Genomic DNA, 144,179 nt, shown 5'->3' on the forward strand with positions numbered 1-144,179 from the left:
TGAGTGTACCTTTGTAAATATTACACATGGTTTAAAAGCAAGCGTGTTTAATGATTAATGATTAATTTGCCCTGGCAATCGCGGCCAGTACAGCTACTGGAAGAGTTTGTTAACGTGTATGGGGATGGAGCGGAAATCCTCCAGGGACATCTCCAGAAAACTCTCCTGGATGTACTCCCAAAGCCTTTGCAAAAGGTTTCTGGGGAGGGCTGCCTTATCCCGTCCGCCATGGTAGGACACTTTACCACGCCAGGCCAGTAGCACGTAGTCTGGAATCATTGCATAACAAAGCATGGCAGCGTATGGTCCCGGTGTTTGCTGGCATGCAGACAACATCCATTCCTTATCGCTCTTTGTTATCCTCAGGAGAGTGATATCATTCACGGTCACCTGGTTGAAATGGGGCGATTTTATTAAGGGGATATTCAGAGGTGCCCGTTCCTGCTCTGCTGAACAGAAATATTCCCCGCTGTTAGCCACGCGGTGGGGGGGGGAGGGGTGAAGTGATCATCCCAGAGAATTGGGTGTGGGGGGGAGGGGAGTTAGTTGGGTTTGTGCTGCATGTTAACCCTGAAACCGCAGCCCCTCCTTTTACATTGCAAACCCATTTTAAATGGCCAACCTAACGGGTGCTTGGTATGGGAAATGAGAGCGCTACTGTTTGAAACCATTCCCACATGTTAAGAAGGTTAAAAAAGCCAAAAGACTGTGTCTTACCATGGCTGCCTGCAAGCCGAAATCTGTGGCCTGGCACTGCGTGAGTGATCTCTCACACCAAACCGGCAGGCCCTCAATATAAGAGGAAAAATGCGACCTTGTAACGAAAGCACATGTGCTATGTAATGTGAACAGCAAAATTTAACGTGAAAGAGTGTACCCATTGTTCTCTAAAATGTGTCTTTTTTAACCACCTCTCCCTTCTCCTCCACCAGCTGCAAATGTTTCTCCTTCACAGAGGCTAGTGAAGATTAGAAAGAGAAAACGGAGGACGCGGGACATGTTCACAGAGCTCCAGATGTCCTCCCACGCTGACAGAGCACAGCAGAATGCGTGGAGGCAGTCAATGACTGATTACAGAAAAGCACAATATGAACGAGAGGAGAGGTGGCGTGCTGAATCGCGGGATGAACAGAGCAAGTTGCGGGCTGAAGATGATAGGTGGCGTCAGCTTGCAGACAGAAGGCAAGAGTCGATGCTCCGGCTGCTGGAGCATCAAACTGATATGCTCTAGCGTATGGTTGAGCTGCAGGAAAGGCAGCAGGAGCAGAGACCGCCGCTACAGCCCCTGTGTAACCAACAGCCCTCCTCCCCAAGTTCCATAGCCTTCTCACCCAGACGCCCAAGAACACGGTGGGGGGGCCTCCGGCCACCCAGTCACTCCACCCCAGATGATTGCCCTAGCATCAGAAGGCTGGCCTTCAATAAGAGTTAAAGTTTTAAACTGCAGTGTGTCCTTTTCCTTCCCTCCTCCCCCACCCATCCCGGGCTACCTTTGCAATTATCCCCCTAGTTGTGTGATGAATTAATAAAGAATGCATGAATGTGAAGTAACAATGACTTTATTGCCTCTGCAAGCGGTGCTCGAAGGGGGGAGGGGAGGGTGGGGTGGTTGGCTTACAGGGAAGTAGAGTGAACCGGGTGGGGGGGGGGCGGAGGGTTCATCAAGGAGAAACAAACAGAAGTTTCACACCGTAGCCTGGCCAGTCACAAAACTCATTTTCAAAGCTTCTCTGATGCGCACCGCGCCCTGCTGTGCTCCTCTAACCGCCCTGGTGTCTGGCTGCGCGTAATCAGCGGCCAGGCGATTTGCTGTCACACAGAATGGCCCCCCCCCAAAGATTGAACTCAAAACCCTGGGTTTAGCTGGCCGTTAATTTCACGGAGGGAGGGGGAAGCTAATGAATACAGAACAAATCTATTTTTTACATCTTAAGCTGGCAGCCGACGGTGCAGCATGACTGATAGCCACTGCAGTACGATGACGACGGATACCAGTCGTAATATACCATCTTCTACCAAAAGGCAAGGGGCTGGTGCAATGCAGCCCTACAGCTGCCAGCCCCACGGCTACCAGTCATGCTGCACCGTCTACCGCCAAAAGGCAGTTAGCTGCTGCTGCTGTGTAGCAATGCAGTCCCACGTCTGCCGGCACCCAGATGACATATGGTCACGGTGAGCTGAGCTGAGCGGGCTCCATGCTTGCCGTGGTATGTTGTCTGCACAGGTAATCCAGGTAAAAAGGCGCGACTCTATTGTCTGCCGTTGCTCTGACAGAGGGGGAGGGGCCTGACGACATGTACCGAGAACCCCCCGCGACACTGTTTTGCATCATTCGGGCATTGGGATCTCAACCCAGAATTCCAATGGGCGGCGGAGACTGCGGGAACTGTGGGATAGCTACCCATAGTGCAATGCTCCGGAAGTCGACGCTAGCCTCGGTACTGTGGACGCGGTCCGCTGACTAGAGCACTTAGAGCATTTTATGTGGGGACACACACAATCGGCTGTATACAACCGATTTCTATAAAACCGGCTTCTATAAATTCGACCTAATTTCGTAGTGTAGACATACCCATAGATACTGAAATACTTTATGCTGGAACAGGTACTGCAACATGTCTATAGGTTTTATATCTTGCTTGAATAATTTATATTTAGTTTTATTTACATGTAATACAGTTTGAGAGATGACTGTGTAATAATGGCGAACATGAAAATAATTGGATTTTGATACCAAACACAACTTTCAAAAACATTTATTACTTGGAGATTCTTGTTATGATTGATGGCTGGATGCAATTTTACCTCACTTTTCTGAGAAACTGCTTTCCCCATTTTTTCTTTTTTTTAAAAAAATTCACAATTGTTTCAACATATTCTATTCAAGCTTTTTCAGTTCAGCATACATCTTTAGTGGAAAACTGGCAGACAACTGAGGAGTGTTAAAGTATCACTTTGCAACTTTGTGTATAAGACTTCATTTTGCTACCATGACTGAGTTTACTCCTCGGGGAATTCTGCACCACTGAGCACGTGCAGAATTCATGTCTGGTGCAGAATTTTTTTTCCCCCTGCAGAAAATACATTCCGCCCAAGAAGTGCTGCAGTTCTGCCTTTCGCCCACCCAAAGTTGCTGTGGTTCCAGAACAGCTGGCTGACTAGCAGTAACTGTGGCCTGCCCGTGGAGCCAGGTTAGGAGGCAGAGTGGGGCTCATGGGGCTGCTGGGGTTCAGAAGGGCTAATGAGGGGGACAGACTGGGGCACAGGCTCAGGAGCTAGTGAGGTGACAGCATTGAGCCAGGGGCTGAATGGGAGGGGGCTCCAGAGCCATACAGGGATGGGGGGCAGTGTATGGATGTAATTTCCATTTCAGTATTAGGCCACCTTTCTTCTTTCTGGCCTGATGTAAAAAATATGCAAAACTTGGACCTGGTTGGGGGTGAGGGAGGGAGAAATGTTGTTTTAAAATATATGGAGATGTTGTAGAGCACCTTTCTAGTAAATGGTCTGCCTGGAACACCAATACACTACACTATATACCACCCTCCAGTGCTTTCTGGAGTTTCCATAAATTTTACTTAGACAAAGGTTATAAAAGTAACCAAATCCTGGGTCACTTACTCCCACTGAGCAGGAATTTGTAAGAACTGAGTAACAGTCGAGTAAGGGCCTTTGAATTTGGCCAAGAGTGTATATAAAAATGGCAGTGTGAAAGCACAGTTCAGTATCTGATGGGGTGGAAAAATCAAGGCTTAAGTGCAGAATTGGATTGATCAAAAACTTAATGCTTGTGCCAGAGGTGAAAGAGAAGCTTTGTATTTCTTAACCCCTCTGAAACAATTGCATCAAGATCGAATTGGTTGAGTGAAAGTTACTTCACACATATGGTGAAAGAAAATAATGCCTATGACTCTTCAGATGCATAGAATAGGAGCTCTCTACTTCTGTTGTTTTACACATTTATAGCTAATGCAGAGACCTAAATGTGAAATCAGGGGGACAATGTGAATTTGTGACTCTCCCTGTGGGACCTAGAGTTCATAAACTAATAAAGAGATTACACTCCTTCAGAATATGTATCTTTTCCAACTTTGATAATTATGTGGATAATCTTTCATGTAAGTAATCCAAGTATAAACAAAGCTGGTTGTTAGAAATAAAAATGTTAGTATAAAAATTAAATAAAAATATTTTATGTAAAACACCATGCATGCGAGAACACAACAGCAATGGAAATTGCTGATCTGAAATGTGAAAGAAAGTTGTAGTGTTGATTGCTACATGGCATGTAGCATGAATATCAGTGAAGGGAAAGGCAAATGAGATGTCTTTGTCCGTGGCATGTCATAGCTGATCATCTCTAGGGTTTCTCAGATATGTTCAGTACATACCACATGATGCTGCTTTTTTGAGGTGAACGAAGAGTTATCCAACCTCCCTGTGACAGTAAACAGCGATTCACTCAGGATGGTCGGACAGACAGGGTCAAATTAGGGATTTTATGATTTTTTTTGACCTTATTTTGATGCAGCATTTGATAAATCTGAGGACATCTAATCATGGAGTAATATATAAGATTATCCACTGGGACCTCTGTTTGTCAGCCTTTGTTTATGCTTTGGATAATACAGTATTCACATTTGTTGAGAAGGACAGCACTGGTGGAAGGAATAATGAGAAAACAATTTGGGGTAGCTATAAAAAGGGGAAAAACAAGGTATATTGTACATGGGAGAACGTATGGAAGAAACGCTATATAAGGGCAAAACTGGGTGAGGATACTAGAGCTGGGAGGCAAATGACTTTTCCTTTCCATAAGAATGAGATTTTTTTTGAAAATTTTTCCCATCCTCAATTGGGAGGAAGTCAAAATCTCAAATTTTGTGAACTGGAAATCTGAAAAATAAATTTCTGATTGTGCCAAATGAAACATTTCATTTTGATGTCAACCTTCTACATTTTATTTTACTATAAAATTAGCTTAAAACTCTAAACAGATTGTTTTGACCTAAATAAATGGAACTTTTTAGTTTAGAAAATGTCAAAAGGGACATCTTGACAATTTCAAAACTTAAAAAAAGACTCAAAATGGGAAATGTGTTGAAACAGTCTCTTTCCTACAAAGAGTTTCAGTTTTAATAGGCATTTTCTGACACAGATTTTATCCAAATGTGACCATGCTCTTCAGGGTCCAAGACAAACATCAGGGCAGATTTGAGTAGGGTGCAAAGTCCACTGCATTTATTGAGGCAGTTTCCCACACCCCACCTTTGGGAAAGGGTTCTATACAACAGTCTTGTTAGGCCTCTCAGGCCTGTCCCAGACAGCACAGACACACCAATAGTCCTTGGGCACCAGAGGCTGTCCTAGACAGCCCCAAAAGCTGTTTTTGGGACTACTTCTTTGCTTTACTCAAAAAACAAAACAAAAAACCCACTCAATAGTCCTGGTGCAGGCCTACCTTCTTCCAGAGGGCTCTAGCAGTCATCAGTCTCTGAATGGGCTGGTCCAGTTCTGGGCTGGTCTTTTCTTAAAGGAGAGAAGGTCTGTTCTCCTCCCTAGTCAGCCAGCTATTGAGCTGCCATCCTCCCCTTTTAACTGACCCTTCATTACCTGACAGTGAGTGCAGGTGTAGCGGGACAGGGTTGAGTGGGCCCACAGCACCTCATTAACTGTTGCTGGTTCAGAGTAGGGTTGGTATACTCCATCACACTGAAAAAATCTTGACAAGTTCTAGAAAATACCGACCATGCTGGCCTCTGCCAAGGTGAGTTTAAAGATAAGAAGCTAGTGCTCTAATACAGCCACATCTGTAGCAACTGAGTAAACAAACAAAAGTGCATAGAACATGAATATAAACCCTTGTCTTAATAATTTACAGAGACACTCTGAAACCTTTTATTTTGCACTGTTTTTTGGTATAATAGCTCCAAATTGGATACTTCTGTTGTTGTGTATACTTTGTCCTGTTTTTCCTCCCAACTGTGAAGAAATCATTGTAAACCTTTAAAATAATAGCAGATGAATAAATGCTGAGTTACAATGGAATTATATGTTCGTAGGGGAGAAGGGGAAGTGGAGACAACATCAAAAAGAGTTGCAAAGTGTTCTGAGTTCATCATTTCACATAAAATATAAATCTTTTTGGTTATGTCTTAAAAACAAGTTGTAGTACTGCATCTTGTCAGCAGTACTAGAGTTAAGTGCCTGTCAGGGCTTTCCGTTTAATATCATTGGATCACATTTTCAGTATAATACCTCAGCTGTTTCAAATTGTGTTGGCCTAAATCTTAGCATACAAGTTTATGAGCCTGGATGCAGTTTTCTGTTTAAAAAATTGATTTGTCCTATTCACTGACTTGCTGAATGGCCAAAAAATGTGAAACTTTCAATATTTCAGTGACTGTTTCCAAACTGTAGATCAATAATGTCCTAGTTTAAATATATAATAAAAAATTTGGCCAGAAACTACTCAATACAGTAGAATCTCAGAGTTATGAACACCCAAGTTACAAATTGACTGGTCAACCATATACCTTATTTGGAACCGCAAGTACGCAATGAGGCAGCAGCAAAGACAAAAAAATAAAAAAGGCAAATACAGTACTGTGTTAAACGTAAACTACTAAAAAAATAAAGGAAAAGTGTAAAAAAAAAAGTGACAAGATAAGGAAACGTTCTATGCTTGTTTCATTTAAATTAAGACCGTTAAAAGCAGCATTTTTCTTCTGCATAGTAAAGTTTCAAAGCTGTATAAAATCAATGTTCATTTGTAAACTTTTGAAAGAATAACCATAACATTTTGTTCAGAGTTACCAGAGTTATGAACAACTTCCATGCCTGAGGTGTTTGGAAATCTGAGGGTCTGCTGTAGTTTGAACTATGCACCTTCTGCAAAAATATTTTAAGGCAACCAAAGATATTATTTTTTAACATGCCTGATTAAGGAACTGTGTACACATTGTTGGAAAGTTCATTATCCTTCAGCAATATTGATAACTAAATAAACAAAAAGCAGGGCTGTTTGAAAGGTCCATATAAGCCAACATAGGTTTCAGAAAGGTTCCTGAATCTGGGTCGGTGGGATTTGCACAGCCCTGCATTTCACACTCAGCTCACTTTCAGTGACTCCCCAGGACTTACCCCCTCATTGTGCTGTGGCCCACTAACTTCTTTCACCATTCTACCAGCATGGTCTTCGGGATCAGTCCTCAATTCCTACAGGAACTTTGGGGAATAGGGTGCATCTGTCTATCCTCTCACTGAAATAAAGCAGCAGGATTGGGGGAAACACTTCCGAGCATAGGCGCCAACTCCATAGGTGATCTGGGGCTGGAGTACCCATGGAAAAAAAATAGTGGGTGCTTTGCACCCACCAGCAAAAGTTGTTTGGTGGCTGGGGGAGGTGCTTTGGGGAGGGCGGAGAGCAGCGAGCAGCAGGTGGGCGGTGCCTTGGGGGAGGGGTTGGAGTGGGGCAGGAAGAGACAGAGCAAGGGCAGGGCCTTGGCGGAGGGGGAAGAGCGAGGGCGGGGCCTTAGCAGAAGGAGTGGAGTGGGAGCAAAGTCTTGGGGTGGACCATCCCCGGGAAAAAAGAAAACTCAGTGCCTATGCTTCAGAGTGTTCCTTAGCTAGTGTATGCTATATCTGAAGCCAGCTCAGTAGAGCTGGTGGCTGCAGCGGAAGAGAGAAATGCTTCCTTTTTCCCACCGACCTAATGGTGGAAGGGCCAAGAGAGGGCAAAAGGGAGCCACTTCAGCCCCAGGAGAAGTCCAATGGAAGAGGGATCCCCTGAGCAAATATAAGAGGAGGGTATCTCAGGGAAAGGAACAAATAGTGTCTGAGGCTGCCAGGCAAACGTGCTTAACATTTCTGGTGTACGCTTCTGAGAAGGGACTGTGTAGATGCCAACTCCTGGGACCAAGCGCCATTTGACAGAGTGTACTAGTCATCCAACCGCTCCACAAACTGGTATCCTTTGGCCTGCTAAACCCAGGGTTGTGAGTTCAATTCTTGAGGGGGCCATTTAGGGATCTGGGGCAAAAATCTGTCTGGAGATTGGTCCTGCTTTGAGCAGGGGGTTGGACTAGATGACCTCCCGAGGTCCCTTCCAACCCTATGATTCTAACTTGCTTCTTTTTGCTTTATGCTTCTCCATAGTGTGTGTTAGGGGTCTCACAACAGTAAATGAAAAGGCAATCTTAAATACCATATGTGGCATTACTGAGACACAGCAAAAACTAGTTCAGGATAGCCCTGCACAGGGGAAAGGGTGGAGGCACAAGAAGCTTCCCACTTTTCTGCCACATGTATAGGGGCTGGTTACTATTGGAGTTCTTGTATTTTCCTAAGTACAGAACCGTTCTTTCTTAGTGCCCTCTGGGACATTAATCACCCTAAAATGGTTAGGGAGGAAGTAGGATGATAGCCCCGTTTCCCCTTCATTATCTGGTCATGCATGGGGGGACATGCCTCACTCCCCAAAGCAGAGTAGCAGTGGATGTCTGCCCTATGTGCATCAGGGAGATCTGGGCATCCTGTCTTCCATTCCTCTCCCAACACAAAGCTGTGGCTTAGAAGTCACAACAAAGCTTTTAATATTGTTATTTTAATACAGTTTATTCAGTTTTTGGTGCAAATTGTTATAGTATAATTCCATATTGCTTCCACTAAAATACTGAACTAATTCAGTATGATGATAGTTATTACTATTAATACCAACCTAGTTTATAGCAATTACTTTGCTTAGTTTAGGGCTTGTCTGCATGGCATCGCAAAGTGTGCTAGAGAGATGTGATTGGTAAAGAGCACTAACATGCTGTGCTCTAATTTCACTGTATAGGCCCTGTTGGTGTGCTCTAAAAGGTACCCAGTTCACATTAACATAGTCCTGACTACGTTAATGTGAAGTAGGTACTTTTTTAGACTGCACCATTAGGTCCACATCAAGCGTTAAGAGTGCAACTTTACAAATCATACCCCCTCTAGTGCGCTTTGCTGGCACCATGTAGACAAGCCCTCAGTGGTGTTAAACCCCAGGGTAACACCTTTATAAGTACTTTTCATTGACATTAGTGGCTCACTGAGATGCACAGCATACAGTAGGAAAGTAGGGGAAAATTTAGCCCTGGCCTAAGTGAGTGTGTTTAGACCATACAATATACATGCCTTTTTGTAGGACTTCACTATTTTTAAGACAGATGATGAGTTAATTGTGTTATAACCATTTCTAATGGAACTGCCATAGCTATAAGAATAATTTAGAATTATATGTGGCCAAGATTTTCAAAGATGAATGCCTAAATTTAGGATCCTAGGGGAAGAATTTCAAAGGCACAAATAGCAGTTAGGCACTTGACTCCCATTGAGTTTGAATGGAAGTTAGCCACCCAGTTGCCACGCGTACCTTTGAAATTCTCCCCCGGAAGTCCCTCTTTAGGTACCTGAACAAGTGTCCTGATTATCAAAAGTATTGCACACCCAACAGCTCTGACTGACTTCAGTTGGGAGCTGCATAACGATCAGCAGCACCTATGAAAATCAGGTCATTTATTTAGATGCCTAAATGGGGACCTAACTTCAAGCACATATCTTCCCAAATCTTGGCTTAAATTTCTAAGGCACTAAACCCCATAGTATATAAGCGCCAGAGACATGTTCATGTTCATATTCAGGCAAGATACTTCCATAGATAAACCTCACCTTTTTTGTAGGCACATGACTTACAATTCAGCATTTTTAGTTCATTTGTAACACTGTACTTAGTCATAGCAACTGTTGTAATTAACAATAGCTTATCATATTGCTTATTTTGATGACAGGAGGTTAACTATCCAATAGACATATTCCATTCTTGTAAGGCATTTTTAAAAAAAAATTCAAGACCCCCGTGAAACTGCTGAAAACTATGTAGATGGAAAATGGCACCAAAAATCACTGCCAGGTGTATCTGAGTGTAGCTACTTTTTCTAGTCCAATTTTTGTATGCAAGGTCATCCTTCTGGTGCTACCTTAGAAACTGGCCTTATCCTATAGAGGACATTGAATGATAACACTGCAAGTCAGCTGACTGCTGTGTCACAGAGCTGCTGCTTTCTACATTATCGCAACTGCCAGAGCTCTTAGTGCTGCAGTTTTCTAGTCGCAGTGCGGCAAAGCAGACGCATAGAACTGGGCACAAAGCAACACAGGTTTTTTATTCTTCGATCTTTTTTTTATATGAGGGAAATTTACTTTTGTTAGCATAAGAGCAGACATACAGCCTGGATGTGCACATTGGCTTCTAACTTGGCAGCGTTTTCAGCTGAGCAGCTACTGCTCGGAGCCTGATACCCAAATTGCCTCTGATGAAGAACAACTGGTTTCCCACCTTGTTTACTAATAGTTTTTTATACCACGGTGATATACCTGCAAGAATAGGACAAAGGAGGCGGCACTTCTCACTGTCTGATTGGGGCCTTTGCAGCCACTTCACTGCTGAAGCTGTCTAAACGAGCAAGGGTCACATATAATATTGGCATTATAGATCGATTGTAAGAAACTGCAGCAGTTAGAGCAAAGCTCAAACAAGAAACCAGACTCGCTGACCTAAATCAATCCCAGTCCTTCTGGATACAGGGCAGCAGTCGACTAGCAATGACACAACCAGCCATCAAGTGGAGAGTCTCTGGGATTGCAATCTGTGTCAGTTGGAGCCTGTGAGAATGAAACACTCCACTTTCGGTTATCCAATTGCTTCTTTTTTCCCCCCTTCTTTCCCTGTAAGCAGCTATTAATTGTGCTTGGTTTCTAAGTGTATATTTGTGTGGATTAGTCTGTCTGTAATGCAGTCCTTATCTGCTCTAGCTGGAAATCAGGGCACTAAGTCAGCCTGCTTTAACAGTTGTTTCTTTCTGCGTGATGCTATGCAGCTAGAATGGGTTACACTGACAACAAAGGAGGAAGCACAAAGCATCACTTTATCTTCTGGGCTGTTACAGGAACATAACTCTTTTTTTCGATATGATGCCGCCCTCTTTTTCTTTTCTGTTTTTTTTTTAAATTCGTCTAATCGAAGAGCCTAACAGACAATCTCATGGATGTGGTTTTTAATGATTTGGAAAAGACAGCCTGTGGAGACTGTGATTTGAGACAGCAACACATTTAGGTTATTGCCAATTTGAAATACTTGGTTTGTGAAGCAGAGCCCTAAGGGACAAGCTCAGTAACTGAGAGAAAGATCGTAGATAAAGAAATAAAAATGACAAGCGTAATGGAGGTTCTGCAAAAGAGACTGTCAGAGAATCAGTTCATGGATGGCAATTTCACCAGTCTGAAACTGAATAATTCATAGAATGAAATTACCCTGCTTTCACCTTTCCATTTAAACCGGCATGATCTGAATCTCTAATAAATTTTCAAGATAAAGTAAAACGCCAATTTGAATCTGAAGAGCTTTTAAAACCAGATGCTACATTCTGAATCTTTCGATACCTTTCACAATTTTCCTGTGAGAACCGCACTTCATCACGAAGCACCATTACCAGTGAAAATTACTGTGATTACAATAGCAACAATAGAATATCATCAAATGATACCTAATTTTCCTAATTTACTAAGGCTGACAGTGTGGTTTTAATGCCCATCGTGTGTCATCATGTCTGGTATTGGATCAGTATCACACTGGAACAAAAATGTCTTAGTATATGCCTCAATCTTTGGTACTTTTAACTTTGAAAACACAGGAAAATCTATATACAGTGTTAAAAATTTGCATTGTAAGTGTGTTTTAAGGTATGAGTGATTCTCCATGATTTTGTTTAGCTCCTGAGTACTGGTTGGCATTATGTTACTAATTTGTTTATACCGTATACTTTTGCACAAAGACTGCAGCAAATGATTAACAGTGTGGAGAATCCGCACTATGAAAGCAGTAGCAGTGCTTTCATAAATTAAGCCAATATGGGTTTTGTGCCTTATTTGAATAGTTACCTGTTTTCAGGTTAAAAATCCTTTTCTGGAATTGCTGGTCATGGTTGCGTTACTTAAATATTTGATTTTTAAAATGCCAACCATTGCCAGTAAAAACAACTGTATGTAGCACTAACAGGATTTTTTCCCCTCTTCAGCAATTAAACCATGATATGTGTATGCTCTGAAAAATATGTGCTGATCATTGGAAATCTCTTACTGAAAATAACTTCTTTTAACAAGCTGGGAAACACAGTGCTTCTGAATCTGCTCTCATTACGCCTTGAGAAGCTGTTCTGGTAACAAATCTTCACTTGGGAACTGGCCATAATTTCGTACAGCGGGATGCATGACTTCTGAAACAATAGGTAGCATTTATACAGTAGGTCGGTTCTGACAGTTAGGATACAGGAGAGTATTTTAACATGTATTTTGAGATAGAGTCCTTATCATTTAATAGGAGGAGTGGGAGAGAGGCACAGAAGTTTACAAATATGCATTCTTTATGGAGGCAGTTGTGGGTTTTTTTGGTATGTGTTTGAGTTATATACCTCAGTTTTGTTTTCATTCCACCATCAGGTCTATTTTATCTTCAAAAGATATTTTCGAATGGAAAGAAGGTAAGTATTTCTACTTATTTCCATGATTGTGTAATATTTTCTATCTAATTTCATTTGGGGAAAAATGCACTTTTCTATTGTAGGTTTATATAGACAATTAGTATCTCATGGCATACTGTACAAAATATCCTCAGTATCTGTTTTTAATAAAACTAAATAAAGTAGATTTTAAAATAAAAATTGGTGTTCTTTAGTCAAAGTACATTTTTTTAAAATTGCTACACAAAAGACTTCTTTTTTTTACATTGAATGTTTGCTCTTAAACATTATTTAATAATGATCTACTAGATTTCATTATGAGTGTTCTTAAAACTTTGCATGGTACCATTTTGGATTTTAAGATACTGCGTTGTCCTACACTGTGTTATATCTCTGAATTTTCAGTATAGGAGTCCAGTCTGTGTTCATACTATGTGTAGAAGTGGCAGAAGGTTTTGCAGTTTGTGCTGTGGTAACAAAGGGCTTCGAAAAGGCTCTAAATATGCTTATGCAAAAGGTTTAGGTTTTTTAATATTCAGTAACTGTGATTTAGCAAACAGTTTTTCCTAGGCAGCAGATTCTTTAGCTGCTAAACTATCAGGAATTAATTAGTGTAATCAGTGATGTGAAAATCTATTTTGTGTTCTTCACTTTTAAAGTGGTATTCAGAAATTAACCAAGAAAGGTCTTTGTACAGTGCAAAGACTGCTAATCTTTCGGTGAAAGTGTGAAAACTATGCTATGCTACCTTGGTAATAAAAGGCACAATATTCAAACCAAACTTTTCATGAGAGAATTAAAATAAGTATATTTTAGACTTTAGCTGCTTTATAACATATTTTACATTTGTATGCATCTTAAAGATATAATAGATAATGTAATAACTAGTGTAGAATATGAATTTTGCATACTGGAACATGAATAATTTTTGAAAAATTCCATACAAATATGGGTTACCACTGATATTAGTATTACAGTTGACTACTGGTAGTCCATTGAGCCCTTCTGTTCAGATCCTTATACCATGTTCATCACAGTGGTGATGGTCTGTATAGAGTTGGTTGGTCACATGGTGCTAGCTGTCCTCATTTCCAGCTACAAAACAGTATTAAAAGATAAAAAAATGTATTTTTAGCAATGTCTTGATTTGTTCCCCTAAATTTGTATGGTCTGATCCAAAGCCTATGGAAGTCAGCTAGAAGAATCCCATTGAATTCCATGGGCTTTGGATCAGGCCCCTATTAACAATAAACATGACTCAGATCCTCTTTGAATTGTCCCACCTTTAATCTGCCAATTGATTCCTTCTGTAGCTCCAAATCTACCTCATGCTTCAAAATAAGCGGTGCCGGTACCTGGTCCAGTCTAATATTACTTTTTTTATGTAAGCATCCGCCAGAAGGTTGCTATGAGATGGCCAGTAGGAGGGAAGGTGGTCTATGAGACACTCTGCTATAAGCACCTTATGAAAATGTTTGAGAACACTGCAAGTAAGCTATACATTTAGGTCTGCTGTATATTTAAAAATAAGCAGCCTCTAAATGTCATGTGCCTCTAAATATACTGCTGACTGTAAATGGGGGTGAGGGAGAGATACAAAACATTTTCAAAAATTAGATAAATGTTGGCATTGTTACATTATTAAAAATTGTTAAAAATATAACTATATATTCATATAGCAATTGCAACTATAGCAATAATATTTGTATGGTTGTATAAGCAATTAATAAAATGCAGCCAAAACTGAAGTATGCTGACATTGAGTAATATAATGACTGGAAGGTAGCTAATGTAACGCCAGTATTTAAAAAGGGCTCTAGAGGTGATCCCGGCAATTACAGACCGGTAAGTCTAACGTCAGTACCGGGCAAATTAGTTGAAACAATAGTAAAGAATAAAATTGTCAGACACATAGAAGAATACAACTTTTGGGCAAAAGTCAACATGGTTTCTGTAAAGGGAAATCATGTCTTACTAATCTATTAGAGTTCTTTGAAGGGGTCAACAAACATGTGGACAAGGGGGATCCAGTGGACTTAGATTTCCAGAAAGCCTTTGACAAGGTCCCTCACCAAAGGCTCTTACGTAAATCAAGTTGTCATGGGATAAGAGGGAAGATCGTTTCATGGATTGAGAACTGGTTAAAAGACAGGGAACAAAGGGTAGGAATAAATGGTAAATTTTCAGAATGGAGATGGGTAACTAGTGGTGTTCCCCAAGGGTCAGTCTTAAGATCAGTCCTATTCAACTTATTCATAAAGGATCTGGAGAAAGGGGTAAACAGTGAAGTGACAAAGTTTGCAGATGATACTAAACTGCTCAAGATAGTTAAGACCAAAACAGACTGTGAAGAACTTCAAAAAGATCTCACAAAATTAAGTGATTGGACAACCAAATGGCAAATGAAATTTAATGTGGATAAATGTAAAGTAATCCACATTGGAAAAAATAACCCCAACTATACATACAATATGATGGGAGCTAATTTAGCTACAACTAATCAGGAAAGAGATCTTGGAGTCATCATGGATAGTTCTCTGAAGACGTCCACACAGTGTGCAGCGGCAGTCAAAAAAGCAAACAGGATGTTAGGAATCATTCAAAAAGGGATAGAGAATAAGACGGAGAATAGCTTATTGCCCTTATATAAATCCATGGTACGCCCACATCTTGAATACTGCGTACAGATGTGGTCTCCTTATCTCAAAAAAGATATACTAGCATTAGAAAAAGTTCATAAAAGGGCAACTAAAATGATTAGGGGTTTGGAATGGGTCCCATATGAGGAGAGATTAAAGAGGCTAGGACTTTTCAGCTTGGAAAAGAGGAGACTAAGGGGGGATATGATAGAGGTATATAAAATCATGAGTGATGTGGAGAGAGTGAATAAGGAAAAGTTATTTACTTGTTCCCATAATATAAGAACTAGGGGCCACCAAATGAAATTAATGGACAGCAGTTTTAAAACAAATAAAAGGAAGTTCTTCTTCACACAGCACACAGTCAACTTGTGGAACTCCTTGCCTGAGGAGGTTGTGAAGGGTTTAAAAGAGAAGTAGATAAATTCATGGAAGTTAAGTCCATTAATGGCTATTAGCCAGGATGGGTAAGGAATGGTGTCCCTAGCCTCTGTTTGTCAGAGGGTGGAGATGGATGGCAGGAGAGAGATCACTTGATCATTCATTACCTGTTAGGTTCACTCCCTCTGGGGCACCTGGCATTGGCCACTGTCGGTAGACAGGATACTGGGCTGGATGGACCTTTGGTTTGTATGGCTGTTTTTATGTTCTTATAATTACACATAATAAAATAAATGGTACAATCTACAAAGTTCAACTTTTTAACTAAAATCCTATATTATATTGTAAGGTGGATTGGCTCTGGCTTTGTACTTATTATTCCTTTGCAATGATGTACTATTACATACAATTATATACAATTTAATCTTCAATACGGGCAAAATACGGTCCCAGTCACTTTTGCACATGAGTAACTTAAATGGAGCTACTCACCTTAATAAAATTACTTGTGTGTAAATGTTTGTGGGATCAGGCCCTAAAGCTATACTTGGTAGTGATCCTAATTCTATAGCACATATAACAAAATATTGGGACCAATTCTTCTAACATTGAAGTCAACGGCAGCATGATTGGTCCCGTTTGCTTTATGTTTATGGCCTTTTTGCTTTTTGTGAAAGTTGCTTTTGTTTCTTTCCTATAAGTGACAGTATATTTGATGAAATGATAAATGGAAATTGCTTCCTGTATTCAAAGTATTCAAACACTCATATCCTGGAGTAAACAAACTCTAAGAATGAACATCCAGAATATGTTGGCTAATCATTTAGCAGGGAACAGCAAGATATTGTATTTCTGTTATTATAATGCAATGTACCATCCGGGCTGTCAATCTTGCATTCTTATTGGTATTATAAAACATGATGGTTCTGGGTGGCCACTGCCTCTCTGAACTCCCTGATCTAAAGCCCATTAAAGTCAGTGGAGTACTCGAATATAGTAACTCAAGCTAACTGTTGCAGTGAAGACAAGCCCCATCTCTCCCCCTCCTCTCTCTCCACACACAGAGGCCCCAATGCAGGAAAACATCCCTAGTCAGAAAAGTCCTATGGGATTTAAGCATGTACTTAATCTACTGAATAGATTTAAGTGCATGCTCAAGTTCCTTTCTGAATTGGAGCCATTTTGCAAATTAAGTGGGGTACTGAGTAACATAGTAGAGAGGGAAGTCAGAAGTTGAGGCTTCCATGTTTTCTGTGGGTTAATGGACGGGGAATACCGAGGACAAAGCTGAGGGATTGTCATAATTACTGTACATTCCTCTATTCCATTTGGCTAATGTCCTTCAGAGCACAGGCATTTTTTTACTGTATAGTTACTAAGAAATAACTGTACACTCTGATGGAAATCTGAGCCTCTCAGAATGCAGAGAAATGAATAACTGATGAGTGTACAGTTATGCATTGTAACTCTAGAGTCCTCTGTACTCTGGCTGATATAATATATAAAAACAATATATTCTTATTTCCAGACAGAAAACTATGGTACATGCTGTTAACCTTAACTCCATCTTACAGTAAATTAAGGTTAAAAACAAATTACAGGGATGTTGTAGGCATCCCAAAACCAAGCATTAGAAATCCAGACATTTCAGTTACTGAAAAGAAATCCAAGCATTTTAAGATAAGAAATACCTAATTAAAGTACCCAAACAACTTTACTTTGCCCTGCAGTAACTCCAGAGGATGACCATATGATACACTAAGTTGCCTAAATCAGAATCTATGGTTCTAAATTAAATTAAATTGATTTTGAAAGGATTAGATTTTTAAAATATTTATTTTCGTAACAATTAGATACAATGATCATTAATAACTTATCTTAATTATAAATTAATTTTTTCAAATGTAGCCTATGCACAAGATTTCCGTTAACTCTATGGAAAATTGAAGAGTCTACTTTATTCCAGTGTTAAGATAATTCAGGACAAAGAAAAGACTGACAAAATGCTAAGTTCTTAATGGACCCAAATTTTAATTTATTTTAAACCATAAACAAATTAACAGATTTATTTGTAAATTCATCTTGTACTCAAGAATAAGTGCTGCAAATTTGGGAGGCTAGGTTGTATTTTTCATACACAACAAAGAGATTGAATAGGCTTTATGGCCAAATGTAACTAGGCTTTACTATGGAGTCACTGTCAGCATCTCCATAGTATTTTTACATACTAGTAATATATACAATAAAAATCTTCTCGCTTTGTCCATAAAAATATCACTGTTGTTCTGGACAAAATTTATTGTCATGTACATTTTAGTTTAGGTATACCTATTTTTAGGTGCAGTTAATAAAGCAAATTTTGAGATCATGATGGCTATTTGATGCATAAAGCTTCACAAAAAGATCCCCTCAACCTCAAGATCACATACTTATATATGTGCATCTATGACCAGATTATCCATCTTGGGCCAAATTCTGTTGTCAGTCATATCAACTGCAGACCTGCTTGGTCCATAGTGTTCTTTCGGTAGATGTTTTGTATTGTGCACATTATTGATCGGTTTTACTGAACTTTCAAAGGAAAATTTCATTAGGGGTCTGATCCAATGCCCCTGGGAGTCAATGGGAGTCTTTCCATTGACCTCAGTGAAGACTGAATCGGGCCAGAGGTCCATTTTTTTTTCTGAGACACTTTTATAAAGTGTTTATACCGCCATAGTTTATGTTATAAGCATTCTTATACACATGTAAGCTGCGTCTATACTAGGGGCTGGTCTACACTGGGGGGGGGGGGGAATCGATCCAAGATACGCAACTTCAGCTACGCGAATAGCATAGCTGAAGTCGAAGTATCTTGGATCGAATTACCTGGGGTCCACACGGCGCGGGATCGACGAGACGCGATATATCAATCCCGGATAAATCGATTGCTACCTGCCAATACGGCGGGTAGTGAAGACGTACCCTAGGGCTTTAACAATATAGACCAGGCCTAACTGTAGAAGTTATAATTATATACTAAGTCAGTTAGCAAGAAATAAACAGGATAAAAACCCAAACCCACCAAGAATTTGTAATAGATAACTTTATTATTCTGTTTGATTCCTTTTTCTGTGGACTGAATAAGAAAGTCTGTCTATCAAAAGCTTGCTGATTTCATAATTTAGTCCAAATAAAAGGATCAACATGCCAATTTAAGTTTTTTTTTTTTATTGTTTCATGTAGAGTAAATCAAAATTATTTAGGAAATCTGATAACATCACTGTATGAATACCAGAGCTTGTAAAGTTCTGTATCTGAGTAGATCTTTTTATGGGTCAAGTTCTGGCTGGCCCTTCATGTAATTTGGGAATAGAAGCAATCAGAAAGGAAAGCCAGGACATAGTTAATATGTCCCCATGAGCTGGAGCTGTTTCGCACTGGTTTGCAAGAACCGGTTGCTAAAATCAGACGCCGGTGGAGAACCGGCTGTTAAAGGGCTGGGCGGGTGGGCAAACAACTCCAATCCACGGGCCACATCCGGCCTGCGGGACCAACCTGTCCCCCACCTGAGCTCCCAGGAGTCCCAGCTTCCCCCAGCCCCTCCCTCGCTTTCCCTGCTCCCCCAGAGCCGCAGTTTGCCGAGCCGCCAGCAGCTCAGCTCCCCAGACCTGCTGCTTTGAGCAGCCGCCGGCATGGTAAGGGGGGGAGAGGGGCTGCGAGCTCCAGGGCCACCCGGGTGGGGCAAGTGGGGCAATTTGCTCGGGGCCCAGGGGCCCCCACGAGAATCTGAGGCTCCCCTCCGGCCCCACCTCTGCCTTCCCCCCTACCCAACCCCCCCCGTTCCCCTGACCACCCCCCAGAACCTCTGCCCCAGCCAACCCCCCCCCGGCCTCTTACCATGCTGCTTACCCCGCTCAGAGCCATGTGGTAAGGCCAGGGCAGGGCTGCGAGCTCCGGGCCGAGTGGCGGGAGCTCAGGCCCTGGTGGAGCCACCACGCCGCTGCAGCGCTGTCCAGGGCCGCTCCTGGACGCCGCATGCTGAGGCTCCGGGAGAGGGGGGTGGCGGGGGTAAGCGGCATGGTAAGGGGTCAGGGCGTTGGATAAGGGGCAGGGAGTCCCGGGCATGGGGTGGGGGGGTTGGATGGGGCAGAGGTACGGGGGTGGTGGTCAGGGGATGGGGGGGTTTGGGTAGGCGTGGGAGTTCGGGGGTCTGTCGGGGTGGTGGTGGATGGGGTCGAGGCAGTCAGGGGACAGGGAGCAGGGCGAATTGGGTAGGGGGTGGGGTCCTGGGGGGCAGTTAGGGTGGGGGGTCTTGGGAAGGAGTGGTCAGGGGACAAAGAGCGGTGGGGGGGGGTTGATAGGTTGCGCGTTCTGAGGGGGGCAGTCGGGGGCAGGACATGGGTGGGGGTCGGATGGGGGGGATAGGCTGTTTTGGGAGACGGGTGGGGCTTGTACTCACCGGGCTGTTCCCTACCGGGTCTTCAGCGGCACTTCGGCGGCGGGTCCTTCACTCGCTCCGGCACTGAAGGACCCGCTGCCGCCGAAGACCCGGTAGGGAACCGGTTCCTAAGATTTTGGCAGCTCATCACTCTGAAAGGAAAGCCAGGACATAGTTAATATGTCCCAATCCCTGAAAATCTGTGGAATTGATACTCATAGTCCACCATAGAGAGCTGTTTCCAAGTGGTACTTGGAGATCGGGGCCACATGTTTTAGTGCTGATCCATGAATCACTGTGGCCACTTTACATCCTTACCTGTCCAGAATACTCTTGTTTTTTCCAGGAATAATTTGTGTGGACAGCTGGTTGGGGATCCTGAGCTGACGAGAATGTGGGTGCAAAATAAAACTTATCTGTATTGTGGTAGTACCAGGGAACCACACTCAGGGATTAGGACGTGATTGTGCTAGGTACTATATAAACACAATAAAAAGATACTGCCCAAAATTGCTTATTTTCTATAATACCAGCATTAATTTGTATCCATTTGTGTGGGAGGGAAGGGGAACCAAATAGAGTCAGAATGTTGCCTTGTGTGGTTTTAGCATGCAATTGCTTAAGAGTGAAAGAGGAGAGACCAAAATTCACATTAATAGTTAAAGAAGAATAAATGTCTTCATATGCTAAAGTCTGTAGGTGCCTGGTTATTTACTTAGCTGTGTGTAGCTGCTGAGCTGCCATTATTATCTAAGCACTAGTCATGGTCATGAATATTTGGTTGCTTACAGCAGCATTTATATTTCCATGGTCCCTAAAATGGAAACCAGACAGACCTTTACTTTACATATCTTGTATTTATATGCACACATTAAAAAAGGGTATCTGTCCATATGCTCTACGCCCCCCTGATATAATTTGAAAGTACACAAAACCTCAAAAGAACACTCCAACTTAGCTAACATGAATCAATGACATTCAGTATGACCCACAGCCAGAAACCAAAGCAAATCAAAAGCTGAAACCACCCTTCTTCTCCAGCAGCTCACCACCCTCGCAATTCTCTGTCATGTTCAAAAGCCTGTAAAAAAAGCTAAGATTTGCACTGTACCCTGATGGTCCTTAAATTCAGGCTATTTCTGACCATCAGGTGAATTCCAGAGTGGCAGAGCCCCCAAAGAGAGTGCCTTGTCAGCAGTCCACCCTTTTTATTTGTACCACCTGGGCTTCAGCTTGAAATGCTTCTGATGATCCGAACCAGGGGAGAGAGGCTGTATTGTAATGTCTTCAGCTTGCATGACAGAAATAAAGCATCTCCACCTAGATTTCTCCTCCTGTTGTTGGCTTTATTGCTGCGAAGGGCTGGGTGCTTCCTGCAAGGTGCTGAGTACCGTCAGCTCCCAATGAAGTTAGTAGGAGCAGAACTGCTCAGTTCCCGTTGAGATCAAGCCCTTTGGTGCTAGATTTCTGTGTAGACAAATGGCAGAGAGAAAGTTTAAACTCCATATAATGTAACAGTATGACAACAGCAGCACAACGTGGTTGTCAAGACATTATCAAAAAAGCTTCAGACAGACAAGGCGCTGTAGTAATCTGTAGAAAGACTCAGACTCATGTTAGTGAGGCCTCAAAGCCGTTGGCCTAAAATAGAAAATGCCATACAGACCTCATAACTTAAACCTCCATATTCATTACAAAATGTGGCCCATATCTCTGCTTGCGTTACTCATACAAATAACCCTTATAACTCAGCAGCTCTACTCACATAAGATGAGAAGGATTTGACCCAAAAATTCCTGAGAAGTCTGCAATATCAATTTATATTTTAGACCTCAAATCACTGAATCAAACGAGTCCTACAGTGTCAGTATGTTCCTGTTTCACTAAAACAATTGCTAAATTATTTGCCATCAGTCTTCGTGTTGAATCACTGCATAAGGTAAAAATTCCATGTACACGTTACACATATTGGATAACTGGCCCTTCAGACAATAATCAAGTTTTATTTTTGCTATAATAAATATATAAATATAATAATAAATATTAAGGATTTGTCACTTACTTCACATGAATTTCAGTTATAGTCAAACAATAGAGGTGCCTTGCATGATGTTTCTGTTTTAATGAGTCCAAATCATCATTCTGCTACCATCTCAAATCTCCTATATGTTTCAGCAATGAACAGAGTTAGAATAATCTAAATGTAGTAGTATTGTGCAAGAAGCAAGTTAATCAACTTCTTCTTTCATGAGGCAAAAAATAATAAAAAATGGGTATAAATAACTTAGCTGTTTCCTGGATGACCTTAGCTTATTCAGGAACTCCTGGCCCCAACATATACCAACTATTTCATGTAAATATAACCCAGTAGAAAAGGTCTATTAAAATGATTAAGGATTCATTTTATGCATTATCCCACAATTTTTGAAACATAGGAAAATCCCACTGGCTTTCACAGTTGCTGTGCAAGTATAAAAGACAACCTTCAACCCTTAACTGACAGGAATTTAAATATATTAATTTATATTTTATTACATATCTAATACTGTAAATAAGTAACATAGGATAGTTAATATCAAGGCATTAAATTAAAATGTAATGCAATGATACTAATAAAAGTTTGTACTCTGAACAGTGTTTTAATTTGACATGTCATTTTCAGTATGAGTAAGGTGCATAAATCAGGTTTATTGTTCTCAGCATGTGATACAAATTTTAGGGTCTGTATTTTAACGTTTTGACTCCATCTACTTACTCAAGTCAAACGTCTATTGAAGTTAGAGTTTTCTTGAATAAGAACTACATTAAACCCAAGTAAATGCTCCAATCACTGAGCTATGGGATATTCTGATGTGGTTCTCCCTCAGTCTCTCCTATTGAGGTGTTCCACTTAAATTTAAATTCAGTGAAATAATGGAATAATGAAATATTAATTGGGCTCATAGGCGCCGATTTCCCCGCTTTCCCCTGGGTGCTTGACCCACCCTCTGCCCCCAGCCCCGCCCCATTCCACCCCTTCCATGTGGCCCCGCCCATGCCCCACCTCTGCCCCGCCCCCATTCCAACCCCTTCCCCAAAGTCCCTGCCCCAACTCCGCCCCCTCCCTGCCCCTATTCCAATCCCTTCCCTAAATCCCCGCCCCAGCCCCGCTTCTTCCCTGCCTCCTCCCCTGAGCGTGCCGCGTTCTCGCTCCTCCCCCTCCCTCCTGGAGCTTGCTCACGCCACCAAACAGCTGTTTAGCGGCGTCCGGGCAGAGGAGTGGGGACGCGGCGCGCTTGGGGGGGAAGAGGAGGCGGCGGAGGAGGGGTGGGAGGGGAGCTTGGCTGCCGGTGGGTGCAGACCACCCACTAATTTTTCCCCGTGGGTGCTCCAGGGCTGGAGCACCCATGGAGTCGGCACCTATGATTGGGCTAGAGAGATTGAGAATCACCCAGTGGTTAGAACACTCACCTGAAAGGTGGCAGATCCCTGTTCAAATCCCATCTCATCAGGCAGAGGGAAAACTTGAACCTCCTGCATTATAAGTACTCCAACCAATGGGCTAAAGGTTATAAGTAGGTTTGATATCCCCCCCCCAATAATTTCAATGGATAATACTGATGTTTATTTTTAAGCATTTTTTAAAAAATGTTTAATCTATTTAAATTTTCACAGTTGCAGGAAATTATGGGGGGGATCAGAAACTTATTTAATGACAGTAGACATTGAGATTCAGAACGTTAAAAGTTTATAACCATTTAAAACACAAATTCTCAACCTCACATGCCAAAATATACAAAGCAGATAGCCTTCAATCAAACTCTAAGTTCTCAAGCAGCCTTTTTCTTCGCTTATTGTAAATTTCAATTATCATCAATGGAAATATTTTTTCATCAGTTTGTGTGTGTACTGTGAAATTGACTTTACTGAGATTTGCCAATTTAAAAATCTAATTTTTCCAAGCCTAGTTTGAAGGGAGGTCCCCCCTGGCTGTTTTGTGTGGCATTAAGGAGACTCTGAGCACACCTACCAGACTGGGCTCTGCACACGAGTTAGGCAGAGGAGCCCCTATCTTCCCCGCTCGTGGATCATTCTGGGGCATAGACAGGAGCTATGAACCCGGACACCTAAAGGGAGGCAGAAGCGTGCATGCCCAGAGGCAGGAACATAGGTGCTTAGGGAACTTCTATTGCAAAAACTTAGGAGCCGAGTGACTTTAGGCACCTACAGGGTTGTGTGGTAGCTGAGCAGGAGTTTTGTGGATCGCAATGGCACCTAAAACAGGACTTAGGCTCCTAACTCACAGATTTAGGCACCTATGTCCCTTTTTGGATCCAGGCCTGAAGTCATTTTTCATGCTATTAGGCCCACTGATGTCAGTGGGACTGCTCAAATGACTAAGGGCTCCTCACATAGAGGTTTCTCTGACTGAGCCCCAGTAGTGTAAACAATGAACTGAGTTTTGCACAGCTCTAATTTAAATACACTTTTCACAGCATTATGAACAAACAGGAGGCATGTGTCAATAACTTGTACTGCTATTTCTTTGGCTCATCATCTTCACAATCCTTAACAATTTTTATTTACAGTATTTTAATAAAGGATTTAAGGGCCTGATTCAAATTCCATTGAAGTCAACGTAAAGACTTCCATTGATTTCAGTGGGATTTGAATCAGGTCCTTAAGCACCCTTTAAAGTGTATTTTAGTGGTTCAGTAATATATTCCATTCTGGAATGACTTGATGTATTTCCAGTCTTGTGCTACCCGTCCTCTCTTCACAGCTCATGTTTCCCTCCCTGGGCTCCTCATCCAATCTGAGTGTCTGCCCCCCACTCCTCACCAGTCTCTTTGCCCAGCCAGTGCCAGTTCTCCCCTTGTTCCCTGGCTCATCGTCTGATCTATTCCGCTTCCTCCACCCCACTGGTTCTCAGTCCCAGTCTCTCTCTTGGTTCCTCATCCAATTTCAGTCTCCCCATGACCTATCACCTCCCCAAACCATTTTCTTCCCAGACTCCTAGTCTCCTGGATGACCCAGTCCCAGTCACCCACCACCCCCGGCTTCCAGTCTCCTTGTCCAGCCAGCCCTAATCTCCCTCCACCCTAATTCCCAGTTTCCATCCCCACCTCTGCCAGCCTCTCCCTTCTCAGGCTCCTTGTCCCAATCTATATCCCCCACAGGTCCAATTCTTGTCCCCTCTTCATTCAGATCAGGCAGGTTTCTTATCACTGCTGTTTGGCCCAGTAGTGGGGTTATTGAGAGCACAAGAAGGACAGTCTCCCTGCTCACGGTTAAGGTGCGCAGATCTAGCATGATCTGCAGTGTCCCAAGGCTGAAATTTCATGGAAAGTCCTAATCAGCCCCATGCTGGAGCATGCCCAGGGTGGATGGACTCTTCAGGGAATTTAGCTGCTCCAATCTAAGAAATCTTTACTGAACATGTGCCAACTAAGGTTGCCAGGCGTCCGGTTTCCAGCTGACCAGGCTGCTAAAAGTCCAGTTGGCCGCAGTGGCTGGCTCCATGCAGCTCCCGGAAGCTGCCAGCATGTCCCTCCGGCTCCTAGGTGCAGATGTGGCCAGGGGGGCTCTGTGCACTGCCTCTGCCTGTGGCGCAGACACCGCCCTAAGCACCAGCTCCGCAGCACCCATTGGCCGGGAACCCCCACAGATTCCCCACAGGGAACCCCCCTGCCCCAGCCCTGAGCTCCCTCCTGCACCCAAACTCCCTCCCAGAGCCCACATTCCCTCGTACACTCCCTCCCACAGCTGGACCCCTCAGCCCCAGCGCAGAGCCCCCACCTGCACCCCAAACTCCTCAGCCCCAGCCTGGAGCCCTCACCTCCTCCCACTCCTGCCCCAGCCCAGTGAAAATGGAGTGAGTGAGGGCAGGGGAGAGTGAGCGACAGAGGGAGGGGGGATGGAGTGAGCAGGGGTAGGGCCGTGGAGCAGGGGCGGGGCCTCGTGGTGGGGCAGGGGACGGGGCAAGGGTGTTTGGCTTTTTGCAATCAGAAAGTTGGCAACCATAGTGCCAACTTGATTTTTCAGAGGCTTGTAACTTGATCAAATTTGGGCAGCTTTTCATGGGATGGCAAAAGGTACATCTCTGGCACAAAGACCACCCCCTGCCAAATTTCAAGACCCTGCTGCAAAGCATGGGGACAGCTGAGCTTTTCAAATAAAAAGTCTCAAGAATTTTTAAACATGGGCAAAATAACATAGAATCATAAAAATGTAGGGCTGGAAGCGAGGTCATCTAGTCCAGTCCCCTGCACAGAGGCAGGACTAAGTATTATTTACACCATCCTTGACAGGTGTTTGTCTAACCTGTTCTTAAAAATCTCCAATGACAGAGATTCCACAACATTCCTGGATAATTTGTTCCAGTGCTTTACTACCCTTATAGTAAGGCATTTTTTTCTAATGTCTAATCTAAATCTCGCTTGCTGCAATTTAAGCCCAATACTACTTGTCCTGTCCTCAGTGATTAAGGAGAACAGTTTATCACCCTCCTCTTTATAAACTTTTATGTACTTCAGGACTGTTATTATGTCCCCTCTCAGTTATCTCCAGACTAAACAAACCCAGTTTTTTCGATCTTTCCTTCTAGGTCGTGTTTTCTAGACCTTTAATCGTTTTTGTTGCTCTCCTTTGGATTTTTCTCCAATTTGTCCATATCTTTCCTCGAGTTCCTCCCAGAACTGGACACTACTCCAGTACATATTTTCCCGTAACTTTGTTCTCAGAAACAGCTGAGTTGTTCTCGTTGAAATTTTCCAGAAATGATAAGCATGAGGCACACACCAAGCACGGAAAATTTCAGCTCAAAAGTTTGGTAAAGTTATAAGTAACTGATAGGGTCTTATAATGGGAAATACTGAGCAACTTTAATGATTGGCAGTGCTACCTGCCCTGTGTATAGTAAGTATGATAAATACAAATGAAGTCATCATTTAAACTTCTCTTAAAGGATAGCATGAGCACACAATTTCTAGCAATATTTAATTAAGACACAATTCTCCATCCTTAAAGGCATTTCTTGGATTCAAGAAAAAAAATTATACTGATTTGGATATCAGTGGTTTCTTAATATATGAATGAGATTCGCTGTTTAACTACAATACTTCTTGCTCATTTATACAGGATTAAAATTTTTGCCAAATTTGGGACCAGGAAGAAATTTCCACCGCATCCCCATGGCTTGGATTGTGGTGGGTCCTTTCACTTCCTCTGGATCAACAAAGACGGGATCATCAGGTAGGCATACCTCACTCAGAAGTTTTCTTTCATTTGCTAGTGCTGTACTAAAAGCAAATTGAAAATTTGTATTTTTGACCTAGTTTTCATCCTGCTCTAGAATATGTATTCAGTACTTCAGAGAACAGCATACCATTTCTAAATATCATCATTCCAGCCTCAGTTAAAAAATTACTAATAATGTTATTAACTATAGAGGAAAAAAATCTGCATTGTATCTTCAGGTCAGTTTCCTAAAAGCCTGATGTAATTCTATTATCTATTTTCAACTACAGTAACTCCTCGCTTAACGTTGTAGTTATGTTCCTGAAAAATGCTACTTTAAGTGAAACGATGTTAAGCGAATCCAATTTCCCCATAAGAATTAATGTAAATTGTGGGGGTTAGGTTCCAGGGAATTTTTTTTCGCCAGACAAAAGACTATTTGTGTGTGTGTGTGTGTGTGTGTATACACAATATATGTTTTAAACAATTTAATACTGTACACAGCAATGATGATTGTGTAGAATGGTTGAGGTGGTGGAGTCAGAGGATGGGATATTTCCCAGGGAATGCCTTACTGCTAAATGATGAATTAGCACTTGGCTGAGCCCTCAAGGGTTAACACATTGTTGTTAATGTAGCCTCACACTCTACAAGGCAGCACGAATGAAGGGGGGCGGGGGGAAGACCGCATGGCAGAGAGAGAGAGACTGTGTGTGTGTGTGTGTGTGTGTGAGAGAGAGAGAGAGAGAGAGAGACTGCACTGCCCCTTTAAGTACGCTGACCCCACTCTAAGTACACTACCTTTTTAAGCTGATCAGCAAGTTGAGACAGCAGCTGCCGCCAGCAAGCTCCCTCTGTCCTGAGCCCTGTCGTGTCCCCCGCTGCTCTGTGGAGATGGCCAGATGGGGTAAAGGAGCAGGGAGCAGGAGCGGGACACCCTGACATTATCACCCCTCTTTCCCGCCCCTCGCCCCCGCACAGCAAGCAGGAGGCCCCCGGGAGTAGCTCCAAGGCAGAGGGCAGGAGCAGGCAGTGGGGGAGGGACAGATGAACTGCCTGGCAATTGATAGCCTGCTGGGCGGCTGCTGCACAGGGAACTTAGGGGAGGGGGGAGTTGATAGGGGGGCTGCCGGTCCACCCTGGTTCCAAGCCCCCACCAGCTAGCTCCAACGGGCTGCTCTTTCTGCAAGCAGTGAACAAAGCAGGTGGCTGCCAAACAAAGTTGTAAGGGAGCATTGCGCAACTTTAAACGAGCATGTTCCCTAATTGATCAGCAATGTAACAATGAAACAATGTTAACCGGGACGACTTTCTAAGTGAGGAGTGATGAACTGGTGATTGCAATTTTAAAGACAAAACTAATGAAGTGTGTCCAGTTTTTGCTTTAAGAATTGTGACTTCCCAGCCAAGACTCTTGTTTATGAGCTCCGAGTGTCACAATCTATCAAAAACTTAAACTTAAAAACCCACATAACTCCACACCCTTCCAAAAAGAAAAGTTCAACTTAAATGCAAATAATAAAAGAAAACCGAAACGACTCCCATCTACTGCAGTTAATTTTAAGAGGCTCTGTTCATGCTTTATATTAATCTAAGAGCTAATTAGGGTATGTCTACACTACCCGCCGGCTCGGCGGACAGTGATCAATCCAGCGGGGATCGATTTATCGCGTCTAGCCTAGACGCGATAAATCGACCCCCGAGTGCTTTCCCGTCGACTCCTGTACTCCAGCTCGGCGAGAGGCGCAGGCAGAGTTGATGGGGGAGCGGCAGAAGGAGGATCCGGGGAACAACAGGCCAGTCAGCCTCACCTCAGTCCCTGGAAAAATCATGGAGCAGGTCCTCAAGGAATCAATTCTGAAGCACTTAGAGGAGAGGAAAGTGATCAGGAACAGTCAGCATGGATTCACCAAGGGCAAGTCATGCCTGACTAACCTAATTGCCTTCTATGAGGAGATAACTGGCTCTGTGGATGAGGGGAAAGCAGTGGATGTGTTATTCCTTCACTTTAGGAAAGCTTTTGATATGGTCTCCCACAGTATTCTTGCCAGCAAATTAAAGAAGTATGGGCTGGATGAATGGACTATAAGATGGATAGAAAGCTGGCTAGATCGTCGGGCTCAACAGGGTAGTAATCAATGGTTCTATGTCTAGTTGGCAGCTGGTTTCAAGCGGAATGTGCCAAGGGTCGGTCCTGGGGCCAGTTTTGTTCAATATCTTCATTAATGATCTGGAGGATGGCGTGGACTGCACTCTCAGCAAGTTTGCAGATGACACTAAACTGGGAGGAGTGGTAGATACGCTGAAGGATAGGGATAGGATACAGAGGGACCTAGACAAATTAGAGGATTGGGCCAAAAGAAACCTGATGAGGTTCAACCAGGACATGTGCAGAGTCCTACACTTAGGACAGAAGAATCCCATTCGCTGTTACAGACTAGGGACCGAATGGCTAGGAAGCAGTTCTGCAGAAAAGGACCTGGGGTTACAGTGGACGAGAAGCTGGATATGAGTCAACAGTGTGCCCTTGTTGCCAAGAAGGCTAATGGCATTTTGGACTGTATAAGTAGGGGCATTGCCAGCAGATCAAGGGACGTGATCATTCCCCTCTATTCGACATTGGTGAGGCCTCATCTGGAGTACTGTGTCCAGTTTTGGGCCCCACACTACAAGAAGGATGTGGAAAAATTGGAAAGAGTCCAGCGGAGGGCAACAAAAATGATTAGGTGGCTGGAGCACATGACTTATGAGGAGAGGCTGAGGGAACTGGGATTGTTTAGTCTGCAGAAAAGAAGAATGAGGGGGGATTTGATAGCTGCTTTCAACTACCTGAAAAAGGGGGTTCCAAAGAGGATGGATCTAGACTGTTCTCAGTGGTACCAGATGACAGAATAAGGAGTAATGGTCTCAAGTTGCAGTGGGGTGGTTTAGGTTGGATATTAGGAAAAACTTTTTCACTAGGAGGGTGGTGAAGCACTGGAATGGGTTACCTAGGGAGGTGGTGGAATCTCCTTCCTTAGAGATTTTTAAGATCAGGCTTGACAAAGCCCTGGCTGGGATGGTTTAGTTGGGAATTGGTCCTGCTTTGAGCAGGGGGTTGGACTAGATGACCTCCTGAGGTCCCTTCCAACCCTGATATTCTATGATTCTATGACTCACCATGGTGAAGACACCACGGTAAGTCGATCTAAGTACGTCGACTTCAGTTACGTTATTCACCCCCCCCCCAGTGTAGACCAGGGCTAAGAGGCTTAAAACAGAACGCATCCTACAAATGAGATATTCAAAAATATACTCTCCTCATTTAACAGCATAGTAACCTGTCATCAAGTCAGACATGGGTCTAGATTTTCATTTAAAGAATTTACAGTTTACATACATTTTGAAAATGTTCATTGCATTTTCTGGAGAAAATACAATAAAAGATACAACAAAGAAACATAAGGTTGATTTTTTTTTAAGTTAATAGATTTTAGGAAATGTCCCCAATATATATCTCTACCATGTCAGTTGTTTAAAAAAAAAAATCAGTATAGAAGGACATACAACTTATGCCATCAGAATCTGTCGGTTATTATTTTTATGCTGATAAGAAAAAAGAAAAGTTATAAGTATAGACAGTCAGGGCCATATTTTTAAAGATGTGCCTGATTTGTGCGCCCAATCAGGAGCAGAAGTGCACTTAAATTCTTGAACACTTTCAACAGGTATCAGTCCAGAGTTCAAACACTATTTCTTGCTTGAACTAAAAAGCAAAATACATGGGTAAACTGTGTACTAGGAGTTAGGAAAAGCAGCATGGTATTTTTTAGAATAATTAGGGATGCAGTTTTCATTGATGACAAGCATCTGACTGTCTGTGTTGGTATTTCAAAGGTGCCTGTCGCTGTGGTATCTAGGTACTATAGTAGATTCATCATTTCCACATTTAAGGACCAGACATCAATCCAGGTTCTCCCCATCTTTCTAAACAAGTCTCTCTTATTTCAAACTTGTAAGTAAAAAGCCAGGCAAGGCGTCTTAGTTTTACTTTGTTTTCTCAACTCGTAAATGTACCTTTTACTAGAGTGTTTATCTTTGTTTGCTGTACTTTGAACCTAAGACAGAGGGGGGTCCTCTGAGCTCTTTAAGTTTGATTACCCTGTAAAGTTATTTTCCATACTGATTTTACAGAGATGATTTTTACCTTTTTCTTTAATTAAAAGCCTTCTTTTTAAGAACCTGATTGATTTCTCCTTGTTTTAAGATCCAAGGGGGTTTGGATCTGTATTCACCAGGAGTTGGTGAAAGGAAGGAGGGGGGAAGGGTCAATTTCTCCTTGTTTTAAGATCCAAGGGGGTTTGGATCTGTATTCACCAGGAGTTGGTGAAAGGAAGGAGGGGGGAAGGGTCAATTTCTCCTTGTTTTAAGATCCAAAGAGTTTGGATCTGTATTCACCAGGGAATTGGTGAGAGGTTTCTAAAAGCTTCCCAGGGTAGGGAATGGTGGCAGCGGACCAGAACTAAGCTGGTAGTTAAGCTTAGAAGTCCTCATGCAGGCCCCCACACTTGTACCCTAAAGTTCAAAGTGGGGATACAGCCTTCACAGCCCCTATTCAAGATTACAGTGCTTTGAGGCATCTACTAGTTTTTATTGTTCTTTTCCTCCCCAAAATAGTGTGGTTATTGGGTTGGGTTGGGAAATTGAGATAATCTTCTTAGCAAAATCCAGAGCATGCCCATGACACATTAATACCCAAATGCACAAATTAAAAATAAAAGGATATAAGCATAACTTCTAAAAATTACTAGGGAACAAAACCTCAAGCGAGCCTTAACCTGTTTACTAACTGTGCACTCAATGCATTTAGTTCACAAATGTGCTCACTGCAATTGAATGTGGTGGGTCTTTGTCCGGCTTCCTGAAAGAAAAAGGGTCATTGCTCTGTAAGGGGCCTCTCTGCAATTAGGTTACAGTGGGCGTAGGGTAGGAGAACTTACCTGAACGGATCAAGGGAGGAACAGGAAGTGGCCAGGCAGGGTGGGGGACACTACCCCTTCAGATGCCCATGGAAGGAAGGTATTTATACCTCTAGCAGTTCTGGAGAAGCCCTGTGTCTCAGCAACCATGGGGTAGCAACGTGCACTCTCCGACCTGGGATCAGAGGAGGATTTTGTTTTCCCAGTGATCTGCTATCCGCACTGTGCTAGTTGCCTTTTTCTTTAGGGGTTGGGAAGGAATTTTTCCCTTCCCCTCAGATTGGCAAAAGTGGGGGTGGGTTTTTTTCCCCTTCTTCACAGCAAGTCAGGGACCCAGTGGGGTAGGGAAGGAAATTAGGTCAAGTGGTTGCACCTTAGTAGTTAGCAGGTGTCCAGTGCCATACTCATTCCAGAGAGGATATATGGTTCTCTGATAAACAGGATTTGAAGGGGATTTAGGGCATCCCCTAAGGAATCGGAGGAAGAGGTTTGGGTCTCCTAACCCTTGGTACAGTGGAACTTACCTTTTTTTTCAGCTCTCTTAACCCTCATCTAAGGGGAGGGTGGCAGGGCCCCAGCCTGTTTCCCAGGTTGGGAAAGGCTGACACCAGTCTAAATAGCTGAAAAAAAAAGATGACCTGCACTGTTGAATTTATTATGGGGTATTCCCCGATATAGTAAGTGAATAATGTTGTGGCCTAATTATACCATCCGTGCTTCTTGTCTTTTTTATGGTGTGGCCAGGACAAGGTGCACACAAATGGGATGTTTATGTGCCTAATCACGATATTTCTATTCTCTTGCAGTAGTATGGAGGCATGATAGCCACTACGTAATTAAGGCTGAAAAAGCCATTCTGTTCTAAAACTTGGTTTAAGCTTGTTGTCACTTTCACAAATATTCCTTGTGGGCTGAAATTTCTTATGCTTAGTCTTATCCCAGTGATTCATTTTTTGGTAAAATTAAAAAGCCACTCCAGCACTTTCCAAATTATAAAATGGTGAGGAAAAAACTACATTTTCCTGCTTTTTGCTTCAGTTTGCAACCTTTTCTTGTGTTGCATAGCCCCAAAACTATTTGGTTTCCAGATATACCATATGCTTGTTCCTCAATGAGGACAAGTACTTTTGACATGTTTGAAGAAATTTGGTTCATAAGTTTTTCACATGGAGATGGGACAGAACTAAATTTGAAGGTAGACTAGTCTTGACAAAATGTACCTCTTTCTGGGTACATATTCCCTGTCTCTGGTTACAAACAAAACAAGGCCCAATGTTTGCAGAAGTAGCTAATTAGGTCTTTGGAACAAGACGCACTTAAAATCCCAGGTGCCACTCATACACCAGTGAAGGCAGTGCACACTGAAGAAGTGGAAAAAGACTAGATACCCAAACCATCACGTCAGCAGTAGGAAAGTAACCTGCACTTCCTAGCTAATATCATGCACATGATAGAAGCAGTTACAGATCTGATTGGAAGGAAGGTGCTAAAGGGGAAAGGAAGAAAAACAAACCGAAAATATACTTTTCTGCTTTTTCAGTTGCTAGGGCAGGTTCTTTGAGATGTTTGAAACACCAATGTGTCAAAGCGCTTTACGATAGCCTAAATCTTTTAGGAAGTGACTAATGCTTAAGTTTTTCTATACTGTTGCTAGATGCGCAGTGATGTATAAAATCAGACTGCTGTATATGTATAATAGCAGAGAACAGAGAGCTATTCTGTTGGTAAACACTTTAGCAAGAACTTCATGTTTGTGCTAAGGAGGAAGGTAAGAGGCACACAGTTCCTGTTTTTACTTTCTGGGCGAAATAAATTATTGTAGCCTTGTTAAAAATAAGTGGTAGAGCTAGAGTTTGTTTGTAGTTATGTATTTTCTGTAAACAGAACAATGGGATTAGAAAATTTCTTACAGAAATTGATGGAGTAGCCATTAGAACCTGCAACTTTACCAGATTGGTGCTATTTAATAGCTTCTTGGATTTCATTCAAAATTATGGCATTCTGAAAAGTGTATGGTATATTTTCTGTTAATGCAGGGAATTTTAACTCCTGTAAGAACCCCTTGGTGTCAGTAGGACACTGCTTCTCTTCAGGAATATTCAGCTGCTTATAAAAACAACAAGGAGTCTGGTGGCACCTTAAAGACTAACAGATGTATTTGGGCATAAGCTTTCGTGGGTAAAAACCTCACTTCTTCAGATGCATAGAGTGAAAGTTACAGATGCAGGCATTATATACTGACACATGGAGAGCAGGGAGTTACTTCGCAAGTGGAGAACCAGTGTTGACAGGGCCAATTCAATCAGGGTGGATGTAGTCCACTCCCAATAATAGATGAGGAGGTGTCAATTCCAGGAGAGGAAAAGCTGCTTCTGTAATGAGCCAGCCACTCCCAGTCCCTATTCAAGCCCAGATTAATGGTGTTAAATTTGCAAATGAATTTTATTTCTGCTGTTTCTCTTTGAAGTCTGTTTCTGAAGTTTTTTTGTTCAATGATAGTGACTTTTAACTCTGTAATAGAATGACCAGGGAGATTGAAGTGTTCACTTACTGGCTTATGTATGTTACCATTCCTGATGTCCGATTTGTGTCCATTTATTCTTTTGCGGAGGGACTGTCCGGTTTGGCCAATGTACATGGCAGAGGGGCATTGCTGGCACATGATGGCATATATAACATTAGTGGATGTGCAGGTGAATGAGCCCTTGATGGTGTGGCTGATGTGGTTGGGTCCTCTGATGGTGTTGCCAGAGTAGATATGGGGACAGAGTAGGCAACGAGGTTTGCTACAGGGATTGGTTCCTGGGTTGGTGTTTCTGTGGTGTGGTGTGTAGTTGCTGGTGAGTATTTGCTTCAGGTTGGGGGGTTGTCTGTAAGCGAGGACTGGCCTGCCTCCCAAGGTATTTTCAACGCACCACTGAACAGTGCACTGACCCACAGGAACCCTCCTACCAACACTACAAGAAGAAGAACTCTGCGTGGACTCCTCCTGACGGTCGAAATGACAGACTGGACCTCTACATACAGTGCTTCTGCAGACGTGCACAGGCTGAAATCGTGGACAAACAACATCACTTGTCCCATAACCTCAGCCGTACAGAAGGCAATGCCATCCACAGCCTCAGAAACAACTCTGACATTATCATCAAAGGGGCTGACAAAGGAGGTGCTGTAGTCATAATGAACAGGTCGGATTATGAACAGGAGGCTGCCAGGCAACTCTCCAAGACCACATTCTACAGGCCACTATTCTCTGATTTTGTAGATACAGACTAACATGGCTACCCCCGATACTTGACAGCTGCTTATAGAAATTCAGGCTAATTTTATTAGTAAATTGGTAACTAGTTTTACCTAATATCCTACCTTGACTGTTGCTATAATACTTTTGATGTTGAGCTGTATATGAATTGCTAGCTAATTTGCCAAATTTGCTGGTAAGCTTGAAGGACGGCTGTTTCTTATGTTATAAGGTATCTTTTTGCTTTTTAAGATAAAAGAAGGGCCAGTTCATTTTTCAATATGGGTTACCCGTTCAAGAGTTTAAGGTGAGAGTATGTTGATTTCCTACAGCTCTTTTAATGGTTTTTCTACTTTGGGAATATGTCTTGATTTGAGAGGCATGGGCTATTATAATACTAAGCAGGTAAGTGTCATATAGTGACTTTAGGGATGTGGGGAAGCCTCGTTAATTTAAAATACAAAGCTCAGTTTGAAAGGCCTTGTTTTTAAAATTAGCCCTAAAGTCTCTGATTTAAATAAACCAGGCATATGCAAATAGTATAAATTAGTTGGTACTCATGTCAGAAGATATTATTTACCTTGATCTTTGTTCATTAGCTGTTGAGAGATATTTGGGACAAGTATAAACAAATAGCTCTCACAGACCTTCATTTTACCAGAGGAGTAAACAGTCCCAAGCTAAAACTGAATGACTTTCTTGAGTTATCAATTTGACAAGAGTTGCCCTAAGGCGACAACTTTTCCTACCTCCCACCCCTTCTGCTTTGCTAATTAAGTCAGTAACTGTGTATTTGTCAAGCTGAAGCTCTCACTGAAGCTGTCTCATTAATCTCTTTTCTTTAGGACATGTTAGATTTATTCTGCAGTGCTAAAACAGAGGTCTTTGCAAAATACCTACACAAAGTTACTTGTCATGTAGCAATTGAAAGGTGCGACGGGAAGAGTATATTGTATTACTACTTTTAATCAGATAAAGGTGTAATAATGATTGACAGAATACACTACAGAGGTCAGTCACATTGCTTAATGCACTACTGGCATGTACTAATGAAACTATTGGAGTAAGGGCATTACAAGTATCTATACCAGGAGTCGGCAACCTTTCATTTATTCACTCTAATTTAAGGTTTCGCGTGCCAGTAATACATTTTAACATTTTTAGAAGGTCTCTTTCTATAAGTCTATAATATATAACTAAACTATTGTTGTATGTAAAATAAACAAGGTTTTTAAAATGTTTAAGAAGCTTCATTTAAAATTAAAATGCAGAGCTCCCCAGACCGGTGGCCAGGACCCAGGCAGTGTGAGTGCCGCTGAAAATCAGCTTGCGTGCCGCCTTTGGCACGCGTGCCATAGGTTGCCTACCCCATATCTATACAAAACAGAAGGAGAACAGAATCACTGTAGAGGCAAGAATGATGATTTTCACAACTAAATTGTAAGCAAGATGGTCACTTATATATAATTAGCATGATCTTTGCTAATAAGGCTAATGTATAAAAACATTGATATACTACTGTAAATCACTGGTTTTCCAAAGCAGAATAATGAATTTTCAATGCAAAGTAGTGAACCACCTTACAACAATTATGAAGAAGGAAATTAAAGGAGAATTCTTCTATTAAATAATTCTTTTCCCCTCCTGCAGCTTTCACTGACCAGCAATCTGTGAATGAATTTTTTAAATGCAGCACTAGAGAGACTTTTCAGGATAAGAAAGCTTTATTACCTACGGAAATGGGAAGTATTGATTGGCTAATGAGTTTATAGTATAAACATTAAGGCTTTTTGTCTGGCATCTATATATGCTAAAACATACAGAGGGTATTTTCTGGTAAGTAACCCGGAAAGAGATTTTTCTAGTCATTTTGCTCTCAGTTCACAATTTTGTGTCTCTTTTGAATATACCCAGGGTGGCTCTGCTGTGGGAAATTTACAAAAGATAGCACAAAGCTGATGATGCAGAGATGAGAAGTTTTTGGTATGGAAATATAGAGAGTAAAGCCAAAAACTTGAGTGCCTAAAAAATTACACATAAATCTATATTTGAGCACCCGAGTAAATGTCCCAATTCTCAGGGGTGCTGAACACCCATAGCTTCCACAAAAATCAGTGAGGGCTGTAGTTACTCAGCACAACTGAAAATTAAAACACTTATTTAGGTGCCTGTGGGCCTAATCTTGTTTACACTTACACCTTTGAGGATCTTTGTGCTTTAAAGGAGTCCCATTGAAATTAGGGGACTTGTCACATGAATAATTGCTCATGGGCAGAAGTGTTTGCAGGATCAGGGACTAAACAGAAATTTAGGTGCCTAACCTTAGGCAGCCTGCTTGACAATTTTGGCATTTTTTTGCATTAGACTGTGAACATTCTAGGTGAGATATTTAGGTAGTGATGAGGTGTGAAAACCATTTTTGTTACTACTATATGTAATAAAATATAAGAGGGTTTTTTTTTATTTGGTCAATAATAAAAATAAAACCTGGAATTTTATTTTGCAATCTTTTTATAATGAAAAAGTCATAAACCAGCACAGAACAGGTTAATCAATTATAAGGACAGGAGAGTTTTGGGCACCAATATATATTTTTACAAGATAGGGGGGTGGTGGGAGAGGGATAGCTCAGTGGCTTGAGCATTGGCCTGCTAAACCCAGGGTTGTGAGTTCAATCCTTGAGGGGGCCATTTTAGGGAACTGGGGTAAAAATCTGTCTGGGGATTGGTCCTGCTTTGAGCAGGGGGTTGTACTAGATGATCTCCTGAGGTCCCATCCAACCCTGATATTCTATGGAAAAAAAAAAACATAGACAAATAAAGAATACTGAAAAAGAATAGACTGTACTACACTGAGGGATATTTGATTTACAGTTTCAAATTTGCAGTATGAGGAGCTTTAAGTGGAAAAGCCACTGGTCAGGGCTGGTGGAGGAAGTAGGCTAGTGCATGGAGATTGGTGTAGCCTATCAGGGCCCCTAATATCAGAATTTGCTATAATAATAGTAAAGTAAATAATAAATAAGCAAGTTCCACTATATAAACACCTTCCATATAGTCTCAAAATGGCTGACTTGCAGGGGCGATATACTTGCAGGGGAGATATAGTTGTTGTCAAATGAATATATTTGATGATACAGGTATAAGTTGGTTACTCTCTTTTAGGTGTGTGGTCCACCTGGTGGTGGGAGTCAAAGCTCTCTCTTCTTCCCCCCGCCAACTTCCTTCTGGCATGTTGCCCTGTTTTCTTATGAATGATCTCATTACAAGAGAAATAACCAGATGTCTCAGCAGGATTGTTTTCATAATGCTACCACAGTCTATGCTTACCCAGGGTCATCATGCTTTCCTTTACATTATAGTATTTGTTTTTCCTTCTTTTGGACTTTAACTGAACGTGCTATCCTTCTGTATTAGATTTTTATTTAAAAAACAAAGGCTATTGCAAATCATTGAGTGGTACTCCTCCAATTTTCTGAGCCCTGCTATGAGTCCACTTACCTTAACCTCTAGCTTTTTCAACAGCTCTCAGAAATGTTGTTTACAACACCATTAAGGGCTCCCAGGATTGGAACTAGAATTTTGAAGGTACCGGTAGGTATTTGTTGGCAGCCTAGCAAAACAGGGTTTGTCCACCTTATCCTCACACCTTGCTGGAGCCCATCTCTACAGAAGCTCAGCCCCCTCCCTTCAAGAGACTGATATCTAACTCCTTCTTGATCTGTGCCTCTACTGCTTCAGACCCAAATTCAGTAAAGCACTGAAGCATGTGCTTAACTCCCATTGAAATCAATAGGATTTCAACATGTGGTTAAGTGTTGTGCAGAATTGGTGCATCAGAGCTGTCTGTCTATTCCTACTATGCAACTCTCATCTCTCTCTTATGTTAGCTCCCAGAAGAGATTTTGACCCTAATCTGATGGTGCTATGGCTGAACTACTCTGCCCAGGCTAGTCACCAAACATTTCACTTTTAGAACTCAGGCATCGTCCCTGTGAACAAGTGAACACCATTAAAGGTATTTTGGGGGCCTTTACTGCTAGCATGATATGCAAACCCACCCAAGTTAGGTGCAGCTAGAAAACCATAGCAAAGTTTGATAGTGCAGCACAGTCTGTGAGAGTAATTAGCTAATACCTCATAGTCAGCATGCAATAGCTGTGCCCCTTAGCCTAATGGATGTACCTGATCATGAAAGTGAAGTAAGAGCACCAGTGACCACTGAGACCTCTCAAAGTCTCAGTAATCATTCTCAGCTTTTTATTGGAAGGGGGCTTGTAGAAGGGATGTGACCTCCTGATTTTTCCTGGATTGGCTTACCTCATCTTATTACAATACTATGAAAATTAAATTAAAAAAATCTCACATATACAGTCAAATCCCTTTGCTGTTGAAATTTGAAATCAATGATTCCCTAACCAGGTGTTTAAAAACAATTAGATCCATGCAGTGTTTAAAAGATATTACTCTTGGGGGAATTCTGCACCATTGAGCACGGGCAGAATTCATGCCCCTGCAGATTTTCCCCCCCTGCAGAATAATACATTCTTCTGGGGAGGCACTGCAATTACACCTTTCATCCAACAGGGGCTACTGTGGCAACAGAAGAGAGGGCAGCCGGCTCAGGGCTGCTGCAGCTGTGGAGAGGGAGGAGAGGCTGCTTTCCTCACAGCGCCCTGTCTGCAGGGCCAGGTGAGGAGGCACAGGATATGATGGGGACGGATTGCGTGGGGCACATGGGGCTGCTGGAAGGGTCACAGACTGGGGTACAGAAAATAAGAACATAAGAACGGCCGTACTGTGTCAGACCAAAGTTCCATCCAGCCCAGTATCCTGTCTACCGACAGTGGCCAATGCCAGGTTCCCCAGAGGGAGTGAACCTAACAGGTAATGATCAAGTGATCTCTCTCCTGCCGTCCATCACCACCCTCTGACAGACAGAGGCTAGGGACACCATTCCTTACCCATCCTGGCTAACAGCCATTAATGGACTTAACCTCCATGAATGTATCTACTTCTCTTTTAAACCCTGTTATAGTCCTAGCCTTCACAACCTCCTCAGGCAAGGAGTTCCACAAGTTGACTGTGCGCTGTGTGAAGAAGAACTTCCTTTTATTTGTTTTAAACCTGCTGCCCATTAATTTCATTTGGTGGCCCCTAGTTCTTATATTATGGGAACAAGTAAATAACTTTTCCTTATTCACTTTCTCCACATCACTCATGATTTTATATACCTCTATCATATCCCCCCTTAGTCTCCTCTTTTCCAAGCTGAAAAGTCCTAGCCTCTTTAATCTCTTCTCATATTGGACCCGTTCCAAACCCCTAATCATTTTAGTTGCCCTTCTCTGAACCTTTTCTAATGCCAGTATATCTTTTTTTGAGATGAGGAGACCACATCTGTACGCAGTATTCAAGATGTGGGTGTACCATGGATTTATATAAGGGGACTAAGGTATTCTCCATCTAATTCTCTATCCCCTTTTTAATGATTCCTAACATCCTGTTTGCTTTTTTGACTGCTTTAGTTGTAGCTAAATTAGCCCCCATCATATTGTATGTATAGTTGGGGTTATTTTTTCCAGTGTGCATTATTTTACATTTACCCACGTTAAATTTCATTTGCCATTTGGTTGCCCAATCACTTAGTTTTGTGAGATCTTTTTGAAGTTCTTCACAGTCTGCTTTGGTCTTAACTATCTTGAGCAGTTTATCATCTGCAAACTTTGCCACTTCACTGTTTACCCCTTTCTCCAGATCCTTTATGAATAAGTTGAATAGGATTGATCCTAAGACTGACCCTTGGGGAACACCACTAGTTACCCCTCTCCATTCTGAAAATTTACTGTTTATTCCTACCCTTTGTTCCCTGTCTTTTAACCAGTTCTCAATGCATGAAATGATCTTCCCTCTTATCCCATGACAACTTAATTTACGTAAGAGCCTTTGGTGAGGGACCTTGTCAAAGGCTTTCTGGAAATCTAAGTACACTATGTCCACTGGATCCCCCTTGTCCACATGTTTGTTGAACCCTTCCCAAACTCCCTAACAATCCCACCCCAAAACCTGTTCCATATTTCGGCCACTCACACCAACCACCCTCCAGGTTCACTCGCAGGTTTCTGCCCAGCAATTACTTCCCTCTCCTTCAGCTCCTCCATTAGCCCAGATTCCCCCAAGCCTTTGCACTGCTTCTCAGGGGTGCGGGAAATACGTTTCTCTACTGTAGTTTAAATGAATTATTACTCCAAGTTCTGTATTAATATGCCTAGTAAGGAATCTATATGTCAAAAAACATTTCCTGAATCTTTTTTGGTGTCAGTATTGTTACAGACATACTGTTGATAGGTATTTTGAAATAAAACAATTGAAACTGGCATAATTATATAGTGTTATTTTGACAAATAATATTTGCAGAATTTTAAAATATTGTACACCGAATTTAAGTTTTTGGCGCAGAATATTTAGGCACAGAATTCCCTTAGCCACACATCTTACTCCTAAGTACCTCATCTTGCAGCCTAAAATATCTGAGGAACTATATATTTGTCACTTGAGAAAAGACTTCAACTCTGCATTTTCTTCTCTCCATGTCTCCTCTTCCTCCACCCCAGTTGTAATGTTTGGACCTTCAGCCAAGTTCCCAAAGTTGCCTGAACTTTTGGCCTGACACTCAAACAGTGCATATGTTTCACCTCTCAGAGCTCTGAGGTGGCAGACATACTGAAGATAAATCACCATTTTTAAAAACCCCAAGTTGTAGCTCTTGAGAGAAGTAGGAGCCTATGTTTAAAACACTGAATGCGGTATCAATGCTATGAAAGGGCATGGCTAAGTGATACTAGGAGTGAAGATCCTTTGCAGGGTACTCTCAAACCAGAAAACAGTTCAGACTTTAAGAATGGAATTAATTGTCCACAAAAGGGGCATAATGGGCTTGACAGAAGACTGGGATGGGTACATGAAGATATAAGAAAAAGATTAAAAAGGCTGGAGGGATGAACACCGCACTGGGAGTCAGGAAGTCCTAAATTCTAATTCCAGCCTTGCTACTAACTAAATTGTTAAGCCTTTGGGCAATTTTTTCCACTTCTCTCGGTTAGGTTTCTCATCTATTTTTTGTAAAATGTGGGTGAGGCAATAATATTACTAATTTACCTATCTCACAGGAATGTTGTAAGGATTAATTAGCTAATTTGTGTATAGGGCTTTCAACATGTAAGACACTAAGTGCCTCATTCTCCGACTGATTTATACCGTCTTGGTAGTGCTAAGGGCCCTTTAGCACTGCCAGAGGAGTGTAAAGTGGCATTAGTGTAAATACGAATCTGGCCCTAAATATGCTAGGTATTATTATCTGAGATGAAATGAGCAAAACCACTCCTCTTGTTGGTATCAGCACAGCAGCTCAAGTACCAGAAACACAGATCCCAAACTTTAACAGTTATTTTAAATTACATATTGCTAATAGAAAATGTATTCTTTAATAAGAATATGGGGTCATGAGACAAAATATGCATATTCCGTGTTGAGCCATTCTGCTATGCTTCAGCACCTCCAAGGTGTACATATATTGGCTGTTTAATATACACCCTGTGGTGTGTTATTGCTTACCTAAGGCCTAATACTGCATGGCCTAGTTGTTTCTGTTAATTATGTTTTCTCTTCTAGGAAAGTAAGTTTGCTCATTCTGTATTGTGCCAAACCACATAATCCGAAAAGGACTATTGTGGCTCCAGTTGGAAAGACCTCACTTGGCTTCAGCCATCACTGGGAAAGCGCTATAGTCTTTTATTATTTTAACTGGCCAAATGCCCTTTTTCCCCACATTAGCAGCCTCCCTATGGTGCTTGTAACCTTGATATTATTTTCACTTTTATGCTAAATTTCACCAGATGAAAGACATAAACCCTCAAATTTCAAAAGAAAAAAATAGCATGTTTTGTTAACTCCATATTTCAGAAACAAAGCCTGTGAAAATTATAACCTATGTCTGCTGGCTGCAGTTGTGTTCAGTAAAGCCATCTTGCCAGCTGTTCTCATTGGCAAAAGGAAACATAATATTTTGGTATCTTTAATTTGTCCATTCCAGAGGAGAGTTTTGCTTGTGTCATCATTTAAACCATACATGCTAACGTCAGTCTGGCAAACATAGCACTTTATACAGACTCAGTTTTGGACAGTAGCACTATGATGTTGCAATAAAGCAGTTTTAGAATATTAAATCTAATTTAAATTGTTTTCCTGAGTGTGGATTACTGCAGGTGTTCTGCATGGCTCTGCTGAAAAAGTGTTTTGTATTTGTTCTAATTAAAATCCTAACGTAGATGTGAAAACAAACATGCATGTCTTAGGGCCTGATCCTGTCTTCGTTGGGAGTTGAGGGTGCTCATCATCTGTAAGGACTGAGCCTTTAGTGACATGCCTTTTATTGTGATCTCGAATGACATTCAGTGCCCATAGCTCCGTCTGAGGTGACCAGCAAACAGCAACTCTTATTATCAGGCCTTAGAGAGAAACAAGTATGGTGTTGTGGCTTGTGCATAGAACTCAGGGGCAGGAAACCTGGAGTTCCAGGAGCTGTCAAGCCATTATTTAACAAAATCACACAGCAAATAAGAAAAGAACCATTTAAGTGTATTTATTCTTAAGGCAAGACGACAGGATTTACAATATGCATATACCCCTCTGTTGCCTGATTGGTTGAGCTGTTATTGATTATTCTGACTGTGTTGATTATTTTAAAGAATCCTTATTGAGGTTGCAGGAATAAACCATCCCGATGTGTAGAAAGAATAGTAAATATGGCAGGTGACCAGCTTGGCTTAACAGTGAAATCCTTGCTTATCTTAAACACAAAAAAGAAGCTTACAAGAAGTGGAAGATTGGACAAATGACCAGGGAGGAGTATAAAAATATTGCTTAGGCATGCAGGAGTGAAATCAGGAAGGCCAAATAACACTTGGAGTTGCAGCTAGCAAGGGATGTTAAGAGTAACAAGAAGGGTTTCTTCAGGTATGTTAGCAACAAGAAGAAAGTCAAGGAAAGTGTGGGCCCCTTACTGAATGGGGGAGGCAACCTAGTGACAGAGGATGTGGAAAAAGCTAATGTACTGATTGCTTTTTTTGCCTCTGTCTTCACGAACAAGGTCAGCTCCCAGACTACTGCACTGGGCAGCACAGCATGGGGAGGAGGTGACCAGCCCTCTGTGGAGAAAGAAGTGGTTCAGGACTATTTAGAAAATCTGGACGAGCACAAGTCCATGGGGTCGGATGCGTTGCATCCGAGGGTGCTAAAGGAGTTGGCGGATGTGATTGCAGAGCCATTGGCCATTATCTTTGAAAACTCATGGCGATCCGGGGAGGTCCTGGATGACTGGAAAAAGGCTAATGTAGTGCCCATCTTTAAAAAAGGGAAGGAGGAGGATCCGGGGAACTACAGGCCAGTCAGCCTCATCTCAGTCCCTGGAAAAAGCATGGAGCAGGTCCTCAAGGAATCAATTCTGAAGCACTTAGAGGAGAGGAAAGTGATCAGGAACAGTCCGCATGTATTCATCAAGGGCAAGTCATGCCTGACTAACCTAATTGCCTTCTATGATGAGATAATTGGCTCTGTGGATGAGGGGAAAGCAGTGGATGTGTTATTCCTTCACTTTAGGAAAGCTTTTGATATGGTCTCCCACAGTATTCTTGCCAGCAAATTAAAGAAGTATGGGCTGGATGAATGGACTATAAGGTGGATAGAAAGCTGGCTAGATTGTCGGACTCAATGGGTAGTGATCAATGGCTCCATGTCTAGTTGGCAGCCGGTATCAAGCGGAGTGGCCCAAGAGTCGGTCCTGGGGCCGATTTTGTTCAATATCTTCATTAATGATCTGGAGGATGGCGTGGACTGCACTCTCAGCAAGTTTGCAGATGACACTAAACTGGGAGGAGTGGTAGATATGCTGGAGGGTAGGGATAGATTACAGAGGGACCCAGACAAATTAGAGGATTGGGCCAAAAGAAATCTGATGAGGTTCAACAAGGACAAGTGCAGAGTCCTGCACTTAGGACGGAAGAATCCCATGCACTGCTATAGAGTAGGGACCGAATGGCTAGGCAGCAGTTCTACAGAAAAGGACCTACGGGTTACAGTGGACAAGAAGCTGGATATGAGTCGACAGTGTGCCCTTGTTGCCAAGAAAGCTAATGGCATTTTGGGCTGTATAAGTAGGGGCATTGCCAGCAGATCGAGGGACGTGATAATTCCTCTCTATTTGACATTGGTGAGGCCTCATCTGGAGTACTGTGTCCAGTTTTGGGCCCCACACTACAAGAAGGATGTGGAAAAATTGGAAAGAGTCCAGCGGAGGGCAACACAAATGATTAGGGGGCTGAAGCACATGACTTATGAGGAGAGGCTGAGGGAACTGGGATTGTTTAGTCTGCAGAAGAGAAGAATGAGGGGGGATTTGATAGCTGCTTTCAACTACCTGAAAGGGGGTTCCAAAGAGGATGGATCTAGACTGTTCTCAGTGGTACCAGATGACAGAACAAGGAGTAATGGTCTCCAGTTGCAGTGGGGGAGGTTTCAGTTAGATATCAGGAAAAACTTTTTCACTAGGAGGGTGGTGAAGCACTGGAATGGGTTACCTAGGGAGGTGGTGGAATCTTAGAGGTTTTTAAGGTCAGGCTTGACAAGCCCTGGCTGGGATGATTTAGTTGGGGATTGGTCCTGCTTTGAGCAGGGGGTTGAACTAGATGACCTACTGAGGTCCCTTCCAACCCTGATATTCTATGATTCTCTGATTTAGAATCCCCAATTGATAAAAGTAATTAGACCCTTGAGCTTCGACAGGTTCCAACCCCAGAATCAAGCACAACAGAATTAAGATTGCTGTCTGTTTGGGAACCCCCATGTGCACAGCGGTGACTCTCACACTGAGGGCAAAGCAGAGTTCTTAATAATTGTATTAACACTGTTAGTAAAAGCACAAATCTGCCAATTCAAAAGAGAATGTAGCTCCAGTGTAATATTAGTTTGACACCCCATGTCATCCCATGCACATACTCACACAATTCTTGTGGAGACCTAGAGGTGGGAAGACAGGTAGTAGTCCATGTGGGTCCTAGCCTGTGTCTAGCATGCCAAGAAAGTCCAATAAGCAAGGTCTACCACTCACATGGTGGTTGGGCCTGATGGCTCTCATGAATATTCACAGCCAAGCTTCCCTGACAGGGCTAGCTCAAGAGGTCTGCTCCCTTTTCCAGTCAGCCATCACTGAGCTGGGCTCTTCCTCTTATTTCCCCTTTCCAGGCTCTCGCAGAGACAGTGGGGTAAGGCTGATTGCAGCGACAGACTCACGTTAACCCCTTCAGACCCAGTGTGGTTGGTACACCCCACCACACTTTTCAGGTGGGCTCTGCACTAAAGTCTTAAGAAAAAGATTGAGTCTGCAGGTTTTTTTAGTTCTTTGCAGCTTTTAAGGATTGTGCCTTATCCTTTAAAAAATAAAATAGGAAGTTTGACTGAAATAATGTTTTATTCCAAGCTTCTGCTTGCCCTTAGGTACTGTATGGACTCCATCAAGACGAGAACTGGAGAAGAGGAAATTAGCCTTATTAAATATATGTAGTTTTTGCATCCTCTTCATTGTTTCACCACCGTGTTTGCGGGAAACTTAGGCTTGGGTGTTGGCGACCGTTTTGAGATGATCAATTAGTGGTTGTTACTATTTGTATATGTTTCAGTATGCTTTTATACCATGACCACAATATCCTCTGCAGTGCTGATGTAGAGTCAGATCTTACAGTCCATTAAAGCAGCGCCGAGTAGCACAGAACCACTGTAGTTGCTCCTGTGTCACCCCTCACAGCCCCAGGATTGGCAGGATGCAAATCCACTTTTCCATACATCTGTTGTGAGCTGTGCCAAGTTTTTGAATTTAGCAAATTGTTTTTCACTGCAGAGTTTTTTAACCCTCTAAATCATATGAAAACATTTTCTCCTTCTTCAGGCTCTGAGTCCTCCCTGTGATGATCCCTTAGCTGAAATTAGCTTCTTTGATGAAGTGCTGGAGTCCTGTGGGGCTCAGCTGAATATTTCAGTTCTGGGAATGTAGGTAAGTCCATAGAATAAAGCTTCAGAAAACTAGAAACCCACTTTCAAAAGTGGCAAATACATTTTGGCAGTTTTGATACAGGTCAGTATCCTGAGTTCGCTCTGCATCATCTGACAGCCCCCCCAGCCGCCTTGTGTGTCTATTACAATGGCACCCTGCAGCTCCATCCAGGAGTGAGGGCCTCAGTGTAGTAGGCCCTGTAAGAGAGAGTCCTTGCCCCCAAAGAGCTTGGTGGGTAGTAAGCTATGTAAATTCCACCCAACCATGTGCTGTGTTTGAAGGAAAGAGTGTATTTACCCCACTTAAGTTAATCAGATGTAATGTGCTTTTGTTGCTTTAAAGGAGCAATGAACCTTATTATTTCTGAGCTGTCCAGGAGAGCTGCTGGGGTAAGAGCTGCTGAAGCACACAGGGAGTGACTTCCATGCTTGTAAGCTGGTTCTGAGTGTCTCAGGCTGGGAGCTACAGCAGCAAAGCATTGTAAGGCACCCCGGGTTACAGGGAAGGTGGTGGCAACCCCTCACTGGTCTGGATTGCACCGCATATCCCATGATAGACCCAGCCTCTACCCAGCTATGACTATCCAGGAGACATATAGTACCCAGTGCCTGGGGATCCCTATGCTAGGCACTCCGGATCCATACATGAATCCCAACCAGCCCTCTCTCCTCCTAGCTGACACTAGCTGGCTCCATTAGAGCACACAGAGGAAGAAATCGAACTGGATCTGCCAGTGCCGACAGTTCCGATAGGCGTGTCATCCTCCTCACCCAATGAGGCAATCGCCCCATCCTGTCTGATGACCACAGGCAATACCAAGAGCTCTTGCAGAGGGCATTGACTGAACTCTAGATCCCACTCAAGGAGGTCCATGATACGCAGCAGAGGCTCCTGGACATCTTGCAGCCTTCTGGTGCTAGCCAGGTGGCCCTCCCAGTAAATAAGGTCATCGTTGCACCAGCCAGGACAGCCACAGACACTTGCTAACTGTGACCCCCGTTTTCAAAGAGGGCTGAGAGGTGATGATACTTTGTACCAGATAAAAAGTCAGAGTCTGTTTACTCACGCTGCACCCAACTCCCTAGTATGGCAAGCAGCCACAGAGAGATCCAGGCTACAGCACCCCCAAGGAAACCTCTGCGGACAAAGGCACTAAATGCCTAGACTTTCTAGGGAGGAAGGTATTTTCATCCACCGGCCTTCAGTTTAGTATTGCTATCTAACAGACCTGTTAGCAAAATATGATTTTACAAACGATTCCAAATTCCTAGAGTTCAAAGACAAACTCCCTTAGGAGGAAAGGTCCCAATGGCAAACTGGTAGCCATGACCTCTCTTCAAGCTGCAATGGATGTGGCTGATAACATGTCTAGAGCTATATAGCTAAGGCCAGTAGCAGATTAGCCATGGGGGGGTGAGTGGGGCAAGCCTGCACGCCCCAACCCATTTCCCCAACAGGAATGCCAGGGGAAAGGGGGGGACTGGTGGCAGAAGGGCTCCCACTTGCTCTGGCCCAGAGGCCCCACAAAACCCTAATCCGCCCCTGGCTATGGCAATAGTTATGAGGTGTGAATCTTGGCTTCACTCACTGTGTTTCCCAGGGAGGTCTAGAGTACCATAGAGGCCTTGCCCTTTGACAAGTCTAATCGCTTCAGTGAGAAGACTGATGAGTAGATACACGTGCTAAAAGACTCCAGGATAATTCTCTGCTCTCTGGGCATTCATACCCCAGTTCCAAAGAGAACACATCACAAACAGGTGTATAAATCAAGACCTCTTCCTCAGCCATTCTACCACCAGGGCTCTTCTGAACCACTGCCCAAATGCCACAGGGTACAAAGACCTAGGTTTGCAGCTCTCTCAGCTGCAGCTGCTCAACCCCACTCACCAACCAGCTTTTGCCAGGATGCCTGAGAACCCTCATGCATGGCATCTCGTATGGTCTCCCAAACCTTTTGTGGCCACTTCGCCTTTTTCACCCACAACTAGAGGACAACAACAACAGACAGGTGAATATCAGATATAGTAACCAGAATAGACATCAAGTGCCTCTCACAGCCCCTCTTCAAAGACCACTCTCATGAAGAAATCTTCCCTCCGGAGGTGGACTCTATCCTTTGGCAAGGGGCTATAGAGAAAGTGCCACCCCAACTTCAAGAAAAAGGGGTTTGTTCCTCCTATTTCATAGTTCCTAGGAAAAAGAGGATGGAGACCCATTCTTGACTTTTGTCAGCTAAATATCTTTATGCACAAATCAAAATTCCACACGGTTACTGTCGCATTCCAGGTGCGATCCAATCCAGTGAGGCATTGTGTTACCACCTGCCCTGCAACCTTGGGTGCCTCATACTGCTTTGTAGTTGTAGCCCCCAAGCTGGACTGCTTGCAAACAGCATGCAGGTCATACCCTGAGTGTCTGTGTATAGCTACAGAGCTGGTCCAGCAGCCTGCCTGCACCACACCAGCCACACTATGGCTTCCACCAGCCTTGGTTACTACCTTCAGGGTAGGGTGACCAGATAGCAAATGTGAAAAATCAGGACAGGGGGTGGGGGTAATAGGAGCCTATATAGGAAAAAGACCCTAAAATCGGGACATTTGGTCACCCTACTTCAGGGTAACCCCAGTACACTCCCAAATTTCCCCCAAATGTGTGTTCTACACTGTCCAGCCTTCTCCTGGGCAGTTCAGATATTATAGGTCCATTCCACATTTAAGGGGTCAATATGCAACACTTTAAACTGGACTTACCCCCAACAGTTCAGTTTAAACACAACAATGGATTAGTTTTGATTAAAAAAATAAAACAAGTTTATTTAACTACAGAGGGATAGATTATAAGTAACTACAAGTACAAGGTATTAAAGTCAGAAATGGTTACAAGAGAAAAAGATAAAATACGTTCTAGTTACTGAAGCGTAAACTAAACTTGTTTCAAAGTAAAATCCTTACATTTTGGTTAGCAATGTTGCTAACCAAATTTACATGTTAGGATCCCTTCCAAAGTCAAAAGGCTGGTTCGTTCCTTTGTTGTCTTAGGTGAAAGAGAGAGAAAGGCAAAACAGCCCAGGTTATATTTCTCTCACTTTTATAGTCCAGTCATCCTTTGAAATGCATCTTCCTGAAGGTTAGCCCTAGATAAAATTCCTTCCAGCTGCAAGGATGGACTCAAAGTCTCATGGTGAAAGAGGTTCCTTGGTGTTTGCTTGCTAAAATGCAGTTTGATCTGTTCCTGCCCTACTTCATTGTCAAAGAAAGGCCACTTGACTGGTGAGTGCCAGTCAACTGATGACACCTGGCTAGAGGCATCAGTTTGTCCTTTATCTTTGAGAAACTGCTTTACCCCCTCTTGCTGTCCCAAGGGCCCTGTTTACTACTTATATGTAAGTTGAGGTGTAAACACATTTCTTTGTTTAGGATAGACCTGTTTAACAACTTATGCCTAGTCAAGGCTATGTGGGTTTCAACATGTGCTATCATCATCATACATGGGAAATTCATAACTTTATATATAATGATGCTACATACATGTCACCATGATGTTATTAACCAGTGAGTTATTAGTTTTCATATGATACCTTACAAGGCATATTTTGTACAAAGATTACTACAATAGTGTCTAGGGTGTATATACAGGAGTGCATTTGGTTACAGTTGTATTGGCTTCAGTTATTCTACTCCCTGGAAAGGTGCATATGATTTGTGGTTCTTGACTTGAAAGATGCTTACTTTCATGTTGACATTAACCCATCCTACAGAAGGTTCTTCAAATTTCTGTTAGGACAAGACCACCAGTTCAGAGTACTTCCATTCGGCCTGGTAACAGCACCCAGGGTCTTCATAAAGATTAGGTCGTGTGGGTGACCTTCTCCTGGCATCCTTGGGAATCTGTATAAACAGAGAAAAGTCTCCTCTGACTCCCATAAAAAACAGATTTCATAGGAGCAACTCTAGACTCAGCCTCTGCAAAGGCCTACCTCCCTATGGAGGGATTCCAGGCTTCGAACAGCCTGATTGAACAAATCATCCTCAGACCTTGAACCACAGACAAGGTCTGTCTTTCCCTACTAGGCCATATGGCCTCATCTACCTATATAATACCATTTGCCAGATTTCACCTCCATTATGTACAGGGCTGGCTCTGATCTGTTTACTTACTAGACAAAGACAGTATCAAGGTAACAATCCCCACCAAGATCATGGTTTCTCTTGTTCACTGGATGTACCTGGAACACACCTTTTCCTTTCAGCCACACATGATGCGACCATAATCATGGATGCATCCCTCACAGGATGGGGAGCACACAAGAGCACACAAGGGCTATGCAAGGCACATGGAGGCCAGGATGCCTATTGCTCTCCTAGAACTAAGGCAGTCTGTAGTGCAATCCTCCCAGTTACACGGATCTGTCATAGTCACTCAGTGGCTGAAAACATGACGATTGTCTTCTATGTAAAAAACAAGGCAGAGCACAATCTCTTCTTCTCTGAATAGAGGCATGTGACGGGGTGGACTAGGCCCTGAGGCCCCCTGTTGGAAGCCTTGCAGCCCTGCTGCACCCTGCCCCAGAAAAGGGAAGTGGAGAGGTCCTCCAAGCTGCATAGAGCAGTTGTGTGGGACACAACCAATCAAGGCCCAGCAGGTTCATATAAAAGGAGCTGCAGGGCCAGAGTGAGTTCAGTCTGCTGGCAGGGATTGAGGCAGCAAAAGGTGCTCCTGGCTGGCTGCAGTAGCTGAACTGAGATTGACCTAACTGGAGAGCTGGGGTCAGAATACTAAAGGATGGGTAAAGAGCTTCCAAGGAGGAAGGCCTGGGGGTGCTGCTCCACCCCAGAGCAAGAACCTTCACCCGTAAGCTGGCCAACAAGTGTACTGAGATAGGCCCTGTTGGTCAGACTGAGGATTGAGCCCGGGGAGGGCTACAGAAACATTGCCAACGGAGGGGTACCATAATGGGCTGGGTTGGACTGTTAAAGGACTGAGCCTAGGGAGAGCTGCAGGACATTTTGGACTTATACCCGGGAAGGGGTTTATTTGTTTTGCACATGGACTGTGTGTGACTTGGCCGGAGAGCTGAGTCACCGAAGATCTGCCTAAGTACAGTGGCTGACGGGGGCACAGTGAGTGGAGAAATGGAGAAAACTGCAGGCACGGACACACTCAACCAGGGGGCGCTCACTTGAGGTGTGTGCACCCCATCACAGGCAGTCAGTTCATGGAAATGGCACATCAGGAACCACACTACAGTCTCAGCAACATATCTATCCAGTGCACACAACACTTTGGCAGACAATCTCAGCAGGCAGTTCTCCACAGACTAAAAGTGGGATTTTTCTCCTGAATGAAATCTTCACTTCATGCGGAACGCTATCCTGGGACCATCTGCCTCCCTTATGAACAGAATGTTTATTCTATTTTGCTCCAGAGCAGCACTAGGCCAAGACTCCAGGAGCGATGTACACCTTTCCTCCCGCCAGTACAAAAGGTCCTAAAAAAGATCCATCATGATAAAGCTTGATTCATTCTCATCACATCCAACTGGCCTAGACAGTTCTGGCTTCCGGACCTTTTATGAATGTCCTCCCATCAGATCTGTTCACTCAGGAGAATGATCAGACATCTCAACCCAGGCCCTCTTCCACTCACAGTATATTATTTGGATGGGCCTCACACCTAGAGTGTTGATGTTCAGAGGCTGTTCAAACTGTTCTCAAATACAGCAGAGAGGCCTCCACCAGAGAATATATCTAGCTAAATGGAGGCATTTCTCTACTTGGACGCAACAGAACCAGTTATCCTCAGAAACAGTAGGTATTCCTGAATTAACTACCTCCTCATCCCTCAGTACATTGGGACTTTCCACTCGTTCACTGGGGGTCCACTTAGCAGCAGTCAGAGTCATCTATCCTCTGGTTGAAAGCTATTCTATTTTCACTCACCCAACTAAAATCAGATTCCTGAAAGGTTTCATTAGGAAATTCCTGCCAGTGGTAAAACAAACACCACAATGGGACATCAGTCTTGTACTCTCAATACTTACCAGACTACTCTTTGAACTGTTGACCACATAAGAATGGCCATACTGGGTCAGACCAGTCATCCATCTAGCCCAGTGTTTTGTCTTCTGAATGTGGCCAGTGCCAGATGCTTCAGAGGGAATGAATGGTACAGGGCAATTATCAGGTGAGCCATCCTGTCATCCAGTCCCAGCCTCTGGCAGTCAGAGATTTAGTGACACCCAGATGTCCCTGACCATCTTGGCTAATAGTCATGGATGAACCTAACCTTCATGAACTTATCTATTTTTTTTTAACCCAGTTATATTTTTGGCCTTCACAACATCCCCTGGCAACACGTTCTGTGTGTTGTATGAAGTAGTACTTGTTAATGTTTGTTTTAAACCCGCCACCTATTAAAATTCATTGGGTGACCTCTGGTTCTTGTATTATGTTAAGGGGTAAATAACACTTCCTTATTCACTTCACTTTAAGCTGAAAAGTCCCAGTCTTTTTCATCTTTTTTTCATATGGAAGCTGTTCCATATCCCTAATCATTGCCTTTCTCTGTACATTTTTCCCATGTGTTCAATGTACCATCTGTCCTTCCTAGTCACTTTCACATCAGCCAGAAGAGTAGGTGAACTGGGCGCACTGATGGCTGACCTGCCTTACTCCACATTTCATAAGAAGGTTCCCCTTCATCTCCACCATAAATTCATCCCTATGGTAATTTCTGAGTTTCACATGAACCTATTCTCTTACCAGTATTCTTTCCAAAACATCATGCTTCCAACAAGAAGAGGAGACTTCATTCTCTCAACATCAGATGGGCTTTAGCGTTCTGTCTGCAAAGAATGAAATCAATTAGGAGAATGCCGCCCTAGACTATTTGTTGCTATAGTAGAATGATCATGAGGTCAAGCATTATCTTCTCAGCAACTGAGTGGATCTCCAGCTGTATCATGCTTTATTAGTTGGTGTGTATTCCTTCCCTGGAGGGGCAAGGGCCCATTCCACTAGACCACAGGCAACCTCAATAGCATCTCTTCTTTCAAAAATATCTGGACATTTTTAAGACCTGGAGTTCCAGCCATACTTTCATGAAACACTGCACCTTAGTCCAGACCTCGTCTACAGATGCAGCTGTTGGGACAGCAGTATTACAGACATCTATACCAACTGCCTTCTTCCACCCCACTTCTGTTTGAATACACATAGAAACCTGCACTTGGAGAAGACATGGAAGTTGCTTACCAAGAACTGGAGGTTTTTTGAGATTTGTGGTCCCGATCTGTAGTCCACTATCTGCCCTTCTTCTCCTCTGCTTTGGGATAAGAGGAGTAACTGGAGAGGCATTGGTCTACACTGCCACTTTATACCTATGGTACACAGCATGAGGGGAGAAACTGCAGACCAAGAGATACTACTTGCTAGAAATCTCTGGTCTCAGGCACATGTGGCACATATGTACCCACGTGTGGAATACAGAGAGGGTACCCTTACTTACAGGTAAATAACCTCCATTTAACAAATATTTTTTAACAAGAAATACAACTGGGAATATATTTTTCATTGCAGTGTCTGAGGAATCATGTAAGACTCCTGTGAATAATGAAATCTGGGTACATGCTCCCTCCAGAGACATGAAAATTCAGCTGCTCTGTTTTACCCAGTAGAGGAATGAAATGCTTAGACGCTCATTTTCACATCTGTGAATATTTAAACTTGCCCTATTCTCCAACTTTTAAGAAAAAACTTTTGCAAATATCTGATTTACCCACAATATATACGTGATAACTTAATTGAACAAAAAAAATACTTTGCATTCACATATTCATTTTTAAATAAAGTTTAGAATAGGAGGCATTTAGAATTATTTAGCTAAAATAATGGATTCAAATTCTTTCATTGATATTCTTTGTTTGGCTTCTGGAATACGTAACTGCTAAGAAAGCTACAGGAATTCTGACTGGTAATGAATAATTAAAAGTAAGGCAGTAACTTAACTGGAATGGTATTGCAGCAGTGCCTTGTATTGGTCTGCATGAAGCCTGGGATTGAGAATGATCTTCAGGCTCTCGTTATTCATGGTTACTGAGCTTGGTCTCCAGTTGCATAGAGTTTCTTCTGCTGGCTACTATAGCTGAGCAGGAAATGGCTATCCCATCATGCAAAAGTCTGGATATTTTTCCTGTCCCAAATCAGAATGAAAAAATTGAAATAAACAAGTCATTGTATGCATGAAATTATAGTTTGTATTGACTTCACTAGTGCTTTTTATGTAGCTTGTTGTAAAACTAGGCAAATATCTAGATGAGTTGATGTACCCCCTGGAAGACCTTTGCATACCCCCAGGGGTACGCATACCCCTGGTTGAGGACCACTGTTATAATAGAAAGCATTGGGCAATCATAACTATAGGCATCACTACCAGCATTGCCTATAATTCTTCAGTGTAAAATTATTAGCCCGCCCCTTTCCTATCCTCCTGCATCAAACCTTGTATCATCATATTTTCTTGGAAAACAATGTAAGATTCAGTGATAACAGGAAATAGAGACAATTACTAGTATAAATAGGCTGAACAAAGAAATTTAAAAATTAATGGGGAATAAAGATTAATTGTATTTGCTTGGATGTCATTGAACATCTGTTGCCAATCTCCAAACTCTATAGACACCAACATAACATCCTCGCCTTCCCTCTGATTACATTGTTCTTATACACCCATGAGGAGGACTATCCACTGAGGTAACTCATAATTAAGGCTGCGAGTCTGTCACAGGACCTCCGTGACTTCTGCAGCGGCTGGTGCGACTGACCCCAGGGCCGCCCAAGCAGCTCGGGAGGCCCCCGGACCAGCTGCAATGGCCGCTTCTGGGGCAGTCTTGGGCCCCCGCCCCCCCGAACACCAGCAGCAGTCCTAGGCCTCACATCACATCCTTCCCCACCCCTGAGCACCAGCGGTGGTCCCAGGCTGCCCCTCCAGAGTACCTGTGGTGCTCCCAGAGCTCCCAAGATTTAGTCAGGGGTATATACTACAAGTCATGGACAGGTCATAGGCTGTGAATTTTTGTTTACTGCCTGTGACCTGTCCATGATTTTTACTGAAAATACCCGTGACTAAAATGTAACCTTACTCATAATAGAAACAAATCTGAACCTTTGTGTGACTTGGTGCCTGGAAGCACCAATCAGCTATAGAGTTTTATGCATTTGAGATCAGTTTAAGTAGAAAGGAAAAGACAAGTAAAAGAAAGGAGCTCTCAGATTTGGCTTAAATTGCTAGATTTGAACAAAATCAATTTAATAAATTTAAATGCATATGCAATCAGTTCTAGTTACCTCATGTTTTCATAATATTTACTGTATCTTCTCTTTAGATTTCATAAAAATTGGACAATTCTTTATTTGAATGGAAAGTGCTTTTGAAAAAGGTTTACAATATCCATGTGTTATATACTGTAACACTATTTGCATATTGAATAAGATAGACCTCTTCCTATGGTGTATGCTGTGTAGATATAAAGATGCTAGATTTTCAATTCTACTTTTAACCGTTTAAGTTCATTTCACTTTGCAAATAAATACTTGTATAAACAGAGCACAACAGTCATATTTTCAAAAACAGGCCTTTTAGCTGTGCCTGCAAAATATGCCACCACTTACATGCGCATGTAATTATTTGTTGGTATCCCTGTAAACATAGGACCTGATTTTATTCCCATTTAAGTCAATGGCAAAATTTGCACTGACTTCAGTGGTGCAGGAGCAAATGCCTAATTTGGTCCAAAATGTTTGAGGTGCTAATGCACTTGTTTCAGCGATATAGATAATGACATAACTAATGGTAATAATTTCACCCACAATCTTCATGCGGTCAGTCTATAAACACTCTTTATGGCTATAATAATTAGAGATTGCCAAAATCTGTTTTCAGTGAAATACAAGTCAGATACATTTTTATAAATTTGGTGGCTTGTTTCTTAAATCAAACCACATTGCCTGAGTGCACTATACGTATTACTTATATATAGATATTTCTTTAGTATTCAGGATCTGTATACCTGATAAGAGAGTAAACGGGGTAGCTGGACATGTACTGTACCCTCTCCCAGGATAGCAGAATTCACCAAGGTTTCTGTGGGAGAAATTTTGCTTAGTCATTCAGATGCAGGGCCGGCTCCAGGCACCAGCCGACCAAGCACGTGCTTGGGGCGGCACCTTAGAAGAGGCAGCCAATGTTGAGGCGGCGGGGGGCACGCGCGGTGTTTTTGGGGTTTTTTGGTTGTTGTTCGGCGGGGCGGCGCTCGAGGGGTTTTTGTTTTTGTTTCGGGGGCTGTTTCGGCAGCGCTGGGGGTGGGGGGCTTCGGCGGCCCGGCACTTGGGTTTGGGCGGCGCGGCGCTGGGGTTTAGGCAGCGCGGTGCTCTGGGAGTTTGGGCGGCCCGGCGAGGCGCTCGAGGGGAGGCGGGGATTTGGGCGGCCTGGCGCGGTGCTGGGGGGTGGGGTTTGGGCGGCGAGGTGCGCTGCTCCGGGGGTTTGGGCGGCCCGGTGCAGCGCTTGGGGGGGGGGGGGGAGTTTGGCCGGCCCGGCGCTGCGCTCTGGGGGTTTGGGCGGCCCAGCCCGGCGCGGCGCTGGGGGGGGGGGGGGTGTCGGTGGTGCGGCACTGGGGCGGGGGGGGTTTACGGCGGGGTGGCAAAAAAGTTAGAGATGGCCCTGTTCAGATGACTCCTATTAGCTTTCAGTTCGGTGCTTCTGGCTTTAAACCACGATTTAGCTCAAAAATCTTAGAATTATATTAATATATAATTGGATTTTTCTCCTAAAATATCTGCACTGTAAGTTATCTTCAATGAAGACAGCAAGGCCTTCTACCTTCCGCCACCTTCAGCACAGAACTCCATGGATTAGCAGACAAAAGATAGGTACAGTATTATGGTGTCATAATACCAATGCCATAGTTAAGGTTGGAATTCTGTTTTGTACTTAAAGCAGTTCACGCTCTGTGTTTTATATGACTTATGAGGATTAGTGGAGTGTGTTGCCATAGCGAAAGCAATCCTAGTGCACTCCCCTCTGCAACATGCATTCTCAGCATGGCCTTTCTGTTGCTTGCCCACTACCTTTGTTCAATGGAACAACTTCCACTGTGTTTGGGGCATTCTCTCAGCCTCCTGTGGCTGAGTATATTTCTCCTTCCGTGATTATCTCCATTGAGCCAGTCAGTATACAGCAGTGTGCTCAACCAATCTCATAAAGTTACCTGATTTCTTTTAGAGTGCCAAAGAGAAGAAAGAAGCTTTGATATTACTGTCCTGAGGAATTATGAGGCCACAAATGCCAAGCATTGCGAGCATTATACAATAAATACGATTGTTTGTGTGCCGTGAAGCTGAGTCACTGTGTGTCACAGCAGAGAGTCTGATATTGAGGGTGAAGTGTATTAAACATACTAAAACAGTAGGCGAGGGACTGGAAAAACACCACCATCTACAAGTGAAAAAAAAAATCATGGTTGTCTAGTACTTGGTAAAATTTCTGTACATTCTCCTACTTATTATGGTTTAGTTTACATTTGAATTCACTGTTTCCATGCGACATTCTTGTATCCAAATAATTACAGTTGCTTTACTCAGAAGCAATCAAAATCTAATTGATGAAATGAATAAAAGCCCATTTCTGTATTATTCTGGCAAGTATCAGAGCCTATTACAGAAGGACTAGGAATAAAATCCATTTTAATGCACCTTTTTTTATAAGACAACCATAGATATTAATTAGATATATCCAGCATAGTAATTAGAGAGATAATTTTACTGGTACATTTTAACATAAAGAATACATTTAAATTCACCTTGGATGAACACTCCATTAACTATGGTTTGTTGTTTTCTTTTAAACATGATCTTGGCATTTTTTATTCCTGGCTTTAGCTGTTTGATAAAAGTGGAAAGGTAAGAATTTTACAGGTAGAGAACATCACAGCAGGTTAATTGGTTCAACATCAAATTGCTTTACAGTGATTTGGAAAAAACCCTAATTTTGAAACAGCTCTGGAGGTTGAGTATGAAAATTATTTAGCACAAATTTTATATATGCAGAAAAATTGCTTTTGCATGAATTCACTCTTAAAATGTTAATATATTCATAAGAAAATTGTGTTCCTTAATCTCTGAAGAAACACTTATCACTAAGAACCCGCTTAATTCTTTTCCTGTGCTTGATTTATTAGCTTATGAAATTATGCTAATAGATTGCATGTTAATGGTTTTTGGGCTCAAATGACCTGATTTTAATAATGAAGTAATTTATGCAATAAATGTAATCAGCATCTATGAATCTCACTTAAAAGAACATATTGGTGATTACCCATGCTAAAAAACAAATGACTGTCAGCATGATGCAATGTATATGTTACTGCAGAGAACTGGGACATATTCAGGTCAGTGCACATATTAGCTGCTGGTTGAGTCCCAGTTTTGCCAGCCACACTGGGACTGCAACTACAGTTTATTTAACAATCTTTATTTAACAATCTTTATTGGCCATTGTAAGTGATGACTGACTTCAAGTAGTCTTCTTGCACAGAGAAAAACAATGCTAGGAGGAGGAAAACAGACCGACTGAAGTATTGCATGGAGCCAGCAAGAACTGCTCTGTAAGTAGCAGATCTCTTGGGGGGTAAAGGAATTTAACTGAGGCTAGGTCTACACTACAGCGGGGGTCCGACCTAAGATACGCAACTTCAGCTACGTGAATACCGTAGCTGAAGTTGCGTATTTTAGGTCGGCTTACCTAGCGGTGAGGACGCGGGAAAGTCGACCGCTGCCGCGCTGCCGCCGACTCCGCTGCCGCCTCCTGCCGAGGTGGATTTCCGGAGTCGACTGCAGAGTGATCAGGGATCGATTTTACCGCGTCTTCACCAGACGCGGTAAGTCGATCCCCGATAAACCGATTGCTACCCACCGGAGCTATGGGGGATTCTTAGTAAGGAAAATAAAATTACCCATTTATTTGTTACTGGTACAAGAGGCTATCTCCCTGAAACATTTGGTAAGCATGTGTGGAATTGTTCCTTCGGAAAAACCCTTTCCCCAAGCATCTTTGCAGAGATATGCAAAAGCATCACATGCTTGAACTGTGCATTCTTTTCCCCTGCCCCATTTGCTGTGCACTTCACTAGGACAGAGAAAGTTAAAACTGTGCACTGAGCAGGAAACACTGGTTTCTTCGCAGTAATAGAAACTAATGTTCAACAGGCTAACACCGCACAGACTTTCGCACAGGTATTAGAAAAAAAGATACCATTAGCTGCCAAAGATGATCTCACTATTTAAACACTGTGACAGAAATTGATAGGAGGTCACTTTGGGTCTGATCCAAAGAGCACTGAAGTCAGCGAGAAAACTCCGATTGACTTCAAAAGTTTGGATCAGCCCCCCCTCCAATTCAAACATTTAAAATAAATAAAACAGTTTTAATTAATATAATAGCATGTGGTAAATCATGCAATGTCTCAAGCACTGTATGAAATATTGGCAAACAGCCATTTCCAGAGTCCTCTTCACTTCAAACATTTGAAAAGGGGTGTGTGACATTTTCTATAATCTGGCTGCTAGCCGTTATTTCAGAATTAAGAGTCACTCTTCCCCTCCCTTCCCTCACTAAATAAACTTGTTCTTTGATCTGGTCTTCACGCACCTCTAAATTTCATGGGTGAAAACAATCGGAGGTCCCAGACTGCTAGAATTTTTGATCTTTTTCCCCAGTTGGAAGTTGATCCCACATGCACCAAAGGCTCAGGGATGGACCATGCATAAAACCTCTTTAAAACAAAATGTTTAAGTCCTGCCTCTCCTTCAATATAACAAAGAGTTCCTTATTACAAATTCATTGCATCTGACCTTTGAAGTGCCTTATCTTCAGGGGAAAAGATCTGCCAGACATCCGTAAGCATCATGACACAGAGGGCAAATTGTGCCTGGCCCCTAGGCAGGTGCACAAGTAAGGAGAAAGGATCAGTGTTTATCTCCTTAGTCGTATTAGGAATAAGGGTGAGCCCACTGAGCTGCCCCTCACACTGTGTCCCATGGACCCAAAGTCCTAGGCCTGGCCAAGCATTTGGAACTTTCCAGAAGTGAAAGCCACCCACCCCCAGGTGAGATAGGAAGGGGTGTCCCTGACTTTTCTCCTATCTAGCTTCTGTTTCCTGTGCCCTGGTCCTTGCGCCTTCCTCCATTTCCAGGGGCTGCTCCTGTGGAACTTCCTCTGGGCCCACTCTTCCTGGGGGCTGTTTCTGCGTCTGTCAGGGGCAGGCCCACAGCTAGACAAGTGTGGGAAAATGTAAGGAGGCAATGTTTTATTTAATAGGGGGCAGGGCTTCTCCCCTGGAGAAAGTTGAAACACCAGGTGTGAATTTCCCTGCATTTTAGAAGATTTTCGGGTATTGCAGAACAAAAATATTTATGCTTGAAAGGTAAGTACCTGCCTGATGTTTATTTGGAATTCTGACTAGAATAACTCACAAGTAACAAATTAGACTACAAGTGCCAAAAACCAAAGCCACACATCCCCAAATGGCGGTGCACATTTCCCCATTAGACATACACAAAAACATTCAGAGAGCCAGCATCAGCATTTAAAGCATAAACAGACAGAAAAGCCAGGCAAGTTATCTCCTCCTATTTGTGGGAATCTTGTGCTCTGTTGCCTAGCTGTCCCTTTGCTCCTACAAAGTCATGTCACCTAGGGCCATGCTTTGAATATCAAACAATGAGATTTTTTTGAACAAAGTGTTAATATTTTAAAAATATAACACGCTATTAGTGTGCCATAAATAGTAAAATATGCAGTGAGCTAGTATCAGCATTACACAAAACCATAAAACAGCGAGGCAGAGGGCCAGTTTTGGGGGCTGTTGTTTGTTTACTTACTTGTATTTTAAATGGCTCAAAACCATCAACTTGTACATTAAGCTACCTAAGTACCCATATGTTCTTATTACTGTCACCTTCATTCGGCTTCCCGCTGTATTGCGACTGTTTCTTTCACTCACTTGTATCTTTTCTTAAATTAGATTGTAAATTCTTGTGGGCAGTGACTGTGTGTGTTTGTACAGCACCTAGCAAATGGGGCCCACATTCTGACTATGGCCCTTGGTGACTACTAAAATACAAATAATTTCCCTATGCTCCTATGCCAAACACTTGTTCCATCAAAAAGCACCACATGACCAGAAACAGAGAAATAAACACTATACATTGCTATATAAAATTGCTACCAGGATCGCACCTCTAACATTCAGAACCACTGAAAGAATCAAAACAAATTTTCAAACTTTATTAGGCACCTAAATAAAAGTGGCCTGATTTTCAGAGATAGTGAGCCACACCAACTTCCAATGAGATCAGGATTTTGACCTTTAATATTTTGCTGGCTTTGTCACTGCATCCTCAGTATTTGCTTCTCCTCTCACTGTGGGATCAGTAGCAGACCTAAACATTTAGCCAAATTTAATGATGAATTCTGAAATTAAGGGTCGGGCAAAAAACCATGTTGCAATTTTAGCAAAAGAAGAGATGGAATTATATTTACCAGTGAATTTTAGAAGAAAATGAAAAAGGACATTGTTCGCAGTACCACTTTAAATCATCTACTCTGTCTCATCATTGTTTATTTCCATTTTCCTTCCTGCTCCTTAACAGGTTGATCATGTTTTAGAATATTCCACTTCAGTGCACCTATATCTCAGAGGGATGCTAGGAAAGGTTTCAGCTACTTGGATCTCCTTTCTCACACATTCATTTTCAGGTTGTCTTTTTCTTTTTTCCTTTTAAATCTTATGTCTGCTACTACATTTACTGTTCTTTCATAGTCATTTGACTTTTTTCCTCCTACCTTCTACTGCCTTTAACACTTACTCTTACCTTCCCTCTTCCTCAACAGAATAGCTTCAGGCCACTGCTACCCCCTCCATCAGGAGCTTTTGTCTAGTTTTCTTTGACAGGCTGGAGTGACAGCAAGCTGTATCACCACTCCAGTGTTTCCACGAACGGCAATACTCACAGTACTATACACATCTACCCTTAGGCTTCTCTCTCTTTAATGTGACATTGATCATCATGACACAAGATGGTCAAAGACATCAGTTTTCCTAAAATTCAGGAATGCAATAGCCAGAAAGAGAAAATTAGTGTGGCCACTCTGCCCAGAAGAAAAATGTATTTAGTTGTTTTAATATTAAGATTATTCAGGTCAGCAGAGACCAGGATGGAGCGTTGCCCTAATTCCATATTCTAGCTGTTTATAACAAAAAAGGTGCCAGATTGTGTTGCACTATATGAATCCACAAGGGGTAAGGCAGCACCCTTCACCTCATTTGGGCTAGTGTGTAGAAGCCATTCACAACCTCTTTAGCTCTGAATCTATCATTAGCAACTGCATTAGACTCACGAAAGAGGGCAGGGAGGATGTGGCCCTTTCCATACTAGCCAGCTATGCTGAGTCAGGGCAGGGGGAATAAATGCTGCACCTTTTAAAAGGGTGGTGGAGCACCTACTTCCATGGAATGGCCGTGGAAGAATTCTGTCTCTGGTCTCTTCTCCTCACACCCCTATGGGCTGTTAAAGCAATAAATACAGCCCACTGTATGTTCACCTTATTCACAGTTTACCAGGTTGGTCCTTCTGTCTTCAAAGAGATTGTCGTCTCCAAAATTGGCACCCCTGGGAGCAGATTATTTGGTTGTAAAATAAAGATTGGTCCAAAATCTTTCCAGAGCTTTAAAATTGCAGGTGAATTATCCTGTTTCAAATCGGCACTTCTGGGTTTCAGAAGGATGCAAGAGAGAAGTTGCTGAGATAGGGTGACAGGGATGTTCTTCTGTCAGTGCATTAGGCTTCCTGGGCTGTCACTAAAGTTTTCGGAAGGTTAAACCCTCAAAGGTCTAAAGCTCATGTGACAACTGGTGCTCCTCCACTTCTAAAATAGCTTTTAGAAGGTCAGCTTTTGCCGCAGGGTGTAAGAGAAATACAAATATTTTTACTAGTAGTAACATGGAAGGGGACAGCTGCACTGTCAGCTGAGAGAACTTACTTGGAAATGATTGTTTTGTTCTTGGAATCTGAAAGGTGCTGTCATTTACACTATTCCTTTCAGGTCACTTATGCCCCTTGGCTTAACCAGGGGGAGGGATAGCTCAGTGGTTTGAGCATTGGCCTGCTAAACCCAGGGTTGTGAGTTCAATCCTTAAGGGGGGCCACTTAGGGATCGGAGGCAAAAATCAGTACTTGGTCCCGCTAGTGAAGGCAGGGGGCTGGACTTGATGACCTTTCAGGGTCCCTTCCAGCTCTATGAGATAGGTATATCTCCATAGATATTACATTGGTACCAGTTTAGTTAACAAGATGACCTGATTTTTCAGTCTATCTAAATGCCATTCACTGAATTTGTATAGTAGACTATCCCCTACACACTGCTCAAACCACTTTGTTTGTAGGCCACTATTACATAGTATTAATATCATCCCCAATCCACAAAATATTACCAGTTGTACTTCTGATGTGATCAGAGTATTATACTGCAGTCATACTGGTTGTTGAACTCCATTTTGTCTGTCATTCTAGACCAGGGGTTGGCAACCTATGGCACACATGCCAAACACGGCATGCGAGCCGATTTTGAGTGGCACGCTGCCTGCCCGGTGAGAGGAGGAGGAGGAGGAGGGGCCGGAAAGCACCACGCTGGGGGAAGAAGCGGGGGAGGAGGGAAGCTTGCCTGCCGCAGGACCAAGCTTCTGCCTCCTGCCCCTGCAGGGGAGAGCGGTGGGGTTCCGGCACCCCGCCCCACTCAGCCCCCCTGCCCATTTTGGCCCCTCCTCCTCCCCCTCCCCCTCCCTCTCCCTGCCGGTGATGGCCCTTGTGAGGGGAGGGGGAGCGGAGCAGAGCCAAGTGGCAGCGTGCTCCCTGCTCCGTAGAGCAGGCAGAGAGAGGTAGGGATGGGCCTTGGGGAAGGAGGTGGAACAGGGCATATCCCTCCCAGCCCCCTGCCATGAGCCGTTCAGGGCAGGGGGCTGGGAGCACCCCCACGAGCCGAGCACCCCAGCCTTCTGCCCTGCACCCCCCACACACCCCCAGCCCTCTGCCCTAACCTTGTCGCCCCCAACACCCAGCCTTCTGCCCTGCACCTCCACACACACCCCAGCCCTCTGCCCTGAACCCCCCCACACCCAGCCTTCTGCCCTGACCCCTGAACCCCCCCCACACCCCCAGCCTTCTGCCCTTTACCCTCACACTCGCCAGCCTTCTGCCCTGACCCCTGAATCCCCCCACACCCCTGGCCTTCTGCCCTGAACCCCCCACATCCCCACTGCCCTCTACCCTGACCCCTGAACCCCCCCCCCCCAGCCTTCTGCCCTGCACCCTCTGCCCTGACCCCTGAACCTCCCCCCAGGTCTGGGGTCCCGGTTGCCGTCCCCTTGCCAGCTGGCGTCCCGGCCACAGGCCCCACTCAGCCCGCTGCAGGCCTAGGTGAACAGAACCCCAGGCTGGAAGCGGGCTGAGCAGGCTGGCGGCGTAAGATCAGCATTTTAATTTAATTTTACATGAAGTTTCTTAAACATTTTGAAAACCTTGTTTACTTTACATACAACAATAGTTTAGTTATATAATATAGACTAACAGAGAGAGACCTTCTAAAAAACGTTAACATGTATTACCGATACGCGAAACCTTAAATTAAAGTGAATAAATGAAGACTCGGCACACCACTTCTGAAAGGTTGCCTACCCCTGTTCTAGACACTGGTCCCCATTTTATTAAACAAAAAATACAGAAAGTAGCAAAAGAGACATATAAGAATAAATATATATCAGTTTGTCACACTTACAACACATCTTCCTATACAACTTTCCACCCTTTCTTTACTTGCTATGGTACACCTAATTTAGGCCCTGCAACATGTTCTGCAGAGTCCTATTTGTCTCAGCTCTCACGATTCCTACACTATCTGGGTTCAGAGCTACATTTTCCAACCAATTTCAGGGAGGCGCTCATTCTGCATCCCTGATACTGATCCTCATTTAATAACTATGCTTCCTAGCTCTCTAACTCTAAGCTACCGGGGGTTAGTCACTGGCCAGCCTGTACTGTTACCCCAGCACCTTTAACTCTGGGCTACTAGGTCCCTCTTCCAGATAGAAACCTGCTCTACTTGACACTCTCTGATCCCAGTTACGATAATATTCTGGACAGAGACTACTTTAAATAAATACCAATTTCCCGAAGGCCTAGGCTGAGCCTAGGGCATTAAAACAATAAACACCAGTCTGCCTCTCTTTGACTGTCTCTTGCAACTCTGAAAAATAGTTACTAGGCCAGATCCTCCACTGGAGCTCAGGAGTCTAGCAGGGCCACTAATTTTCCAAAGCCATATTCTGACTGGCCTTTTGTTGACATTAGACCTGTATAGCAACTCCCAACAGTGCAGCGCTGGGAGCTTGTCACGGAAAAGAAGAACAAATCCCTATGCCTGTTATGTTAAAAGGGTAGCAAGGCAAAGATAGCAGTTGGACAAAGCTAAGAGAGGCAGTTGGGGAAAGGAGAAAGCGAAGAGGTGCTAAAAGGGAAAAATTGATAGTTTTCTATTACCCCCAGGTCTCAAAGTACCCTTCCCTTTCAGGAGCTGTTTGGGGACATCCAGCTGCTTTTAATGCACTTCCTGTTCTAAAAGCCAGATTATGAATGGTGCTGTGCAGGGTGAGGGTGAGACTGTGCAAGGAGATTTCCCTTCACTTTGCATCCCTGCTGAACATTGCTCTCCATGCTATTAACAGCTTTTCATTATCTAATTTGTTAATTATCATAGTATGTCTTCATTTTGCAGCTATCAAATTTGTTATTTTCATACACAAGGTATGAATTAGTTATAAATTCTCCACTATATACAGGGACTTCTTCCTCAAGTTAAATATTTGTTGTTGTTTTTTTAATAAAACAAACAAATTATTCAAAATATAGGTGGATCTTTTGTTATTTTCATTTTGTATTGGAATGTAAAACAAATGAGGATCGGGAGCAATTCTAGAAGTCTCATAGCATGAATTCTTCCTACACTATTGCCATTGCTATTTTGTTCTGTACCTATTGAAGAAATAAAAAAGTTTAATAAACTCAGTTTGCCTGTAGAACATTCTGTCAAAGAGAACTCATACTAGACATATAGTGCCTAAGAGTCATATTTTCCCAAACAAATTAATGTTACCCTAGAGTTCTTCAGCATTAGAAGCTAACAGTGAGACACCAACCTAAACTTTGTGCCTAAGAGGTACAGATGGACTGGCACATTTACTGGAAATCCAAGGAAGGACAAGCAACAATATTTCAATAATGTATGATAAGAAAATACCTTGTCAAATATATGCAAATAGCTATTGGGGTAACCAGGAAACATTAAAATAAGGGACTAACTTCAAATGTGCTTGTGCAGCATCCAGCACAACAGGGGCTCAGTTCTGACTAGGGTCTTTGGGTGCCACTGCCTATTCCAAAAACAGACCTTATAGAAACCAAATCTTATAGAAATGTCCTGGTTTATGCATCACTTGGAAAAGCAGGACAATTAAAAAGAAGGCCATAATCAACCATTGGCTGCATTGCTGGTCTTACCAAAGGAGGGTATAAGCCTCTTGGTGATATTTATTTATGTTAAATCCTTTTATTTACTGTGTTTGGGGATGGGAGTAGGATATAACTTGACAGAGGCTGGGAGTGGGCAGCAGGGGATGGATCACTTGATGATTACCTGTTCTGTTCATTCCCTCTGCAGCACCTGGCATTGGCCACTGTAGAAAGACAGGATACTGGGCTAGATGGACCATTGGTATGACGCAATATGGCTGTTCTTATGATCTGTTAGTCATGCACTAGACCAGTAGTTTTCAAACTTTTTTTCTGGTGACCCAGTTGAAGAAAATTGTTGATGCCCATGACCCAATGGAGCTGGGGATGAGGGGTTTGGGATGTGGGAGGGGCTCAGGGCTGGGGCAGAGGGTTGTGTTGCGGGGGTGAGGGCTGCAGGGTGGGGCCAGGAATGAGGGTGCAGGCGAGGGTCAGGGCTGGGGGTGCAGGCTCTGGGGTGGGGCCGGGGATGAGGGGTTTGGGTTGCACGAAGGGGCTCCAGGTTTGGGGGGGCTCAGTGCTGGGGCAGGCAATTGGGGCACGGGCTTGGGGTGTGGGCTTACCTTGGGCGGCTCCCAGTCAGCGGTGCAGCGGGGGTGCTAAGGCAGGCTTCCTGCCTATCCTGGCGCCGCGGAAGCAGCCAGCAGCGGATCCGGCTCCTACACGGAGGCACGCAAGCAGCTCTGTGCAGCTCTTTCCTGCAAGCACCGCGCCCCAGCTCCCATTGGCCGGTTGCCGGCCAATGGGTGTGCGGAGCTGGTGCTCGGGGCGGGGGCAGCGCACGGAGCCCTGTGGCCCCCTGCCTAGGAACCTGACCCGCTGCTGGCTGCTTCTGGGGCCCAGCGCAGTGTCAGAACAGGTAGGGACTAGCCTGCCTTAGCTGGGCAGTGCCGCTGATGAGACTTTTTTAACGGCGGTGCTGACCAAAGCTGCCGTGACCCAGTGCCTTATATTCTGCGACCCAGTACTGGGTCGCAACCCGCAGTTTGAAAACCACTGCACTAGGCTACGTGTACAGTACCATTGTCTTTCCCGTATGTTACGTTCTTATGACCACATTAAACCACTTTTTGTAGAGATAGCCAAAAAAGCAAAATTAAGAGAAATTAAACATCAATTTAGCCTTTGGACACAATTAAAAGTTCTTGCTAATAATAAATGTTATGAGTTAAATCCTGTCCTGGCCAACCCAATCCCATTCAGCATGCCCTCCTCTGCAGAAGGACTCATTTCAAGGGCAACATTCCCCAAGGAAGTCTTGCGGGACATACTGTGGAGTCCACTTTACCATTCCTCTGAGTGGGCACAAAGTTGTCTCTAAGCTTGTATCTGCTTCTGACAATAGCATATGCACTGGCTGATTGAGGGATGGACACTTTCAAATCCATTCATGCTCTTATTGATGCAAAGGACTTATTTCATTTGCCCTTCCATGCAGGGCTGGCTCTACCATTTTTGCTGCCCCAAGCAAAAAAAAAAAGCCACTCGGAAAGTCGCCCGGACTGTGCCGCCCCAAGAATGAACGGAATGCCTCCCCTTAGCAGGTGCCGCCCCAGGCACGTGCTTCCTCCGCTGGTGCCTGGAGCTGGCCCTGCTCCCATGGAGGCTGATGGCCATAACTGGCGTTCTGGTTTCTCTAAGGCAGTGGTTCTCAACCAGTGGCCTGCTTGCAGTTCAGTCAGCACACACCTCCGGCCCATGTGACATACAGGGCCATACAAGTAGTATACACACTGTGTGGATGCAGTCCACATAACACACAGAGCTGCATATGTGGCCCACAATGGTAAATAGGTTGAGAACCACTGCTCTAAGGTATAATTTAAATGGATACAGCTAGAACATTATATTTGGCCCTTGACTATTTATAGGTTGGTTCCTAAAAAAACCAGTGTGCCATCCTCAAAGGACTTGTTGAGGAACAGATGACTTATGATACAAAATTGAGAAGGAAGTGGCTAGAGTGCAAGTGGGTAGCAACAGAGTACAAAGCTGTCTAATTGTGTCTGTGTGCTGGACTGTGCACTAGAGAGAAAGACTGTGCCCTGCCATATGCACAGAGGAAGTGGTCCCCAGTGCTTGCTCTCTCCTTGTTACAGCAACACACGGAAAGATTAAGCCCTTCGTTTATTTCTAAGAACCCTGGATGCATTGTCTCCCTTAATCACTTACTACTTCAAAATTTCTCCTCCCTTGGTGTTCACACCTCAACTGCTAGCAGAGGACCTCACCCTCCCTGACTGAACTAACCTCATTATCTCCAGATTGATTCTTGCCTGCATATTTATACCTGCCCCTGGAAATTTCCATTACATGCGTCTGACGAAGTGGGTATTCACCCACGAAAGCTTATGCTCCAATACATCTGTTAGTCTTAAAGGTGCCACAGGACTCTCTGTTGCTTTTTACAGATCCAGACTAACACGGCTACCCCTCTGATACTTCAAAATGTTCTTTAACTAGAATTGTTTGTATGGATTATAGTAATCATAATAGCAGATATGTAAAAGGACAGTGTTGATTGTTCTCATTTAACCCAGGAAAGAAATTTGAGCATCTCTTCAGAAATCCCACCTAAAATCTCCAAATCTTCCCCCTCCCCTTTCCCCGAGAAAGGAAATAGTGGAACTATAGAAGTGCAATTAAAAATCTCCACATTACTCTCAGTAGAGAAAATGTGATATTTTCCACCTGCACTGATGTCAGATCAAGTCCTCTCCAAGGTATCCAGGTTTGTTGTTAATATTTGCTTTTTCTATCCGTATCTAATTTTAGCTCTTCTTGAGGAGATGGAGTCATGAGGTGAAAACTGAATTGCGAGGTACAGTACCAGATCTCCTAAGATTTCTTTGATAGGTAGGAAAGGAAGAGTGTAGGGAAAGCATTGAATAGATTAGTTGCTTCAGATAGACATTGATTTTCTCAAAATCTATAGCAACATTGTTGGCAGACCAAATTAATATAGAGATTGTGGCAATGGGAACCCTACTCATTGTGCTTATTAAAAATATAGTCAATCTGATCATAAGTTTTCCTATTTCTAGACCAGTGCTTCTAAAAGTCTGGACCCTGGATCACCAGTAGTCCACAAGTCCATCAGCGGGACAACAGATTTTGAGAGGGGAAGGAGAATGAGGTATTGGGAGGCACCCCATTGGAGGATCTCTTAATAAAAGTGGTCCACAGATAGAAAAGTTTGGAGACTCTCTGCTCTAATTCTTCATGTGATAGCAATATTATTACTCTTCTCTACTGCAGTGGTTTTCAGTCAGGGGTATGCATAACCCTGGGGATATGCAGAGATCTTCCAGGGGGGACATCAGCTCATCTAGATAGTTGCTTAGTTTTACAACAGGCTACATAAAAAGCACTAGCGAAGTCCGTACAAACTAAAATTTCATACAGACAATGACTGGTTTATACTGCTCGATATACTATACCTGAAATGTAAGTACAATATTTACAGTCCAATTGATTTATTTATAATTATATGGTAAAAATGAGAAAGTAGGCAATTTCCGTAATAGTGTGCGGTGACACTTTTGATCTGATCTTTAGAGCTGATTTTGTAAGCAAGTAGTTTTTAAGTGAGGTGAAACTTGGGGTACACAAGACAAATCAGACTCCTGAAAGGGGATCAGCAGTCTGAAAAGGTTGAGAACCACAGCTCTACAGCATAGTTATGATCCTTCTCACTGAAGGCTTTCTGTGATACTCTTATTTATTAAATGCGGAGCACATGGGTCAGTGCTGTACACACGTATTTTGATGTTTAACTCCACTTACTTGGCCCAACTACAATCTTTAATGTAAATGTCACTGCTTTGAAGCTGCAAGTGGTGAAAACATTTTCTTGAACTTATGATTAACAACTCATTTTGGGCACAACATGGTGCCAGCATGTCAAAGTTGCAAAAGCATCAACTTAGGTGGTTTAGCGGTGGGCCCCATAAGATAAACGTGGGTTTATTGTGCATTCTCACAAAATAAGCTAAATGTCTGGATACAGTATATGCTCCCTAGTGAAATGGAACTCAGCACCTCTGTGCAGGGTTTTTTTCCCCCTAGCCATGGGCTCAGTGAGGAACATGAAGCACTCGTATGAATATATTTGTAATGATTAGCTGAACACACGCATGCATCTTACAGTTAAGACACAGAACTTACAAAGCAGAAAAGTAGAAACTACACCACTAAAGTTATTTCCCCTCCTTCTACATCTCCTATGAAGGATGCAGGAGGTTAGAATAACACAAATACAATAAACATTAGAGATGAAAAAGCTTTTCCTTCCTCCCTTGCCCCACATGAGGTACTGCAGGCTCAAAAAAATATAAAATATACCAGGCAAACAATCTCAGCCCTCAGATTGCTGCGGGCTAGAAAAATAATATTACACCAAGTATGCAAACTGGCCCTGCTGATGGGGGTATCCAGGGCTAGAAAAATAGAATTGCACCATACAGTACGAAGCAATCTCTCAAGCACACTGTAAAATGCAGATTAAATATAAGTTGGTGTCTCATACTGGGAGGCAAATAGGGAAATTGGGAAGGGAAAGTCAGAAAAAACTACTCTAAGGTCTTTTAAATAAGTAAACTTGTCCTTTGAATCAGTCATGCCTTTTAGGTCCCCTCTATACTATTATAGTTCAATGCTTTAACATAGTTATGGGCAAGTATGTGCCATCCACACTGCATATTTTAATTGTGTTTTAAATGGGCTAGTCAACATTGTTTGAGTTGTAAGAGAGAAGGGCTTATACCTCGACAATGTATATATATTCATAAAAGAAGCCCATCGTAATAACAATTATTTTCCCTTTTTTAAAGTTCTCCATGCTTCAAGTTTTGTAGTATAAACTAGGAAGTCAGATGCGTTACTACCAATTAGAAAAGCCTTTTGGGATTTCACATTAACAAAATATCACTAAGGGTAAAAAAGGGTAAAAAATTCAACTCTGGGCAAAAGACATTTTACTCTCAAAATAGGGATTAAAAATGGTGTCTTGGCTTTGTGCTGTCCCTCTGCACATGGGTAAGTTTCACTTTAAGTGTGAGGTGATTAGAGCTGGGAAATTTGGGCTGTTAGACCCAGGGCTGTTTCATAATGTTGTCTTTAAGTAGTGTGACTTACAGACATGGAAAAGATATGGGACCAGATTCTCAGCTGGTATAAATTCCTAAATTGGCAAGAATGGACAATGGACATCAGGGACATTTGTGGCAATGACCTTTCCTTTGGTCTACATGACTCTAAGGCAGGGATGGGCAAACTTTTTGGCCCGAGGGCCACATCTGGAAACAGAAATTGTATGGCGGGCCATGAATGCTCACAAAATTAGGGTTGGGGTGCAGGCTCCAGGTTGGGGCCAGAAATGAGTTCAGGGTGTGGAAGGGGGCTCCGGGCTGGGGTGGGGAAGGAGGTGCGGGGGGCGGGCTCCAGGGATGAGGAGTTGGGGGTGTAGGAGGGTGATCTGGGCTGGGACCAAGGGGTTCGGAGAGAGGGAGGGGGATCAGGGCTGGGGCAGGGGGTTGGGGTGTGGAGAGAGGCTGAGGGGTGAAGGCTCTGGGCGGCGCTTACCTTAAGCCGCTCCCGGAAGCAGTGGCATGTCCCTTCTCCGGCTCCTACGCAGAGGCGCAGCCAAGCAGCTCTGCACGCTGCCCTGTCTGCAGGCACTGCCCCTGCAGCTCCCATTGGAGTGCTGGAGGGGGCCATTGGAGCACGTAGGAGCCGGAGGGGGGCCAGGCCGCTGCTTCTGGGAGCTGCGTGGAGCGGCCCCCAATCCTGCTCCCCAGCTGGAGCGCCAGAGGGGGGGGCCATGTCACGGCTTCCGGGAGACGCGTGGAGCAGCCCCCTGGCTGGAGCGGGGCCATGTGGTTGCTTCTGGCAGCCGCATGGAGCGGCCCCCAACCCTGCTCCCTGGCTGGAGTGCCAGAGCAGGGAAAGCCCGAGGCCCCGCTCCCCAGTGGGAGCTCAAGGGCCGGCTTAAAATGGCTGGCGGGCCGGATCCGACCCGCGAGCCGTACTTTGCCCACCCCTGCTTTAAGGTGTGTTACACATCCCAGCAAGGACTAGGAAGTGGCTTAGTCTTCCATCTCTGGTGACCTGGGTTGAAATCCATCACAAACAGATGATGTGAAAACACACAGCCTCGATCCAGATCCAAACTTTCCCTCAGCTTGGATCTGGAATTGTAATTCAGGCCCACTAAAGGAACAGGACACATCAGGCTCCAAACCCTCTCACAGTTCCAGGCATTTCTGAATGTAGGAGTTGGGGTAAACACTGTGTCTAATCAAAGTTAAAATGGGTTTGATGGTCATATCATAGACATCCCTGCCCCCGTCCCCTGGTCTACCAGACAAAACCACCTGGTCTGATACCTTTTGCACCCTGTACTCCAGAGAAATCCAACACAGGAATAGCTGAGTCTGTTGAAGTGCACTTCTGGAAGTGCACTTACAGAAGTAGGCAAAGATGCACAGCATATGTCCCCTTTTTGCCTAATCAAGCCAGCCCTTTCACTTCTATAAAGTGTTACATCCATCCACTAAAATCGAGATTAAAAGAATCACACACTGACTTATCAGAATACTGCAGATGGAACAAGAGCAAGTTTGGCAATATAAGCATTTCAGACAAGTCAGAGAGAGGAATTAAATGGAGGCCTGGACTTTTACATCAACAGGATCTCACTTAGGAGAGTGTAGCTACCAGTTTAGTGGGTTTGGGAGTGGTTTTTTTTGTTTGAAGTGTTATCGACAAATACTGATGGAAATCCACGTGGTCCATTGTGAAAGAAAACAGTCTCTCTCCCCCGCCCCCACATACACACTGATTTGCTTCTGCTTCAATCCTGTCCTGATATATTTTAATCTAAGCCAATTTGGGATGTTAACAGCATGTAAATGTGTTTTCCATATGAGCTGCCAAAGAAAGGGTTTTGAGCTGGAATTGTGTTAAGCTGATTACTTCTTTTAATTTCTTCTTAATAATACCGCATTTTTAATTGTTTGAATCATAATGATTGATGTAGCTGTTTAGAGAGCCAGGGAGATGCAAATGAAAACTAATAAATAATGTCTTAGGATATAAAATCAGAACTCCTGTGCCATGGCAACAGCAAATTTTCATTACATTATACATTCTGCAATGTTGCTCTCTCCATATTTACAAGATCATTTCATGTAGAGGAGAACTGGGGAAAAGAGAGATCCTATAAGCAAATAGATTTATTTTGGTAGAAATGCGATTAATAATATATATCCCCGCATCTCACACTGAGAGCTTTCTCTTTCCATTCCATGAGATGAAATGCTTCCCATCTGAGTTCCTCATCTGCTATGCAGTTTGCATTCCCTCATGCTGGAAAATACTGACATCAACAGGAAAATGGAATGTGTTGACCCGATCATCAGCCTGAGAAACCTCTACATTTACTTTCATTCAGATGCTGCAGTGAGCTGCCTGTTTGAACATTCGTGGCCATTTAGAAAATCTTTCTGCTAAGAAATCTGCTATTTTCCCCCAAATACGTATATTTCTCCACTGCTGTTTTTCTTTGATCTCATCTCCTCCCTTCAAAACCCATGCAAACTACTGTAAACAAAACAGCCCAGAAGCTCGTATCACCTCCACTCTAATAATTTTAGGGATAAGGTCCATAATAATCAGAGATAGTGTAATGAAATCTTTACAGGGTCATATTTCAGTATGCAAATTAGATCGTTACGTTTTCTCCATTCACAGCAAAGCTAGGTATCAACGGCACTGACACAAAATGTGAGTGAATATGTTTGGTTCAGAATGTGACACTTTATTTAAAAACAAAAACAAAACACACACACAACCAGGGCTTGCTTACTGTGTTTATAGCTCTTAAGGATCTGTCCCCACCCCCCATCTGAAAATCAGTACAACTAATGTAGTCTCTTAAAGGAAGGCTATTTGCCATAATTATATTTGCTGTTTCCTTTCCTTTCAAGACACTTTGGCTGTAGACAATTGCCCTTTACTCTAATTTGTTAGAGAGGGAATATTTCTCTGGGTAGTGGACTTTCCTATCTTAGAAGCAGCAGATAAAATGAGAATTGAATTACACTTGAGTGGCAGGCTCTCTATACCAGTTACAGCCTAATTTGAATACTAGGCAGAGGGACCCTGAGTGCTGATGGTGGCTCAGAATCTGGATTTGAAGTGTTAAACCTAGGGCAGCCATGATTTCTACCACTGGGAAGTTTTAGCATGAGCACACTGTGGAGGTTCCATAGTATAGGCTATGCTGTCCTAACAGCTAAGCTTCTGCATGCATTAAGCCCTTCTGTTCAGAGATGAACTCCATCAGGCTTCCCAGTGATGAAATGGAAATAAGTAATCCACAGTTTCCCTTACCTATAGCCTCCTGGTGTGTGTCTCATCTTTGAAATTATGGCTTCATTACAGCAGTTTGAACAGCTGCATAAAGTTTATACAAAAACAAATGCCAAAAGCAAATCTAACTCAGTATTTTGCTCATTCTGCTTTTTTAAAAACATGTTGTCACAAGATAAACATTTAAACAGCACAAACCTGGAGGAACTACATAAAACAACAATGTAGAACAAAGGTGAACCCTTTTTAAAAAAACAGGAAAAATCAATATCATTCCCACCAAAGCTTTAGATATATAAAACCCTGTATTTTACTGAAGTTTGTATCTGACTGAATTCACAGAACCAAACTACACTCCTAATAGTGTGGCGAGCAAAGTGTAAGGAAACCTCATTCATGGCAGCAGGGGAGGATTATTTATATTTCCTGTAATTGACATAAAGCATCAAATGGTAACTAAAAGGTGAGATTTGATTTTCTGTCCACAGTTTTATGATTTCAGTATTGAGCTGAGATAACTCATAAATGATACACCATTATAGGATTGTGCTCAACAACTTTCACCATCCAATTTTAATTAAAAACAAAAACAGAGATTGGAAGGAAAATGCTAAGTCTTTTCCTTTCCTAACCTTTTAGGTCATCCTAGAATCACACTCAGGGCCATATTTTAAAAACTAGTTGCCGGTGTTGTGCCAATAAAAAACATATCCTCAAAACTCACATTTGCACATCCAAAAAAGGTACTTGAACGTGCAAAAAGGTACATGTGCAATTGGTTGTTTTGTGTAAGTAAATGCTGGGTCTACAGGTGCAGCAGACATGCATGCATGCAGATTTGGTGGGAATTATTAGAAGCAGCCATTCCAGAAAATTTAGCCTTGATTAAATTTAGTATCCACCTCATGAACTCCCTCTTGGACTCACTCCTGTCCCCAACTCTTTAACCACTGCCTACTACCTTTCAACCTGTCTCACAAAATCCTACTACATGGATTTCCTTTTCCCAGCGTCTCACTTCCAGTTCCTACCACAGAAGACTATGACACCATTCTTTCCCATATCTCTCAGCCAACTTGCCTTTCTTAAAACACTCCCGATAGCCTGTCCCATTCAGAAACCTTTGGTAAAATTTCTGAGACCAGGACCATCAAAAAAAGCTTGAGTCTGAACAGTACATTATGAAATTAAACTGGATTATATAAGCCTGTTATATTTCCACTATGGGTCTTTAGAAAGTTTTCTGCCACAAGACAAAATACCTTGAAGACTGATTTCAGTTAGCAGAAGAGTTTTACAGCCAGAGTTTGGAGGGGGGAAAAAACAAACCCAACCCAGCTGTTATAATTTCCCCCACATACTGCTTGTGATGCTGTATGGAATCTGGGGGACACTTGCGGAGATTATGAATATCAATATAGTAAAATTGCAGTGAGTTATGCCAGATATGTCATGCAAGGTATCTGCAAAATTGTTATAATTTGCCAAATAGGATAATCTTGTTTATATGTTTGTATCACCTTTGTATTGTGGGTTATAGATATGTATTATGTCTGTATTTCAAAACTTGTGCTATGCTTCTGGGTGACACCGCGAGACAGTTTCAGCATTGCCTAGCCTGCTTGATGGCCCATTAAGCACCATCAGCTATACAACTGACCCATTGAGAGAAGGCAAGGGATACACCTTGTGACTCAGCAAGGCATACAGGGGCATGCCCATGGACAGAACTAAGGCTGCCCAGCCATGTGCTGGGAAGCTTGTGTTGGAGACAAAGGAAGCACAAGCCACATGGCAAAAAACTATAAAAGGCTGCTGCATCTTCTCCATTTTGTCTTCAATCCTGCTTCTTACCTCTGGAGGAACTTTGCTACAAACTGAAGCTCTGAATAGAGGACTGAATGACTCATGCAAGCTGTGGATGTACTCCAGAGGGACTTTCAAGCCAGCAAACTCACCAATACTGCTAAGAACCTGATATATGGATTTTGAAGTCTTTGTATGTATGTGACTGTTTTACCATTTAACGGCTCTCTGCTTGTTCTTTATTTTTTCTTTATAATAAACCTTTAGTTTTAGATACTAAAGGATTGGCTGGCAGCGTGGTATTTTGGGTAAGATCCAAACCTATACTGACCTGGTAATGTGGCTGATCCTTTGGGATCAGAATAACATTTTGTATATGTGAGCAGAGTTGTTTTAAAATAACTTCTCACTGTACTGGACCTATGTGCTGACTGGAAGCCAGAGAACTGGAATGCAATAACAGGGGGGCTGAGTGATTTCTTTTTTGCTTCTTGATAACCAGTGTGGGGAATCAGAAGCACAGTTGTGACTGGTTGGGAAGTTTAACTTCAGTGTTACCCACTAGTCTTCGGAGTATCTGCTCTCTTTTTTGCCCTAGGCACACCAAGTCACACTGCTCATGGTAAAGGACACTTATATAAATAAATACTTGGGATATGTTTGTTTTCCCTCCTCCCCAGGCTTTCCAAATGCAATTCTCTCACTCATTTAAACCAAATAAATATCCTAAAACGGAGTTTACTAAAGATGGAACATTTACTGTAAGTCTTTAGAGATGACAAGACGGTCACAACCTAAATTCCTCTCTTTGTTTTACAATCTGCAGGTCAATTATTTTATTTGAAGGCCTGATTTGACCTCAGGCAGAAGTGCACAAGGTCACAAGTTGATATCAAATATAGCATTGGCCTTGACCTATAAAACAGAGTAATAACTCATTACTTCAGTCTAATACCTAAACACCATGTAATTTCTCATTGGTGCGCTGAATCATATTTACCCTAATCAATTAAATGCAAATCACCTTTACTGGTGCCTGTGGAGGCATTAAAGTTTGGTGGAGATTTAGCTGTATATTCAAACTGCTGAGGTGTGTGTGTAAATGAACTGTTTACCTTATACTCTGGTATAAAGTATGTTCATTGTCCAAGTAGTTAGGATGATGAGCACTATCGGAAACTATTATTATTCAAACAGGTATAGGAAAAAATGGCATGAGTTCTCTTAAATTCTAGTTTTCTAGCCTTCTCACATCTGCTTCATCTTGAAGACTCTTAAAGTGGCACCCAACTAATTGCTTCACAGAACAGAAGAAACCTGGAGAGAGACAGTTAATGCCCAATCTATGAGGAGTTGAGTGCGAACTCCCTTTAAATCTGACCAGTGAAAGGAATATAAAACAGGTCTGTACTCTTTTATTTGCTTGTATAAATGGTGTATAAAGGCAACTGAAAATTAGGGTTGGGGATTTTTCACACTAGAAGCATTCTGCCTCCAATTCACATTAGCAATAAAGGTCTTGTCTACATTGGAAGATTCTGTGGTGACTGGAGAACTAACAAGATGATGACATAACAAGATAAAAGACTAGAAGTTCAGCACTGAGGGAAGGAGGGACTTTTAGTCAAACTGTGTATTTTTTGTTAACATCTATGAACTCTAATGTCTAATGAACATGTAGGAGAAAACTTATCCTTGTTATTACTTTCAAGCAGCTTTAATTAAGATAAAACTGCTCACAACAGACATTGCTGAGACCATCAAGAAATCCTTCAGCCGAATCAGGAAAGACCAGATTTAATATTCCTGATATTTCAAGAGTCAAAAAACCAGTATGCCTCTGCATCTGGTCTCACCCCTTCTCTCCCTCCTCCCCCGCCCCCTGCCCCCAACCTAACCCAAACAACCATTGAGACCTCCTTTATACAACAAACATCAAAAAAAGGGCACAAACAATTGTTTAAAATTTTTTTTGCAGGTGGCCGGTAACTTCAGTGGGAGTGGAGGGTGCTCAACCTATCATAAATTCATGCCCCAGCTGAGCACCATATATGTAACTTAAAGAGAGCCCTTGGTTCAGCCAGCTAGATGTGTGCAGTCTTCACACATTATTACAACCTGTAATACTAGAACACGAAAGCGAGAAGCATCATGAGAAATGGGAAGGGAAGGAAAAGGAGAGCGATGTCTTGGTTTCCATCTGCTAGGGATTAATCAAAGGTTTCTAAAAAGTGAGACCAAATCTTTTCAAATTTATCTGAGGTCCTTCTCCTAAACGTTAACCCACTCTTTAGCTACTGATTCAGCCAACTCATTGAGCCCAGCTTCTATCCCCGGAGGCAGACTGCTCTTCCACTAGGCAATAGGAGTTATTTGGCTACAAGCCCTGCTCTATAGAACCAAGCTTTCTGTGATGATGGGAGAGACTCCAAAACACAGTTCTGGGAAGTAATTTTTAAAGACTTATCTATGACCATATTAATGCTCCTGCCTACTTCTAGCCAAAAGGACTGTATCTTGGGACAGTCCTCCTTTCCTTTCCCTTCCCAGTCCTTTACTTTTTTGTTCTTTTGTCTCTCCCCCCAGCTTATTTTTTTTTATTTCAGTAAGATTGTGTGTGTGTGTGTGTGTGTGTGTGTGTGTGTGTGTGTGTGTGTGTGTGTGTGTGTGTGTGTGTGTGTGAGAGAGAGAGAGAGAGAGAGAGAGAGCTTACAGGAAGTGAAAGCATTAGACTACTGGAAATATGTACATAAAAGCAATCCTGAGCATGAAATACACACAGACAGTATTCATGCTAGAGGCAAAAAGCCTTTTACCAACCATGGTCACTCAAAGCATACCAGAAGAATGCAGTAGATGTACAACTACAGCCATAGCCTTTGATTTGTTCCTGCAGTTCAGATGCTAGCACTGCTGTAAAAAAGAGCAGAGTTATAAGAGCATTATAGGAATTAGGTTGAGCTCACCAGGGATTCCCTTTTGCTTTTTAGAATAGCCACTGCATTAAAAAAAATATATGCTGAGTAAAAGAATCTTTCCATATGTGGCTGGATAATACTGAACTCTGTTTCCACTCAGAGCTTTAGCTCACATGGAAATAATTTTTTAACTAGCTGGGAGTGGTTCCCTAACAGTTCCTGAAGCTGTTCCCGTCTGCCCATATCCCATCCACCCTGGCTCATTTTCGGAGCTACACCCAGTGTGCAAAGTGACCTCTGTACATAAACTGATACCTACTGTTATTCACTAAAAGAGGGGAAGGGCATAAGTGACCACTTACACACCAAGAGATTCAAAGCAGGATCTACACTGTCAATATGAGAAAGTCACAAAGGACAATACATTCTTAGTGACATTATGATGAAATACGATGATGTTATCTTTACACTGTATTATTGCAACATGACAATGCAGTTCGTACAGATGATATAAGAAAACTGAAGAGCCAATTAACGTAGTATGTGGTTTGTTTAAAATCTAAATTCTGTAGGCCCCTGTCACACAATACACTATAAGGTCACAAAAAGAGGGATTATATGAAAAATCACCGATGGGGAAGAAACGTCAAAACAAGATCGGATATGCCACAAAAAAATCAGTTCTTTAACCTATTGAGATTGAACCAATATCCCGCCCCCCTTTTCATTTAACCCTACTCCAACAGGCTATTTGACCTGTTACACCTTAAATTCTTTAACCCCTCCCTTGGTATATTTATTGGGTATTGATATGAACATAAAAGTACTGAATACCAGCAGAAAGCTCTTGCTGGATTCTTCCTTGCTAAACCAGGGAATAGTTTATAAAGAATAAACTGTTCAGGTTGTTGAGGCCAAGTTCAGGATCTGGTGTGGGCGCATGGTGAGTCACAATCCTAATACTGTAAAAAATACAAGCAATTAACAGAATCAACCATAACTTATTATTTCCTGCAGCATAGCAAACATGGAATAATTTGTCAGGAACGGCCCCCAAAGTAAAATAGTATTGATTGGTTAGAAAAACAAAGCAGTATTTTATTTAGAACAGAGAATGACAGAGAGATGGGGCTGAATATTTAAGACGTGTATTGGACAGGGACTTATTGTCTTTTCAGTCCAGCAATTACTTATGGCCTTATAAGTGAGAATAACTGAGCCCAGTAGTGCAATGGAGCATCAACAGTAGATAGCTCATCCATACTATGAACCAACTGGATCAGTTTTCCCCCCCATATTATTCAACATGTATGTGAAGTCACTGGAAGAGTTGGTTAAACATGGGCTGAAGCTCCCCAAAGTAAAATAGTATTGATTGGTTAGAAAAACAAAGCAGTATTTTATTTAGAACAGAGAATGACAGAGAGATGGGGCTGAATATTTAAGACGTGTATTGGACAGGGACTTATTGTCTTTTCAGTCCAGCAATTACTTATGGCCTTATAAGTGAGAATAACTGAGCCCAGTAGTGCAATGGAGCATCAACAGTAGATAGCTCATCCATACTATGAACCAACTGGATCAGTTTTTCCCCCCATATTATTCAACATGTATGTGAAGTCACTGGAAGAGTTGGTTAAACATGGGCTGAAGCTCAGACAACACCCAACTCTAAAGCTCTTTTATGTCCAACGTAAACAGCACATCACCCAGCATTCTCAATGTCCAGCCAAAATTAACACCTGCATGTAGAACAGCTGGCTAAAGCTGAACTGGCAAGATGGAGGGGATGCTGGTGAGATGCTCTGAAGAACTCTTTCTCTGTAACAAACCCGATTATCAAGGGCATCTGCCATATGATTGTTACTTGGTCTACAGCTGTGGGATCCTTTTGGACTGTTCAGTGCTTCTGGATAGTCAAATAGCTGTGAAGGCAAAAAATGTCCACTTCCATCCACAACTGACAAGAAGATAGTGCCCCATCATGTCAGTCACAGACCAGGCCTGAGTGATTCATGCATCTGTGATCTCTACGTTTGAATATTGCAACTCGTTGGGCCTGATCCTTTGTCCGTCTCCATCGCTTTTGTATTGTTCGAGAGGCAGTAAGGGGACAGAAAGCTGACATAATAGGTGGCTCTTTGCCAACTGCAGCTGGCTCTCACCCCAGCATAAGGAATATTGCCAAAGTGCATTAATCTCTGGGAATCCTGGGTTACCAAAATGGTTTTCAGGCTGCTCTATTTTCTCTTTTGAACAAGCCCCACTTGTCCTTGGGATCAGAAGGGTGGAAAAGTGGCAGAAATCTGCTTATGTGCCCCCCTTCCCTTTGGGTACACCAAGCAGTGTTTAAAACACCTAAGGATCTGGCCCATTATGAAGCTACATAGCCTGAAAAATCTCCAATTTTTCAAAAAGCAGCAGCTCATCTACTTAATTGCATAGATCACCCACCCTGTACTCTGCTCCCTGCATTGGTTCTCTGTTGATCAGCCTAGTTCAGAGTCTCTGATATCCATGGGATTGTCCTTGCACACCTGAGAGATTGTCTTGCACTCTGCAACCATGACTTCCCATGACACTTGGGTTCCATTCGAAAAATGTCAAACAATGGGAGACAGAAATTCCACAGCATCTGGGTTTAGCTTACGGAACTCACTGCTGAAGTAAAGTAGTAAGAACAAGCCCAAACCTCATGGTCTACAGAACTAATTGAAAAATTTATTTCTTTAACTTAGCTTCCCTTCAATACATTCTACACACAAAAAAACTATAGATGAATAAAGCTATTTTTTCTGCAGGCTGGAAAGGAAAAAATTGAGAGTTTATTATTAACATTGTTGTTGAATACTCCGGAGGTGCCCAGATATTTCATTCATTTGTAGACAGACACTTGGCCCATGTATATGTTATTAATATTCAACATTAAGTTTCAAAGTCAGTTATGTTAGCCTCATGCACAGATAAGAGGAGGTTACTTACCTGTAACGAGGTTCTTTGAGATTTGTGGTCCCTATTTGGTTTCCAAAATGTGGGTGCGCGAAGCCGGAACAATTTTGTACAAATGTCCATTGACCTGCATGTGCGTCTTCCTCGTGTCTGCAGCCAAGGCTAGAAGAGGCTGTGTGGGTTGACACTGCCCAGTATCCCTCTTACCACTAAGCAGTGTAATCTGTAGCAGAGGGGAGATGGAGGGCGGGTGTTGGAATCCAAAGAGGGACCACCCATCTCAAAGAACCTCTAGTTACAGGTAAGTAACCCCCTCTTCTTCAAGTGATGGTCCCTATATGGATTCCAAACATGGGTGAGTAGCGAGCAGTGATCAGCACGGAGGTGGGTGTGAGGACGATAGCCAACGATGTGTATCTCTCAACGTAGTGAGAGATAAAGGTTTAGACAGAGCCCCGCAAGGCAGGCCAACGTGGAAGAATGTGCCCATGTAGAGTGAGCTGTAACTCCAGGAGGTGGAAGTATCTTAGAGAGTGTGTAGCATTCGTGAATGCAACAGGAGATCCATTTGGAGATGCGCTGCGAGGAGAGGGCTTGTCCCTTGCAATGTTCAGCAATGGCAACGAAGAACCTGGGTGAAGTGCGAAAGGCATGGGTGCATTGCTAATAGAAGGCCGGTGCACAGTGCAAATTCTGTCTCTGCAGGAGGCGTGAGGTTTGGGATACAAGACCAGGAGGTGGAATGTGGACACCACATTAGGGATGAATTTGGGGTGCAGGCGTAAGGAGACCTTATCCTTGTGGAAGATGGTGTGGGGGGAGGTCAGCTATCATAGCCACCAATTCGCTAACGTGTCGCACCAACCTGTCAGGCACCAATATCATCACCTTCATTGAGAGGTGGGAGAGAGAGAACGTTGTGAAGGGTTGCTTGGTAAGGGAAGAGAGAGCGATGTTAAGGTTGCAGGAAGGGGTGGGCACCAGCAGACCTTTGAGGATACGAATGGTGGTCTGGTGAGTGAAGTCAAAGCAACCGTCCACTGGAGAGAGGAAGGCACTGAGCACCACCAGGTGGACCCATATGGAATTGTGGGTGAGGCCCGAGAGTTTGAGTTGGAGACGGTAGTCAAAGAGAATAGGAATGGATATGGAGTTCAACAGGTAATGGTGGTGATGAGCCCAGGTGGTGATAGCAAGCCCTGGTAGACAGCCTCCTGCTGTCGTGCATTGGGGTGGAGCATGCCCTGTCTACTCATGAGCTCCATCCAAATACTAAGCCATGAAGTGGAGTGGACTCAGGTTGGGGTGCCAGTCGTCCCTGAGCCTGCGTGAGGAGATCCGGATGTGTGCGGAAGCAGATTGGGGGGCAAGCGGAGAGGTGGAGGTGGTCTCTGAACCAATATTGGCAAGGCCAAAAGGGAGCTATCAGTATGACCATTGCTCGGTCCCAGTGAATCTTGTGCAGGACTTGCAGGAGTAGGGGAATGGGCAGAAAGGCATAGCTGAAAGAGAAGGGCATCGCCTGGAGCAATAAAGGGGAGTTTATGGTTCTCGCGAAGAGGTCACAACTGAGCGGGTCGGAGCCAGGGGAGGAGGCAGACAATCATGCCTCACTGCACAACTCCGGATCAGGGACTGAGTGGTGCAGCCTGCACCCGAAGGAGACCGACTGTGAAGAGGAGTTGCTGGGACTGCTGTACACCGTTTACCCTGAGGAGACTGAGGACCCATGGACTACGGAGCAACCCCAAGGAAGGATGGTAGGAAGTTACCCAGGGAAACCAGGTTTCAGAGGGGTAGCCGTGTTAGTCTGTATCAGCAAAAACAACGAGGAGTCCTTGTGGCACCTTAGAGACTAACAAATTTATTTGGGCATAAGCTTAGTCCAGTTGGGTTGCCGGGAAAGGAGTCAGTGTGTTTCGGTCATTTCCCCACTAACCCTGTGTTGGGACCACTCCCCATTGGTAGGGACCTGGGCTGGGACCCGGTGGAGTAGGGTGGGCCTGGGTCCCCCATCCCCTTGCTGCCAACCTCACCCCTGGGCCGGCAGGCCTGTACCCTGTTTGGTGCTTGCCCCCACCAAGAGGCTGTGGGCCCCAGACTGTGTTTGCTGTCTGCTCCAGCCTGAAAGCTGAATCTAAAGACAGTTTGTTCCTCTGCCCCACCCAGACGGTCAGAGCCACTAGACTGTAAATTGCGGTCTGCCCTAGACAGGAGACTTAGGCTAAAGATTCCCTGTTACTCTGCCCTACACAGAGAGCGAGAGCTATATACCGTAAATTACTGCCTGTCCCAACCAGGAGGCTGGGCAATAGATTGTGTGCTGCTCTGTCCTGACCAGAAGGTCAGAGCCCTAGCCTGCTAATTGACTGCTTGCTGTTTGATGCAGTGAGGCAGAGTGGCCTCCCTCTGAGCCTGACAGGGAATGACGACCACAGAACCACTACACCCTGATGGATAATGTCTAGTACCCAACTGTCTGTGGTGATCTTGCCCCAATTGTGGGCAAAACGGCCCCCAAAGATGCAATGGAACACTGGGGAAGGATAGGAGAAGGTTTGCAGGTCTTGGCCTGGGAGTCAAAACTGCTGATTACACTGGAGGTGTGGGACGGTCGATGAAGCAGAGGTGGCAGTGGCGGAGTAGCGTGGTTGCTGAGAGTGCTGGTGCTGTTGGGGTGGCTCTTGCTGGCATTGAAAGTAGGGTGGATAGGGGGCATAGGAATGGGGGCAGAAGGACGACTGCTGTTGCCGATGGCTCAGGGCCGTGGTGTAAATGCCAAGTAATCTCAAAGTAGCACGAGAATCCTTGAGAGAATGGAGGGATTCATTCGTCTTGTTGCTGAAGAGTTTGTGGGTATGAAAGGGGAGGTCCTCAAGAGTGGTCTGGACCTCCTTATGGAATCCAGACGATTGGAACCAGGAATCCCGACAGAGTACGACGCTTGTCGCCAGGGAGTGAGAAGCAGTGTTGGTAGCACCCACCACCGCTTGAAGGCCTACTTTGACCACCAGATTCCCCTCATCCAGCAGTGCCTGGAATGGTTGTTGCTTTTCCGGCGGCAGAAAATCTTTAAACTCTGAGAACTTGGAGTACTTGTGAAAACTGTATTCCACCAACTGGGCCTGGTAGTTGGCAATACGAAACTGGAGTCCTGCGGAAGAGTAGACCTTCCTGCCCAAGAGGTCCATTTTCTTCACCACCCTGTCCGGCCGGAGGGGTGGACTTGAGATGATGTTGGTGAGTGTGTTCCGTTGCTGTGGGGAGTTAGGGTGAAAAGGAAGTCTGCCACTTTAGACGGGGCGAAGTATCACCTGTCCTTGTGCTTCGGGGTAGAAGCACAGGAGGCTGGCATGTGCCAGACCATCTGCGTCAGTTGCAGGATGGCCTCACAGATGGGAAGGGCAGTCTGGGAGGGTCCTTGTGGTTGGAGGATATCTAGGAGCTGATGGTGCATGTCCTGGACCTCCTCCACCAGGAGTCAGAGATCTGTTGCCACCCGATGAAGCAGCTTGTGGTAATGCTCATGGTCATCAGGAGTGGAAAGGAAGGCTGGAATCAGCACCTCATCTAATGATGATGAGGCACCAGTGGAACTGGCAGTATTGACTGCACCACCTCTTCCTCCCCTTTTTCATAAACCCAGGAGGGTGCACTGCAGACTGGGGATGGCCAATATGATACCACTGACAATGCAGCACAGTCCTAGTATGGGTGGCCAGTAGGGTCAAGCATAAGGGTCTCCGGGCAGTGGTAGACCCCGTGGGTATCGGTACCATGGCTCGGCTACGGGGTTGTAAGCCAGAGGATAGGATGGTCTGCCCCTAGGATCCAGACTATGAGACTGGACAGGCGAGAAGGAGGGGTCCAGCTCTGAGAAGCCCTCGGATTTGGAGGATGGGTTCCGCAGTGGCGGAGCTGATGGTACTTGCAGTCTAAGATGGATGGAAGGAGCGTGCCTCTCTGGGAGGATCACTAGAGGTTCATCCACAAGAAAAGGCAGGTCTGAGGTGCCTGGGGAACCCGAAAGCAGTGGGGAACTCCGGTATGGCAGCAGCAGCTCTGCAGTGGGCAGCAATGGTTCCAGGCAGCCGGGTGTGCAGGGGACAAACCAGAGGAACCTGACAGTGTCGGTGGCGCAAGCGGCAGACGCAACGATGATGGTGCCAGAATGGTGACCGCGGCTGGTGGTGGCACCAGTGGATTGCATCAATGCTTCTCTTTGTGCTCCATCCAGGGCTTCTTGGGAGCTGGACCAGTTGGGTCAATGTGTGACTGAACTGGCCTGACTCAGGGAAGCAAAGCTGCATTTAGGGGCAGTCCTGGACTGGGATCAGCCCTTATGCCCGTGGCTATGCTTCTTATGCTCACGGCGGGACTTGTCAGGCTGTAGCACTACTGATGGAACTTGTGCCCAGGAGGAAGACGGAGGGGCATCACTCATTCCAGCAGTCCCAGATCTGACTGCACACGTTAGGGCATAGCCTCTTCCATTAGAAACTTACGGAGATGAAGTTCCTTGGCTTCCCATGTATGGGGCAGGAATGACTGACAAATGGGGCAGTGGCTGACATCGTGGGCTTTGCTGAGGCAGTACCGGCACCGTTGGTGCTCGTTGCTCACCGAGAAGGAGCACGGGCATGAAGCATAGTGTTTGAAGCCGACTTGCCGGGGCATAATCACCGGAAGGGGAGGTCTCTCCAATGGGGGAAGAAGTCCGAAAGCAAACCTAACTAAATACAACACTAAGACATTACAACAACAAGAGAAAATCTACAAGAAGGAAGAACAGACAACCAACTCTCTTAGCTAGGCTAAGAGCGCAGAGGAACAGAGGTTCCGACTCTGGCCATGTGGCAGTAAGAGGGAACTGGAGCAGCATCGGCCCGCACAGCCTCTTATAGCCTCAGCTGCAGACATTAGGACAACGCACGATGCATGTATGGATCAATGGACACTGCTACAAAATTGTTCCAGCTCCAGTGCATGGAGCACATGCGCACCCATGTTTGGAATCAATATTGGGATCATCACTTGAAGAAGAACTCAAAGTATCAAATTAAATGATTGATAAACTGAATTTTCTGCTAAATATTGGATCTGGTTTGCATTGTGTGTAAAGTAGGTGTCAATGCAATAAATTTGTATTGCAGTTGATTATCTTCTGTTAGGGAGCTGATTCTGGAAATGTCATTATCGTGTAATATATATGTATTGACACCTACTTTACACACAATCCCCAGAATGCAAATATAGGAGCTGACATAGTGATCTAATTGAATTTTACCTGCCAGTTTTGACCCATATTTATTTAAATCCAACTTAAAAATGGCTGCCAATTAGAACATCACTATGCTGAAAGTCAAAAGGACAGTCCAGTTGACCATATCAAGTTACTGCTAACTGTATGGATATTCCATTTTGCTAATGTAATTTCCTCCAATTAATATGTCTCTTTAGTAATATGTTTGAAAGTATATAACTATAGGAAAGAAACAAAGATTGAAGCAGATTAATATAGTTGGAGATCTCACACAGTTTTTTTTTTTCCAGGACTATACCATTAAAACATCTATGTTGTTTTCAATACAATATGGCACCACTGAGTCTAGATAGTTACGCACTTAAATGGAGATACGAACTACCACACTCAGAATACGACTACACTGGAGATGGAAGATGTAATTTCCAGCTAAAGCAGACATACCTTAGCTCCAACTGAGCTAGCATGCTAAAAATAGAAGTGTAGCTGTGGTGACGTCAGGGGATAGCCCCTGAGTATGAGCCCATCGAAGACCCTAGGTATATACTCAGCACAACTAGCCCCACCTGCCACTTGCACGGCTCTGGCTACATCTTTATTTTTAACACACTAGGTGGATCACAAAGTGTGGGTGTGTCTCCTTAATCCTGAAATTACATCTCTATCACCAGTGTAGACATACCCTAGAGCAGTGGTGGGGCTGCCGCTTCCCGCAGCTCCCATTTGCCGGGAACGGTGAACCCGGGCCACTGGGAGCTACGGGGTGTGTGGGGGGTGTGGAGGTGGGGGCTGTGCCTGCAGACAGGCAACGTCAGCAAAATGTCTTGCGGTGCGCAATCAGATTACCCTGATGGGCCACATGCAGCCCGTGAGCCGCAGGTTTCCCACCACTGCCCTAGAGGACAGGCTGCCTGTCTTCCTTTGGAGGTGAATGCCTCCACCATTATTGTTGCCTCTGAGGACACAGTGTGTGCGTACAAAGTGTATCCTATCTCCCTGCAGGAGTGAATCTGGCTCCTACTTGCATCTAGCGGAGACTCATCCACACTCCTGTCATTTTGATTTACATGATCTTTACACAATACATTTCGATTAGCTTGCCCCAGTCTTACGAAATCCTGTGCAAACAGAAGGGCCATCATCTTCAGAGTTAAATCAGAAGTAACTTCTGAAATGGGTGCAACTCTTAACCAGTGAGTGAGCAGTGGGCCAACAAGCTCTCCTCCCTGCCCAGCTCTTCATATCACATGATCCAAGCATGATCACCTATGGCTTCTGTAAACATCCCTGATCTGGACAAAGTAGTGATGAAAATAATGGCTTAGAGATGTAGGGCAAAATCCAAAATTGCTTCAATTAGATATGCTGGGGACGAGCAGAGCAATGCTAGCCATGTAAATGGTCCCTCAGCCATCCTGCTGGGCATGGGGTAGGGGAGCTCAGATAGCCTGCCACCAACAGCATAAACCAGGAGCCTGACTATGCCCCCAGGCAGATACATGACATTCCTTTGAGGTCTTCCTGCCAGTCACATTAGCCAGACAGAGAACCTTCCTAATTAGGATGACCAGATGTCCCGATTTTATAGGGCCAGTCCCGATTTTGGGGTCTTTTTTTAATATAGGCTCCTATTATCGCACAACCCCTGTCCCAATTTTTCACACTTGCTGTCTGGTCACCCTATTCCTAATGCTACAGAAAGTGCTTCCCATGCTGCTGTTCCATGGGTCCAGAGAAAGGAAAGAGGTTCCCTGTAGAGGAAAGATTCAAAACAGACTTAGAAACTCAGTTGATTGTATGAAGATATGGGAAATATCCCTTGTGATGGACTCAGGCCAGAAGGATATAAGAGGGTAGTGGAAGGCAGGTATATCAGCCTCAGAATGAGCACGTCCCTGTTCCCTGGATAGCCAAACAAGGGCTACTCCAGGCCAATCAAGACACCTGACACCAATTTAACCAGTTAAGGTCATTAGGCTAATACCGGCACCTGACCTCAATTAACTGACAAAGGGTCAGTTAAGGCTGTTAGGCTAATGGAGACAGCTGGAACCAATTAAGGTCCCACTTATACTGCTTTAAAAGCTCTCCTTTCCAGTCCTCTCTTGAGAGGAGCCCAGGTGAAAGGAGCTGGAGGAGAGGAAGCATTACTGAACCCTGAGGTAAGGGTGAAGCTTGGAAAAAGGGGACCACTGGGAAGTGGCCCAGGGAATCAAAGCAGCGTCAGTGGAAGAGGGAAGCTGCCAACAGCTGCTATCATTAGGGTCCCTGGGCTGGAACCCGGAGTAGAGGGCGGGCCCGGGTTCCCTCCTCTCTTCCCCCCATGATCTACAGAGATCCCTTGGAGAAAGGAAACAGACTTTGGTACAGGCAGGAGACCAAACTGTGCCTACGGAGCTCTAAGGAGCCAAAGAGACTGTGGGTATTCCACCTTCCCACCTCCCATACTGGCCTGTGATGAAAGTAGCTCAATAAGCTGTAACCTTTGTCGCCATAGTGGGAAAGGGAGGTCATATTGAGGGCCTTAGCGAGCTTCTGAGGCCACTGTATCCGCCAGGAAGCGCGGGACCCACCAATACAGGCTTGGAGCTTTGTCACACCCTGTAAAAGGAAATATCACCCAGCCAGTGGTCTCTAACATGGCAGAAGGTGGTTACTGCCTCCATGTCAATAAGAAAACACCAGTTCAAGTGGAGCCCCTGACGTACTTTGGTGGGGCAGCATGTACTGCTGCTGCATCTGTTGTGCCCTTTATGTACAAACAGAACTTCAGCCTGCATGAAATGCAACTTAAAAATAAAATTAAAAATATTTGTATATTCAAAAAGATATCGAGCAAAGGTCTGGCTCTTAAGTGTCATGGGGGCCACTCACTGTTGGGCCGCCTCCTAGTGGCCGCATCTGGGATTTGCTCTTTCCAGACGCTTCCTTCTACTGTTGACTGCACACCCTGCTGCCACTCTCTCTCTGTAACTCAGGGTGCTCTGTCTTTGTGGCTTGGTCCTCCAGACAGGTCACTGTGCATTCCCCCCGCCCCCCCATCTTCCCTTCACTGTCCAAACCATGCCACTTCCCCAGTGGCTAGCAGGGGAACCTGGGCCCATCCCCTTCTCCAGGTTACAGCTAAGGGACCCTCTAATCAGCAGCCAAGCTCTATATCTTCTTAAATCTTGCTGCCTTTTCCTACGCCTTCTCCACTCTCTAGAGAGTGGCTACAGACCCCTTTCCTGCAGCCCCCTTCTACTGCCAGCTTCCTGGCTTCATGGCCCCACCTGTTTCTTCCTAGCTGGGTTCCATCATTATTCAGGGGTTACATAGGCCAGCTAATTCCCATCAGCTGTAGCATATCCAGTTAACTGGCCTCTCCTCTACCTCATTAACCCCTTCTAGACTGGTGTGGAGTGAACACCCCATCACAAAAAGCCACATCAGAAAAATGGAGAATGAGGTAGAGGGCACTATGCAACAGCTACCAAAGAGATGTTAAACAAGAATAGCTTCTTCTATTCCAGGCATTGAGTTTTATCTCCAATGGAAGAAGCAGAATGTTAAGAAGGGTCCCTGTGGCAAAGCAAAGAGTTGGAGCGAATGCCAACAATTACAGTTTAAAGAGAGAAGGAGTTTGCAGCCACAGGGCCTTTATTATATCTGGATCCACCACTTATTTCTCTGTGTTGCTAAAATATACGTTGTTCCAAAGCAAATAAAATGTGGGTTAGTCAAAGTGCACACTGATGCCCTAGAACCATACCAGACAGTGACAATGCGTTTTGTGTATTATCAGTCAGAAAAAACTTGCCTGGTTGCTACTACTATTTTTCAACTTGCATAAGTTTGCACATTGATCGTATTCATTTAATGAGACTGAACAGGTAATTCTTCTGATGGTGCTTCAGGGAACTATTCCTTCAGTCTACCGTACAATGGAATACTGTTTTATTGCTCCCTCCTTTCTTTTCTCCCCCACCCCTTTGTTTTGTTTCAAAGACTTACTTTTAAGTATTTATTTTAGTGTATGAAACAGCTGCTTCACAGTAAGACAAACTTGGCAACTCTGACTGGCATCAAAGCTTGTGTGAGTTTTGTAAGGTATGATTTATAGCTCCCTTTTTCTTGGACAGCACATGTAAAAGCCAAGAGTATATAATCCTTTTGGATATCAAGACTCTAAAAGTTCTAAATCCTAGCAATAGCCAGCCTGAGGCAACCAGCCCAATACATTTTTTTGTTATGTTTTGGCAATATTAAGTTTCCTTACAGGGCTGACCTAATCCTGGAAATATTACAGAATATCCCTATTTTTCATAATTGGTCAGCTCTATACAGTGGAGCAGTTAGGTCACTGAAAGAAGAGTATGATACCACCATAACGGATTAAATACATTTTAAAAATAACCTTTTGTTTTTTAAATTAAAATAGTTTTTAATGAATCTCAGATAAAATTTAATTTTAGAAGCAGCAAAAATAAAATAAAATACAAAATAAAAAGAACACTTTCATATAACTGTAACTTTAAAGCTGGGTAGTTTTCCTAAAACCACCACTTTTTAAACAGTGCTTAAACATTAATTCTGGAAGACAGCTTCTAACAGGAGTATCTTATCAACCTATTTGCTACCCCTGTTGCTTTCCTCTTTGTTTACAGCTACTTATTTGTTCATTTTCCTTTTGTGCTACTTGGTCATGAGCAACAGCGGCAATTCAAATTGTTCTTAATTGAAAAGATCAAATATATGTTTGTTATTCTATTTCAATATAAACAAAAATATATTTTAAAAAAATCTTTTAAAGAAACTAAACAAAAGCACCACAGCATCAGTTTATTTCAAAGCAGTCATACTGTAGGCCCTAAAGGCTGAAATGCTGATAATTTACCTTGCAAAGAATGTAATGAAGGTACAAGGATAATTGTTAAAATGAATATATTAAAAAAACTGTCCTGCACAGAACTCAGCAAGTAGCTGAGCACTTATGGTGCTGAGCACACTTTATACAAAGGCATTTACCCCTCTGCAGAACTGGTTTCTTAATGTGGCATGATGCTCAGATGAAACTTCTTGAGTGTAATTGAAGTTCTGGAAGGGATGCATGACCACAGTTATCCTATGCAGAACCTTCGAACAGTTCAGTTTGTAAAACGTGTAGGATATCAACACATTCACTTGGTTTTAGTGCCCTGTTGGGCTCAATTAGAGAAGTATGATCTTTTACTTTAGCTCAGACTGAGCTACTCAAAAAGCAGCACACGTTGAACTTGGGATGGGAGGATGGGTTTATGGGACAGGTATCTGGGATGGGTTTATCAAATCAATAACTCTTCCTTTGGTCATTAAGGAGTGGCAGTGGATTACACGATCCTTCATAAAGGAGGACAGTGGCTGCAGCCTAGGACTTGTGCACCTGATATGCAGAGTAGTAATTAAAAGTGGGGAAAATAAGAGTAAGGATCTTTCATATTCACCAAAGGGACAGAGCACTAGATCTATGGGAAGAACACACTCAAAAGCTGTCTCTCTATATGGACTTCACTAAATATATTGCAATACCAGTTGTAAAAAAATCCCACTAACTTTTAGCAGACAGAGCTTTCACTCTGTTTCCATAATAATTAACTATCAGATACAAGACCAGATCAGAACCAAAGGGGTGATACATCTCTCAGGAATGGAAACCACCAAGCCTGAGGCAACTGAAAGGATACAAAGTGCTATTTTGGTCAACTACTGCCTAACTTGGATTCCTGATCTCTCACCCATATTCAGAGCTTGAAGGATTAGTTCCATGCAGACAATGTCAGCTTATTGGTGACAAAAAAAGACTGCTAATGAAGCAAGCCTCTTATGAGGTGGAGAATCTTTAAAGATAATCCTTTTCTGTGCAGGGAAGCACTTCTCTTTCAATTAATACATTTCCTTTCCTAAACCTAAGAGTTCTTAGGGGACAGAAAAGCATTGGGATAGTGGGAATTTTGATAGGGGAATTTTGATTCATTCTAGGCATTCCCCTTTTGGTCTTGGTTTGCAGCACTCATGGATAGGGTTTTAAGCATCTCTCTGCCAAATATTTAACAGGCTTAATTCATCTTATCACAGGGAAGTTGGCATGACTACAGTTTTCCAGCTGAACTTAGAACAGGCATCTGATGGCCTGTAACTACATAATTTGAAGAAATCACTATCCAAATCTACAGATAAAGCCTTTGGGACATCTGCAGAGCTCCCCAGCATTGTATTTGACAGCAAAGTAGAAAGTGTCCAGGCCACATTTGTTTTATAATGGTGGTAAAATCCTATCCCGCAGCTAGTCAGCCATTCTTTTCTCATCTGTTAGGATAATTTCTTAATCAAAACAAGGCTTGGAACTGGCCTGTTGTATAGAAGAGACGTATGTGTATGCAAGAAGTGGAGAAGGAATATCAATAATTACTATGGTGAGAGAGTGTAGGTGTTGCTGTTTGACTGACTGACAGCAAGTTCTGCAGTGAGAAATTAAAGCAGCTACAAGAGCCCCAAGTCTGGAAATAGAATTAAAACACTTAATGTCACATGTTCAGAAGATCAAGTCTCTTATTTGCTTTAGACAAAGGAAAAGTTATAGTTGTGTTTGGCAGTACTGACTATTTTTAAAAGAAGAACAAAATATACACTCGGACTTCATCGTCCCAGTTTTCATAATATGCAGACAGGTGCTGTTTTCAGCAAGCTCCCTACACTTCATATGACAGAACTACTACAAGGAATAACATCCTCCCCTTGCCCCGCATACATGGCACAGTTCCCATTGTTCTCCAGTCGCTGACCATTTACCATTACAAATACAAGAAAAGGTTAAACATGGAAACTGAACAATTAAAAGCTGCTAACATAGAATCACTATAATGCAAAAAACCACCAAATTCTCCATGTTTCTGTGCAAGTGCTGCTAGAAGTATTTATTGTACCACTTTGGGAGGACATGACAGCCATTCTACCATGTAAGTCTTCCAGCTGTCCTGGTCTCTCTATCTACCACATGCGCCATAGATGCAGGGAGCATGGATAGATGGTTGAAAAACATGATCAACTATTTCTATTCTCAGCTCTGCCTCAATTTCCGCATCTGTAAAAAGGGGATAATGACACCCTACTTTTAAAGCACTTTGAGATCTAATGAAGAGTGCTAGGTAACAGCTGGGTATCATTATTACTACTACAGCAATATTATCATCTTTTTTCATCTTGTTTCAGGTTTTTAAAGAGGATCATCTCTCTCAAAAAGCAGCTTCAAGTAGGATACAGCATTTGTACTAGCTAAAAGAACACAGGTCTCTGTTTCACAATGTCTTGCAGTCACAGAAACAATAGCTACAGAGGTCATCAACACAGAGGAGCTGAGACGAATCCTGAAGTGAATAGGCAAGTGATGCTGGAAAGATGTCAAAGCTGCATTGACACTATTGATGGCACTGTGACCTTATGCATTAAACGAAGGAGATGTTGGTGAAGTTTTCAGTAATGCATCCAGAACACTGGAAAGGCGTATGATAGTTTTTGCTGGAAAAGCAACGTATTAATACCATAAATCTGTCTGGATTCTGTCAGGACAACATTACCGTCATGGAAAGAAAAGGAATATAGCGCTGTCTGTGGATGGCATGATTTCTCAAAAGGAAAATTAGAAATGATGAATATGTAAGGATGGACACCACTTGGAAAGGAAGAGAGGCTGGATTTATCTAGGGAAATGAAAGAGATGGGAAAGAGATGGAGAACTGTGGAAGGGAAAGGAGTGGACGAAAGGATTGGGCAGAATTAAAGGAAGATTGAAGAAAATTAAAGAGAGACAAAGCAAAGGCAAAAAAAATATAATGGAACTAACATGCTGATTGCTGCCATTATATTGTTCATGCTACAGGTGTGTCATCCCCTCCCTTCCATCTCAGTCCTGTCTATTTGAAGTAGGGACTGCTTACTATTATTGTGTGTTTGTACATTACTTAGCACAATGTGCCTCATTCTTGTTAATCCTTTGGCACTACTGTAATAAACATTATTAATAAATAAGATTATATATAGGGGTTGCTCATTTCATTTGATTTTAACTTTATTTCTCTTGCAGAAAAAGAATTGTTCCAAGCTCTTCTGTGCCCATTGTTGGTCAGAGACAGGCCTGGTGTTTATTTCAACCCCCTATAAGCCTAGGCATGAGAGAGAGGGGAATATCCAGGCTGATCATGTTTCTTGGAATGCAGGGAAGGGAAAAAAATATACTGTCTGATCATGGCCTTGTCAGGTATGAGAGGCAAATAAAGGACTATTAAAGCAATCGGTCTGGTGGAGAGAATGAAGATACTTTTGAGGTGTTCATGGTTGTTGATGGTTAAGAGAAAGAAAATCTATAGGATGATCTAAGCTCTGAAGAAGATAAAAAGAAAGGGGCTCTTCAGAGTGAATATGGACCTGGGACAAGGGAGACTTGGCTAGTCTACAAATTGTGCTTTAGCCTCTTGTTGGAAATCATTATCTCCATGACATCTCCAGTTCTTGTTGCTATCTGTTACTACAAAAGATACCTCCAGTAGAAAGTGTGATTTAGGGCCAGACGCCACGCTTATTCAAAACTGAGTAATACTTTACTCTTCAAGAAGACCCATTAATTTTGGTGGGACTTCTATAACTACTCAACACGAGGAAGGACGGCAGGAACTAACCCTTGAAGATTATTAGTTATCATTTGTATTGCACTGGCATTTAAGAGCCCCAATCATGGGCCAAAGGTCCATTTTTCTAAGCACTGTACAAACACAGAACAAAAAGAAAGCAAGTGCCCCAAAGAACTTACTGTCTATGCATAAGACAAGTGACAACAGATAGTGACAGGCAGACATATGTGGAGAGAACAAGGTAGCAACCAGGATCAGGTTTTTTGTAGGAATCATGGCAGAGGAGTTTTAATAATTAAACTTCCCTAATTTCTTTTAAAATATATAATTCAGGTCCTTACCATTTCTTTTCAGTTGCCTTCAACTTTTTTTATATTTTCAACAAATCTTTAATACATTCCCCCCCGCCCCGCCAAAAAAAAAAAATCTTCCAGGAAAGTATGGTGATCGTATGTTTAAACTCTTCTTCCAGACTCCCTTTACTAGTTCCCATCGGGATCCTTCCAGAGTGGAACTCATTGTTGCCCCATTTCAGGGTTTGGCATTGTCCCCAGCAGATCAAAATTGTGACGTTGTGGGGTAGGTGGGATTTATTTCATGACTAAAATACAAATGTGCCCTGTAGATTACTCTAAAAAGTTAGCTTTATTTAATAAAGGAGACATTTTTTCCACTGAGTAAACAAAGGCTTTCTTTCTGACTTTAAACCTCAGATGTAATTAAATAGAAAGGTTAATATTGGATTTCCAAGTACCGTAGTTCTGCTAATGTCAGTTATTCTTTGTGAACACAGTATGAGTTTTGATTAATGAATCAGTTCAACATGCACTACTGCATAAGCCCAGTGTACTTTGCATGACCTTCAGGTGATTACTGCAGGTTCCCCCCAGAGGTATTTTTATTTTCATCTCTCTTGTTCCACATTGTGATAACTGCACTGTGATGAGTCAGAGGAGTGACACAGAAAGACAATCCACACTTTTAGTTCAGGTAGCAGATCCAGACTTCAGTAAAATAAAAAAAAGCTTCCAGAAGTGGAAGTCCTAGGTGTCAAAGGACAGAGTAATGTATCCTACACCATAAAGTCCAAAGGGGGAGGGAGCAGTCTTTGTGTCTTTTGGGGCAATCTCGTTCTCTTTGAGACTTAGCACCTCCCCATCTTCCCAGTCCCAGGCACCTAGGTTTTAACCTGTTGGGCACATAGGAGAACTAATAGGCCAAATTCATCTTCAGTGGAGTAACACCAGGAATAAATATGGCTCAGTAACTGCTGTTCTCATCTCCTCCTGCACTCCCACAGATAAGGCCAAACTGGATTCAAAGTGATGCAGTTAACATTTTGCAGGTAATGCTTTTTATACCATGGTTGACAAAACTGTCTATTAAAAACATGATCCACCTGTTATCTGTGCTCTTTCTGACTTCACAGTGAGTGAGTAATAGTACACAGAAGGGGAATAACAGTAGGATCAATCTTTAACTTATATGTAATAACAGCCTTGGTAAAAAACAGAAGCAAATAACCACACCACTGGTAATTACCTGGGTCTAGGGTACCCCAGTAAAACACAACACAGGAGACCTAATCTTCCCAAATATTTGTTTCCCACTGAAACAAAAGCATCAGACTTCTAAATGGTAGTTTAAAATAAAGGCAATAATTTATTTCCAGCTGGTGCAATTGTTTAATAAAATGCCTGCTGTGCCTCCAGAAATAATGTTCTTCTTTCCCCAGCAACACAGATAATTACCCTCTCTTTGGGGCCACCAGCACAATGCATCCAAAAATGTTCTCACTTAAAGTACAAGTTTTTCAATGGCAGTAATTTGCCATATGGAAGAAGAATAAAAAAGGAGTTACAAACATATGAGCAAATTGGAAAAATATACTCTAACAGAAGGCTGATGCTGCTTCACTAGTGTAATAACTATTCATCTAATGTTTTAATAATGAAAAATAAAAAAGCCCAGCCTGTCTGTCTTCCCATCTACATTCAAACCTCCACACTTAGTAGGTGTTACTCTCAGCACCTTCAATCTGTAAGGAAGTGAGATGAAAGGGCAGCCTTCAAACTGCAGTAGACTGGATGAAAAAACAATGTGGAGCTGTAGTTAATTATCTTGATTATGTTAATTTGTGTTGTTTGTCAGCAGCCAAGGAAGTGCTAGGTGTTGCTTAAGGGTTTTTGTAGTGTTGTGAATTTTTATTTAAGATGTCATTTGCATAATGCATAAAAATAATTTCCTATATCCAGGCCCCAAAACAAATGTTTGATTAATAAAAAAATATAAGTGTTTCTTTGGTTTTGCTTGCTTACAGCTCAGGTAAGAGAATAGAGAATAAAACTCTGCCTATGGCAGAACTGTCCCACTGGGGCAATACATTTTTTAACATTCTGATTAAACTGTTTGGACAAAATAGCTGCATGTTTATGAAACAATGTTATTTAGCATTAAAAGCCTGTAGCTGACATGTATTGTTTCTCCAGCAATGTGATCTAGTTTGAATACTAAAAAAGAGTTGCTGTTTTCCTTTTCCCCACGTGCTTCTACAAAATTAAACTAAGATATGGAGAAATCCAGTTACTGCCATTTCTTGGAGACTCTCCAATGCCAGAGGATTTTGCAAATGATATAATAATAGCTGACGCAAAGAGACGACCGCAAGTCAAGCATACACTCCCTAGAGAGAGACAGTGTGTATATGAGAAAGATGAGAATATAGCAGAACCTCAGAGTTACGAACACCTCGGAAATGGAGGTTGTTCGTAACTCGGAAATGGCCGTATCTCTGAACAAAGAGTTATGGTTCTTTTTTCAAAAGTTTACAACTGAACATTGATCTCATACAGCTCTGAAACTTTACTATGCAGAAGAAAAATGCTGCTTTTAACCATCTTAATTTAAATGAAACAAGCACAGAAACAGTTTTCTTATCTTGGAATTCTTTTTAAAACTTTCCCTTTTTTTAGTAGTTTACGTTTAACACAGTACCGTACTGCCTTAGCTTTTCTTTTTTGGGGGGGCGGGCGGGGTGTCTCTGCTGCGGCCTGACAGCGTACTTCCGGTTCCAAATGAAGTGTGTGGTTGACTGGTCAGTTCGTAACTCTGAGGTTCTACAGTAGTATTATTGATACTGCAGCTCAACAAGGATAGAAGTTCACAGTCCTCAGCAAATGGATTCAATTTGCATCATTCCTATTAAGGTAGGGCAACAGCACTATACAAGTGAAACAATTTCAGGAACTTCTGACTAAAAGCAAGGATTGCACTGCAACATAACATTTATAGAGCCACACACTGGTATAGTTTAGCCTCATCCAGCTAAGTCAAAGTAACTCATATCATCACTAACTACTGCCCTTGCCAGGAGAAGGGATTCATGTTGTCCCACTCACTGTTCACAGTATAACCTTTGTCTCAAGAAAGGACAGTTACCTGAGATGTGATGCTCAGGTGTATTCCACAGTAGGTGTGCGTGCTCGCCACGTGCACCGGTGCCGGAAGCTTTTCCCTTAGCAGTATCCGTAGTGGGGGAGCCCCGCTGCGACCCCTGGAGTGGCACCTCTATATCGCGCCATAAATGGCGCTGCGTGCTCCCCCCACCCTCAGTTCCTTCTTGCCAGACAACTCCGACAGAGGGGAAGGAGGGCGGGATGTGGAATACACCTGAGCAACACATCTCGAAAAACGCCAGTTACGGAACAGGTAACTGTCCTTTCTTCTTCGAGTGATTGCTCATGTGTATTCCACAGTAGGTGACTCCAAGCTATACCTGATGGAGGTGGGTAGGAGTTTAAGGGTTACCAGGGCGAAGTACCGCCCTACCAAAGCGGCGTCATCCCACGTTTGGGAGACGATCGCATAGTGCGATAAGGTGTGGACAGAGGACCATGTAGCAGCCCTACAGATGTCCTGAATAGGGACATGAGCCATGTAGGCAGCCGACGAGGCCTGAGCTCTCGTCGAATGAGCCTTCACTATAAGAGGCGGGGGAACCCCTGCCAGGTCGTAACACGTGCGTATGCACGAGGTGATCCAGCAGGCGATCCGCTGGTTGGAAACCGGTAGCCCCCTCATGCGCTCGGCCGATGCAATGAAAAGCTATGGGGATTTCCGGAATGGCCTGGTCCAGTCTAGGTAAAAAGCCAGCGCTCTATGCACATCTAGCATGTGCAGGCATCGTTCCTCATTGGAGGAATGGGGCTTAGGACAGAGGACTGGGAGGAAAATGTCCTGATCAACGTGAAAAGCCGAGACTATCTTTGGCAGAAAAGCCGGGTGCAGACGGAGCTGGACCGTATCCCTATGGGAGACCGTATATGGGGGTTCAGAGGTCAGGGCCCTAAGCTCCGAGACCCAGCGAGCTGAGGTGATAGCCACCAGGAAAGCCACTTTCCAAGATAAGTGGGACCAGGAACACGTGGCCAAGGGCTCACAGGGGGGACCCGTGAGGCGGGAGAGCACTAGGTTCAGGTCCCAGAGCGGGACCGGGGGTCTGGTGTAAGGGAATGCCCGATCCAGCCCTTTTAAAAACCGGGATGTCATGTGGTGGGAAAACACCTAGTGACCATGCACTATTTACGGTCGAAGATCGTACTACTAAGGATAGACGCTACAGCAATGCTGGAGCACAAAGTTCCAATGCACCTTCACTGGCGGCAAGAAGGAACTGAGGGTGGGGGGGAGTGCGCAGCCCCCTTTATGGCGCGATATAGAGGCGCCACTCCAGGGGTTGCTAGGGGATCCCCCACTACGGGTACTGCTAAGGGAAAAACTTCCGGCACCAGTGCACGTGGCGAGCACGCACACCTCTTGTGGAATACACATGAGCAATCACTCGAAGAAGAATAAGCAGTATGAACTCTTTAATGCGTCACATATTCTAGACATGAGCCCAAACTGTAAAATTTGTTTGACCTCTCCAAAGTTTGTAGGCTTTAATGTTCTATTTTCTTATTAGGCCATTTATAGAAATAGGCCCCCTATTTCAATATATATCAAGATAGTGCTAAATCTTAGAGTCCTGAGTCAACTTATCACTGATCCTGGATATACATATAGTGACGGTGGCATGAGACTCCTTTTCCCATGTTCAGCTTGTTAGGAGACTATGCCTTTTCCACTTAGACAAAGATCCATCCATTGTGATCCATACACCGATTACCTACCCATAGGACCTACTGGAGCACATTCAACCTCAGAGTGAAAGTGGAAGCTCCAGATGGCATAACACACAGAGTAACCTACCTGTTAAGAAAGAAAAACCAGCAAGAAAACATCACAGCCATAATCCTGCACATTTCAGTGGCTCCCCATTCTTTCAGATACAATTCAAGATTCTTCCCCTAGTCTTTAAAGAGAACTGGTCGAACATTTTCCGACAGAACAGCAAAATAGAGACAATGGATTTCAGGAAGGCAGATTTTGGTAAGCTCAGAGAGCTGATAGGTAAGATTCCCATGGGAATCAAGACTGAGGGGAAAAACAACTGAGGAGAGTTGGCAGTTTTTCAAAGGGACACTATTAAGGGCCCAAAAGCAAGCTATTCCGCTGGTTAGGAAAGATAGAAAATGTGGCAAAAGACCACCTTGGCTTAACCACGAGATCTTGCATGATGTAAAAAATAAAAAGGAGTCATATAAAAAATGGAAACTAGGACAGATTACAAAGGATGAATATAGGCAAACAACACAGGAATGCAGGGGCAAGATTAGAAAGGCAAAGGCACAAAATGAGCTCAAACTAGCTACAGGAATAAAGGGAAACAAGAAGACTTTTTATCAATACATTAGAAGCAAGAGGAAGACCAAAGACAGGGCAGGCCCACTGCTTAGTGAAGAGGGAGAAACAGTAACAGGAAACTTGGAAATGGCAGAGATGCTTAATGACTTCTTTGTTTCGGTCTTCACCGAGAAGTCTGAAGGAATGCCTAACATAGTGAATGCTAATGGGAAGGGGGTAGGTTTAGCAGATAAAATAAAAAAAGAACAAGTTAAAAATCACTTAGAAAAGTTAGATGCCTGCAAGTCACCAGGGCCTGATGAAATGCATCCTAGAATACTCAAGGAGCTAATAGAGGAGGTATCTGAGCCTCTAGCTATTATCTTTGGAAAATCATGGGAGACGGGAGAGATTCCAGAAGACTGGAAAAGGGCAAATATAGTGCCCACCTATAAAAAGGGAAATAAAAACAACCCAGGAAACTACAGACCAGTTAGTTTAACTTCTGTGCCAGGGAAGATAATGGAGCAAGTAATTAAGGAAATCATCTGCAAACACTTGGAAGGTGGTAAGGTGATAGGGAACAGCCAGCATGGATTTGTAAAGAACAAATCATGTCAAACCAATCTGATAGCTTTCTTTGATAGGATAACGAGCCTTGTGGATAAGGGTGAAGCTGTGGATGTGGTATACCTAGACTTTAGTAAGGCATTCGATACGATCTCGCATGATATTCTTATCGATAAACTAGGCAAATACAATTTAGATGGGGCTACTATAAGGTGGGTGCATAACTGGCTGGATAACCGTACTCAGAGAGTTGTTATTAATGGTTCCCAATCCTGCTGGAAAGGCATAACGAGTGGGGTACCGCAGGGGTCTGTTTTGGGACTGTCTCTGTTCAATATCTTCATCAACGACTTAGATATTGGCATAGAAAGTACGCTTATTAAGTTTGTGGATGATACCAAACTGGGAGGGATTGCAACTGCTTTGGAGGACAGGGTCATAATTCAAAATGATCTGGACAAATTGGAGAAATGGTCTGAGTTAAACAGGATGAAGTTTAACAAAGACAAATGCAAAGTGCTCCACTTAGGAAGAAAAAATCAGTTTCACACATACAGAATGGGAAGAGACTGTCTAGGAAGGAGTACGGCAGAAAGGGATCTAGGGGTTATAGTGGACCACAAGCTAAATATGAGTCAACAGTGTGATGCTGTTGCAAAAAAAGCAAACATGATTCTGGGATGTATTAACAGGTGTGTTGTGAGCAAGACACGAGAAGTCATTCTTCCGCTCTACTCTGCTCTGGTTAGGCCTCAGCTGGAGTATTGCGTCCAGTTCTGGGCACCGCATTTCAAAAAAGATGTGGAGAAATTGGAAAGGGTCCAGAGAAGAGCAACAAGAATGATTAAAGGTCTTGAGAACATGACCTATGAAGGAAGGCTGAAAGAATTGGGTTTGTTTAGTTTGGAAAAGAGAAGACTGAGAGGGGACATGATAGCAGTTTTCAGGTATCTAAAAGGGTGTCATAAGGAGGAGGGAGAAAACTTGTTCACCTTAGCCTCTAAGGATAGAACAAGAAGCAATGGGCTTAAACTGCAGCAAGGGAGGTCTAGGTTGGACATTAGGAAAAAGTTCCTAACTGTCAGGGTGGTTAAACACTGGAATAAATTGCCTAGGGAGGTTGTGGAATCTCCATCTCTGGAGATATTTAAGAGTAGGTTAGATAAATGTCTATCAGGGATGGTCTAGACAGTATTTGGTCCTGCCATGTAGGCAGGGGACTGGACTCGATGACCTCTCGAGGTCCCTTCCAGTCCTAGAATCTATGAATCTATGAAACAGTTTTCTGTCAGAAAATGCTGATTCAGTGAAATTGAAACATTTAGCAGGAACTTACTGATTTCATCAATTTTTGGAGGGAAATCAATGTTTTGTTTTGATAAAGTCAACATGTTGCATTTTGATTTTATAGTTTCATCTATTTATCATACTTTACATTACATTATAGTGGAGCATCGGTGAGGATAAGGCCCTCATTGTGCTAGGAGCTGTACAAACACATAGAAATACATGGTCCTTCCCCCAAAGAAGTCTCTGCAGTCTAAATAGACCGGAAAGATACATGGTGGAGAAAAGGGATGCAACATAAAAACGAAGGCCTAGACTGTGCTACACTTACACTCAGTAGTAACTTATGCCACAAGAATTCCCATTGACTCCGATAGGACTGTTTGTGGAGAGGGATATTATTCACTGGAAGGGTATCAAGTGTGGCCTATAGTAATGAGGTTTATGGCAAGTGCATGTCTTGTTAGCTCCTGGATCTTTTTTTTTTTTTTTTTTAATATATATATAGCTGAGTTTGGTTGGTTGTTTTTCTTGCTTGTTAATTTCAGTTTCTTCATTCCTCCTACCTGTTCCATTTTATTATTACTTTTCCTGTTTAAACAAAAAGCCTCAGCCTCACTTATTCATAATCTTTCATGAAGTGATCAGATGCAGATGTTCAGATCTAGTTTCCAGCTTGTGCTGGTCTCTCAAATCAAGGCCTTTTTCTGAACATGATCAAGGAGCATGAATTGGAATTCGCCAACTTGGGAAAAGAAGCCAATTTGGACTGCTTACATTCCTGATCATGTTATAGAAGGTGCAATAAAAATCACTGACTCAGGGAGATACTGTCAAGTTTGGGGTTTGCCAGGGTCTTTTCACTGACTCCAGGATCCATCAATCATGCTTTTGGACTTGATTTTACTGTTTTTCATATCTAACGATTAATATACTCTGCCTCTGACTGGGTTTTCTCCAACTGGGAGGCTAGCTTTCCCAGGGAGGGATTGATCTCTTCCAACAATCTTGTTCTCTTAAACTTATGGGAATTCATGAAAAGTGCCAGGTTGACAGTCCTGCAAACTGAGGACCTCTGTTTATGCACAGAACAGGTATAGCATGCATAGTGGTAGTGCAAGGTCCCTCACACCGGCTTGCCAATGTGTATCACCCCTGTCCTAGAGGGTGAGGTATGTAATAGCAATACTCAGCCTTAAGAGTTCGTTATATTTTCAAAGCACAGGAGAAACATTAAGAGATGTATAAGCGTCTAATAGGTCTCTATGTCTATTCAAATCCTTTGTTACCCAGATGAGAATATCAACCATTTTCTAATTAGTGCTATTTGGGGGAGGCTTTATGTAGTGTGGACTTCTGTCCATTGGGAAATGTATTTAAATCACCAGTTTATCTCACAGGGGTCACCAAACAACCCTCTGCAAAGCAACTTTTGCTCATTTCCACTGGATTCAAATCTACAGGTGAATGAATCTGTATATTCCAGTCTGTCCTTCTCTTATTGGCTAGGACTTTTCAAAAACAGCACCCATTGATGAACACTTAGGGTGAAATCCTGGCTCTACTGAAGTCAATAGGAAAATTTCCAGTGACTTCAATGGGGCAAGGCTTTCACCCTGAGCGCTCAGTGCAAACATGCAGATCTCCTTTGCCGAACCAAAAGAGGAAGTGAAAATATTAGAGAATACTTTGTCCATATGTTGAGAATAGGCTTCCAAACTCAGCCAGCCTTTTCAAACTTTTTCCAATGAAAAACCGGAAATACTGTAATTTCACCATCTCCTGACACCCTATTAATCTTATATTGTACCTTTTGTGCCAAAAGATCCCCAAAGTCTTCATATCCAAAGACCACTTGCTCTGCCACTGAAATACAGCCACCTCCTGGATGAAACACAGTTGATATTTAACACCACACAGCAGATCAGAACTTTTTTTTTTAGTATAGACATAAGGTAAAGACCAAAGCATATAATCTGTACTTTAAAAAAAGAATGCAATGACAAAAACTGGGCATTTTAGCCTAAACCGTATACAGATTCATTATCTACTACAGAAAGTAAGACAGAAAAACAACAAACAGCCCTTTTGTCTCCCAAAAGAAATATTGCAAAAAAACCGTTCAGTTAAATATGTCACAGGAAATGCAACGGGACAGCACAGCTCAAATTGAAAGGTCTCTCCCCTGGATGAGTAAGGAGCAAGGAAGGACAGAGTTTTGCAGAATAGAGGTTAAACTTCCACCTTTCCTGACTGCTCGCTGTGTTTTAGAGCCATAAAATGTGCTGTCTCTCCGTAACTGGCAGAGCAAAATAGTAAGTTAAGCTATTTTCAGTTACAGATATAAACCAAGTATTTGGGTATGTCTACACTACGAGGGTATTTCGATTTCACTTAAATCGAATATGTGGAATCGATATTGCAAATTCGAACGTGTGTGTCCACACTAAGGACAGTAATTCGACTTTGTGAGTCCACACTAACGGGGAAAGCGTCGACATTGGAAGCGGTGCACTGTGGGCAGCTATCCCACAGTTCCCGCAGTCCCCGCTGCCCACTGGAATTCTGGGTCGAGCCGCCAATGCCTTCTGGGTAAAAAAAAAGGGTCGAGGGTGCTTTTGGGTAATTGTCGTCATCCGTCTGTCACTACCGCCCTCCCTCCCTCCCTGAAAGCACCGGCGGGAAATCAGTTCGCACACTTTTCTGGTCAGTGACAGCACGGACGCCACAGCACTGCGAGCATGGATCCCGCTGCGACCATCGCTGCAGTTGTGGCCGTTGTCAACGCCTCGCAGCTTATCATCCACCTTTACCAGAGGCAGATGCAGATAAACCACGCGAGGAGGCTACGGCACCGCGGTGAGGGCCTGAAGTCTGAGAGTAGCACAGGCCTGTCAGAAAGCACGGGACCCAGCGCCGAGGACATCACAGTGACAATGGGTCATGTGGATGTTGTGGAACGGCGATTCTGGGCACGGGAAACAAGCACGGACTGGTGGGACCGCATAGTGCTGCAGGTCTGGGACGAATCCCAGTGGCTGCGAAACTTTCGCATGCGGAAGGGGACTTTCCTTGAAGTTTGTGAGTTGCTGTCCCCTGCCCTGAAGCGCAATGACACCCGGATGCGAGCAGCCCTGACTGTCCAGAAGCGAGTGGCCATAGCCCTCTGGAAGCTTGCAACGCCAGACAGCTACCGGTCAGTCGCGAACCAGTTTGGCGTGGGCAAATCTACCGTGGGGGTTGTTGTGATGCAAGTAGCCAACGCAATCGTTAAGGTACTGCTCTCAAAGGTAGTGACCCTGGGAAACGTGGAGGTCATCATAGATGGCTTCGCCGTGATGGGATTCCCAAACTGCGGTGGGGCTATAGATGGAACTCACATCCCTATCCTGGGACCGGACCACCAGGCCAGCCAGTACATTAACAGAAAGGGATACTTTTCAATGGTGCTGCAAGCACTGGTGGACCATCGGGGACGTTTTACAAACATCAACGTCGGATGGCCGGGCAAGGTTCATGACGCTCGCGTCTTCAGGAACTCTGGTCTGTTTCGACGGATGCAGGAAGGTATTTACTTCCCGGACCACAAAATAACTCTTGGGGATGTGGAGATGCCTACAGTGATCCTTGGGGACCCAGCCTACCCGCTAATGCCCTGGCTCATGAAGCCCTACACTGGAGCCATAGACACTGAAAAAGAACTGTTCAACTACCGGCTGAGCAAGTGCAGAATGGTGGTGGAGTGTGCTTTTGGCCACCTCAAGGGGAGATGGAGAAGCTTACTGACTCGCTGTGATCTAAGCGAAACCAATATCCCCATTGTTATAGCTGCTTGCTGTGTGCTCCACAATCTGTGTGAGAGCAAGGGGGAGACCTTTATGGCGGGGTGGGAGGTTGAGGCAAATAGCCTGGCATCTGATTACGCCCAGCCAGACAGCCGGGCGATTAGAAGAGCCCAGCGGGACGCGCTGTGCATCCGGGAGGCTTTGAAAGCTAGGTTCCACAGTGAGCAGGGTAACCAGTGACTTTTAAGTTTCTGTACAGAGAAGCTGAACCTGCCACCGTTTCTTTACCCAGTTAATGATGACTATCCTCTCCAGTTACAGACCCCCTCCACCCCCTTCCAAAATAATAAAATCACTTTTATTTTGTTATTGAACACCGTTGTCTTTGGTACTGTTTTCGCGGGACTGTTTGAAACCTGGGACGCAGACTGTGGTGGGGAGCGGGTGTAGTGTACTGATGCAAATGATCCTTCTAAACTCCAGGAATGACAGGATTCGCAGTGGCGGACTGGTTGTTTCAACGGAGCCTGCCAGCCCTCCTGAGCGGGACTGCGGGTATGTGGGGGCTATGTGACTTTATGGCAGGGGGAGGAGGGTTACAGATCCCCTGCTGCGTGGCTCTGTGATCCAGGACAAGGACCGCTGCATAAGATCTGTAACTGTCCTCCCCCGCCACAAAGTCACAGAGCAACCAACACCCCCCCACCCCCCACAGAACATGAAAACCACCTCCCAGACTGACCAGGGTAACTAGTCACTGCACTGTGTATGTGCCCTGCTGCTGGACCTGCCCCCGCCTCTGTACCCTGCTAAAGGTGACTGTCCTGTCCAATTACCAAGCCCCTTCCCACCCTTCAGACAGACTCTCCCTCAAAAGAACCTGACTGAAACAGTAATGAACAGAAACGTATTTTTAATTAACAACCAGACATGAAACTGGGGGGTGAAAGTTGGACGGGGGCTTGGGTGAGGCGGGCAGGAAAGGACTTTTCAAATTTTGGGGAATGACAGCCTTCTGGTGCTTGAGCAGTCTGCAGGGGTGGAGTGAGAGTTTTCACGGACTCTGCCGCCCCTCCTTCTTCGGACTTTGGGCAAGGGGGGTATGGGACTTGGTGGCGGGGGAGTGCGGTTACTGATAGACTGCAGCGGGGCTCTGTCCTCCTGCCTCCGTTCCTGCAGAACATCAACAAGGCGCCGGAGCGTGTCCGTTTGCTCCCTCAGAAGTCCAAGCAGCGTTTGAGTCGCCTGCTGGTCTTCCTGCCGCCACCTCTCCTCACGTTCCATGTGTGTCCGGTGCATTTGGGACAAATTCTCCCTCCACTGGTTCTGCTGTGCTGCCTGGGCTCGGGAGCAGCCCATTAGTTCTGAGAACATGTCCTCTCATGTCTTCTTCTTCCTCCGCCTAATGTGCGCTAGCCTCTGGGAGTGTGATGACAGGCTGGGTTGGGAGACAGTTGCAGATGTGGCTGTGGGAATGAGAAAAAGGTAGTGAATTCCTCCGAAACATAAATGTAGTTGTGAACCAAGAACATAGTCTTTCTCTGTGAACAAGACCATGAACAACACCTATCACATGCGCACTCAGGACAAGGTCAAATTTTCGGACCTCGCCTTCAGTGCCTGGGCTTCTGCACTGCCGATCTGGGAAGCGGGGCAGGACACGGTAATCTCTGTAGCAGGCAAAGATGGTAAGCCGTAGACTTGTGGCTGCTTAAAACTTTAGTAGTACCACTGGCCTCCTTTCACATTGAAAGCACTGCCAGTCTCTGCTGCCAGCAATCGGCCAAGCAGGAACTCTGGCCCTGTCCCACCCCCTCGCGGATGTCCCAGGGAAAGATCCCTGTATGCTGCCCCTCTCCCGCCCCCACCGCGTGGCTGTAAACCAGCGGTCACAGTTTTGTAAAGGAACTTGTTGCAAGCAGTCCCAATACTAACAGTCCCCTACCTAATTCAAAGCAGGTCATCATGAGCGACATAACTCTCATGAGGATCCCGGACACCGAGAAGGAACGGATGCTTCGAGAAAGCCTGCAGAGACCGGGGCCCTATGCCGCCATGCTATGCAAGGCAATGATACCGGAGTACTTGCTTGTCTCCTGGCGCAGGAACGTCTCGTACTTTGGAGGACCCAGTAAGGCCGCTCTCCCCAGGAACCTGATGAACAGGCTTTCCCATTACCTGCAGGAGAGCTTTGTGGAGATGTCAGTGGAGGATTACTGCTCTATCCCCGGACATATAGACCGGATTTTCATATAGCTGCAGTTGCAAGGACTAAAGAGTGGAGCAGCTTGGGCAGCTAAATCATGCACAACCGGACACTGTTTGATTTTTTTTTTAAATAGTTGGAACTGATTACTTAAGCGCCCAGGGGGAAGAAATCATGAATCACACATTGTTCTTAGTCTTAATATTCCAGTTTTGTAAAAAATAAAGGTTTAGATGTTTAAAGCACTTACCGCTTGATCCTTCCCCTGAATCTGTGTCCGGGTTACATGCTGGGGAGGGTTGGTAGGGGATCTCTGTAAGGGTGATGAAGAGCTCCTGGCTGTCAGGGAAATCAGCTTGGTAAGCGATGTCGACTGCCTCGTCCTCCTCATCTCCTTCCTCATCTTCCATGTCCGCTAACATGTCTGAGGAACCGGCCGTGGACAATATCCCATCCTCAGAGTCCACGGTCAGTGGTGGGGTAGTGGTGGCGGCCACACCTAGGATGGAATGCAGTGCCTCGTAGAAACTGGATCTGTGGGGCTGGGATCCGGAGCGTCCGTTTGCCTCTTTGGTCTTCTGGTAGCCTTGTCTCAGCTCCTTGATTTTCACGCGGCACTGCGTTGCATCCCGGCTGTATCCTCTCTCTGCCATGGCTTTAGAGATCTTCTCATAGATCTTTGCGTTCCGTCTTTTGAAGCGCAGCTCGGAAAGCACGGACTCATCGCCCCACACAGCGATGAGATCCAAGACTTCCCGATCAGTCCATGCTGGGGCCCTCTTTCTATTCTGAGATTGCACGGCCATCTCTGCTGGAGAGCTCTGCATCGTTGCCAATGCTGCTGAGCTCGCCACGCTGTCCAAACAGGAAATGAGATTCAAACTGCCCAGACAGGAAAAGGAATTCAAATTTTCCCGGGGCTTTTCCTGTGTGGCTGGTCAGAGCATCCGAGCTCGGACTGCTGTCCAGAGCGTCAACAGAGTGGTGCACTGTGGGATAGCTCCCGGAGCTATTACCGTCGATTTCCATCCACACCAAGCCTAATTCGATATGGCCATGTCGAATTTACCGCTACTCCCCTCGTTGGGGAGGAGTACAGAAGTCGAATTTAAGAGCCCTCTATGTCGAACTAAATAGCCTCATGGTGTGGACGGGTGCAGGGTTAATTCGATGTAACGGCGCTAAATTCGACATAAACGCCTAGTGTAGACCAGGCCTTTGTTTGGTTTAGCTTCATCTTCAATTAGCAAAGGTTTACTTCTTAACCTTCTGTCCTTATGAAAAGACTTTTCCAGTAAAACATTGTGTTCCCCTCTCCCACCCCACATAGGATCAAGTCAGGCAGTAAGGGGAACTAAGCTTATGGCTTACAACTGAAGATACCCATTGAGGCCTCTCACTTTGGTTCAGAACAAAATAGCACACGTAAAATCCTTTAACCCTCTCAATTGCCATCTGCTGCATGCACTCAGGAACACAACTTCAACTCAATAGGAGGATATAGGGTGTTTATAAGCAGGACCCATATAAACTAGCATTGCAGTGTAGTGGAATTTATAGCCAGATGCAAGCTTGTGGGGATTTCAAACAAACAGCCTTGAAAGGAACTAAAAGAGAAGTCACTTGCAAGTGAGTCACAGTTCAGGGCAACTTCACCTGTATTTCCCCCTTATGGTCCAGCAAGGGCACCTACTCTAAAGCTTCCAGCTCCCCAGCTGTCATCTCTCATCTCTCCAATTCCATCCCTGCCTACACTGTGAATTCAGCAGCAAGACAGATTGCCTATGCGGGACTGTTTTGCCTTCTCCTCAGAGGTATAAAAAGCGTTATAAGTTACCACACAGCTCTTTCTAAGCAAGTACATTTATTCTTAAGGTAAAAGCATCAGAAAGAAAAGATTAAAAACAAAGAACCTACACACATGCTAATAAGCTTACCAGAGATTACCCCAACTCAACAAGCCTGTGAACAGTCCTTCAAACCTCACCAGAAGGTTTTTCTGTGGTCACAAGTTCATAACAACTGTAAGCTCAGAACAAACGCCCCTTTGAATCTGTGATCACTTTTTTCTCCAGTGTGGGCCCCTGAACTTGTCCTCAGAGACAACAGGTTTCCCCTTAGGCACAGATTCAGAAGGTTGGGTTTGGAACTGAGACCCTGCCTTCCTTTCCTCCAAGTATTTCCCAGGAATCCCACTTAACTTTGTCTGTCTAGCACATTGCTTCAAAGAGTCCTTTTGAAGCTCAAAACACAATAATACATACACATTTTGCATTTTTAATATGATGAACTCTAAAGATACTGACACTTAATTCAATGAGGTTTTTCCAGGATATTGCAGAAAATTGCCAGATCTGTCACAAATGTATCACCAACTAAAAAAAAATAAAATAAAAATCATATTCTCTTGTGCCCTTCACTGTAACACACAAACTCTATCCTCCAACTCTGCCAAGTGTTTAAATTTTTCATGACACATCAGAAACTGTTCCTGCTTCTTATTCTTGCATGCCAATGATATTAACAACATCACCACCTATAATCTTGTCTCACTGGTGGCACCAAAAGCTCTGAAGCCAGCCTTGCACAGGTATCAATTTGCACTTTATAGCCCATGAATCTTTTGGGGTTTTTTAGAATATATATTTTAAGAACATGTATACATTTTAAGCTGATTATTACATTTTGAGGCCATCTATATCTAACCCAAAAACATTATACACTCAAAACATATAAGTAGTTATTCCCTCTAATAAAGCTCTTTGTCCCAGTCAGGTCCAGCTTTTCACTTGAAGATATATTTACACGTGGCACTGTACTAACTAGTACATTTTCATGGTAGTGGATTAAAAAAATAGGGCAATTTATTTTTGAAGACCAGGTTTAAAGGAGGTAGTTAATAAAAGCAAGGCTGTTTATTTACACCATGTGGACTGTGTGTGTTACTCTGTTTAACTGTAAAGGGAATTCTCTATGATGATGATGATGATGATACCTAGCACTTATAGAGCACAATCAGGCCATGCAGTATTTGGAGAGTGGGAAGACACAGAACACAGCCACACTCCAATTCCTCAGTGAACACCACATAGACACCAGGGGCAAACTAGCTTGGATAACATATAAACTGACCAGAAATTTTACCCCAAACTCAGACCCAGATCTTGGAATCTTGAAAAAAAATTGTCTGGAATGTTCAAAGGAGCTGAAAAGAGTTAGGCACCCAAATCTTATTGACTTTCAATGGGAGTTGGGTGCCTAACTCCCTTGGGATCCTCAGAAAATCCCAGTCTTATTTTTTAAATTAGTTTTTGCACCCATCTGAGCTTTCCTGGTCTCAGAACTTCTTGTGGCACTGTATTCCTGTTCCAGCTGCTGCAAGGATGTACTGAAGGAAGTCCCAATTCTTATGAGATCTCCAGCCTTGCTGAAAAACCAAAGAGCCAAGCTAATACCCAAACCTTGGATGCTCACTTGAATTTTCACACCTCTTCATCTTTGCTCCAGTATATGCTGCAGGAAGTTGTTATCAGAAGGATAGTGTGTGTGTTGGACACTGGGTCCCTCTTCACAAACTCTAGTAGATTTAGACCATGCACTACCAACAAGTCACCACTGGCATAAACTTTTTAAAATTAATGCAGTACAAGGAGTATTAGGTGACAGCCTGGAGTCCCAGAGTGTCCATGAAGGCTACTTATTTTGCTGTTCTGAAATATAACCAGTTGTAAGATTGGAGGCCTCTGTTTTTGTTACAGCTCTGCAGTATATTTGCATTGCTTCCTCCCAGTACTTGGCTCAGATGGTGGATAATCCTTTGCTGTCATCATCATAGCTATGTGCGCAGCCTGCCCCTTCCCTCTGCCTCACTGATTTTCCATCCCTTGTAAAAAGGAAGCTCAAGCAAAACCCACTTCTTCTTCACTGCCAACAAACTGTCAACCAGTCCCTCACACAGACGACAAGACTGCCACTCCTGCCACTGTTCCCCCTCTTTGCCCACTTATCTTTCACACCAAGTTCAGCTTTTGATTCTGACTTCCAAGGCTCTGCACAATTCCATTCCTGTTTATGCCTTCTGCTTTGAATTCTTCTTAATCCACCATTCACTTCCTTTTTTGCCACCAGCCTTCCCCCAACCACTCCAGTTATTCTTCTCCCTCTTCCAACTTCATGCATTTCCCCATACTGCCTCATGCTAAGACTAGTTTCCTTGTGCACCAGTCAATCATAGTGTCTTCATTCACCTCAGCTCCTTAAAACCCACTTCTTCCACAAAGACTTACAAAGATTCTTCACCCATGGTATTTGAGTTATATGGGCAAATCAGTCAGAACTAATGGGAAATATGCTAAACAAGATAAAAGGAGGAAATCCTGACTCTATTCAAGTCTAGAGCAAATCTCCCCTTGACTTCAATGGGGCCAATATTTCACTCAAGAAGTCAGTGTTCCCCTTAGAGCAGCAGTCCCCACAACCCCATTCACCTTGTTCTTTTGCCATTTTTGCTGCATTTGCAGGTTACATTAGAGTATATTTTTCATTGCAGACACAATAACTTTTCATTTGCTTGCAAAGCATCACGCACACGAATAGCAATAGATCAGGGGTGGCCAACCTGTGGCTCTGGAGCCGCATGCGGCTCTTCAGAAGTTAATATGCGGCTCCTTGCATAGGTGCTGACTCCGGGACTGGAGCTACAGGTACTAACTTTCCACTGCTCAACCCCAGGCCCTGCCCCCACTCCACCCCTTCCCCTGAGCCTGCTGCATCCTTGCTCCTCCCCGCTCCATCCCAGAGCCGCCTGTACACTGCGAAACAGTAGCGGGCAGGAGACATGGGGAGGGAGGGGGAGGTGCTGACTGGCAGGGCTGCCGGCGGGCAGGAGGTGCTGGGGGTGGCGGGAGGGGGGGCTTATGGGGGCTGCTGATGTATTACTATGGCTCTTTGACAATGTACATTGGTAAATTCTGGCTCCTTCTCAGGCTCAGGTTGGCCACCCCTGCAATAGATAGTACTGGCCCCAACTGCCCACATACCTTACTGTGCCATTGCTATTATAGCTGTTCATTGCTGGCCATGTGTACAAATGGAGGACTAAGAAAAGACAAGTTTTTGTGTATGCGTTTTCATCTTTTTTATTGTTCTGCTCTTTTCACATTCCAAACGTCAGTGTTCATTGCCTGAAAAATGACTGTTGAACCAGCGTACTACTGCCCGGTATATTTCCTTTGAATGACAGAACCTGCACAGTGACTTTTCTCCAATACACTCAGCAGTCAGCACTAACTATTCTTGGCGTGTATCCTAAGTAACACCACACATACTGCCAGCATTGGAAAGTCCCTAAGTTCCAGGAGCTAAAATTAACTGCCCTCTATTCTTAAAACTTTCTCACCACCCCACCCAGTTTCTTAGTTCTAACCCACTTGATGCTGTCACAGTTGCCTTTCTTGGGTTTCAGAAAACTTCCTGAGACAGTTTTAAGTAAGTAGAGAGCACTTAAACTTGAATTGACTTTATATGGCAGCAGTACTGGTCCTTGACTTGCAGCTGGATGCTGGTCTAAGAGCTGTTTTGTTTCTCTTACACTTAGGATTTTTCCCACATCAGAATTTCTCTGAAGTTGAGGGGTTGTAGAGAAAGGCAGCAAAAAGCAGCAATGCAATTTATATATTGACTCCTTTAAATCAGGAGATAAGGTCAAATCCTGCAAGTGCTAAGCACTGTCAATTCCCATTAACTGCAACTGAGGGGAGGACACTCATACTGAAGGAGATGAGCTCAGTACCTTGCATTATTGAGCCCACAGGGTTATACTGATAATGGAGCAGACATGGTAACATTCAGGGAGTAGAGCAATGGGCTGTACATCTCTACATTCTCTCACTCTTGCAAAACTGCACTCTGAACAACAACAAATGTGACTTCCCAGTCACCAACAGCAATACCCTTCTCACTGACTAGTCTGGGTGTGGCAGGAAACACAAGTGGAAACAAGTAAAGGAAAAAATCTGCTCTTGTGATATTTCCAACTTGAGCAAAACCAGGATGAATAGAAAATCTCACTCAGTTTTCAGTCAGGTTCCCCACCCACAGAGATTGGAATCAGTTCTGAAGAACCATCAGAACATTTGGATCCTTGGCTGAAACAACCCTTCCTGTACAAGACACTCTGTATTCTACAGTAAACAAATGGGCCATTACTGTAGAATGGTGAACTTTTCAAAAAGATTTTGTGTGTTTTCTTCTAAAAGAGTTGCTGTCATGGGCTCCACTCACCGCTACGCCTCCTGGCTGCTTTGGGGATTAGCTCCTTCCAGGTGCTGGGCCCTCCTCTAGCGGTCTCTTCACCCATCTTTCTCTCTCATCCTGCAGCCCCTCTTGCTTCAGGAGGTGCAGCTTCTTCTTTGTGACTTGGTCCTCCGGCCAGGTCACAAGGGTCCTCTCCTTCTGGGGTATCAAAGTCTTTCAGGGGGAACTGTCCCAGGCAGCCTGCTCTCTACTGCCTGGTCCATGCCACTTCCTCAGTGGCTAGTAGGGGAACCCAGGCCAACCCTCTACTCTGGATTCCAGCTCAGGAATCCAGCCACGGTTAGCATAGGTTGGCAGCCAAGGTCTGTGCTAACCTATGCCTTGCTGCTTTTCCCCTGAGCCTTTCCTACCTTTCTAGCTCTCCCCCATCTCTGGGTTTGCCAGCTGCACAACTCCTTTCTTCCAGGGAGGGACTGGAGGCTACTTGCCTCTATAGCCCCAAACACACCTCCCTACTCCCAGGGAGTGACTGCAGACTACTTCCCTAGAGCTCCAGCTGCTGACCTCTATATAGGCCTCTCCTGTTCCTGTCCAGCTGAGCCTTGCCTAATTAATCCCCGCTCCCTGGCTCCTCCTCCAGGTGTAGCCTGGGAAGTTAATTGGCCTGCCTAGCCACCTTAACCGCTGTCAGATCTAGTGGGTTGTGGACACCTTATCATAGTGCCTATTTTTATTTAGGCCTTCAACGCTAACCCCAGCCTGTCAGCTCTGGGACCTAGTAAGGCCAGAATTCTACAACCAAATATTTTTTTTAAAAAATAGGTACCTAGGTAGTATCAGCAAAATGTTTTTGTTCAGACACAAGCAAGTAATTGCACATGCAGAACACATATAACTGCACATTCTGTGTACACAATTTCAACTGCTTCACTTGCATGTGTAATTGCATATTGCGTACTACTCATAATATTTGTTTGCATCTTTGAACATTTACCTTGCAGGCACAATGTAGGAACCCTTTACTGAAAATTTTGCCTTTAATTGAAATGAGTTTGCTAAACAATGAAGACTCAATTCTCCCATAACATAAACAGGCACAATCACAAGCAGGGCCTGTGTATCTGAGGGCAGAATTGGGTCTTTATTGTTTAATTATCTGATTCAATTGAAATATTTTTAAAAAACCAGAAACAAATGCTCACAAATAAAGCAGGCTCAGCTAACTAAATAGCTCTTATTCTATCATGGTTTATACTAGATTGTGTATTATAAACATACTACCCAAAGTATATATCTCCTCAATATATGTTTCACTCTATATGCATCCGAAGAAGTGGGTTGTAGCCCACGAAAGCTTATGCTCTAATAAATGTGTTAGTCTCTAAGGTGCCACAAGTACTCCTGTTCTTTTTACTACCCAAAGTGTAATTCCTGTTTTCATCCTCTCACAGTTTAGGCTAATGGGTTATTTATCGTTTTATCAAGAGCACTGGTACAAAGAGTTCTCTAGAGGGGGCTCCAGTAACAATATACAATTCCAGCATAAATAATCAATATCCAACTATCTGGATAGCATCATTTTTTGGGCTTAGTGATTCACACACTTATTAATGAAGTTAAAGAAAAAATTGTCTTTGTTTCCTAATAAAATTTATGAACATAATAGAAAACCACTTAAACCAGTTCTCTCTAAAACGACAGAAGAACAGACCTGAAAAATGTATGGGACTCAGAAGACAGTCAAACTGGACAAAGGGCAACAAAGTAATTATACAAAGCCAACAGTATAAATGAGGGTTGGAGAACCCTAGAACCTTATGATTTTGTATCTTTACTGAGTACATTGAAATGAAAATGTGATTACTACAGAATTCAAAGTCCCCAAAAGAACAGGGATTCAAGGAAATTGTCACATTTTAGAGGTGGAACATTTTAGTTAATTTAGTCATTGACATTGCATAACCAGTGGCAAAAAGTAGCATTTTTACAGCAGCAGCGGTTAGCTGCTTACCTTAACTACCAATTAATGTGCTGGGTGTTTCAATAACTTCTGATACTTTTAGAAGTATCCTTGATTAATGCTAAAGGATTTAATTAAACAGATGACCTCACTGCACCAATCTGTTTCTTTAGTTATTAAAGAGGTTTATGCTCCTTTGTAATTGTCAGTCATTTTAAAATTGCATATACAAAAGAACATCCACCCACCCTTGACAGAGATTAAAATTACAATGCACAGAAAAGCCTCAGCTCAAACCCACCCTATCCTCAAACACGTGCTCTCCAATTAACAGACCCAATATAGATTGAAACTCCCACCTCACACTTCCCCCCAAGGCAAAAATGCCCCCTGTCCTCAACAGCCTTATCCCTGCACACATGCGTGAATGAGCAGATGGGTCTTATGGCTTGCCAGGAAAATCAACCTAGATGTGGATTATTTCTGACCAAGCTGAGAGAGCATTCCAAAGAAAAGGGGATGTCACAGGGAACACTCAGCTGGCTCTCTTTTATAATGAGGGGGTGCACTTTAAGAGCCTCCATAGATCTCAACTGTGGCAGTATGGCATGGGAGAAAGGCAGGCAGGTTTCAGACCAATTAAGGATTTATAGGTCAAAACCAACACAAACATTTATCCGGAAGTCAAAAGAGGGGATATTTTGGTTTTCATGCAGAATAACTGATTTGTTAAATTTGTTTTTTAAATTAATGTACTTAACAAATCAATTATTCTGTAAAGCCAATTTACTGGGAACATTAAGAAGTTTCCACTCTCAGGTACCTGTAGGCTCATATAACATTAATACTTAAAATAACTTCTCTGTGGACCACTGCAGTAATGCACAGCAGTGAAATTGGTAATTATTTATTAGTGTGTTTCAGTTTGGTCCTCAGAAAATATGAGGCCTGTTCTTTTTTGCAGTACTCATTTCAGTGGGCATTATCATGCATTTGAGAATCACATCACAGTGATCATCAGCGTTTGCAGCTCTGTAGAAAGAGATACCTTCATATATTATCATTTAATGGATTCAAGGGCAGCTTCTCTCAAAATGATAGAGTCACTACAATTAAGAATGAGTTTAGGAATCAAAATGTCAATTTCTGTAACACAAGATGGGGCAATCTTCCTTTAAAGAGATACCCAAATCTGAGCTTTATGTACGTACCTCCTCACCCAATGCATCTCTAACAGCATGCTAAGTTTAAGGAAAAAGATTTTTGGTCACATTCAATCCTAAAGGAAGGAATCATTCAATTACATGCAAGGTCACCTTCTCATGGTTCAATAAGAAGTTTCTTGTCATTAATACATAGGGGGGGAAGTCTAAGACCACAGAGTCACTTGTCCTCTAGCTCTATTTTCTTCTAATTAATGAAAAACAAGAGTGGGATCAGGGCCTATACATTAGCATCAACACAAGGCGCTGCATGACATCTGTGTTGTGAGGACATCTATTAAAGCATCTTCTGATGTGGCCCTTACAGCAAAAACCGGCTGGATGCCCCAAATTACTCAGCTACCTTTGATTAAAACTACACCATTTGTTTGTTACTAGCCTACCCTGAATGCAACCTGGTGTCTTTATAACCAAAGCTGCTGGAAATCAGTTTAATTACATAGTAGTCTTTTAAAACTTCTTAGGCAATGGATGGAACACTGTAGTTTGTTAGGAAAGGCATAGATGACATTTATTTAAACCACCCCAGAAAAATACAGAACAGAAAACCCACAGCACTGCATCAAAATCTATACCAGATTCCTTTTAGGTGCATTTTCTCGATTTCTTTCATGGCAGTGACCAAAAAGCTCTTGGGCAAAGTTTGTTCATAAGCTATTTCCTGAAAAAATCTCCTCAATTACTTTTCTGCCTCTGCAATTCAACTTGTAGAGTTCTTGTAGAGTTCCTTCGAACAGCAGCAGCAGCATTAGCTGAGCAACTGGGGTGGTCTTGTTACTTTAAACCCCTTTGAAAATTCACAGCCTGCAGTCATCTCACATGTCAACGTCTATTCCAACTTGGATGCAGAGAAAATAGGAATTTTACTGTTGTGAAAGCAGAGCTTATTTAACAGACCTCTCCAAATGCTAATAATTTTGGTTGAGAGAGGCAATAGCTCGCAGTCATATTTTCAGTTACTTTTATAACATTAGAAAAATTACCTTGTAGTCTGCATATTTTCAGGACTTATTGTTAACTCAGAATCACTTTTTTTTAAAGTTTTCATAGAAATCCATTGAACTGTTTCTGAGCTATCAGTACATTATTATTATTATTTACATAGAGCTGTAAATGTAGATGACATTTTATGGAACACAGAGAAAAGAAGGGGCCTAAACATATACTTAGAATCTGGGACGTTGCCAGAAGCAAAGTCAGCCAGACACCCTCTCCATATTTATTCTGACTAGGGGAAAAAAAACCTCCAGATTTCCCCCCCTGGAAACTCCAAATGTGAAAAAACACATTTAAAGCCAATAGGACAATTATACTAAAAAGAACAGACACTATGTAAGAAATTAAATTTAACTCCTGTTCCCACGTTTACCAGTCTTCAGCTGAAACATTAAACACTTAACCCTGAAAATGTAGATGGATTTTAAAAGACCTCCTATTGGGATGGAAATAATCATCTCCCAGGCTTTAAGTTCCAAGGACTTAGAAATGGACTGTATGAGGAACTAATAAAATTAGAAATGGAACCAAAGCATGGTTTCATGAAAAGATGGGAACTATCTATAGGTAGAGAAAGCCCCCTTGACCAGTGGCCTGTAACGTGGCAATAGAAAACAATATTCTCTATTTGTGCAACAATGAAAGAAAACTACTATAAAAGCTCAGCCCCCCCCCAGCCATATTAAAGAAACATACCCAGCTCTGATGCAAGTTGCGTGTATATGTGGGGGACACACAGGAAGACACGCAGGCTCCCATGTGGCAGGAATGCACAAAGGTGCAGTGATTTGTGGCCCAAATCTTAGAATGTTCAGCATAAGAAACAGTTACTAACCCTTTTCCGTAACTGTTGGTCTTTGAGATGTGTTGCAGTGTCTATTCCACTGTAAGCGTATGCGTGCCCAGCACACAGTTGTCTGAGATTTTTTCCCTCAGCAGTACCTGTCACGGTGGTGCACGTACTCTTTGTTACCTCTGTTCCACAATGGTATAAAGGGTGGAGCTGCCCCCGAACCCGCTTAGTTCCTTGTTACTGGACAACAGAGAGGGGAAGGAGGGTGGGTTGTGGAATGAACATGTGCAACACATCTAAATATGGAAAAAGGTTGGTAACTGTTTCTTCCTGGAGTTATTGCACATGTCCATTCCACTGTAGGTGACTCACAAGCAGTTCGACCTGGAGGTGGGCTTAGAGTCTAGTTGAGCAGGGTTTGGAGGACCACACATTCAAATCCAGCATCATCTCTGGACTGTTGAGAGATGGCATAATAAAAGGCAAACATACGGACTGGCGACCAGGTTGCCGCCTTACAAATGTCCAAGATGGGCACATAAGCCAGAAAGGCCACAGTTGAGACCCAGTTGAGGGGGCCAACACTCTACTTGGGGGCATCACGTTAGACAACGGGTAGCATAAATGAATACAAGCGAATATCCAGGAAGAGATTCTTTGGGAGGATACTGGAGGGCCCTTCATTCTGTCTGCAATCATGATGAACAGCTGCAACGATTACCTAAACAGCTTAGTCTGATCCAGGTAAAAAGCCAAAGATCTTCTAATGTCCAGAGTATGGAGCTTTTCCTCATCTTTATGCATATGAGGTTTTGAGAAGAAAGTTGGTAAATAAATTGCTTGATTAATATGAAAACTGGAAACTACTTTAGTAAGGAACTTCAGGTGAGGGCAAAGGTTAACTTTGTCTCTATAGAAGACTGTACAGGGAGTTTCTGATACTGGAGTTCACAATTTCCTCACTCTCCTGGATGATGTAATAGCAATAAAAAAGTCGCTTTCATTGAAAGGTGCAGCAGTGAACAGGTCGCCAAAGGGGGGGACACATCAGCTCTGCTAGTACTAAGTTCAAGTTCCATAGGGGGGCAAGATCTTCTACCTATGGATACAACCTGTTCAGATGTTTCAAAAATCTGACAAACATTGGATTGCAAAAGATTCAGTGGTTATTAACAGGAGGGTGGAAAGCCGAAAAAGCTGCTAGGTGGTCCCTGATGAAACTAATGGCCAATACATGATGTATGGGAGCCTGGACCAGGAAGACACCTTTCTGGTGGGATCTGATGGAGAATCTTTTCCATTTTATGAGGTAATTAACCCTAGTAGAAGGCTTTCTACTATTTAGAAGCACTTTCTGTATCCCCTTAGAACAATGCCTTCCAAGGGCATCAGCCATGAAGCATCCAGGCCATTAGAGGGCCTGCAGGTTGGGATGGAAGTGGCGGCTGTGGTCCTCAGAGTTCACATCTGCCTCCAACACGAGTGACAGTGGAGGTCTGACCAATAGGGCTAGTAAAGCTGAGAACCCAGTGTTGTCTGGGTCACACTGGGGCTGTAAGTATAAGGTGAGCCTGGTCTTGTTTGATTTTGGACAAGACCTTGGGCAAGAGCAGAACTGGAGGCTGTTCATCCTGGGTAGTAGGAAGGCATCTGTCAAAGAACCCGAGCTGGACCCACTCGGAAATAAAACTGGTGACATTTTCTGTTGGCCCTTGTGGGGTTCTAGCCCACGAAAGCTTATGCCCAAATAAATTTGTTAGTCTGTAAGGTGCCACAAGGACTCCTCGTTGTTTTTGCTGATACAGACTAACACGGCTACCACTCTGAAAGGTCCACTTAGGGAGTCCTCCATAGCTGGAAAATGGATTTGGCCACATCTGAACTTGTGGTAATCAATGAATGACCTGCTTAGGTGATCTGCCACAGCATTCTGCACCCTGATGAAGTTAGCAATGGGGAAATCCCAAAGCAGAATTGCTTCCCGGAACAACTGCATCAACTGGGTTCCCCCTTGTCTGTTCACATAGAACATGGCTGCTGTGTTGTCTGTTAGCACCAACAAATTCTTCCTCTCAATATGTGAAAGAAAGATCATGCAAGCTAAATAGATAGCTTGCAATTCTCTGAAATTTATGTAGCTTCAGATCTTGGGTAAACCAAAGACCTTGGTCTGCAAGGATCCCAAGTGAGGCTTCCAACCTAGGGCTGACGCATTTGTAACTAAGGTGAGCATTGGTCGCAGAAGAGCAAAGGGGACTCCCATTCAAACATTCAAGGGTTCTGTCCACTGAACTAGGGAGGACAAGACCTGATTTGGCCTGAACCACCATTTCTATACAATGATGGACCAATGGATACATCAAAGCTAACCAACCTTGTTGCTTTCTGAAGCACAGCCTGGCATGCTGCATCATGTAAGTGCACGCCACCGTGTGACCTAGAAGCTTGAGGCAGTTTCATATTGTAGTGAGAGGACATGCCTTTAGATCTAGAGCAATAGTCCACATTGTTTGGAATGTCAGTTTGGCAGGAAGGCCTGGGACTTAGTAGAGTCCAGGACCACTCCAATCAATTCTATTCTCTGTACAGGAGTCAGGATCAATTTGTTCATGCTGATTAGTAGACCCAGTGCTTTGAAGGAGGGCTGGATAATGGGTGTACTGGACAGCAGCTGAGACCTGGACTGGCCTCTCACCAGCCAGTCAACTAGCTAAGGCAACACGTGTACTCCTGACCTTCGCAGGAATGCGGCTACCACAGCTATGCATTTTGTGAACACGTGAGGGGCTGCTGACAGGCCAAAGGGTAGCACTGCAAATTGGCAATGGGATCCATTTACCATGAACTCATCAGTGGTGCTGATCAGTTGCGCCATGAAAATCCACATTCTCTAAGTTGAGGGCAGTATACCAGTCTCTCGGGCCCAGGGAAGGAGTAATGAAGCCAGAGTGACCATCTGGAATTTTATTCTTTTTGGGAACTTGTTGAACTCTCTTAGATCTAAAATAGGTTTGACAATCCCTTTTGCTTTCAGTTTTAGGAAATAGCATTAATAAAATCCCTCTCCTCTGAGAAAAGGGGGAACTTCATCTATGGCCCCTATGAGAAGGAGGGATTGCACCTCTTGCAATAGAATAATCTTGTTGAAATGGTCCCTGAAGAGGAAAAGGTGATTGGAGTGAGGAACAGAAACAAACTGAAGGGTGTATCCCACTTCCACCGTGCTTAAGACCCAGTGATCCATGGTGATAGACCAATCATTAGAAAGTGAGGTAGGCAATCAGCAAACAGAAGGATGGGAAGAGATGACACTCTGGGGATTGGTAGTCTATCCTCGACCAATACATCAAAATGTACGTATGGAGGACCCAGTTTCCCTAGATGAACTGGTAGCTCTAGGAGGAGGTGGTGGACGTCTCTTGTAGCCTCTGTGCTTCTCTTTGGACAGGTCCTGGGTATGAGGCATGAAATCCAGGTATTGGTGGGACTGCTGTGGATGAAATGGCTTTCTTTTTGCTGCTGGTGTATAAATACCCAGTGATTTAAGCATTCATTGCTGCCATCACCTGGTCTCCTCCCAGCCGCACAGGCTGTTCAGTTAGCTTCATTATTGAGAAAGCTATTCAGGAGGGACCCGCTGAGGCTTAGACATCCATGAGTCTGTGTGACTTATCTTGGACCTTCTCTGGCTGGATATCCAGAGCTGCAGTCATCCTCCTCAATAAGTCTTGATGGGCTTTGCAATCATCTGGTGGGGGAGAAGTGGTCTCCGATACCACTGCCTCATCTGATGACAAGGAAGAGGAAGTCAAAACGGATGAGGTGGAGCATACTCTACAGGCAGATCTGCTGAGGGGACTTCCTCTTGCTCGGTACTGGGCCAGATACTGGGGTGGACACTTGCTGAATCTGACGTGGCTGCTCCCAATGCCTGCCCAAAGCAGTAGAATGAGAGGGATGTGGGGATGACCTGGAGGCCACTGGAAACCCCAAGAGTTTCAGAATGGCCATTGGTACGGCCCTGAGACCCAATTATGTTTGGATCATTGGTCTTTGAATGCTGGCCAAAACCAAGGCCCTGGTAGGTCCCAAGGTTGGCCAGTGCCTGAATAAGTATGCTGTATGTGACTAGACTGTGAGACATAAGAGCCTATCTTGGAATCTGATGATGAGTCTGCTTCCTCTGACCAATGGGGAGCTGAACCTGTCAGCACTAGGGAGAGCCAGTCAGACTCTGGAGAGGGTAGTACTGGTGAAATCCTGGCTCTTTTCGCTAGACGACATTATCTTCAGAGGCACTGTGGTTGAAGATACTCTCAGTACCACATGTGCTGGTGCCAGAACAGGAACATTAGATGCTGGTACATTAGACAGCGGTATTGGGCATAATGAGACATGGATTGCCAGGGAAACCAGTATTGAGAGGCTAAGCACACTCCACTGCCTTTGTTTCCACTGGACTTCAGTACGGAGGATCTTGAACTCTCAGGTACTGAGTTCCTGGCCAACGTATGGTGTCTCTTTGCTGGTACCAGTCACAGAGATCAGTCTCTCGGTTCAGTCAATGCAGGGGGAGGGCTCCTAACAGAGGTGGATGTGCTTGGTGCCCACTCTGGGCAGGAAGACTCCGATGCAGTGGACGTAGTGCTGCTTCCATTAGAAGAAACTTGAGCCTGGCCACTCTGTCTTTTTTGGACCGAGGCTTAAAATCCCCTACAAATATGACACCTACCACTAACATGCGATTCTAACAAGGCACTTAAGGCAGCTAGGGTCCAGATTACTCCATGGCATCAACTTATTAGTACAGAAGTGACGGGGCTTGAAGTCCAGTGACCACAGCTTCCCTGGCTACAATACCGGTACCATGATGGGAACTGGTGTGACCAAACACTTAAAAAACCTGAAACTTAACATTAAGTCTACTTCAAAACTATCTACAATCTTACAACTACTCTAAATACCAAAACTGGGTATTATATACAAGCAGCAGGGGAAAATTTGCACTAGCAAAAACCACACACACTCCAACAATTGTCACGGGTGGTAGGAAGAAACTGAGGAGGGTCGAGGTCTAAGTTCTCTTTAAGATGCGTGGCAACGTGGCTACCTATTAAGCCCCACACAGGGGCTCAAGGTTGCGGCGGGGAGAGATGCCCCTCTCCACCAGCCCTAGCACGCACCTGCCCCGGACTTGCTGCGGCGGGGGAGAGGCGCCCCTCCCTTGGCCCAGCCCAGCCCTGCTGGAGCTGCCAGAGCCAGGGAGAGGCTGGGGAGAGTTGTCTCTCCCCAATGCAGCCCCGGGGCAGCGTGCATCCCAAACTCCTCATCCCCAGCCCCATCCAGAGCTCACACCCCCTGCACCCCAACCCTCTTCCCCAGCCCTGAGCTCCCTCCTGCACCCCAAAACCCTCATCCCTGGCCCCACCCCAGAGCCTTCACCCCTAGCCAGAGCCCTCACCCCCTGCACGTGCCCCAGCCCTGAGCCCCCCTCCCACACCCCAAACCCTCATCCCTGGCTGCACCCCAGAGCCCACACCCCCAGCAAGAGCCCTCAGCCCCCCCAGTACTCCGTCTGCCCCAGTCCTGAGCCCCCTCCCACACTCTGAACCCCTCAGACCCACCCCCAGCACATGAATTTTGTTATGTGCACTAATATGAAGGTGATGTGTCGCACATCACCTACTTATTGGTGCACATAACAAAATTTAATCCGCACCTGGACGTAAAAAATTAGAGGGAACACTGGTCTGGGTGGCTCCATCTTTTATACCATAGTGCAGCAGTGTGAGGCAGAAGAGGGTGCCTGTGCTATCTCAACAGGTAGCACTAAGGAAAAACTCTCTGACAATTGTGGGCTGGGTGTGTGCACCTACAATGGAATGGACGTACGCTATCACTCAAAGAACTGGCATGTTTTGCCGTCCGTATATCCTCTTGTGGTGTTGTTGGGCCTCCATACAAAAGTTAATTAACACAAAATTCACACATAAAAATAAATAAAAATGAAAAAACTATGTAGGAAGATTTGGGAAAAATAATAATAGATATTTTTACTTTGAAAGTGTTTATATTTTTCATGCCTTGTCCAGTGACCTAGTAATAGTGCTGGGTTTGATTCCTGCTATATCATGCTCCAGTTTTTGTATAAATAGTGACAAAAATTCACCTGACATCTCCAAACTGCATGAACTATGATCCTGGCACATCACATAAGATGATGAAGACCGGGCCTGACCAGTAGATGACTGATAAACCTCCAGAGAAAGAGTTAATGGACCACACATCTCTTCTGCACAACAGATTGTGGCTATTATTTCTTCTTTTCAATCTAATATACTAAAAATTACATTAATGCAATATTGTAATCAAGATTTTAATTACTGGGAAAGTCAAGATTACAGTAGAGTCTTTTTGCATGGTTATTCAGCTTTGGACATATTTGGCACTGGTGTGACCACTGCTGGAATACTGTGTCCAATTCTGGTTTCCACAATTCAAGAAGGATGTCGATAAATTAAAGAAGGTTCAGAGAAGAGCCAAAAAAATTATTAAATTATTAACGAATTAGAGAACATGCCCCAAAGAGCTCAATCTATTTAGCTTAATGAAAAGAAGGTTAAGGGATGACAATTACAGTCAATAAGTATGTACATGGGGAACAAATATTTAATAATGGGCTCTTCAATCTAGCAGAGAAAGGTGTAACATGGCTCAATGGCTTGAAGTTAAAGCTAGACAAATTCAGACTGGAAATAAGGTGTAAATTTTTAACAGTGAGAGTAATTTAACAAGGGTCGTGGTGGATTCTCCATCACTGACAATTTCAAAATCAAGTCTGGATGTTTTTCTAAAAGATCTGCTCTAGGAATTATTTTGGGAAAGTTCTATAGCCTGTGTTATATACAGGAGGTAAGACTAGATTATCACAATGGTCCTTCTGGCCTATTAGTATGTCTATTAATATGACATATTACTCAGCAAATACTGCAATATCATAACAGAAAGGGACAGCAGCTTTTTCTATAACCTTAGATATGCATTTGTAGCATTTGTGTATTACTGCACATATGTGGTGAGATGATATTTTGAAAGACATTATTGTAAATCAGAAAATGGGCCAGACCCTCAGATGAGGTAAATTGGCAGAGTTCCATGGACTTCAATATTAATTAATTACATACCTATACTCCCTTCTTCAGAAACACTACTTCTGTCACCACTGACGGACAAAACAGCAGGCCTCCTATCTTATCAGCACCATTAAACACAACATATCTGAAACGGAAGGATCTCTACAAGTGATGGGGCAGGAGTGGTTGGCCAATCTCTGTCTAAAGTCCACATACCTATAGAATACACCTTACAGGAGAGTAGAGGGAGAGAAATGGCCATCTGCAGGCATACACATTTGCAGAAAAGGAGTTTTAAATTCTGTGGATATCTGTAATACTTTAGTGCCCAATTGGGTTCTTATAATAAACGATGTCAAAAATGTATGGCAATTAAATGGAAGACACGATAAGAGTTTGGACAAATTCTTGGGGAAGAACATTGCAAATAGAGGTATTTTTTCTTTTGTAGGAAACAATCAAATTTCATGGCATATACAGAAAGTGGGAGTGCAAGAGGTGGAATACAAAATTAGTTCAAATAATGATTCCATATGGAGCGAAGGATGGGTGTTGGGCGGGGAAGAGCACATGTATCTACCAATTCACCTTGTAATTCTGATGATTCACAAAGGAGTGCAGCTCGCACTAATCTGGCATTCAAAATTAATTCAAGCAGTGAAATCCTGACCTTACTGAAATCAGTGGGAGTATTGCCATTGACTTCAGAGAGGCCAGGATTTCATCTAAAATGCGCAAAATGATAGTAGCTACAGGACTTACACCAACGAGGCACAATGGGGTTGTAGCAAGAAAAGCAACTAGCAGGAAAGTGTAAGTTAAGGCAACCCACCCTCACAAACACATTTTAATTTATTCTGCACCACTTCTAATTCTTCTAAGTCCAAACTTGGCTGGGATTTAAATGGGCGCAACTCCACTTTGAAGTAACTGGGGCTTGTGTCTGCTTATGTCAGGGACTAAATTTATTCCCCAATAAAATACCAAAACATTGTGAGTTACAGTCCTATTGTTCACCCATTGAATCCCAAAATACAGCCTGTTACTTGGCCATATATGCCTGTTTTGTGACCAACTTACACTGCTACGCAGTTTACCATTAAACCATTAAATTGACTTCCAGAGTGTCTCTGAGGTTGTCAAAAGTTTGCAGGAAGTGGATATGTAAAACTGTTTGACATAGTGATTCCCAGTTCTCCAGCCAACCAAGGCCAAACAGCTGCTGGGATATGTGTGGCGGCTATGTCTTCTTATTTCTTCTCATCGATCACTTGCTGGGGAACGTTTTGCATTTTTCAGTTGCTGGAAAAGATTTTTTTTTAATCTATGCATTTTGTCCCACTTATCTAACATGATGCCAAAATAAAAAGTAAATATGGTTATGTACAAAAGGCTTTAGCCTGGTCTGAGGGGATCTGGAAGATGAATGTGACAAGGTTTTGAAAAGGAACCTCTAACAGTTCATAATGCGACAAAATTATAACTCTGACCTTTCAGCTGAAATGAAAAGAGAATCTTCAGGACAGTGCAGCCACTGACAAGTGGGCCCTTCACTAAGAATGAATAGCACTGATTTGTATCTTGGCCTAGAGGGGAAAATGCAATTCAAAAATTGCTTGTTCTTGTCATGGTAAATCTTTAATGCTTTTAATGAAAGTTCCTCTCCTCCGTGAAGTATTTCTTGCTAAAAAAGAGGGCAGCAAATTAATATAATGTTTCAGATATCCTTAAAGTCAGGTTTAATTGGGGCAATTCCCTCCAGTGAATTGAAAGATGACTTTCGTCTTCATTGTCCGGGTGGAATGCTAAACTGAAGGCAGGGCTGAAATGTCAAGGTAAAATAATGCTAATAATTATTCTGAATGTTACATTCTCCTTGACCTTGGAATTTAAGAGGTTGAGATGGAGGCTTTTTGTCAAAAGTCAGGAAATCATCTGGAGACACTGCTGACATTTATGTTAATGTAATCTGGCAACATTAGAAGAAGAGACACAGAATATACTATTAGGTTCCAACCCATGGGTAAATTCATTTTTACACCATTATGGAGCCTATACATACTGATAGCAAGAAACAGTGTATTGTCTATAATCTGAACACTGATGTCTTTAAATAAGGACATTAACAGGCTTAAAACAATAGCCAAAATATAAAAAATATAATTTAAATCATTGCAGTGAGAGAAGAGAAAATTTCTCCAGTCTCATGCAAGTTATGATTTCTTGTAGTTAAGACATAAAACCCAATCCACTCACTTCTCTGCTATATCTTGCCATCACAGAAGGTTTTTCCACTCCATTTGCAACTTAAGGATAAAATAAAACTCTGTGAGGTGAAGATTTGTGTATGCGGCACCCCGAAGAGCCTCATGTGGCTTTAGCTTGCACCTTACATGCAACTGAATAAGTTGATGGGTGATCAGCATAGGGCCCACACAGTGTTACACAGGATTCCCATAGAACCCAATCCCACAGGGCACTGAGTACCTTCAACTCCCACCAACTGCAACAGGAGATGACAGTGCTTAGCACCTTACAGGAGGGGCTCTGTGTTTCTTGCATCATCAGGTCGAAACCGAGATGAAGGGAGGCTGCATTCACAATCACATGGAGGGACGGTATCTCCTCTTTCACAGGAAATGACTCATTTGATTATTTTTGATGCATCCAACAGCATTTTTAGAGTTAATCTCGCACCAGTGTTTCTATCCATTATAAACCTGTTTACTAGGGATTTTCAGGGGGATTTAGAGATAATTCACTGGCCTCTCAAATTTGCTAAACATTTTTTTGACTTCTCTTCCTAATCAGTTTGGCTGTTTTAACTTTATATACTGTATATACATATAATCCTCAGAAGGTATAAACCAGTTTAAGACTTTAAAATGCCTTTTTTAAATCTGTCTTCAAAACAGCATCACTACCATCATAATGAATAACTAAGACTTTTAAAAACTAGTGAATTTTAAAATGTTTTTGAAAGGTGCCTGAATGATGTCTTTGAAAGACTTAAGTCCTTGATTTAGCCACAGGCCAGGGACAACAGAAACAGCAGCATCACAAACGTCCTTATGCCATCTCACCAATGTGCGCTGAAAAGATCATCTCTCATATTGCGAGTGGTGTTTGCTGATTCACTCTGATTCAATGCTTGCCTGCTCTGCTGAGACTAGCAACAAGGTGTGGGTTAATTCTAAATGTCATGGTGGTGTTTGTGAGGTAAGTGTAGTTTTTTCTGTTATTTTGGAATTAAGATAATTTGAAACAGCAGAGATACTTCACTTAGAAAAGGGGTTACTGGGCACACACAGCACCTACAACACTTCTTCTGTGGTTGCGCTTTTTGTACCATCTTGTACAAACTCTAAATAGGTATTTACACAATAGTCTATGATAGCTCCAAAAGACCCATTATGGTCTATTAAGTAAATTATACAACTTTTTAATATAGCACAAATAACCCATTCCATCCCCTTGTTACATTAGTTTATAGGCATTTGTTTATTAAATGCCTTGTGTATGTACATACTAGGCCACATTTGAAAAATCACATTAATAAATTTTACTGAAAGGATCTTGAAGTCATTCCAGTCTAATGAGTACACTTGTATTTGGTGTACTCTGTGAATTGCTAATGTTCACTCCAGATCCTTATAAAATGTTGCTGCTAAATAGTTTCCCCCCCAAAGTTTAATACTAACTTATTAATTTTGTTTTTGCTGAATGCAAACACAAGGAGGCCATTTGACAAGGTAAGTGCTTGCATTTTTGGAAATGGAATCTATATTTTGACTTTTTAATGCAGTAAATATTTATGCAGTATTCTCCAAAAAAATTATCTTAGGATACTGCATAACCATAACATATTGGGCCTGATTTTTTATGTGGAAGGAAGTTGAGGAAAACATAAAAAATGCTGCATGACTATACACTTAATTTCAAGATTCAGTTACTGTGATTGCACACACAAAGCAGGTATTTGCATATACACATGGACAGGTCGACCCCAACAATGTCCATCTGTGTGTACTGCTATCTATTTGCACATGCAAATGTGGTAACTGCATTGCTAGGTGCAATTTAGGTGGAGAACCTATACATGATTTTTCACATTCACTTGTGGAAATTGTGTGCATAAATTCAACATGTAATTCAACATTCATTTTGGCACACTGTTATGGATTTATATTTTGAAATTTTTGTCCAGAATATCAGTGTCAGCCAGGTTAATCCAGCTGAGAGAGAGAGAGTCTCTCTGAAGACATAGACAGTATTTTAACTTGAGCGAATCTAAATGAATCCATACTCTGATTAGCTTGGAGGAGAATCACACATTTGAGTTCTTGTGATACTAGATGCTTGCTTTTCCCCAGTTTGAAGTTGATGTTTTGAGGTATAGAAGAGGCTGACAGCACAGAATATATTGTAAACTGTAAGAGATCATAAATGTCAAAATAAACTGGAGCTGCCCAGGAAATGTGGCAACAATTATCTACTATGGCTATGTCTACACTATGAGCGAGGGGTATGATTCCCAGCTCACGTACACATACTTGTGTTAGCTCTCACGGAGCTAGGCTGAGTACAAACAGGAATGTAGCCATAGCAGCACAGGCGGCACCACGGCTTAGCCATGATGAATACAATCGGGCTGAAACTAGTGGGTACACAGTCAGCATGGCTAAGCCGTGCTGCTGCCGCCGTTACCTGTGCTACTGCAGCTAGTGTATGATTTATACTTGTATTAGGTCAATGAAAGCTAGTGCAAGTATGTGTATGCGAGCTGGAAATCCCATCCTTGATTGTAGTGTAGAGGAAGCCTATATAACAGATTTGAAACATTACTGGCAACACATGTGAGCTCTTGAACAAAATACGCACCATGGCCCATTTTGTACCTGAGAGAATCCTGCTATAAACTTCCCATTTTGGAAGATGGTTAAAGCAAGGCTTTATTTTATTTACAACAGGTTACTCCAGAAATTAAAAGAACATGGACTAAGCCACTTGGCTGAAAATTAGAAAAGAGACGTTTGGGTCAAGTAATATTGTACAAATAGTACAAAGCAGATTAAATCTGAATTTAAGTTATGCTAAAACATATTTGTAGATTCTTGATATGGTATATATGACTAAGATTTTGTTTTCTCTGTGCTATAATTCTTTACATTTAAGAAGTCTGTTTGCAGAAGGGCGGGGCTGTGAAGAAATCCAAGTGTGAAGATCTTACAGAGCAAGATCTGCTTTTCTTCTTGTAGAGAGTTTATATTTGTTCTTTAATTTTTGTTGTTTTCTTTGTCAAAAAGTCATATAGAAACTGAAAGCTGATTGTTTTCTTGTGAATGGGAAAACACAACATTTACTATATCTGTTTCTTACCTTGGGGGAAAGTGTAACTGTATAATACAGATGACCCCATTTTTCATCTCTAAAAGACACTGATTATTTAGAAAGTGAGAAGTCTTCAAGAACAATTAGCCTTGCAGAATTAAAGTATAAAAAAAATATTGGTACTCAATAGGTCCTCTATAGGCATGACAGAAAAGAGAGATGGGTAAAAATATATCTGTACAGTATTGGAATAACAGAGCTCATCTTAATAAAGTTTCTTTAAATATAGCAAATTACAGGATTATCTTGAGTGCTGTTCTTCTTATTTGTTGCTAATAAAGCTAGTTCAAGACTGGCTCTGTGTGCACACTTCACCCTGCAGTTGCTCCCCACGAAAGTCTGTCTCTCATAAGAACAATGAACATTATTAGCATGTTGCCATCAAATATCAGCAAGTGACAGAAAATAATACTACCAACATTAAACAAAGATTCCTTGAGGCACTCCACAACTAAGGCGGTCTGGGACTGCAGTACCCTGTGGATCAATTTAATTAATTCTCCCCCTCTAACCAGCATCTGCTAGTTATATAAAAACTGACCTAAACAATCAAATATTATACCAGAAAATGTACTCAATTCCTGCAGGTGCTTAAATAGTATAGTACTCCAATAGGCAAAGGCAAGAGGGAAAAAGAGCTAGCAGATCAGGAATATAAATGAACCTAAAATTATATTAATTGTTGGCGTTTCAGTGACAGAACTAGGAATGGAACTTGGTAGTCCTGGTTCACGGTCCTGTGCTCTAACAACTACACAACATCTGCATAGCCAGTAACATATCACTTGTGATCCTCAATTAAGTGCTTTTTAATATGATGTTAATTAACACCAGACTGAAATTTAGTTCTGAGAAACTAACAACATGCCTGCAACTAGTGAACCATATCTTTCTTCAGCATCGCTGGCAAAAAACAGTAAATGAAATTTATATTAAAAAAATTGACAGGATTACAGAAAGAGAGGCTTCTTCACTGCAGCCAATATCAGAGCATCCAGGATAAGCAATCAAAATAGTATTTAAAAAAAAAGATCAGCATCCACAAAGATACTAAATCCAACAGCAAAAAGCAAAGGCTGTGGGTTTTGCTAAGATGTCACAGACTTTAACTGGTTTATTACACTATATCCATATTGGAGGCAAAAATGTTATACCTGAAACCATTCTAAAAATCGATTTTAAAAAATGCTTTTCAAGGTTACAGGGCTAGCTGCACCTCTGACAACTCTCTGGTCTCTCTGAGTGCACTCCCTCAGATGTTAGGCCTTTACCTTTCTTGGGGTGAAATCCCACAGTTCTTCCACTCTTAGACCAGGTCTGAGGCTACAATACCCTGTGGATCAACTGTGCTTACCCAGCAGGTCCAACTGGGGTAAGGTACCTGCAGATCTTCCCTTTGGGAGCTTGGTCAATGTATTAAGCTCAGGTCACAAACAGCCTTCTCAAACCAAAGTACTGTTTAATCTTAACAGGAGGAACTAAACATAACATGAAAAGCATTTTTAAAAAATCTATTTTAAAAATGGTTTCTGGTAGATGAAGACAGCTTCTCAGCATCAACTTCCTAACTTCTGGCCAGAGAGAGATTTTTAAAGGACAGTTAATAGGACTGCTTATCGTCCTTTGGATCTGTTGGTTCCCAGCATTAGCAAAACTTTGGCTGGAGCCTGGAAGGTAGGGTCTTTACAGTTAATAGCTCAGGCATTGTCTCTTACCCAGCCTGAAGTGTTTGTTGAGGGATATGTTACCTCAAATCATTGTTTTGCTTTCCTGCTTTTTTTCCACAACAGCCCACTATTAAACTAAACCAGCATATTCATCTCTTACAACAATTAGACAAATATATAGGACACATAGTATTCAAAAATTATTACACAGGAGCCACACATCCTTCCCAATGATTTCCTACAATGTCTCTTCATGGAGTATAGTCAGTACAGCATAAACAAGAGAGGAAACAGCAAGACTAACCCTACTGCATGAAAATGTCCCTGGAGGAAGGATATAAACAAGGTCTTTTTATCAAGACCACCTTATTTTATTTATGAGCATTTTTAAGAACACAAGACACACTTTTATCTTACACAGTTTGATCCCTTCCCTGAACTGCACAAATCACTTCCTGCCCAACTTCCAACCTGTAATCTATTATTTTACTTCTTTTCCTTATTTTACCATAGTTGGATACTGTCATAAAACCCTTTTCCTTTACCACAAAGTATCTTTCATTATTATTAACAAAATAGCACTTCTGTAACATCTTCCATCTAAGAATCCACAAGGACTTAAACATTAGTTGATTAAGTCTCATGATACCTTCAAGAGATAGGTATTGTATCACCCCCATTTTACAGATAGGGAAATTCTGATCAGAGAAATTAAATGTCCTGAAAGTCAGTGATATTTGTGAGAAAAGAACTCGGAGCTCCTGACTACTGGTCCCATGCTCAAACCACAAGATGATGACCTCTCCCTCAAACAGGAATAACAGAGTAGAAAGATCCCTCTAATGTTCTCACCAAAAGGCAGCCTCTTTCCTCATCCCACGAAGGCACTGGCTAATATGGAGCTTCCTGAAAATACTATGAGTTCACTCAGCCAACCAGATCCTTTTGAAGAAGCACAGTGAAAGGAGTAAAATACAGTAACTCTCACATGCAGGCATTTGGCAAAGACGTCCAAAATCTAAGTTGTTGCCACATGATCAGGAGAGTTAGAGCTGGATGCTATACAGATAGGGAACAAAGAAGTTCTGATTACAGTGCTTAAATTCATGGCCAGTGACAATATGAGTCCTAGCATGTTCAGACTGTGCAGTCGAAACATTGAAATCCATCTTTTGGAAATGGGCACCAGCTAGCTCCATGAATTATAAAGAGGATGGTGAAGGACATGCTCCGATCTCATTAGCTTAGATCATTATTTTCTCATTGGAAAGTTGCTGAAGACTAGACTGGGCAGTAAGTATCATTTAGTCATTCCCTTTTTGAGGACTCTTTCCTACCTGATGAAGCAGGAGCCATGTACAGATGAAACCCTCATCGACATCAGACATCTTCAGTCCCTGTGCCTTTTAATTAAAAGTGAAAAGACAAACAGCCCATTTAAAAAGAAAACTAATCACATTTTTGAGAAGATGGAAAGGGTTTGATGAGATGATCCCCAACTGTAAACTTTTTTGTTGGGAAACAGAATGCTATAGTTCAAAGTAATTATCACATCAGTTCTACCTAATTAGGAATGACGTTAGAGGTCATCATAAACAATGGACTAATAATTCACTATAGAGAGCCTGACCCTACCTCAACCTGACATCTTTTCTGTAATACAATCAGTGGTCCCAGCTCATCACCCTGAACTTTACCAGACAAGACAACACTCCTCTCTGTTTTCTGCTCAGCAGAAGCCTATGGGTGAATTGGTGAATTAGTAAATTAGATTACATTTCCTTTCACTCCCAAAGGGCCACTAGGAAAATTGCACTAACTCTCTCTCCAGTGGGGAAACTGGAGAAGCGGGAATGATAGGTGCAAGTCCAGTTTTGTCGTTTACACCCTCTTCATTATTATGGAGGCCAGGATTTCCCAACCACACCCTCTCTTCACCTAGCAAAGGATGTCATTGTGATGGTAAGCAGAAGTTCACCTCACAAACTAGAGGTGGGTAAAAAATATGTTGAAACATCAAGCAGCATCTGCAGCAGCACACCTCTGTTGTAGTAAGGGAGAATGGAGATTAGAGAGTCATTAATCATTTCTCCAAGAGAGAGGATTGAATTTGATGCCTTCTTTTCCTTACCATGCTTCTCCACATTGTAGTTGTTCTGGCCCTGCATGTCCTCTAGTCGTTAAATAATCCAAACATAAAATAAAAGAACCTTCCTTACAATAATTTTGAAAGCCTCCTGTTTTGTCATGCATTCACATGGGAATTAGATTTACTGAATGCTGACCTACTTCATCGGACTGAAACTCCTGCTGGGAAATATCAATAAAAGGTCCATTGGGAGGCCATTCAGACTGGTCACGGTTATTATGGAGGTAGTGTAAAAGGGGGTAAACTATTTCTAAACAGCTCTTTTGAAAATTAATTATTAATATAGTCTTATTTATTAATCATGTAGTTATTTAAAAATCATAACTATTCATTGCAGTTTTTCTTAAAATAAACAAGGACAATTTTAGTGACAATATTGCCTGGTTCATAAATCAGATTATGGTACTTAATGGAACATTTTCCACTGAGTGTCTGTGTGAATGTGACCAGTGATCTTTATTTGGGATAAACAGGCCTGGGCCCAGTACAGACCCCTGCGGGACACCACTATTTACCTCTTTCCATTCTGAAAACTGAACATTTATTTCTATCCTTTGTTTCCTATCTTTTAACCAGTTACCAATCTGTGAGAGAACCTTCTCTCTTATCCCATGACTGCCTACTTTGCTTAAGAGCCTTTGGTGAGGGATCTTGTCAAAGGCTTTCTGGAAATCTAAATACACTATATCCACTGGATCCCCCTTGTCCACATGCTTGTTGACCCCCACAAAGAATTATATTACATTGGTGAGGCATAATTTCCCTTTACAAAAATCATGTTGACTATTCCCTAACAAATTATGTTCATCTATGTGTCTGACAATTTCGTTCTTTACTATAGTTTCAATTAGGCTTACCGGCCTGTAATTGCCGGGGTCACCTCTAGAGCCCTTTCAAAAATTGGTGTCACATTAGCTAACCTCCATTCATTTGGTACAGAAGCTGATTTAAATGATAGGTTACAAACAACAGTTAGTAGGAGGGATAGCTCAGTGGTTTGAGCATTAGCCTGCTAAACTCAGGGTTGTGAGCTCAACCCTTGAGGGGGCCACTTAGGAATCCAATGCAAAATCAGTACTTGGTCCTGCTAGTGAAAGCAGGGGGCTGGACTCAATGACCTTTCGGGGTCCCTTCCAGTTCTATGAGATAAGTATATCTCCATAGATTATTGGGGAGAGGGATAGCTCAGTGGTTTGAGCATTAGCCTGCTAAACTTTGGATTGTGAGTTCAATCCTTGAAGGGGGCCATTTAGGGAACTGGGGCAAAAATATGTCTGGGGATTGGTCCTACTTTGAGGAGGGGGTTGGACTAGATGACCTCCTGAAGTCCCTTCCAACCCTGATATTCTATGAATTTCACAGTTGAGTTCCTTCAGAACTCTTGGGTGAATACCATCTGGTCCTGTTTAGTTTATCAGTTTAAATACAAAATGAAAGAATTAAAGGTCCACCACAGAGCCCTATCAGGGTTTTCCTAACCCTTAGTCTAAATAGATGTCTACAGAATGGGTTTCCTTCAGATAAGCCTAACAAAGAAATCAAGATGGCGCTTTCAAGAAGGACACCCTCCCTCTACATCCCAAAAACACAAGGATAAAACACAGTCTTTGACTAGTGGCTTCAACCTCGCATAAATTCAGTGGGTAACAAAGTGGTCAGCTCCACAGTTTTTCCTCAGTATCTCTGCTATGGTCCTTTGTCCCAAGAGACTCCCACCCAACCTTTTACTCTACCAGGCAAGAAGTTTTCTTCTCCCTCATTGAGGGCCGGCCAGCCAGCCAGCCTATTTCTGTCTGCTTTGTCTTAATCAGCACCATCTGGGAACTCTCCCTCCTAAATGGCACTGTATATAGTTTCTCCAGGGTGGGACACCTCCTTTCTACTTTTCCCACTGCAGGCTTTTAAGCCCTCCCCTGCAAGTCCCACAGAGTACCCATGATGAATTCCAGTTGCATGGGAGGGCCACACTACCCCAAACAATGCTTGTCATTTTTCAGAAGAGTCTTTGCATCCTTTTAAATCTTAGGTCATCTCTACAGTAGTGCCAAAATCTTTTACAAATACAAACCCCATTTAGACATACTTTACTAAATCTGAACATAGAACAGTTCCTTTAAAGTTGTTATTCCTTCACTGGAACTAAGAGCAGCATCCAGGGACCTCAATGTACAATTCTTGAAGGATCAAAAAGGAATGATAAATCTCTCCATTTACTCACTTTTGGAACTTAATCCAAGAGAAACAATCACTGGTTGAAATTCTGTAGTCTATGGGGCTCTTCTGTCCTTAAAATCTATTAAAAAATATGGCACAGGTCTGTCATCCCAGATAAAAATGATGCATAACAGTTGCCTTATACTGGGCATCTGTGCTCAGAGGCTTGCCAGAGCTTTTTTTTTATTTTTAACAGTAGCTTTCGATTAAAACAATTAAGTACAGCAGGAAAGAAATTTACACATTTACATCACATTGTTTGTAAAGCCCACGTCTATGATTTCATTGTTGCTACTAAAGTTGATAGTGTTTCCAGGGCATTTTTGAGTAACTATCTAATTTTTTTATTAATTTACATTAAAATACATGAGAGATTTATACCTATAACTCCCATTAAGGCTAACTACAGCTTATTTATTAGAGGTATTTATATGGCATCCATCAAAATGGTAGCTGGGTGCACTGTACATGCCTTAGATTGAAGCATAAAACAATTTCCATGCCCAGGGAGCTAATACGCTATCCATGTAAATCCCCTACACACTTATGGCACAAAATTTCCTTTTAGCTTCCTATGTATCTTCAGCATGTTTACTACAGATAAATTCTATAGGACTGTCTAATCTTATGGAAAAACTCCAGTGTCCAGATCTATCAAACAGTATATCAATAAATATTTATTTTTAAAAAGAACAATTTTAATTTGTTATATTTCAGGCCAATACAGAATTCTACAGGAAGTTTTTGGTAGAAAGACCAATCAGCACATTTTCTTCCCATGGGGTTCTGTGGGGCATGAGACTGCACTGCTGGCTTAAGGAATGGTTCCTCATAACTTGTTGGGTTTTCTGAGTGGTTTAAAAGGTAACAGGTATTGGCCAATGAATTACCAGAAACTTATTATATATTTTATTTTGGAATATCCCTCTCCATAGCACTTTGGATACCACTGAGGCAAATTTAAAATTATATAAGGCACAACTATCATAAATGCAAAGGCAAAGCTAATAAAAAACAGGGGAAAATACCCAAAACAAAACACCACAAGATCATAAAATAAAATAAAGGTTTGTGTGCTGTGACAGACCCAGACCAGTGCGGTACAGGAGTCTGGTAGAGGGCAAATATACTGGTCACTGGATGAGGAGTTTTCTGTTCCCTGAGTGACCAGAGCAGGGGCTACACTAGAGTAATCAGGAACCTGCTAGAACCAGTTAAGGCAGGCAGGCTAATTAGGACACCTGGAGTCAATTAAGAAGAAGCTGCTAGAATCAATTAAGGCAGGCTAATCAGGGCACCTGGGCTTTAAAAAGGAGCTCACTTCAGTTTGTGGTGTGAGTGTGAGGAGCTGGGAGCAAGAAGCTGAGAGTGAGAGGGTGGGCTGCTGGAGGACTGAGGAGCACAAGTGTTATCAGACGCCAGGAGGAAGGTCCTGTGGTGAGACTAAGGAAGGTGTTTGGAGGAGGCCATGGGGAAGTAGCCCAGGGAGTTGTAGCTGTCATGCAGCTGTTACAGGAAGCACTATAGACAGCTGCAGTCCACAGGGCCCTGGGCTGGAACCCGGAGTAGAGGGCAGGCCCGGGTTCCCCCCAAACCTCCCAATTGACCTGGACTGTGGGTTCTTCCAGAGGGGAAGGTCTCTGGGCTGTTCCCCAACCCACATGGTGAATCTCTGAGGCAAGAAAATCTGCCAATAAGCGCAGGACCCACCAAGATAGAGGAGGAACTTTGTCACAGTGCTTAGGTGGAGGAGTGAAAAACCCTGCACAGGGGGCAGCATTAAGTTAAAAAAACACCTCCGTATTTCCTTTGATTTCTGAAAATGGAAAAAGATGTTCTGAGGCAGCTGCTCATGGGCAGTGAGATCCAAACCCCTTAGAGTTATGTTATTACTCTTTAGCATACTGTGTTGTTGTATTGGGCAATGGTCCAATAGCAATACTATCACCTTGAAAGTCACCCTAATGTAACTTTAACTGGATGTTGGAAGGTAACTGTGAATGGTTATTGATTTATTTACTCTGCTCAGAACCATTTCAGAGAAAGGATGTACCACTGATGTCATCTTGAGATACCAGACATTTCTGTGGGTTTCCTTTCTAGCTTACCTCCCTACCTTTCCCCACCATCCTGTGTGAACTCAAGCCTATGGCAAGGACTGACTTGAATGAAATTTTAATACTTGATGTACAAGGCATTCAAAAATCATCAGGTCCCCCAGAATCATGGGGTTTTATTGAATGTTGTAATTTTTAAGACAATTACATTTTGGGTTCTTTTTGTTTACCGTCTGTTATTTGAATCTCTAGGGTACACGCAGGAAACATTTTCATTTTTTTTTTTTTTTGCAACCATGATGGCTACAAACTTATTTTAAAAAATGAAAGCTGAGATTCTTGTTTATTTGAACGACTCCTGGAGCTGCAGCTTCAGGAAAAACATCAAATATCACAAGACTCGCAATAAAAATCTGATGCAGTTAGAAGAGGAAATAATTTCCTCACACTATAGAATTAGCTACAGTGTTATTTCTGTTTCTTTTCATACTGATTTCACAAATCCTAAAACCCATCACTTTAGTACTGGGAGTTGAGCACACATGCTAATATGCAGCTTTGGGATACAAAGTTGGGATACAAACAACATAAGACACCTCCAAACTTTCCTTCAGAATGTTCACTCAGCTTTAAAACTAT

Source organism: Emys orbicularis, chromosome 2 (genome assembly GCF_028017835.1).
Source record: "Emys orbicularis isolate rEmyOrb1 chromosome 2, rEmyOrb1.hap1, whole genome shotgun sequence".
Classification (NCBI taxonomy): Eukaryota; Metazoa; Chordata; order Testudines; family Emydidae; genus Emys; species Emys orbicularis.